At 39.5% G+C, this 144,179-nt stretch overlaps 1 protein-coding gene across 2 annotated transcripts; it reads left to right on the top strand.

Annotated features, from left to right (window-relative positions):
* The first annotated feature begins 9,131 nt into the window (after nt 1–9,131).
* Nucleotides 9,132–91,764, top strand: ACVR1C (activin A receptor type 1C). Of its 2 annotated transcripts, none has more exons than XM_080671273.1 (9): nt 9,132–9,435; nt 47,149–47,379; nt 63,441–63,680; nt 69,148–69,378; nt 73,513–73,680; nt 75,317–75,473; nt 77,185–77,309; nt 80,772–80,902; nt 88,695–91,764. In XM_080671273.1, exons 1-9 carry the CDS (start codon nt 9,366–9,368, stop codon nt 88,821–88,823), a joined length of 1,482 nt encoding a protein of 493 aa, XP_080527399.1. In that variant the 5' UTR covers nt 9,132–9,365; the 3' UTR covers nt 88,824–91,764. The 2 variants fall into 2 exon arrangements, with proteins under 2 accessions (XP_080527399.1, XP_080527398.1); XM_080671272.1 differs by lacking the exon at nt 9,132–9,435 and adding an exon at nt 9,499–9,626.
* Nucleotides 91,765–144,179: the final 52,415 nt, after the last annotated feature.

Raw genomic sequence — 144,179 nt, forward strand, 5'->3', positions numbered from 1 at the left:
ATTAGAAAGAAACAAACACAATCATGTGGTCTCTTCCAGTAGGAAACAGGTCACTCATGGCAACCAACACCCGTACATAAACTTCATTCATCATCATGACAGAAGAGAAAAACAAAGATCCTGTATTCTCCAAAGAATTTCATCAACAATAGTAAATCCTTGTAAATTGTAATTATATTTAAGCATTCAACTTCTTTCTTTCTCACACAAGTGATTAAACTCTGCTCTTTATATTTGTTCTACTTTTTAAAAAATTAAAAGGACTTTTATATCATCTTTATCATATTTCATATTATCAAAGATTTTGTGCATGGCAAAATATTATTATTTTCATTTTGTGATAATAATAGTATTAACATTATATTTGCACAACTGTTTAAAGGCATTCCATTCACAAAATAAGCCTTGAGGATAATTTCCCCATTTTATAGATGAAGAACATATAATGTGGTAAAGTTGTAGCTAAATCAGGCTTGGAGGAGGTCTGACACCTCACTTTCTGATTGTAACTTTAGAAAAATTAATCAACTTGCTTAAATTCTGGAAACTGAATAGAATCCTGGGCTTCTGTATCCAAGCCTGTCATTTTGACCACCCGCACTTTGAACATTGATTCCATTTGGAGAGAATTACCTGCTTTATGAATCCCTACCTCTCTCTAGAAAAGCCTGATGCTCAGCACCCAAGCCTCCCTGGAAGCTGCAGTGAAGGTGAAGAGAGCCAGAGCTAGTGTTCAGATGCAGCAGTTGGGAGGTTCTAGCAGAATCATCTACTGACCAGCCAGACAGTTCCTTAACAAACATTGTTTGGTCACTTTTAAGGTTTATTCTCTCTCTTATCATTCACTTTCTACCCAAACCACTGTCTCTGATTTAGCAATGTGAATACAAAGGGTGTGTGTGTGTGTGTGTGTGTGTGTGTGTGTGTGTGTGTGTGTATGTGTGTGAATCTTTAGTTATAAAAATGCTGCTGTGTTGAGCTAACTCATTTATTCAACAAATTTAATGCTAGGAAAAGCAGAATTGGGGCCATGTGATCGAGGGCCTTAAATGTCATTTATTCAACAAGTATTTATTGAGTGCCTATTATGTGCCAAGCTGATTTCAGATGCTGATGTTAGAACTGCCAGAGCTAGAACTGGCAATATGTCTTAGCTAACTTTCAGTGATAGGACCACATTTGTGCTATAAAAAGATCCTTCTGGCTGAAGGGTCAGGAGAAAGGTTGAGAGGAGTGAATCTCAAGAGAAGGAGACCAGCTATGCACCTTTTGGCATCCTATATAATGAAAGGTTGATATGCAAATTGACCAAACAGCAGAATGACCAGTTGCTATGATGCGCACTGACCACCAGGGGGAAGACACTCAACACAGGAGCTGTCCCTGATGGTCAGTGCACTCCCACAGGGGGAGCGCTGCTCAGCCAGAAGTCAGGGCTGGTGAGCCCAGCGGCGGTGGTGGGAGCCTCTCCTGCCTCCACAGCAGCACTAAGGATGTCCGATTGACAGCTTAGGCCCGCTCCCCGCTGAGGGCTCCCGGACTATGAGAGGGCACAGGCTGGGCTGAGGGACCCTCCCGAGTGCATGAATCTCATCACCAGGCCTCTAGTTTCAAATAGAAGAAGATGGTGATCTGAATAGAAGGGTGGCAGTAAGGTAGAAGAAGTGAAAAAAGTGAGCAATTTTTATAAAAGTTGGAATCTATAGAAAAATGCTGCTTAATTGGATGTGAAGGATAAGGGAAAGAGATGAGGGGCAGGGAGAAACAAACCATCTGGCTTGAATGGTGACAATTACTGAGATAAGTGAGACAGGAGGAGAAGCAGGATTGGGGAGCAGGCTACATAGGTAGAGATGACAGTAGGACATATGAATCCAGAGTTCAGGAGCAAGGTCAGGGCTATAGACAAAGATTTAGGTGTCTTGAGCACATAACACAGAAATAAACCGAAATCATGGACATGGATGAGAACACCTGGCAATAATGTAGAGAAATGAGATAATGTAGTAGTTCTCAAGGTGTGGTTCAGGGACCCTGTGGGTGCTCAAGACCTTTTCAGGGGTCAAAAAGTTGAAAAGCACTTCCATAAGTAATACTAAGATGTAATTTGTCTTTTCCACTCTCATTTTGGTACAAATGTCCAATAGAGTTTTTCAGAGGCAACATGAGGTGTCATGTGATCACTTTGAAGACTAATGGATTGTGTGCTTGTGTATTCCTGTGTTTTATGGATTTTCAATTTATATTTCTAATAGGGTAAATGTTGATAGATATAACCCACCTGAACATAAACTCTTTGGGGTCCTCAGAATTTGTAAAGTATAAAGGGGTCATGCTATCAGAAAATTTGAGAACCCATGTGCTAGAGAATTTAGTGTTGATTCTACAGACAAGGGTGATCATTAAAGATATGTTGGCAGGGAGAACATAATCAGCGTCATGTTAGTAGAAAATTGTTCTGATGGCAGCCTTGAGGATACATTATGATAGGGATAACATAAAGTTGTGGAGGTAATTTGGTTAGTTGGAATTATACCTCAGGTATGAAGTTATTATGGACTTGGTCTATGGAAATAAGAGTATGAATGACAATGGACAGCACAAAAGGAAAGTAATCTGACTTTATTATGAACTGAATATGGTTGCTATTGAAGAGGTGAAGGAGTAAAGATAACTGAAGTTGGACATATGTGAGGGAAGAAAGATCTTGCTTTTCCTACAATTTTAAGCCCAGGAAAATGATTCCTAACATCTGATGAGGATTCATGAGATGAGCATTGTCCAATAGAAATATAATAAGAGCTGCATATGTAATTCTAAATTTCCTACTAGCTGCATTAAAAATGTAAAAAGGTGAAATTAAATAATATATTTTACTTAACCCAATATATCCAAATATTATCATTTCAATATGTAATTAACATAAAAATAGGCTTTTTTTTTGAGGGGGCTACTAAGTTTGAAATCCAGTGCATATCTTACACTTACAGTACATATCAAATCAGACTAGTCACATTTCAAGTGTTCAATAGCCACAGTGGCTAGTTTTAGACACAGCAGCTTTAGACTACTCTTGCTTGAGTCAAGATGATCAGAACCCTAATGTCGATTTGTCTGTGGTTGAAAAAAAATCCTTTTTGAGTTACTTATCCAGAAAGGGATGGCTTTGTATTGGATCATCTAACTCTCTTACCTCTTTGTGACCTCACTCTGGTACAGCATAATTATAGGCACATTCTAAGGGGATGACCCAATAGTGGTGGCTTGCTTACTTGGAACTGATTCTCTGACCTGTCCTTTACAGAGAGAGCCCTTATTGAATGCAGCTAATCAGCCCAGCACATTGACATTGGTTAGTGGAAGGGAAAACATAAAGTTTGAGTACTGTGAAAAGACCATATTAATAATTTTAAAAGGATATGACAATCAATGAAGGGGGTAGCCATTTTGGAAGGTAGGGAAAACAGATAATTATGTACTGAAAAAAGACTTTAAGCTTTAGACAGTGACTGATGAGCTAAGAAACTGTTTTGATATTTACCATTATTCATGTCCACAGAGCGATCATTATTTTCCCCTATGTGAGACCGGAGCTGTCCCATAATATAGGCACCTTGAAGGCACATATGGTAGAATCTCAATAAAGGTCCTTGAACACTTGACTATGTTTATGAAAAAGAATTAACAATCAAAAGAAGAAGAAGGAGAAGGAAAAGAAGAGGCCAAGATTTCCTAATGAGCTGAGTGGAGATGAATGTGTCATGCACTTCTTCAGGGAGACTGTAGTTTAGGGAAGGAAAAATGCAGTAACATGATGAAAGATTAGACCTTGATTGTATATAGAAAATTATCATAGTATGCCTCCTCACCATATGCTCATTCCATGGTAAGTTTATATGCCAAAGTGAAATAAGAAAGTAAGATGCATGACATTTGGGTTTTTGGAAAGAATAATAATAAATAAATGAACAAACAAAATAGAAACAGACTCATAGATACAGAGAATAGATCAATGGTTGCCCAGAGGTGAGGGAGGTGGAGGGGTTAGGTGAAAAAGCTGAAGGAATTAAGAAGTACAAATTAGTAGCTACAAAATGGTCACAAGGATGTAATGTACAGCTTAGGGAAAATAGTCAATAATATTTTAATAACTATGTATGGTCCCAGGTGGGTACTGGGAATATTGGAAGGATCGCTTTGTAACATATATGATTATCCAACCACCATGCTGTACACTGAAATTAATACAAAATGATATTGAATGTACTGTAATCTATATATATAAAAGCCTAAGTGACCGTTCAACCATTTGACCATTGACTGGTAGCTATGACACGCACTGACCACCAGGGGGCAGACTCAATGAAAGAGGCATGGAAACATGGAACAGACTGATGAATCTCAGAGGGAAGGGAGGAGAGGGGAGGGTGGGAAGAGATTAAACGAAGATCTTGTATGGCCTGCGGGGATCGGGCCAAACCTCAGATTGTGAGAGGGTGCAGGCCAGGCTGAGGGACCCTACTGGTGTACAAATCCATGCCTCTAGTTGAAAAATAAAGTTAAAAATGAATAATAAAAGAAACCTGCATGATAAAAAAATTTCCAAACAACCACATCCAAAGATTAGTCATTTTCAAAGTTCAGTTATTACACACACTTATTTGCCTTATTGTTTTGGAATGCTATTCTGCAAATGTATCAGATCTTTTTAATCTCAGGTCCCTATTTTTGATTCCCTTGCTTATGTAAGAGTTACTCACCCAAAGTCTGTTTTGCTGATGGGTTATGAACTCCTCGATTATTTGTTGTTGAAGCTTTCTTTTGATTATGAGAATCCAGGAGTCATGATATATTGTTGCTATGGTAATGAATATATATAAATAGATGATTAAGGGTGGGGGGAGGTTAAATCTTGTGACACATTAGCATGTAAATTTCTTTTCAGTGAAATAAAAAGTCTCAAATGTAAATTTTTCCTGTTACATATACAAAATATGAAAGATGTTTTATCACATCTTGAACCATGCATTTGTATTGTTTATATTAAATAACAGAAGTTAGTCAATATACTCTAAAGAGTATTTTCTTAATAATATTTCATTTAAAATATATTGGATTAAGATTGAGTTAATTTCCATGGATTTATGTGTGTATATATAAATAAATTATACTTTTAAGTAAAAATTAGGACATGTTATAAGGATGAAGATCTTTTCTTGGTTGCCATAAAGGTGGCCTTAAGGACTCAAGAATCCTATCTAATAAAGAGGGAATATGCTAATTGACCATCACTCCATCACAAAGATGGCTGCTCCTACAGCTGAGGTCAAGTTCCCATAAGGACCCTTAACAAGCAATCAGCAGGGACCTGAGGCTACACCTTCCCCCACCCTGCAGGGCTTGACAGGGGACCTCAAGGTGTGCTTCCCGTCCTGGTGCTGAGCTAGGGGACCTCAGGCTGTTCCCCCCGCCCCAGTGCTAGGCCAGGGGACCTCAGGCTGCGCCCCCCCCCCACCAGGTGGGGCTTGACAGGGGACTTCAGGCCGTGCCCCCCACCCCGGCACCAGGCCGGGGGACCTCAGACCGCACCCCCTGCCCGGTGGGGCTTGATGGGGGACCTGAGGCTGTGCCCCCCTGCTTGGCTGGGCTTAACAGGGGACCTCAGGCCATGCCCCTTACCCAGCGGGGCTTGACAGGGGACCTCAAGGTGCACTCCCAGTGCTGGGTTGGGGGACCTCAGGTCAGACCCCCTGCCCAGCAGGGCTTGATGGGGGACCTGAGCCTGCGCCCCCCTCCCGGTGCTGGGCCGGGGGACCTGAGGCTGCGCCCCCCCCTGCCTGGCAGGGCTTGACAGGGGATCTTAGGCCATGTCCCCCACCTGGCAGGGCTTGATGGAGGACCTAAAGGCATACCCCTGGCCCCGGTCTGGGTTGGGGAACCTCAGGCCACACCCCCCATCCTGGCACTGGGCCAGGGGACTTGAGGCTACACCCCCTGCCTGGCAGGGCTTGACAAGGGTGGGACTGGCCAGGGCCGGATCTAGCCCAATGGGTCTCACGCGATTTTGAGGTGCATGTGGGTGGGCAGGGACTTGCCTCTGGGTCCCGTGGTGCGCCCCAGACTCTGACAGGAGGAAGGTCTTCATATACATTTTACTAATTTTCTTTCATCTCTGACACTTCTATTATAGAGAAAGGGCAAATAGCAATATTAAATTATTTCCTCTATTTAATCCCCTTTTAATGTGCACAAATTTCGTGCACCGGGTTACTAGTATAGAAATATTTATAATTGCCTGAGAATGTCCTTTATCTTCCAAGCTTCTGTAGTATTGATGTTGGAAGAAGAACATGCACAAGAGGACAGAGGGAAATGGTTTTTGAAGACCTAGTTTAAAATACTCCTACAAATTAAGAACTTGGATTTTTGACATATTAACCTTTTTTTGTTGTTGTGTCACAGAATTTTGCACCCAAAATTCATGATTCTTTCATTGGCTGGCCATATACTGACTGTCAAGGCACTTAATGATTCTTTTGGTGTTTTATACTGTGCTTAAGACAAAGATCTTTGCTATCTGATGAGGATTCATTAGACCAGCAATGCCCAATTGAGATATTATATAAACCACATATATAATTTAAATTTTTCTAATAGCCATATTAAAAGTAAAAAGAAATAGGTGAAATTCATTTTAGTAATATACATTATTTAACCCAATATGTTCAAAATATTTTTATTCAACATGTAAAATATATATATTATTAATGATATATTTTACATTCTAATTTTGTATTATGCTTTTAAATTACAGCATGTATTTTATACTTACAGCACATGTCAGTTTGAACTAACATGTTTCTAGTGCTCACTGTCCACATGTAGCTAATGAAGACCACACCGTGTGGCTAGCAGATACCATAGGCACAATGCACCATTAGACTAAGAGGAAAGTATTGAATTTGTTAAAATATTGAAGTTTTTCAACACCAGAATTCTCTGGATAATAACTTTGCTTTCTTGGAAGACCAGAACTTTCCAACTTGCAGGGATGTTACTGTTTTCAAGAGACAAAATAAATATGTGGGGAGTAAATACCTGACATTAGTGTTTATTGATGCCTTATGGTTTGGCACTCTGGTCACATTCACTACCCTTGTTAATCCCTGTCATGGGTCTGAGAAATAGAGCGTGGGGGATGCAAGTTCCATTTACTTTTGAGGAAGCAGGCCCATAGAGGACTCTACCTCCAGCTCTTTGAGCTCCAAATCTCTCCATCCAACCATAGATTACAATCTAGGGTACAGTTACCAAATAATGAGCAAGCCAAGTCAGACAAAACATGTGTCCTAGCAATTTGTTGCCTTTTTTTTTTAAGCATCTGTTTTGTGGGTGTCTGAAAGGGCTCAGGCTTGTCCCACATCTCTCTCTCTCTCTCTCTCTCTCTCTCTCTCTCTCTCTCTCTCTCTCTCTCTTTTTGCTGTTTACTTGGATCCAGAATAAAATGAGAACAAAGTCTTTTAATGCTTAGGAATGTTTTGATTTAGCCAAGGTGGTGGTGGTGGTGGTTGAAATCCTCAGGACTGTCACCATCACGCATCAAAGCCCAACCATCATCCCACCCCGACACTGTGGGTCCTTGGATGTTAAAGCCAGTTGAATATATCACTCCACCGTAGGTCTGTCATAGACCTCAGAAAGAACACTTGGTTATTTCGAGCTGAGCTAGGTGAAGAAGCAAGTAATCTCTCTTACTTTAAAGCAACTCATTTATATGACAATCACTTTTCAAGGTGCCCCATAACAGTAGAAATAACACTGGTACTGGATTCTTGGCTTTTGGTTGTTGTTGTTGAGGTTAAAATAATACCATTCACGTCAATGTATGTATAGGATTGAATTTAGGCTAATTTTTATTAATTGGTAACGTTGCCTTTGTATTTTCAATCAATCCACATGGAAAGCACACCCATCTATACTAATAAAAGGGTAATATGCTAATTGGACCGGGAGACCTTCTGGGAGACCTTCCGGACTTCCTTCCGCACAAAGCCATGGTGGTGGGGCCGAGGCAGAGGCGGTTAGGGGCGATCAGGCCAAGAGGGGAGGGCAGTTGGGGGCAATCAGGCTAGCATGAGGGCAGTTGGGAGCGAGCAGGCTGGTGGTGGGGGGGGTCAGTTGGGGAGGAGCAGGCCAGTGTGGGGGGCAGTTGGGGGCGAGAAGGTCGGCAGGCAGAGTGGTTAGGGGTGATCAGGTAGGCAGTCAGGAGAGTGGTTAGGAGCCAGCAGTCCTGGATTGTGAGAAGGTGCAGGTCGGGCTGAGGTCCCCCCCCCCCCAAAAAAAAAAACGAATTTCGTGCACCAGTCCACTAGTTACATAATAAGCTCCAGGAATTTAAACAGCACTTAAACAAGTTTCTAATATATTACTTTAAATCATTCTTCACCTCCCCTTAATCCTTGTGTATGATGTTCCCCCACCCCCAATTTTTTAATTGCTGAAAATAGTAGTTGCCGGAGATTGGTATTTTATAGGATGAGTCCTCAACCTCATCACCTGGTGCAGGAGGTCTAGCTTGAGTCGCCATTTTATACAGGGGAGGGTCGCAGGAAATCATCCCACAAGAGATGAAGTTTGTGAAACTAAAGCAAAGGGTAGCCAATGCAGTCGAACCATAGGTTATTTCCGGGACTGAACAGAGAGGGCGCCCTTCCACAGACCTGTGCACAGCCGGGATCCGGTGGTGGGACGAGCCGGCGGGAATACACGGGGGGGTGTCTCAGGCTCAGTCTAGTTGGAAAACCCCCAGGGCACCGGGCTACCAACGAATGCCAAGAGACCTGGACGGGTGGGTTTTCTGTAGCGAACTGCAGAGCGGACCACCAGAAAGCAATTGCTGCAGGGCTTAAGTTTTCCTAAAGTCTTAGTAGGGCTTTCCCTCCCGTCCTGACTCTCACCTCCAGTCCAGGGGGCTCCACGCCACCCCACTTCCTTGCTTCCCTCCCAGCTCTGGGCGGCCTCTGCCAGCCAGCCCGACAGCGCCAGGCCCCAGGCGGTTCCGAGGGCGCAGGGGGCGGAGGCGCGGCGGGGGCGGGCCCTGGCACCCTCCTTCCCCCACCCCGCTCCCCTCCAGCCCGTCCCTGGGGTCAGTGGCAGGAGCGCCGCTCACCGCCAGCCACGAGGGGCGTGAGATGGGGGAGGCAGAGGAGGGGTGCGCCCTCACGGATTAGAGCCAACCGCGCACTTCAGAAGGCTGTGGGGCTGCGCTTCCCTCCCGCGCCCCGGGAACTTCAAAGCGGCGGGCGCTGCCCCGGCCGCCAGGTCCGCTTTGGGGCCTCGCAGCCCCGAGCGGCAGCCGGGTGGCCATGACCCGAGCGCTCGGCGCTGCGCTCCGCCAGGCTCTGTTGCTCGCCGCGGCCGCCGCGCTCTCCGCAGGTATGAGGGGCGCTGCTGCCCCGCGCTCACGCGGGTGGGAGTCAGGGATCGCTGCGGGCGGGCACGGTAGATGAAGAAGGTGCTCGGAGCAAACTGACTTCCACGGGGCGGAATGGGAAGCGCCTGTTGGATCGAAGGGGCGCTGCGTAGGGCGCGGGCACCTGACGCCTGGCAGTCGTTGGGGCAGACAGGTGTGTTGGGGACGAAGCCACCAGGGGGAGGGGAAGAGCGACAGGGACGTGGGGGTTTGGGTAGTGCGTGAGGTAGGTGACAGATTTGGGGGCAGTTCGCAGAGGAGGGAGAGTGTGTTTCTGGGTGTGCGTAGGGCCGGGAGTTGAATGGCTGGCACCATGAGTTCACCCTGTAAGTGCCTGGGGGACGCTCTGTGCTGAGCTCCGCAGCCGAGCAAGGTGGTGGGAGGCTGCGGAGAGGTGGGGGCGATTCAGACTGAGTTTGAGGAGGCCAGGGATACCTCAAAAGCCGCTGGTGCCAAGCTATGTAGGCGGGAGTGGGAGCTTAAATCTGCGTGGTTTGCAACACGCATTGCTTTCGAGGTATGATCTTTATCAACAGTTACAGGGGAAAAAAATTCTGGCAAGCGTCCCGGCGTTTATAACAGGTCTGTTTCTTGATAGGCTAAGTAGCCCAAGCTAAGAAACCAAACGTTTCTTTATGATGTTTACTAGAAACGGGCAAATGCATCTTTGGTAAAATCGTAGTGTGCTGAGATGAAAAACACATTTAATTCAGAAACTATTTTGATTATACCCTTATCCTGGGTTATGGAGACCAGGAGCAGGATTCTTTGCTAACTCATTCTTGAAACATTTCAATCAGACATTTAAGACATTTGCACATAAAAACCTGGTGTATTTCCGTAGAACTGAACTTTGCCTGGAGCTGACTTTGATGCATTTTTGTTTTCCCAGATGACAATGTGTTTGATGTTAATAGCGATACTCCAGGGTGGGTAGTTTTCCTCTCAGTGACAATTCAGGAGAATGTTGTGAATAGTATGATTGCTGCATGTACAGATTTCAGTGTTTCAGATGGTCTGAGAGAATCACTACATGCATTTAAGTGAAATTTTGATTATTGGGAGGGATTAATTAGGAAAGCAGTTAACCAGAGGTTATCAGGAAAATGATGAGATAAAGTGAAATATTTTCATTCAGAGGTAGTAAATTCATCAATAGGGAAAAAAAAAAGCTGACTTCGGAGTCTTTATAAGAAATGGGTGGGAACTCTGCTAACTTGGGAGGAATATTCAAAGTACTGATAGAATTTACCAAAAAAAAAAAAAAAAAAGTCTTCCAGATATTTTGACTAGACACCTGTGAAATTGCCTCCGCAGGCTGTCCATTCAGCCTTATTTATTTTGGGGAGCTAATAGCTTAGCTGCAGAGATTTTAAAAAGACTCAATTATCTTTTTATATCGCTTGAAAGGTATGTTTTATTCTATGACAGAATCTTTTAGAAAATTTCAGAGACCCTGGGTACAGCAGCATGGCAAAACAAGCCCTGCTATGTTCTGAAAAAGGAATGGAAACTTTTGACATTGAAATGTACAAAATAGAAAAAAAAAGAATATCCATTCAAATTTGATTGCTTCCTCAAAACCTGAAGGCTAAGAAAAATGCCTGATGTGGAGATAATGTGTCAATATAGTAGAAAAGTGCTTACCAAACTTGAATTTTACAATGAACTTTTGAATCATTTTCAAATCTCTTAAAGAAACTTTATCCTTCATTGTATCCCACAGAAATTTGTACAAATCTTTGATTATTTGGTCAGGGGATTCAAGGTTATTTATTTATTTATTTATTTATTTAGTTATTTAGTTGTTATTGTTGTTAATCCTCACCCGAGGATATTTTTTCATTAATTTTTAGGGAGAGTGGAAGAGAGAGGGAAAGACAGAGAGAGAAACATCAATGTGAGAGAAACACAACGATTGGTTGCCTCATGTACGAGCCCTCACCAGGGCTCGGGCTGGGGAGGAGCTTGCAACCAAGGTACGTGCCCTTGACCGGAACCAAACTGGGACCCTTTGGTCCACAGGCCGACACTCTACCTGCTGAGCCTAACCGGCTAGGTCAGTGGTCGGCAAACTGCGGCTTGCGAGCCACATGCATCTCGATTTGTGTCTCTGTTGACTAATGAGTTAGCCAACCACTGGGGGGCTTAATCACAAGGAACAACAGCCTGTAATTATTGGAATCGAGAGTCTAGGGCTTATTTATTTATTTGGTTACCCGGTCACTTTTACAAATTACATTGTTAATCGTATCGGCCATTTTTGAAAATGTACATGCCGTTATTGGCATGTTATATGAGAAGCTGCTATTGACAAGATGACATAGCAAAACTGCATGACAGAAAACACCACCTTCCAGTTTGGCTCTGCTGAGCACCAAACCTAGGACCTTAAATATCTAAGGACATTGATAAACCAATAAAACGCTTTTGCTTTGGCTGTTCTTCGCAGCAGCTCTATCACCTCAAATCTGTCATGCATCAACAGCATAATAGAAACTATTGCTCCTTGATGAGAATCTCAGTGGGTAATTACTGATGAGAATTTTGAGAAAATATTTATTGGTCTGGATTGGCTAAAAACTAGGCTCCTCTGAGTTACTCTAATTATCTAGTTACTGGGTTTCTTCTGAGATGACCTCCCAACAGTTATCTTAGGTACTAAACAAAGACTTGGCAGAAAATGTCTCAAATGATAAGTTGTGCTTTGGATATTACACAGATTCACACATTCTCCACTAATTTTATGGAATTCCTTGGTCTTCTGGTTGGGAAAGGATTACTAAACTGAAAACTGTTTCATTTAATAACCAGGGTGGGGGTTGGTCTTTCAGATAGTGAGATTCTTACCACATACATCCCCCCCCCCGCCCCGCACACATACATACCCACTCCTCACTACCACCAACAGCTAGCACTTCCCACTATACACTTTAAGCTTTGCTGGATGTGAGAGTGAACGCCTTGGATTGACTGAGTATATAAATGCTAAAGGTATTGTCACCTTTGCCCTTCTTTAAGCACAATCATTTGTTGGTTGATGGACACAAATGTGGCAAGAGGCTCTCTGTTTCCAAGGAACAAACTTCTCTAGCCCAGAAGAAACTCTGTGCAGAAGTCCTTGGGGGCAGATTTCTTCACTGACTATAATGCTCCAACCCGTTTTCTAGCCTCAGATGTACGAAGTGTAAAACAGAGAGTCCCCCGATTCACTATAATCATAGAAAAATAAAGGATTTGTGGTATGAGAGAGAAGAAGAAAAGATGACACCAAATTTTGACCCAAGCAATGGAAGAATAGACCCTTATGTGGGTTGAGGCCCACTGCAGGAGAAGCAGGTCTGGAGACAAGGGGACAGTGGGAGATTTGAAGCCCAGTTTTGGTTATGTTGCGTTAAAAATGCTTATTAGACATTGAAGTGGAGATATCAAGTAAATAATTGGTTTTATGCACCTAAAGTTAAGGTTGTAAGACTGGTCAGAAGGTAAAAAATAGGGAGCTAAGGGCACATACAGATAATTTTAAAAGATACGTTAAATAGAGTCACAGGTTTAGCAATCACAGAACATCCAGTTAAATTGAATTTCAGATAATTTTTGAGTATAAGTATGTTCTAAATGTTACACGGGACATTCATATATTCAAAATTAATTGCTATTTAATTCTACTTTAATTGGTGTTCTGTACTTTTATCTGGCAATCCAACATTAAAGAAATATTGTGATGAGATGACCAGCTTCTGATACATGTATTTCCAGCTTTTGCATCAGAAAGAATAGTATAGTCCTATTTTCTAGTCCTCATCTCTTAAAACTTGTGTTCTAGCTCTGCTGCTGTCCCATACGCATCTCTGAATGGGTCACTGCCAGCTCTTTGCACTATCTCCACTGCTTCTGAGTCAACAGGGAGGGATACCCAGCCTTTCTTAACCTTAAATGAGTAGCTTATTAGGAAAGGATGCATGAAAAAGATAAGAATAACTCTCTAGACTCCCTGCAAATGATGGTTAGTGAAAACAGTTGGTTTTGCCCAAATTTATTGTCTTTTGAGTGTGATTGTTATTTTCAAATGCATTTTTAGAATACTTTCCTTTTGAATAAACATTTATATGTTTCTCTTATAGAGGAGCTGAGATCCAGTTTGTTGACGTTTTCTAGGCAGTGCTCGCATCACTTACTGCAAATAAGAGAAGGTTAAGAGGAGAGGTGAATGGATAGAATAGAGCTAGGAAGGGCTTGAGCCCCACAGGACCTGATAATTAGACACAGTTCGAGGTTTAAGAGCCTCTTCCTAAGAGAGTGATTGCAAGCCCTTTGGGAGAGGGGCAGGGACATGTAAATGTCAGCCAGAGGCTGTTTAGCTCCTGCTATAGCTATGTCTTGAGCTGCTACCAAATGACTTGGATTGGCTTTATTTTGCGACTTGTAGGGGAAAGTGTCCTATGAATGAATAAACTATAGGTCTGGGTCATTAAAAATCTCAAACATATATGTTCAAATGTAAAGGGTTTCTTTTAATAAACATTTAAAATGAGGGCTAATTTTTAAGTACAAATAGAAAAAAGAACTAAACGGGGGCGGGGGGGGGGAATTCTAAGCACAAAGAGTATACAAGGAATGTGTCATTCCTTATAATTTATATATGTGATGTTTCTTCTAGATTTTCCATTTCTTTGGCCTTCTGTGTCTTAAATTTTTCCCAGCTGATATTCAAAATCTCAAGGTTCCTTCTTACATTGCTTAAGAAATTTGGATAATATTAGGATATGTTCATAAGTGATATAGAAATGCTACTTTTGCCAAGGGACCTAGGAATACCTAAATATGACCTTGGCTCAATTGTTCCTCACCTCTAGTCTAGAAGGGGCTACTAGGGGATACCTAGAAAAAGGAGGCAAAATAATTGTTTTGTTACCTGGTATTTTAATCCTAAATTGCATGGCAGAACTCTAATATACTCCCCTTTTCTAAACTTTTACTAATTACTAAATAGCCTAAGGATAGAGAAAGAAAGTGTGTGATGGATCAGAATCCAGAATCCTGACATTGATACAGTCAAAAGTCTATGCAGTGCCTGGCAAAATAAAGCCAGAGTGCCAGAACATGGAACCTCTGTCTTTAATACCTGACCTTAGTCCATCCTCCATGTCAGCTCTGGAAAGAGTTCTGGGCGATAAACTCAAGGGTCATTGTTCAGTGAGGAAAAGTCGTGAGTCTGTGGAGAAAGATGGTTGGGTCTCTTCTATGAGGAAGCAGGTCCTGTTATTCCCAACTTTCGATAAAAAGATGCAAAAGAAGGCATCATAATCAAGAGTCCTGTGCTTTTTGCATTATTTGAAAGCTGGATCCCTAAGGCATGTGGGCCTCCCTGGAATCTGAACAATACAAATCATTATTCCTCTCAACTGGGGATCCAATAAAAAGTAAAAGGGAAGGAGGAGAGAGATTCAAGATGGCAGCAGAGTAGTTGGAGGCTATATGTACCTCTTTTCAGGATCAACCTGGAATTACAACTAAATTACAGAACAATCATACTGAATAACAAACTGAAGACTAGCTGAAGAAAAGTTTATAGCCAAGGATTTACAGAAGAAGCCACATTGATACTGGCAGGAAGAGTAGACATGAAAGGGGTTGGCCCTGCTCCCACGGGTGGCAGCTGAGGGATATCTCAGCTACAAGAGGGTTTCCCCTGAGAAGTTTGAGGTCTCAACTCCCAGCCCAGAGCTTCAGGACAGGGAAGAGGCACCCACATAACATCTGGCTGTGAAATTAAGTAGGAATTTTGTCCATCAGGGAGGGACAGGAGTCTGCTAGAGACACAGGCACCCTTTTAAAGGCCAACACACAACATTTTGTTCATAGTCAATCATCCAGGGCTCTGGTGAAGGGAGGGTGGAGCAGACTAGAGTCTGTGAGGAGAGTCTGAAGTTTCTGGCTCTGAGGAGAGCCCTGCAGGGACAGCCTCCAGGATCCCTGTGCTGAGTCATTCTCTGATACCACAGTCACCATTGCCATCTTTCTGGGGTGGAACACTCCCCTCTGTGTGGCATCAGCCTGAGGGAATGCAATAGCCCCACCCTCTAGCCTCCCTCTTGCACCACCCTGTGGAGCTCACCTTCTACTGAGAAATCAAATGCCTTGGCCAGACTGTAGAGGGTCTGGGAAGACTCAGGGTGTCAGTGACTTAGTTGTGTGACTTTGGGATGGGGGCCATTCCCCGACTTTCCTGAGAACCTGACTGGTGCTCCCCTCTCACAGGAGATCCACTAGAACCACCTTCTGGGCTTCTGGCAGACCCACCCTGTGGGTTCTGGCTCCAGCTCAGAAGGCCCCACCCACCCGACTTCTGGTGGCTCCACACTGCCAAAATCTGACTGAGTGGTGTGGTTCTGGGGAAGGGGCCACACCACCCATATTTCTCGAAGCCTGTCCAATACCTTCCCCTCATGGGAGATCCACTAGCCCCATACTCCTGACTCCCCATAGCCCCACACTGCTGAGCTCCGTCTCCTTGCAATAGAATCTGGAACAGATTGAGCTGTGTGGCTTCACAACAGGGGCCATTTTTTTCCTTTGCACACCTGACTTGAGCAGAGCCCTCCCTTCACATGGTCAAATCTTGGTCTCTTTGGGCATAATAAATTCTGCTAGCCTCACCCTGATAACTCCCTGAGACCCTGCTTCACTACAAAGGTGTGAAAGCACCCACTGGGTGGCAGTGAGGCCACAAGCCAGGCTCCCCAGCACTGGCACTGAGTTTGAACTTGTATCAGTCTGGCGAACATCACTCATCCCTATCAGGCGACTCATTGTGAATGTCTCATAGGCAACGTGAGTACAGCCAGAGGCTCTTTCAGTGACCGAGCCTAACAGGTAGCCAACAGGTGGAAGCAGATGTAGGTGGATCTGGATGCCTTGGGACTTATGCTGACCTCCCAGGCCGGCGCTGGTAAAAGCCAGCCTTGGTGTACAGCTTGGTCCTTCCTGAACACACCCAGGCCCAGCAGAGGCAGCTACAAACTGTAGATTGCTTGTAGCTCCAAACAGATTGCCAAGGGCCAGTCACAGGCAGCATCATACATTACCTGCACTAGAGTCTCTCCCAAGAGGCCCAGAACCAATAACTCAGTGGCCAGCTTCAGACAACACAGAGAAGGATCCAATAAGCTTCACAAATGGCATATCCAAAGGGAGATCTCAGCAGGCACCAAACACTGCTGAGTCAAATTCCACTTCATTGGGTCAGCATCTGCACAGTAGGTTGCATGCCATGGTAGGGGTTGAGCTTCACAGTTAGTCAGCTTGAGGGTCTGTCCCATACATGAATGGGCCAGGAGCAATCAAGACTCAATTACAATAAGAGGGCTCACATAACGCACACAAGGGACATTCCTAGAGTACAGCACAGGTGTTCAAGGAGACTGAACCACTGGAGCCCAGAGGACACCTACTACATAAGGCCATCCCATGAAGACTGGGAGTCATAGCAAATCTAATACACAGAAAGAAACCCAAAGAGGTAGCCAAAATGGGGAGACAAAGAAGCAGGCCCCAAATGAAAGAATAGGATAAATCTCTAGAAAAAGAACTAAATGAAATTAAGGCAAGCAATTTATCAGAGTTCAAAGTAATGATTAAAAGAATGCTAAACAGAATGAAAAAAGACATAGAAACCATAAAAAAAAGGACTAGACAGAAATGAAAAATACAATATATGAAATGAAGAATACACTAGAAGGAATAAACAGGTTGGATGAAGCAGAAGATTGAATCAGTGGTTTAGAAGACAAGGTAGAAAAAACAACAATGCCCAATCAGAGCAGAAAAAAGAGATAATAATTTGAAAAAATGAGGATAGTTTAAGGTACCGTTGGGGCAACATGAAGTGTAACAACATCTGCATCATAGGGGTACCAGATGGAGAAGAGAGAGAGCAAGGGATTGAGAACCTATTTGAAGAAATAATGACAAAGCTTCCCTAATCTGGTGAAGAAAAAAGACATACAAGTCCAAGGATCACAGAGAGTCCCAAACAAGATGAACCCATGGAGGCCCAGGCCAAGACATAATATAATTAAAATGGAAAAGTTAAAGACAAAGAAAGAATTTTTAAAGCTGTAAGAAAAAGAGTTAGTTACCTACAAGGAACCCCAGTAAGACTCTCAGCTGATTTCTCATCAGAAACATTTAAGGCCAGAAGGGATTGGCATGAAATATTCAAAGTGATGGAAGCAAGAACCTACAACCAAGACCACTTTACCCAGCAAAGTTAACATTTAAAATTGAAAGAGAAATAAAGAGCTTCCTAGACAAGAAAAAGCTAAAGGAGTTCATTACCACTGAATGAGTATTACAAGAAAAGTTAAAAGGCCTGTTTTAATAATAATAAGAAGAAAAACAAAGTAGAGGAACATAGTTAAAAGAATAAAATGGCAATAAATACATACCTATCAATAATCACTTTAAATGTAAATGGCTTAAATGCTCCAATCAAAAGACACAGGGCAGCTGAATGGATAAGAAAACAAGGCCCATATATATATATACTGTCTACAAGAGACCCACTTCAGAACAAAAGATATACACAGACTAAAAATAAAGGCATGGAAAATGATATTTCATGCAAACACAAATAAAAAAAAGCTGGGATAGCAATATTATGTCTGACTAAATAGACTTTAAAACAAAGGCTAAAGTAGAAGACAAAGAAGGATATTACATTATGATTAAGGGAGGAATTCAACAAGAGGATAAAGTGAAATAAACCAGTCAGAGAAAGACAAGCATCACATGATCTCACTTATATGTGGAATCTAATAAACAAAATAAACATTTGAACAAAAAAGATCCAGAGAACTGGAGTATGGAACAGACTGATGTATTTCAGAGGGAAGGTGGGGTGATAGAAAGAGATTAGCCAATGAACTTATATGCACATATGCATAACACATGGACAGATATAGTGTGGGAAAGGCCTGGGGAGGGGACGGAAGTGGAGTGGAGGAGGTCAAAGGGGGAGGAGAGGGGACATCCGTAATACTTTCAATAATTTAAAAAAAGGAAATAAAAGGTTATAATCCTTCTAAATATTTTTGCACCCAACATAGGAGCACCTAAATATGTAAAACAAATTTTGATGGGCATAAAGCGAGAGATTGACAGTAATATAGTCATAGCAGATTTTAACACCCCACTGACATCAATGGATATATCTCCCAGAGAGAAAATCAACCAGGAAACAGTGGCCTTAAATGACACACTATATAAGATAAATTTAATTTATATCTTCAGATTATTTTACCCCAAAACAGAAGAATATACATTATTGACAAGTGGACATGGAACATTTTCTAGGACAGACCACATCTTATGACACAAAACAAGTCTCAACTTTAAGAAGACTGAAATCACGTCAAGCATCTTCATAATGGTATGAAACTAGAAATCAATCACAAGAAAAAAACCTAAAAAACACACAAAGCATGGAGGCTAAATAACATTACTAAACAATGAATGGGTTAACCATGAGATCAGGAATAACTAAAAAAAATACCCTGACACAATTGAAAATGAGAAAAAACAACCCAAAATTTATGAAACACAGTGAAGCACTTCTAAGAGGGAAATTCATAGCATTACAGGCCTATTTCAAGGAACAAGAAAATCTCAAGTAAACAACCTAACTTTACACTTAAAGGAACTTGAAAAAGAACAGCAAACTACACCTTTATAGTCAATATTTGACAAAGGAAGCAAAATCCTACAATGGGGTAAAGATAGTCTATTCAATAAATAGTGTTGGGAAAATGGACAAATATGTGCAAAAAAATGAAATTATACCACCGTCTTACACCATACACAAAATAAACTCAAAATAGATTAAAGACTTAAATGTTAGACTCAAAACTATTAATATACTAGAAGAAAAATAGGAAGTATTCTTGGACATTTTTCATAGCAATGTTTTTTTTCTGATATATCTTCTTGGGCAAAGAAAGAAAAAATAAACAAATGGACTTCATCAAACTAAAAAGTTTTTGCACAGCAAAGAAAACCATCAACAAAATGAAAAAAGACAACCCACTGAATGAAAGAAGATATTTGCTGATAACATTTGATAAGGGGTTAATATCCAAAATTTATAAAGAACTTATAAAACTCATCACTAAAACAAACAATCCAGTTAAAAAATGGGCAAAGGACCTGAATAGAGATTTCTTCCAAGAGGACATACAGATGTCCAATAAACATATGAAAAGATGCTTAATGTCACTAATCATCAGAGAAATGCAAATTAAATTTGCAATGTGATATCACTTCACACCTGTCAGATTGATTATCATCAATAAATCAATATATCAATAAATAAGTGTTGGCGAGGATGTGGAGAAAAAGGAACCCTCCTGCACTGTTGGTGAGAATGCAGATTGGTGAAGCCACTGTGGAAAGCAGTATGGAGCTTCGTCCAAAAATTAAAAATGGAACTGCCTCGTTACCCAGCAGTTCTACTTCTGGAAATATATCTGAACAAACCTGAAATATCAATTCAAAAGAATATATGCACCCCTATGTTCATTGCAGTGTTAAATACAACTAGAGGCCCGGTGCACGAAATTTGTGCACGGGGTGGGGGGTGTCCATCAGCGCAGCCTGCACCCTCTCCAATCTGGGACCCCTCGAGGGATGTCCGACTGCCCGTGGGATCGGGCCTAAATGGGCAGTTGGACACAATCCAAGACTTGTGGCTCCCAACTGCTCGCCTGCCTGCCTTCCTGATTGCCCCTAACTGCTTCTGCCTGCCAGCCTGATCACCCCCTAACCACTCCCCTGCCAGCCTGATTGATGCCTAACTGCTCCCCTGCCAGCCTGTTTGCCCCTAACTGCCCTCTCCTGCAGGCCTGCTCACCCCTAACTACCCTCCCCTACAGGCTTGATTGCCCCCAACTTCCCTCCCTTGCAGGCCTGGTCCCTCCCAACTGCCCTCCCCTGCTGGCCATCTTGTGGTGGCCATCTTGTATCCACATGGGGGCAGGATCTTTGACCACATGGGGGCAGCCATCTTGTGTGTTGGAGTGATGGTCAATCTGCATATTACTCTTTTATTAGATAGGATAGAGGCCTGGTGCATGGGTGGGGGCCAGCTGGTTTGCCCTGAAGGGTGTCCTGGATCAGGGTGGGGGGTCCCTTGGGGCGTGGGGCGGCCTGGGTGAGGGGCTTGTGGTGGTTTGCAGGCCTGCCACGCCCCCGGGTGACCCAAGTGGAGGCCCGGGGATCTGGGATTTATTTATCTTCTACAATTGAAACTTTGTAGCCTGGAGTGGAGCCAAGCCTTCTGCTTGCTCAGTGGCTGCAGCCATTTTTGTTGGGATTTATTTATCTTCTATAATTGAAACTTTGTAGCCTTAAGCGGAGGCCTGGGCTGGCCAGGGTGTGTGGAAAGCTTGGCTTCCTCCATCACCGCGGGCAACCCTAGCCTCCTGCTCTTTCCAGCTCCGGGGCTGCCGCCATTTCTGTTTGGGTTTATGTATCTTCTATCATTGAAACTTTGTAGCCTTGAGTGGAGGCCTAGGCCGGCAAGGGCAGGCGGAAAGCTTGGCTTCCTCCACTGCCGGGGAAACCCAAGCCTCCCTCCTACTCTCTGTGGCTGAAGGCCATCTTGGTTGGGTTTATTTGCATATTTGATCCTGATTGGCTGGTGGGCGTGGCTGGTGGACGTGGCTTGTGGGTGTAGTGGAATGATGGTTAATTTGCATATTACTCTTTTATTAGATAGGATAGCCATGATTTGGAAGCAGCCCAAGTGTTCATCAGTAGATGAGTGGATAAAAAAAAGCTGTGGTACATTTACACAACAGAAAACTACTTGTTTGTGAATAAGAAGGAAATCTTACCCTTTGATACAGCATGGATGGACCTAAGAGCATTATGCTAAGCCACTTAGAGTAAGACAAGTACATGATTTCACACATATGTGGAATCCAATGAACAAAATTAAGTAATAAGCAAAATAGAGACAAACTCATAGAGAGCAGGTTGACAGCTATTGGGGCCAGCTGAGGCTAGGTGGGGGACAATGGAGGGATTGACTAAAAAATAAAAAAAGGAAAGAAAACTCATGGACATGTACAATAGTGTGGTGATTGGGGGAAATAGAGGTTTGGGGTAGGTGGAGGTGGGTATAGGAGGGGTAAATGGTGATGGAAGGATATTTGGAGTGGTGAACACACAATACAGAGCACAGATGATTTGTTGTGGAATTGTGCACCTGAAACCTGTATGACTTTGTTAACCAGTATCTCCTCAATAAATTTAGTAAAAGGAAAACAAAACCAACAAAAGGAAAAGCTAGCAAGGAGGTGGATAGGAGTGTGAAATAGAGAAGGAATACTTTATTTCCATAGAAGCCAACACTCAGCTATTCTCAGGAGATGCTCCCTTGTCTTACCACATGGCTCTTGACTTCATCTACTTTGATTAGCCAACCAGGCTAACAAGGTTATGCACTGCCCTGATTCTTCCCTTTTTCTCCTCTGGACTAACTCCCTGTTCCTGTTTTCTTCTTTTTCTTTTTCTTTTGTTGTTGTTGTTATTGTAGATATGTGAAGGTACAGTTTCTTTGGAACTGTTTTAAATCCCTCAAGAATTCATGGGTGAATCATTTAGTATGACTCAAGAACTTGGCTTATTATTTTTTAAAACAATTTAAATGTGTCAGTGACTTAAGCATCCCAAATTAGATCAATCTACTTTTTCATTAAACTTTTCACATCAAGAAAATGATTAGTATACTCTAATTTTGAAAGTGAAACACATTTTCTCCTGATCTGTTTTACCATCCTTATCTCATGACAAGGTAAAATGACAAAATAGATGCCATATCTCTGTATGTTGATTAAGTTTCTTAGAAATTTTTGTTCTAAGCCATAATTGTTTGAAATAAATCCTCTGTGGTCAAAAATAGGATTAGAAAACAACCTAATCCATCCAGATCTGGACTACGATCATTTCATTTTATTATTTTAAATTTATCTTCATTGTTGAAAGTATTATAGATGCCCCATTGACCCCCTCTTCCCCACTCCCACCCCCGCCTCAGGACTTCACCGCACTATTGTCTGTCCATAGGTTATACACATATACATGTCAGTTCTTTGGTTAATGATTATTTTAATACAAAATGTTTAGTTTCATAAATGCATGCCTATCCAAGAGATGTTAACTCAGAGGGTCATAATCCAGATTAACACAGCTTTAAGGAACCAGATTATTTTAAAACAGAACCACAATATATACTAAAGAGTATTAACTCATCATATCTCTCAATTTTATCTGATGACATTTTCCTGACCTGCTCCCTTAAAGGTGGGTGCTTTTTGTTGTCTTCATTCCCATTATTTCTTTTCAGAAGAGTAAATATCTACTCTGAACATTTGCCTATTCTAATCACAGGGAGACAGTGTTTTTAGTCAACTTCCACTTACAATCTGTAGTCTATATTTCCAGAAAATAGACAATACACTGTAAATCTGAAACACTGAATAAAGAATAATTATGTAATTAACAGAAGATTCCTCACAGAATAATAAAATGCATAACTTAATGAACATCTCTCCTTTTTTTTTAACCTTCCTTTCCTACAGCTGTTCTTTAGCTATATTAGCTATATTATATTAAAAGGCATTGCTTTTTTTGCACAGCGAAGAAAGTTGACTTTGTCAAACAAATAGACCTTTTTAAAAGGCTTGAGAGTTATTGTGCCATATCAAGAGGAAAACTCTCCTTTAGAATTGCTTTTACTAAGCTCTGCTTTCGATGTTGCCATTATCATAAAGTTTTTCATAATATTTCTTTATTATCTTTTTAATGTCTGTAGTATTTGTAGTGCTATCCCCTCTTATGTTCCTGACATTGGGAATTTGAATTTTCTCTCTTATTATCTTGATCAGTTTAGCTGGAGGGTTATCAATTTTATTGATTTCTTTCAAATAAGTAATGTTGGGATTTATTGGTTTTTCTATGTTTTTTAAACTTGTTTCCTGCTCTTATATTTATTATTTCCTTCCTCTACTTACTTTGAATTTAATGTATTTTTTTAATCCTAGCTTCTAAAGTTGCTACCTTAGATTAAGAGTGGCAAAATTTTTTTAAAGAGTCACATAGTACATATTGTAGGCTTGTGGGCCATACAGTCTATGTTGCAACTACTTAATTCTGCCATTGTAGTATAATAGCAGCCAGAGGTAATACAAAAAAAAAGGTGTTTCTGTTTCAATAAAACTTTATTTATAAATGGGCCAGCCAATGAACTGTAGTTTGCTGACCCTTTCCAAAACCATTTGTTTAAGACCTTTCTTCTTTTCTAATATAACCATTTAAAGCTCTGGATTTTCTTCTTGGTAACTGCTTTAGCCCATTCATAAGTGGTGCTATGCCCTAACCAGTTTGGCTCAGTGGATAGAGCGTTGGCCTGCAGACTGAAGGGTCCCAGGTTCTATTCCAGTCAAGGGCATGTACCTTGGTTGCGGGCACATCCCCTGTAGGGGGTGTTGCAGGAGGCAGCTGATCGATGTTTCCCTCTCATCAATGTTTCTAACTCTCTATCCCTATCCCTTCCTCTCTGTAAAAAATCAATAAAATATATTTAAAAAAAATAAGTGGTGCTATGTTGTGTTTTCAACTTGAAGATGGATCAATAGAAATTACCTTCTAATTATGTAATTATACTATTATAAAATCATTACACTAAACCGGGCACTGTCAAGAGGTAAAGAGGGAAGAGTGAAAAGAACCTAAAAAGAGTATACAAGAGGTCTGAGACAATACAAAGTGGTATAGCTTATATGTAAATATAATCCTAGATGGATGTAATAAAAAATATTTTAAAAGGTATTGGTCAATATTTCTCCAAATACAATGAAAGATATCAAATTAGTGGAATAGAAATAGACTCATACATATATGATCAATTGTTCTTTTTATTTTTAAAAAGGAATAAAGGCAATTTAATAAAGGATAGTCTTTTCACCAAATGATGCTGGAACAGGAAAAAAAAACCTAAAAACATGCCTTGCATGTCTATAATTGTTAATTCAGAATGACTCATAGACAAAAAAATCTTGAGAACTATAAAAACTTCAGTAAAAATACAGAAGAAAATCTTTTGATCTTGGGTTAAGAAACATTTCTTAGATGACAGTACCAAAAGCATATTCCATAAAAGTAAATATTGATGTATTGGACTTCATCAAAATTAAAAGCTTCTATTTCTTGAAAGATGGTGTTAAGAGAATGAAAAGACAAGCCATAGGCAGGAAGATAGTATATGCAAAACACATATTAGATAAAGCCCTGAATCAGAATATATAAAAGATTCTCAGAACTCAATGAGAAAAACAAAGAACCCAAAAGAAGTATGCAAAACAATAGGCATATGAAAAGGTGCTTATCATTACTAATCATATGACAAATGCAGATTAAAACCACAATGAGATATTACCTCATACCTGTATGGCTATTATCAATAAGTCAACAAACAACAAGTGTTGATGAGAATGTATAGAAAAGTGAACCCTTGTGCCCTATTGGGAATGCAGATTGATGAAGCCACTATACAACACAGTATGGAGTTTCCTAAAATAAAAATAGAAGTACTTTATGATTCAGCAATTCCATTTCTGAATATATAGATCCACAGAAACATAACACACTAATTTGAAACTATGTACTGCTATGTTCATAGGTACATTACTTTTAAGAGCCAAGCTATGGAAGCAACCCAAGTGTCCATCAATAGACAAGTGAATAAAGAAGATGTACATTTATCCAGTGGAATATTACTCAGCCTTAAAAATGAATGAAATTTTACCATTTACAACAACATGGGTGGACCTGGAGAATATTATGCTAAGTTAAATAAATCAGTCAGAGAAAGACACATATGATTTCACATATCTAGAATCTAAAGAACAAAATGAACAAATAAAACAGAAATTGACTTATAGATACAGAGAACAAATCAAGGGTTGCCAGATGAGAGGGAGGTTGGGGGAATGGGTGAAAAGTGAACAGATTAAGACATACAAATTGGTGGTTGCAAAATAGTCATGGGGATATAAGGTGCAACATAGGAAATACAGTCAATAATATTGTAATTACTATGTATGGTGCCAGATAGGTACTAGAATTATTGGGGGGATCACTTTGTAAATTATATAAATGTCTAACTACTGTGCTGTACACCTGAAAATAATATTGAATATAATTGGAAAAAATAGCGCTGAATAAAAAGGGAGGGGGGAGAATTGCGCAAAAGATTTGAACAGATAAAGAAAATACATGGATGGAAAAAAGAACACCCAAAATGCTCAATATTATTAGGCATAAAGGAAATGCTTATTAAAACCACAGTGACATGCCACTGCACACCTATTTGAATGGCTAAAACAGAATGCAAATAATCTCCCAGCAACAAACAAGTAAACAAAAAACAAAGTTATAGTAACAATACCAAGTGCTGACAGGAATGCTAAGTAATAGGAATTCTCATACATAACCGGTGGCCTGTAAAATGGTACAGCCACTTTAGAAAACATAAATACACACTTTCTATCAAACCTAGAAATCCCACTCCTAGGTTTTTAATGAAGAGAAATTGAACTTATTTCATATAAAATCTGTATATTAATATGTATTACATGTTTATTCTTAATCCACAAAACCTGGGGAAAAGACCAAACATTCTTTAACTAATGTATGGATCAACAAACTGTTGTACATTCATGCAATGAACTACTGATATATGCAACAACATGAATGAATCTCAAATACCTTAAGGCAATGATGGAAGCCAGAATCAACAGGCTACATTCATATCTCATTTTGGAGAAGGGAAACCTATGAGAACAGAAAACATCATTGCCTGCCAGCGGCTGGGGTGGCAGGAGGAGTTGTCTAAAAGGGTGTATGAGAAAATTTTGGGGAAGGGGTGATTGAACTGCAGCTGTCAAATCTCATAAGACTATACACTGAAAAGGATGAATGTTATCATATGTAAATTATATTTCAACTAGAGGCCTGGTGCACAAAATTAGTGCACTTGGCGGGGGGGAGGGGTGGTCCCTCAGTCTGGCCTGAGCCCTCTCGCAGTCCGAGAGCCCTCAGGGAATGTCCAACTGACAGCAAGCCCACTTCTGCCACTGCGGCTGCTCTCACCAGCCGTGAGCCCGGCTTCTGTCTGAGTGGCGCTCCTCCTGTGAGAGCGCACTGACCACCAGGGGGAAGCTCCTGCATTGAGCGTCTGCCCCCTGCTGGTCAGTGCACATGATAGTGACTGGTCTTTCTGCTGTCTGGTCGATTTGCATATTATGCTTTTATAATATAGGATAAACTTGACTTCCTCCCCAAATTGTAGTGCATGTGTGTGAATTAAGTCTTATATAAATCAGGAAGTCAGCAGATAATATTTCAAATTGGTTTATCAAGAACAGCAGTATATTTTTAGAGGTAATGTCTTAAGATAATGTCCTAAAGAACAACAACAAAAATAGTTAAAAGTGGGTGCTTCTGGGAAGTGAGACTTGGGTAGATGTGGGTCACTAGACAGATGCTTTACATTGTCATTCTTTCTATACTATTTTTTTACCATGTGCATTTGTGATACTGATTAAACAACCAAATAAAAGTATTATAAAATTACAAATATTTGACTTACTTTTGTTGTACAAGTTCTAGATAAGTAATTAAGTAAGCAAAATGTGTTTTGTGTATATAATCTTCAATCTGTAAAATGGCATCAAGTAGATAGAAATGAAACAAAATAGGATGTTAGGCTGTGTTTTGTTCATTGGAGTGGTAATTTCTTCTCTTAGCAAAGGAAATTACAACTGAGGGACATTATCCATACATAGATAAAGCCCTTTGCAAATGCAGCATTACTCACCTGCTCTTTTAGGTTAAAGCATTTGGTTAAACTTGAAAGGTCATTTATCACCTCAAAGGGAGCACTTATGGGCTGTTTGGGCCTTTTTAGCTGGTTTACTATAGCATTAAGCTTGCTTATGGAGAGTTTTGCTTGCATCTGCAGTCTATACACGAGCTCATTAATGCATTAAGAAGCCTCATTTTGCTGAGTCAGGTTAGAGGTATCCCTTGTTCAGTACAGTGTCATGCACACAGTGGGCAATCAGCATTTTTTTATTGTCTTTTTCACAGTCAGGGAAAGTCACTATGCCTGTTTTGACTCAATTCCAAGACAAATTACAAGATGAGATGAAAGGTTATGGGAAGGTCATCAGACTAGACCAGTGGTCGGCAAACTGCAGCTCGCGAGCCACATGCGGCTCTTTGGCCCCTTGAGTGTGGCTCTTCCACAAAATACCATGTGCGGGCGCCCACGTACAAGTGCGATTGAAACTTCGTGGCCCATGCGCATAAGTCAGTTTTCGGTTCTCAAAAGAAATTTCGATAGTTGTAATGTTGATATCTGGCTCTGTTGACTAATGAGTTTGCCGACCACTGGACTAGGCTAATCTCTTGGTTTTGGTCCCCAAGGTCAGGTCAGTTTCCATTGTAGCGTGGGAATCATACTGTGATACTCATGAATTTTCAGGGTCAGCCCTGCTTTCAAATATGCTAGCCTCTTTTCAGACTACAAATTCCACTTTTGAAAGAGCAAGAAGTGACTTTAACACAATAATGTTGCCATTAGTTTCTGATCATTGCATTTATATGCATTCATTATATGAAATTAGGGAAAAATGTTGAAAAATGTAAAAATCATATTTAGTTTCATACCTCAGAGATAACCACTATTAATATTTTGCTATATTTCCTTCCAGTTTTTATTTCTATGCACATATATATATATATGTTATATATATGTAAATTGAGATTATATCATGGGTGTTCTATGATCCTACTTTTTTTTTCAAATTTATAGTGAGCATTTCCACTCTAATTAAATATTATTAAAAACAGGATATTATGCCATCATATGGATTTTCAAAATTTATTTAAATGTGTTGTTGACTTGGGGACATTTAGGTTATTTTCATTTTTTACGTTTGTGAATAATAACTCTGCAATGGAAATTTGAAATAAAATTTTGTCTTTTGATTATTTGATATAGAGCAGTGGTTCTCAACCTTCCTAATGCCGAGACCCTATAATACAGTTCCTCATATTGTGGTGACCCCCAACCATAAAACTATTTTCGTTGCTACTTCATAACTGTAATTTTGCTACTGTTATGAATCATAATGTAAATATCTGTGTTTTCCGATGGTCTTAGGCGACCCCTGTGAAAGGGGTCGCGACCCACAGGTTGAGAACTGCTGTCAGGGGTCGCCTAAGACCATCAGAAAACACAGATATTTAGATTACAATTCATAATAGGAGCAAAATTACAGTTATGAAGTAGCAACGAAAATAATTTTATGGTTGGGGCTCACCACAATATGAGGAACTGTATTAAAGGGTCGAGGCATTAGGAAGGTTGAGAACCACTGATATAGAGGAAGTAGCAATACAACCCAATGATCATCAATATTTTTAGGACTCTTGAGACAACTACATAACATTGTATTCCTAGAAGTTTATACCAACTGATACTCCACCAACTGTGCATAAAGTGAAATTTGATTCTCCCTTGCCATTTCTGGGTGTTGCAATTTCCAGTTTGGCAAATGAAAATTATGTATTAATTCTCTGTTTTGATTATTAGTAAAGTTAAAGCTTTTCATGTTTATTGACTATTTTCCTCTTTGTTCATCTACTTTGTCCATTTTTCTGTTGACATATTTGTCTTTTCCAAATTCATTTGTCAAACTCAAGAGCTGATTGAGAAACGAAAAGAAGTGTAAGCAATATGAGAGTTAACAGTTTAGATGCTCCTACTCTTTGATCATGCTCAAATGCCAAAGTTTTGTTTGTTTTTATTTTTTAAACAAAAATGTTTGGTTTTTTGGAGGTGCTGATTTTATCACTTTAGTGTGGCATTGTCATTATAGAAGAGAAAGTTCATCGAAGCCAGAAAGGAGTGTCAGAAACATGGAAAGTTATTTTTAAGGAGTGTGGTTTGGGCTTTGAATGTTGAACTCTCAACAACTCATAATTTGTAATAGCAGGAGCTTAATTTTTAGATGTTTTTTTTTTTTTTTTTAAACATCTACTGTGTGTCTAAAATATCTTTTACTCTCATAAAAATCCTGTGAGATAGGAATTATTATCTGTGCTTCACCATTGCATAATTGGATTCAGAGAAGTGGAGTCACTTTCCGGGCCACACAGCTGGTCTAGCAGTGGCTCAGGATTTCAGCTACAGAAGTGAAGTCTCCCAAAGAAACAGGATTCTTGCTGAATTCCACAAGTTTAATCAACAAGATTAAACTCAGTTGAACAGAGCTACTAAGATAAGGTTGTTTGTTGTTTTTTGTTCTCACCTGCCTTTGACTTGCCTTTTGTTCAGTCTAATATGAATCTTTTAGAATTCTCTGAGGTCCTCCAATTTCCCTTTTGTAATTCTTCACTTTTATGTCCTGAAATGTATTTGTGTTGCTGGAAAAAAAAAAGCAGTTATTTTGTTTAATAATGCTTTGATAAAGAAAAGGAAAGTACAATTCTAGGAAAACCCTTTAATTCACCTTCTAAAGCAGCTATTATATATATACTAGTGGCCCAGTGCACGAAATTTGTGCACATTAAAAGGGGATTAATTAGAGGAAATAATTTAATATTGCTATTTGCCCTTTCTCTATAATAGAAGTTTCAGAGATGAAAGAAAATTAGTAAAATGTATATGAAAACCTTCCTCCTGTCAGAGTCTGGGGCACACCACAGACCCAGAGTCAAGTCCCCGCCCACCCACATGCACCTCAAAATCGCATGAGACCCAGACCTGGCCAGCGCCCCCCCATTGGGCTAGATCCAGACCCTGCCAGTCCCACCCTTGTCAAGCCCAGCCGGGCAGGGGGCATGGCCTGAGGTCCCCCATCAAGCCCCACCAGGCGGGGGGGCCCAGTCTCAGGTCCCCTGGCCCAGCACCAGGAGAAGGGTGCAGCTTCAGGTCCCCCATCAAGCCCCACTGGCAGGGGGGAGCAGCCTCAGGTCCCCCATCAAGCCCTGCTGGGTGGGCGGCGCGGCCTGAGTTCCCCAGACCCATCACTGGGAGTGCACCTTGAGGTCCCCTGTCAAGCCCAGCCAGGCAGGGGGGCGCAGACTCAGGTCCCCTGGTCCAGTGCTGGGGTGGGGGGCGTGGCCTGAGGTCCCCTGGCCTGGTGCCGGAGGGGGAGGCACAGCCTGAAGTCCCCTGTCAAGCCCAGCCAGGCAGGGGGGCGCAGGCTCAGGTCCCCCATCAAGCCCCACTGGTAGGGGGGCACAACCTCAGGTCCCCCGTCAAGCCCCGCTGGGCGGGGGTTGCAGCCTGAGGTCCCCCATCAAGCCCTGCTGGGTGGGTGGCACGGCCTGAGTTCCCCCGACCCAGCACTGGGGGTGCACCTTGAGGTCCCCTGTCAAGCCCTGCTGAGTGGGGGGCATGGCCTGAGGTCCCCGTCAAGCCCAGCCAGGCAGGGGGGCGCAGACTCAGGTACCCTGGCTCGGTGCTGGGGCGGGGGGTGCGGCCTGAGGTCCCCCGTCAAGCCCCACCGGGTGGGGGGTGAGGTCTGAGGTCCCCCGGCCTGGTGCTGGGGGCGGGGAGCAGCCTGAGGTCCTGTAGCCCAGCACCAGGACAGGAAGTGCACCTTGAGGTCCCCTGTCAAGCCCCACAGGGGCGGGGGAGGGTGTAGCCTCAGGTCCCTGCTGATTGCTCATTAAGGCTCCTTATGGGAACTTGGCCTCAGCTGTGGGTGCAGCCATCTTTGTGATGGAGGGATGGTCAATTAGCATATTCCCTCTTTATTAGATAGGATATATATAAATATTTATATATATCCCATCTAATAAAAGAGTAATATGCAAATTGACCATACATCTGCTACACCCACAAGCCACGCCCACCAGCCAATCAGGAGTGAGTATGCAAATTAACCCAACCAAGATGGCTGTGGCCACAGAGAGAGCAGGAGGCTTGGGTTTCCCTGGCAATGGAGGAAGCCAAGCTTCCCTGCCACCCTGGCCGGCCCAGGCCTACACTCAAGGCTACGAAGTTTCAACTATAGAAGATAAATAAATCCCAACAAAAATGGCAGCAGCCACGGAGCTGGAGAGAGCAGGAGGCTTGAGTTGCACCCGGAGATGGAGGAAGCCAAGCTTCCACAGCCCTGGCCTGCCTTGGCCTCGCTACAAAGTTTCAATTATGGAAGATAAGTAAATCCTAACAAAAATGGCTGTGGCCATGGAGTGAGCAGGAGGCTTGGCTACGCTCAAGGCTACAAAGTTTCACTTATAGAAGATAAATAAATCCCAGATACCAGGGCCTCCGCTTGGGTCACCGGGGGGCATGGCCGGCCTGCAAACCACCACAGGCCCCTCACCCAGGCTGCCCCAGGCCCCAGGGGAACCCCCACCCTGATCCAGGACACCCTTCAGGGCAAACCAGCTGGCCCCCACCCATGCACCAGGCCTCTATCCTATATAATAAAAGAGTAATATGCAGATTGGCCATCACTCCAACACACAAGATGGCTGCCCCCATGTGGACACAAGATGGCCACCACAAGATGGCCAGCAGAGGAGGGCAGTTGGGAGGGACCAGGCCTGCAAGGGAGGGCAGTTGGGGGTGATCAAGCCAGCAAGGGAGGGCAGTTAGGGGTGATCAGGCTGGCAGAGGAGGGAAGTTGGGGGCAACCGGACCTGCAGGGAAGGGCAATTGGGGGGGACTAGGCCTGCAGGGGAGGGCAGTTAAGGGTGACCAGGCCTGCAGGGAAGGGCAGTTAGGGGCAATCAGGCTGGCAGAGGAGCAGTTAGGCATCAATCAAGCTGGCAGGGGAGTGGTTAGGGGGTGATCAGGCTGGCAGGCAGAAGTGGTTAGGGGCAATCAGGAAGGCAAGCAGGCAACCAGTTGGGAGCCAGCAGTCCTGGATTGTGAGAGGGATGTCCGACTGCCCATTTAGGCCCGATTCAGGTAGGGATCCAAGGGGTCCTAGATTGGAGATGGTGCAGGCTGGGCTAGGGACACACACCCCTGTGCATGAATACACACACACACACACACACACACAAACATACTATAATGGAGGAACATGCAAATTGTCTGGGATGCCATCACATAATGACCATTCAGCAGGCTGCGTCCCCGAGCCCTGCTCAGGCAGCTGCGAGGCCTGGGGTAGGTAGGATAGGATACAATAGGAGGGGATAAGAAAGGAGATGGAGAAGAAAGCAGGCCTGCATGCAGACAGGCTGAGAGGAGAAACAGATATACAGAAAGGGAACAAGAAAAAGGCGCAGGAATGGAAGAGGGAAGGAAATGAGGGGCTGCACGTGGGAGGGGGTGGTGACCGTGGGGGCGGGGGTGGAGCAGCTACACCCGGTGAGGGATGGGGCACAGGCAATGTGGAGTGGGGAGCCCCACCAAGACACAGGAGGAGGATGGTGGTCCCCGGCTCGGGCCATTGGAATGGAGGGGTGGATGGTCTGAGGCTTTCAGGGCAGCAGCATCTGGGTCATGCGGGCCTCGGCCACCCTCGCTGGGCCAGGCGCCCTGCGCTGGGAGGGGAGGCACAGTTTAGCTGGGGTGGAGTCGGACACTAAGGAGGGTACCGCTTTCGTCCCCGAGGGCTGGACCCCAAAGACACTGCCCAGGGTTAGGTTGGTGGCATGTTAAGTGTACTTTGTTGACTAGAAGTTGGGGTGTCCTGGGCAGGGAATGAGAGGAGGATGGCGTCAGGGAGGCCGGGGAAGGGGGTGCTGCGAAGGCCTGGCCAGGGCTGGGCCCTGGCCTGGGGGTTAACGCCCCACGAAAGGAAGCTTTAGTATCAAAGTGCGCTCAGGCGGGGCTGGAAGCAGGTCCCAGAGAGGAAGGGAAGGTTTAAAAGAGAAACCAGTGAACATGGTGGGGGGCGGGGGCGGTAATAATAGGGAAGGAGAGAGGGAGACAGGGTTCAGGCTCACAAGGGAAAGGTGAACAGGGGGGAGGAGGGGAGGAATAAGAAGGAGACAGACACGGGGAATGAAGGGAGAGAAGGGAGGAGGGAGCGAGGGAGAGAGGCCGCAGGAGGTTCACAGGGAGGGCGGGAAAGAAAGCAGGAAAGTGAAGGATGCTAAAATGGGGTGAGGCCAGGAAAATAGTTAAATAAAAAGAAGAAACAGAATGTGAGAGTGAGTGGTGTTTAAAAGGAGGAGTTAGTAAGAAAATTAAGTAAGGGTGATTTTTTAAAAATGTAGTTGGATATCTCCTGAGGGCTCCCAGACTGTGAAAGGGCACAGGCTTGGCTGAGCCCCCCGCCCCTCCCCGCACTGCACAAATTTCATTCATCGAACCTCTAGTATATTTATACTAGAGTCTGGATGCATGAAATTCATGCAAGAGTAGGTCTTCCTTCCGCCGGCTGCCAGCACCGCAGCTCCCACCCATCTTCTCTGAATAGAGGGGCTGGTGATGCTGTACATTTTTGTTTGCACAGTATCAGTTCTTCAGAGTATCTAAGCTAAATCTTCTGGAGTCAGTGTTAAGAAGAGGCCCAAGTGGAATTAATCTTTAAAAACTTTCCTTTATATCACTTGCTTTCCTCTTCTCCTTTCAACTCTTCACTGCTATTCTATTTTTAGTTAAATCAGTTTCTGACTTTGGATAGTTTCCTTTTATTTCAAGATTAATAATTATCTATTCCTTACCATATCTGATTATATAAATGAATAGTTGTGGATTGTGATAGAAATTTCTGACAAGTGAGCCCCTGAGAACTCTTGAGGACTTTAACTTTTCCATTTTCTTTGCCACTTTCATGCTAAATTGGAGACAGTTTTGTGTCTTTTTCTATCTGCCTATTCTTTTTGCCCTGTAGTTTGATGATTAATTGTTGATTCCTTACTTTTTCTTTACTGATTTTTTTAATCCTCACCCAAGAATATGTTTTTTTAAAACATATTTTTATTGATTTCAGAGAGGAATGGAGAGGGAGAGAGAAATATCAATGATGAGAGAGAATCACACTGGGGATCAAGCCCATAACCCAGGCATGTTCCCTGACTGGGAATTGAACTGTGACCTCCTGATTCATAGGTCAACGTTCAACCACTGAGCAATGCTGGCCGGGCAGGATATGTTGTTTTTTTTTTAATTGATTTTTAGAGAGAGGATGGGAGAGAGAGAGAAACATCTATGTGAGAGAGAAACATGGATCAGTTGTCTCCCGTATGTGCACTGAGAGAGGATTAAGTCCACAACCTAGGCACGTGCCATGATTGGGAATCGAACCTACGACCTATTGGTGTACGGGATGATGCCCCCACCAACTGAGCCACCTGACCAGGGCTTTTCTGATTGTTTCTTATTTGCCTCCTTTAAACAAGTCAGAGCTTCTTTAGCTTTTAAAACCTTATGTGTTTTTTTTTTATTATTAAATTTTTGTATTTTCATCCATCTTTCCCAAACAGATCGACTGTGTCATACTCTGTTTTCATCACCAAACTCTCTGTACCCTCTCCCACTTGGTTTTTATCTCCCCTATCTCATGAAGATTAAAATATAAAACTAGACTTCTGTGACTTAATAGATCTCCATAGTATTAACTCAGATTATTTACTTCAGTCTTCACCAGAGTGATACAGTACTGTCCTGAATGGTTTTTATTGTGAACTCTAATTCCAGGCCAGCAGCTTCTTTGTTCTCAGAGTGCTCTTTCTGATACTACATGGCCATTGATGCACTCATTTCCTAGGGTCCTAGGACTTTAGAACAATTAGAGATCAACTAACTGAATTCTTTCTTGGACAGTTTAGGACACAGAGGCCTCAAAGCCCACATTCAAGATCCAGGATAAGAACCCTAGGTCTCCTAGGTGGACTCTAAATGCACCAGACTGGATCAGAATTCCTCATGTTTCTTATCTTTACATGGATTCATTTTCCCATACATTTCAGCCACACAGTAGGAGCTATTTCCCCCTACTGTGGGGGAGTGTGAGGCTGCTGTGTTTTCTTCAGGATGATGAGGGCTGAAAGGAGGGTCTTTGAGAGTGGGGGAGAGGGGCAGTACTCTGCATGGGTGAGGGGAGAGGACTGAAGATGATGAACAGTTGTGCTCCTCAAGACACACCACAAAGAAACCTTTACTATTGCCCCTGCCCCTAACCCCAGCTGTATTAACCAGTGCTCCACCTCTGTGTCCAAAGACACTATGTAGCCCAGCTGGCATGGCTTAGTGGTTGAACATCCACCTATGAACCAGAAGATCACAGGTTTGATTCTCAGTCAGAGCACATGCCCAGGTTGTGGGCTCGATTCCCAGTGTGGGGGTGCAGGAGGCAGCTGATCAATGATTCTTTCTTATATTTGATGTTTCTATCTCTCTCTCTCCTTCTCCCTTCCACTATGAAATCAATAAAAATATATTTAAAACAAAACAACAAGAAAAACAAAGACACTACGTACACATCTTGACTTGGTTTACCATACTATCATAATACTGGTGTCCTGGTGCACGGATTCGTGTACATTGAAAGGAAGTTAATTAGAAGAAATATTTTAATATTGCTATTTGCCCTTTCTCTATAATAGAAGTGTCAACCAAACTCACGATCAACAATGACAGATCTAAACACATGCATGCAATTGGTGCCAGTGAGAGCTTTATATGTATCATGCATGCACAAGTCAACTTAGCTTTTTAAATCTATACTAGAGGCCCAGTGCACGAGATACGTACGGTCAGGGAGGGTCCCTCAGCCTGGCCTGTACCCTCTTGCAGTCCGGGAGCCCTTGGGGGATGTCTGGCTGCTGGCTTAGGCCCGCTCCCCATCTAAGCCATTAGCCGGATATCCTTATCACTGCCAGGGAGGCAGGAGAGGCTCTTGCCACCACCACTGCACTCGCCAACAGTGAGCCTGGCTTCTGGCTGAGTGGTCCCCCCACTGTGGGAGCACACTGACCACCAGGGGGCAGCTCCTGCATTGAGAATGGTCATAGAGAGCGGCTGTTCTGCTGTTCAGTCAATTTGCATATTAGCCTTTTATTATATAGGATATATGAAAGCCTAAGTGACTGAACGACCAATCGATCAGTCACTATGACGTGCACTGACCACCAGGGGGCAGATGCTCAATGCAGAAGCTGCCTCCTGGTAGTCAGTACGTTCCCATGGCCAACCTTCCGTGGCCGTCCAACCTCCCGCAGTCCCTCCCCCTGCTGACTGGCCCCGATCGCTCCAGTAGGGCTGGCTGACCAACCTCCCATGGCCCCTCCCCCTGGCCAGCCAACCTCCCATGCCCCCGATTGGTCCCTATCACCGGCCAGGCTGAGGGACCCCACTCATGCAAGAATTCATGCACTAGGCCTCTAGTATATAGATAAACTTGCTTAATTAGACCTGCTTTCTGATTTAGCTAAACTTTTTCCAGCCCAGTGAAGCACCCCAACTTCTCTTTCAGGTAATTGTCAGCAACACAGCAGTAAATATCAACATGAAGCCGATTATTATTGCAGATCATGCAGGGAGAACAAAGGGTAAAATATTTAACTGTAGCAGTGTTTGACTATATTCTGCGCAGTGAGAAAACCTGAAATCATTTTCAAGTTCCACCATTTTTTACTTCTTTTCAGTCAGGTCAAGTTTCTAAACTTTCTAAATCTGCTTTTTCTGGTTAATGAAAAGAAAATAGGATTCTACTGAGTCTCCTATCTACTTACTCTAGGACTTCTATAAGGATCAAATGAGATGAGGCACAGGAAAACTCTTCACAGACATTTGGTTAAACTGTAAAATGTTTGCACTTGGCTATAAAGCAAGTTGGGTTCCTGGGCTGAAGAAACTCCCAGGAGGCTAGTCACTAGGGAGAGGAAGCTGGGCATTGCTATGTTGACATCATTAACTGGCACCCACAGCAACTGTTTCCAGGCTGGGTTAGGCTGTGGGCCACATTTTGCACCATGGGGTCTTGGCAGTGTAGGCTGCGATTTGGTGGGGTGTTGCTCCGGGGTGGTGGTGGGGCCTGTGTCCCACTTGGGGGAAACTAAGTGTTGGTTTGTCGGCACCAGGTCCATGGTACTATTTATTTTTAAATGGCCAGTGTGCATCATGGCAGCTCCTGCATTGAGAGTCTGCCCCCTGGTGGTCATTGTGCATCATAGCTACTGGTCGGATGGACAGACACTTAGACTTTTATATATATAGATTCATTAATTCAATAACACCTGTAAGGAATGTTCTTTTGGCTTTCCCCTTCTCTTTCTTTCTTAGCTCTTATCATAGTATTTGACATGTAGTAAATACTTGTGATGGTAATTTTATGTGTCAATTTGGCCGCAGTCACTAGATATTTGGTCAAACACCAGTCTGGATATTGCCGCAAAGTTATTTTTAGGATTAGATTAACATTTAAATTCAAAGTCTTTGAATAAAACAGATTACAGTCCATAATTGGAGGGCCTCATCAAATCAGTTGAAGGCCTTAAGAGAAAAACAAATTGAGGTCCCCTGAAGAAGAGAGAATTCTGCCTCAAACTGTCTCCAGAGTTGCAACATCAACTGTTCCCTGGGTCTATAGCCTATTGGCCTAACTTCCAGATTTTGGAATTGTCAGCCACCACAATTCAGTGAGCCAATTCCTTAAAACAAACCTCTCTCTAGATACAGAGGTAGAGATAAACATATATATGTATGTATCAATATATATCTTATTAGTTCTGTTTCTCTGAAGAACTTTAATACAATATTCATGTTTTTTTAAAAAATATTTTTATTGATTTCAGAGAGGAAGTGAAAGGGAGACAAGAGATAGAAACATCAATGATGAGAGAGAATCATTGATCAGCTCCCCCCTCCCCAACCCCACCCAGGGATCAAGGCCGCAACCCAGGCACGTGCCCTGACTGGGAATCAAACTGTTACCTCCTGGTTCATAGATTGATGCTCAACCACTGAGCCATGCTGGTCAGGCACAATATTCATATCTTTAAGTCTAGTTAACATCCATCACCATACATAGTTATAAAAAATTTGAGATTCCACATATAAATGAAATTGTATAGTATTTTTTTCTCTCTCTGACTAATTTAATTTAGCCTTATTTCATAATGCCTTTAAGACTCATCCATGTTGTTGCAAATGGCAAGATTTCATTCTTTTTTATGGCTGAATAATATTCTAATATATATAAATACAGTAGTCTCTATCTGATTTCACTTTCTGGGATTTCAGTTACTTGCAGTCAACTGTAGTCTGAAAATATTAAGTGGAAAATTCCAGAAATTCATAAGTTTTAAATCCATGTTGTATATGCTACCTGCTTGTTAGTCACTTAGCAGCTGTCTTGGTTGTCAGAGAGAGAGAGAGAGAGAGAGAGACCACATTTACATCACTTTCATTACAGTATATTGTTATGATATTTCATTATTAGTTATTGCTGTTACTCTTAATGTACCCAGTTTATAAATTAAACTTTATCATAGGTATGTATGTATAAGAAAAACATAGCAACTATGAGGTTTGGTCCCATCTGTAGTTTTAAGCAACCATTGGGGGCCTTGAAATGTTTTCCCCACACATGAAGGAGGACTACTTTACCACATTTACTTTATCCATTCATCCATTGACAGACACGTAGGTTGTTTCCATATCTTGGATATTGTAAATAACGCTTTAGTGAATATGGGGGTGAGTATATCTTTTCAAGTTAGTGAGATTGTTTTCTTCAGATAAATACTCAGAAGAAGAATTGCTAGATCATATGATAGTTCTATTTTTAATTTTGGGGGGAGCCTCCAGACTTTTCCATAGTGACTGCCCTAATATAAGTACATTTTCACTAACAGTGCACAAGAGTTCCCTGTTCTCCAGATCCTTGCCAACTCTTATTGTTTTTTGTGTTTTTGATAACAGCAATTAAAAAAGGTGTGAAATGATATCTCATTGTGGTTTTGATTTTCATTTCCCTGACGCAAATTCTTTAAAATTGTAACATTCTATGAATAATGATTTAAAAAAGAATTTTTAACATCTGGGGCTTTACCATAAAGTAATTCACTTATCACCTGTCAAAGAGATTATGTATTATCTCACACCACAGTCAAATTTTTTGTAAATTTAAGGGTTAAGAGTGGAAGAAAATATTGAACATTTAGAAAATATCTGGGTGGGGGTTTGCCAAGTTTGAAGGCAAGAGAAGAAAGTGCTAACTAAAAGACTGGGAATCAAGAGGAAATATTTGGAAACAGTTGTGTTTTTTTTGTTTGTTTCTTTTTCAAAAACAATGAGGGTGGCACATTAGGAAAAAATATATAAATATGAAAGTGGGATAAGTTATATGTAACACATATGACAAAGGACTTACTTATGTCTTTATAAAGAGCTCTTTCAAACTTAGAACACTAAATTTAAAGTTCATCCAAGAGATAAATGGCATGGATAAAAAATTTACCCAAGAGGAAATCCAAAGGAAATATTTGAAAAACAAAATGTTCAACCCCATTAGTAGGGAAATGCAAATTAAAATATGATGCAACTTCCACCTATCATATTATTAAGATTTTAGTGAGACTAATGCTGACAAGTGTATTGGGAAATGGGTACTTTCATACAAGGCCAGTGGAAATCTTAATTGGTACAGCTTTTCTGGCAAGCCCTTTGATAACGCCTATCAAGAATGTCTGATGTTATAATTACACTTCTGGGACTCTAGCCTAGAAAATTAACTTGGTTAAAGATTAACCCACAAAGATTAATCTTTATTTTGTTATTTATTTGCAAAAACTGGAAAGAACTGAAGTGACTAAGAGTAAGGAAATTTTATGAGCTATCATTTAAGCTAATGTTCGAAACTATAAATACCATCAAATAACTATAAAGAAGAGATTATAAAGCTCATGATGTAATGCTGACAGAATAAAAAAACAACACTTAAAACTGTGTCTATAGGTAGAATTTGACTATAAAATAATGCTATAGAAAAAAAAACACCTAAAGAAAACATAACACAATGAGAATATTATAGGGTTTTGAGTCATTTTATGAATTTGGCTATCTTTTATTCCTCTGTACTTTTTCAGTTTTCTACATTTTTTAATTTAATACACGTGTACTGGTTTTTTTTTCTTCTCATAGGCCATATCTTACTCTAGGTGTTGAGGATATGATGGTAGAAAAGACTGGAAAATTCCCTGTTTTCATTTTAGTGGGGCCGAAATAGTAAATAAGCTAATTACAGATTGCAATAAGAACCAGAAAGGATGGGGAGCAGAAGATCATTTGTCAAGGGGAGTGTGTGAAGGTTTGTCTTAGGTGATGTCATTGGAGCTGAAACCTGAAGAATTGGAAGGAAAAGAAGAGCAAGGGTTGTGAGGGGGAAAGAACTTGTTACTTAAAGCTACAAAAGAGACCAGTGTGCCTGGGGGCCTGAGATATAAGAATTGGGTTTGAGAAGTAGGAAGAACCCAGACTTACTAGCCTATTAGATCATAATAACAGTTATGGATTTTGTTTTATTCTTAATGTAATTGGAATCCATTGAGTACCACTCTTCTCCCAAGCAGGAGACAATAAAATGTCTCAAGACCGAGGGAACAGTTTGATGAGACATCACTTACACTGCCAATGTAAGAAAAGAAAATACCTTCTCAAATTCCATGAGAATTATATGGGAGGATAGCAGAAGAAATGTGTCCTGTGATAAGGAATACTGTTTTTTTGTTGTTTTTTTTTTGACATGATGCTTCAGATGGGAGACCCCAAATAATTTTTTTTTTCCTTCCTTACATGACTACAAAGTCTAAAGTTGTGATCATGTGTATATTGTGATTGTGGGATCAGGCCATAGTCTGGATGTCTAACCCAACTAAGAAAGGCTGTGAACTTTCCCTCCACCTCCTCAGAATATCGTACTGGTATTGAAAAGAACATTAGATTCTCATATGATAAATATATGACAAGAGAAATCATCTTATTATCCACTGCAGAAGTTTCATTGAAATAACAGTACATGAATTTGGGTACAAACCTGTCCTTCTTGGATGCTCATATTTGTAAACTCGGCTCCCTCTTTTTATCTATCATGGATAAGATAACCCTAATGTTACTTATATAGAGAATTGGGACGCGAGCTTAGAGCAGCAGAGGGCTATAAAACTGGAGGGGTCTTTAGAAATATTTTCATCTATTTCTTGACATCATAATATTTTAGGTGAGGAATCTACTAGTAAGATGTTGAGGTTGAGAAACTTGTCTGAAGCCTTAGGTGGTTCCTAGTAGAGGGGGGCTGAAAACCCAGGTTTTATTTAGGGCTGCTTTGGAACTGAGGACGTTCAGAATGCTAGTACTGTTCTTCAAAACATGCTAGAACCTCTCTAAACAGAGCCCTGTGCTGGAAGTGAAAGTTCTCCTGCGCAGAATCCAGTTAGGGTGGACCCATCCCTCCTCAGCTAGAAAGTTGAGGCTTTCTTGAACAGGAAACATAACTGCCACTTTGCTTAAAGGGACAGTTTACCTTTGTTCTGAGTATATTCCTCCTGTGTTTTAGGAATTCTGAATTTCCTTGGATACAGCCTGGCAAATAGAATTTCTAAAAGTCGAGTATCTATTGAAAGCTCATTTGATCCAAAAGTTTGCATTTATATTGCCCATATATTAATGCTTTCTTCCTCTACTCTACTTTTCCTTACTAATAAGAAAGAAAAATGCTTTTAAATGCTCGCATTACAAGAAAACAAAGTTCTGAAAAGGAACAAAAAAGGAAAAGAAAATCGTTGCCTGATTTTCTTTGCTCCTGTCTGGCTTTACCTCACAGTCACAATTATTAGTTGTATTGGCTTCTTTCCTGTTGCCATATTTTCAGATTCAGCACACTGATGAGCTTGAGTTGTATATTTGTTTTAATTCAGAAGCCTGCAAATGATGAATATTACATATTCATCAGGTCAAACTATAGAGTGTTCTGAAATTAAAAAACATTTCGTGTTCGGTAGCCTGTTCTAAAATTAGGAATATTGGCCTGGCCGGTATAGCTCAGTGGTTGAGCGTCATGTGAACTATGAACCAGGAGGTCACCGTTCAATTCCCAGGGTCAGAGCACATGCCTGGGTTGCAGGCTCGATTCCCAGTAGGGGTTCATGCAGGAGGCAGCCAATCAATGAATCTCTCTCATCATTGATGTTTCTATCCCTCTCTTCCTCTCCCTTCCTCTCTCTGAAATAAATTTTAAAAATATATATTTAAAAATAAAAATAAATTGGAATATTGAATCAACAAATGTTTGGAAAAGAGGAATGGGTATGTGTCAGAAATTTACATAACACACTGGTTAATAGTTATTTTATTATAGAGACTCAAAATGGAGAAAACCTAGGAAATATAAAACCAACTTACTGCAAATTGTATCTAATTCAAAACAATGATTATTTCTCAAGAAACACTTGATCACTTTGGTTCATTTTTTGCAGTGTGATAGTTTTCACATTTCTGGACACTAGCGTGTGCTTGCCATCACCTGTAAACATGGATAAAAAGTTATTTTCTGGTTGATTATAAATATGTACATCCATTGGTTTCATGCGGGTAACAGATGTCTTGAGGGTAACAGATGTCTTGGCTTTTACAAACTAATTGACAAAAAGGGGGAAAGAGGATAATTAAAGGGATGGGAGGAGACACAGGGAAAGTGCAGTCTTCCTTGTGGGGAAAAATCCAATAGACCTTCTTATTACAGGTAATTACCTCCTTCTTCAATTTCATTTGCTATCTCTTTCCATATGACTCAAGGAGAGTATAACGGGAAAGTATAAAATAAAGAAACATAGGGCTGGACTAGTCTGCTAGTAACAGGATTTATCCTGTCATGGAATATTCTAGTATAATTGACTCATTTAACAGCAGTTTAAAAAAACACACAACAACAAACAAACTATGAAAGCATAAGGCTAATCACTAATGGCAACTTATGTTTTTATTGGCAATACAAGGGTTCTATGTTGAGGATGGTTGGCATAAATATGGTTTAATTGTATACCAAATATGACCATATTGTGGATTGGTGGGAAAGAAAAATTGCAAGACTGAATGAGCTGTATGTTAGATATACATCTTAGGCTCTTGTAATTTGCTCTTTGTTCTCTGTCAGTGCTACAGGACTGCCAATTGACCTGAAATAAATGAGAACATTTAGCAGATGTTTGCTGGTGTTATCATCAACAAATTCTCAATTATGTCAGTGTATTCCATTGTGCAGCATTCAAGGTGTCATTTACTACCTCTTAACTATATAACCTGGACCTATATTATTCTTCTAATTTATTCTTTTCACTTTAAATGAAGGTAATTTTATAGCCTGTTAGTCAGTGAGTATCCATGTTATTCCTTGATGAGAACTATTATGCAATCGTTTTCTAAGGAGCTAGTATCTCTTTGAAGAGAAAGTATCAGGTTAGGTACCTAGAAGCTTATACTTATTACAAAACTCAGATAACCTGAAAGGTAAGGTTCTTTGTCCTTGATGCCTCAGAAAATAGGTAGGGAGAATTGTTTTAAACATATTAAATGTTTTAAAAGGTAATTGGGACAATGCAGATCAAAATTGCAGTTATTAAGTTGATTATTAATTTCCTTCTGCTGAATAGAATTACATTTTATTCACATTCATTAGAAACTGGTGAGATGGGAGAATGGTTTCTTTCCCTATTTTTTAATAAATCAGCTTTAGTAAAATAGAAGCAACATTGGTTGAGTAGTCTAACGACCACATTAATTCAGTCAGTTGATCTTTTTGAGCCTCATTTCATTATCTGTAAAATGGAGATAGTGACAGGTATCTCCCATAGTTGCACTGGGAATTATACGCAGTGATAAACACATGAGAAACTAGCATATGTCTGGTTGTTGAGTACTTTACGGTTGTGTTCACTCAGTGGGTCCATATTCCTTAATTGCCTTCGTTTCCAGGTTAGGCTTCTCCTGGAAATAGAAAATTCAACTAGGCTCTGATGAGGTGTCTAGTAACAAATAGATTGAGACTGTGTGTCAGGAGATTTATAATCTCAACTTCAGCCCCTAAAAATATGAGATTGAAGAATAAACAGAGTCAGTGTCTTTAAATCAAAAAATGTTCCTTATTTTGTAATTGTGAAAATCCATAAACCTTAAATTTATAAAGTCATAAAATGCTGGTACCATATGAGACTTCAAGATTTCTGGATCCACTGCCTCCCCCAGTTTATTTCTCATTTTTAGAGGAAGGCAGTGAGAGCCCATGAAATTAAATATCTTCTCCAAAGTCAATCAGCCTGTGAGTGACAGAGCTGCGACTGGAACCTTCATCTTTTCCCGACCGTTATCTGGACCATCACCAGACACCACCCTGCTCTATCTAGGTTCTATCATGAACAATGAAAAGAATGAGAACATTGAGCTCACTGAGCAGAGCAGAAAAAGATGTATTTCCCTGTTATGCCTTTGAAATGGTCTGTGCACCCTAGTTATTTCAGCCATTCCTTTATGGATTACAAATATATTTTGATTATTTGCATAGGACAACTGGCTTCATCTCCTTCAGTAGGAAAAATACATATTCACTAATAATTACATAGTACTTTCTATGTACCAAGCACTGTTCTAAGGACTTTACATAGGTAAACTAATTTATTCTTCATAACAGCACTATAAAGGAGTATATTTTTCTTATCTTTCATATAAAGAAATGGAAGTACAGAGGGGCCAAGTAATGCCCAAGATTACAAAACTAGTATAACTAGGATTTGAAGGCCTTGAAGTTGGAATTGGAAGATGCTAGAGAGATTTCACTTTCAGAAGACACCTAGGTGGGTGGATCCTCATTATGAACTCTCTGTTATGCAAAGAGACTTAAAACTCAAGTCACTTAGATTTTATAGTATATCTAGTTCTACTGAATACCAATAAATCTAGATTATAAAGTTCCACCATAGCATACAAATATCAACAACAGAGTACATTTATTTTATTAAAAAAGTTAAAAGTATATCCACTTTATTCATGTCCTTTTCCCATCTGCCCTCTTCCCCTCACCATTTTTAAAAATAATTCTTTATTGTTGAAAGTATTACATATGTTCCCTTTTTCCCCCATTGACCCCCTCCAGCCCAACCCCGCCCAACAGAGTACATTGAAATTGATCTCCATTGGAATAAATAGAAGAATGAGCCATTATGCTTGGTCCAAAGTTGTTAACAAAATAGTATTTTATTTATGTTTGTATTTCTCTTAGCACATAGAAATAAAAATACTTATGGGGATGATATTCTACTAGTCACGAAAAAATTATCAAAAGAAGATATAATTTCTTTTAATCACTATGTAATTTTTTCTTTCTTACTCACCCTCTTATATAGGAATATTATCCATATTTACTCTTATATTGGTAGTTGAAGTTGAGTATATTAATTGCCATTTATGTATTAAATATTTTATAGGTATAAACTCAGCTCCAAATTGACCAATTAGTAATTTAAAGACTTTCATTTGAGTAAAAATGATTGTATTGTAAAAGTTTGGATAGTCAGATAATTGTTGGGGGCAGTTATAATTTTTTTAAAAAGTTTATTAAAGTAAAAATACAAAAGGCTTATTCAGTATTGTATTATTTTAAAACAATGGGACTAATAAAATTTAAATAAATTGCTCACCACCACTGGATTTTTCTGGCTGACAGATATTTTACATCAGAACACAAGTACTGCATCACTTGGACCATGTGAGTTAATGTGTGTGTGTGTGCGCGCGTGAGCGTGCGCTCATGTGAAGTGGGGAATGTGGAGGAAATCTGTGAATTGAACAAATAATTTAGCAAAATGTAGTTTTTTTGAAAGTTTTATTGCATAGATATATGAAATTCTATAATTGATGTGTTTTCTTTATTGAATAGATGTGTTCATTAAAGAAAATTGCCTGAAGGTCATAGTGTTTGTTCAAATGACTCATTCTAAGATGTATTCTTTAGTGAAGAAGGGGAAGTATAATGGCTCATCGGTGCCTTAAAGTTAACTAGGAGAATAACAACAATGTTAAATATTACAAAATATACTTGTAGAGACTCACACTATTTTTTTTAGCTGTAAATATCAATGGTTAGGTTTGTATTTAGCACATTCACTTATAAGATTACAGGAGAAAGAGTAAGTGAACAGAATAAACTGTGCCGTTTGGTTACACAGCTGCTGTGATCACACTCGAATGTTCCACAAATGATGCCAGACAGGCCCCTCTTGGTTGCTGTGTTACTGTATCCTAGTGTTTCATAGGCGCTATTGATTTAGGAATGAGCTGATTAAGCTTAAGAAGAAGGGATTCAGACAGACCATGGATGAGAAAATTGTTTTAAAGTATAATAGCAATAAATTCACAAGAATCCAAACAAAGTAAATGATGATTGGGCAACCTGTTTAAACAAAACACCTGACTGAGAGAGCGTTAATGTGTTCAGCACGTGTTTATCTGGTGCTGTTTATTTAATCCCTCCCTCAATTTTCATTAAGATTGGGTTTCTACACTTAGGTTTGATGAAATGAATTTGCATGATGTCTTTTGTATCTTAAAGCTTTTTTGCTTGCCTTACACTTTTCAGGACTGAAGTGTGTTTGTCTTTTGTGTGACTCTTCAAACTTTACCTGCCAAACGGAAGGAGCATGTTGGGCTTCAGTTATGCTAACCAATGGAAAGGAGCAGGTGATCAAGTCCTGTGTCTCTCTCCCAGAATTAAATGCTCAAGTCTTCTGTCATAGTTCCAACAATGTTACCAAAACAGAATGCTGCTTCACAGATTTCTGCAATAACATAACACTGCACCTTCCAACAGGTAAGGGGTTTATCTTTGATCATTCCAAGTTTAATTTTACTCTTGGGAAATCATACACATAGTAGAAATCAAACTGTTTTGTGTTTCTTTAAATAAAATCTGTTTTATAGTTCTCTTTCTTTTTTTTCTTCCTTTGGACTGGTAAAATTGTCTAACGCTTAGGTGAGGTTGATTTTTTAAAATTGTGCAAGACTGTCAAAACATTGACAACACATTATAATTTTGAAGAAATTTGTCTATGTGAATTGCATTTTTGGAAGTGATGAATGGACCTAAAGTAAATGTAAATTTTTATGGATTATTTTAAAGGAAAGACATTTAAATGTACATCAAGGAAAAAAAAAGAAAAAAAAGAGAAAAATAAAATATTGTAGACTTCCAACTTTTATGGAGACAGAAGCTTTTATTATGGGTACTTTCTGGATAGCTTCTTTATGTGCCCACACTCATGTGAAAACATTCAATAGCAGAAAGATATTATTGTTCAGATGTATTCCTGCCTTCCGCCAGTGTCATGGTGTTTTATCCCAATTTACAAAATACTGAAAATCTTAATCTCATATTTTATCAGCAATATGGGATCTGAAACTTTGGGGGATATTAATTCAAACCAAAAACTAACTTATGATATGAGAATGTCATGTTAGTGAATCTTCTTTTATATTTATTAATACAGCAAGAAGTAAGTGCTTGTTGATGTGTTAATGTCTATATACAGATACATACTCTTCCTTATAAATTAACATTTTAAGATACTGTTATCCACTCTTAGGCATGTGTATATCACCATATCAATATTCCACTATAGTACTTTAAAAAATTTATTTTCTTTATTGATTAAGGAATTGCATATGTGTCCTTATCTCCCCATTCCCCCCCCCACCACCTCCCCACTCATGCCCTCACCCCCCTGTTGTCTGTGTCCATTGGTTAGGCTTATATGCATGCATACAAGTCCTTTGGTTGGTCTCTCCCCTTTACCCCCACCCTCCCTACCTTCCCTCTGAGGTTTGACAGTCTGATCGATGCTTCTCTGTCTTTGGATCTGTTTTTGTTCATCATTTTATGTTGTTTATTATATTCCACAAATGAGTGAGATCATGTGATATTTATCTTTCTCTGACTGGCTTATTTCACTTAGCATAATGCTCTCCAGTTCCATCCATGGTGTTGCAAATGGTAGTAATTCCTTCTTTTTTACTGCAGCGTAGTATTCCATTGTGTAGATATACCACAGTTTTCTAATCCACTCATCTGCTGGTGGGCACTTAGGCTGTTTCCAAATCTTAGCTATGGTAAATTGTGCTGCTATGAACAGAGGGGTGCATATATCCTTTCTGATTGGTGTTTCTAGTTTCTTGGGATATATTCCTAGAAGTGGGATCACTGGGTCAAATGGGAGTTCCATTTTTAGTTTTTTGAGGAAACTCCATACTATTCTTCACAGTGGCTGCTCCAGTCTGCATTCCCACCAGCAGTGCACGAGGGTTCCTTTTTCTCCGCATCCTCGCCAGCACTTGTAGTTTGTTGATTTGTTGATAGCCATTCTGAGATGGTACTGCATTTGTCGGTTTGATTTGCATCTCTCGGATGATTAGTGACTTTGAGCATGTTTTCATATGTCTCTTGGCCTTCCTTCTGTCTTCTTTCAAAAAGTATCTATTTAGTACTTTTAACCTATTTTAAAAATAAATTGGCTGTCCCTCTTTTTTTTACTGAATAACTTTTATTTTATTTAGTACCTTGGGATCACTACCACAAGTGTAGTCAGAAACCATCTTCTTTTAAAAAACAATTTTATTATGATATAATTTAGATATAATGAAACATATTTTAAGTGGATAATTTGATAAATTTGACACATATAAGGTGTCCCCAAAAATGTATACACTCTTTAACAGCTGATAGCTCAATTTTGAAAATGAAATGTATTATAATAAATACATACTCTGTATGTGAATGTTTTTTAATATCTCAATTTCTAAATGTTAATTGATAGTATATTAAAATTAATTTTGTATATTCACTGTATTTCCTACAAAGCTGCTAAAATAACTTATATTATTTCTAGTAGATTTTTCAAGATTTTTGATGTTTTTACATATACAATCATCTGTGAATACAGGAAATTTTAATCTTCCACTCTAATCTGTATGCATTTTATTTCTTTCTCTTGCCTTTTTGCACTGGCTAACACTGCCAATATGATGAATAGGAGTGATGAGAGTGAAGTTCCGTGCATTTTTCCTGTTCTGGGAAGAATGTCTTCACTTTTTTACCATTAAGTATGATGTTATTTAGCTCTTTTAATAGATGCCTGTCATCAAGTGAGGGAACTTACTTTTATTCTCACTTTAGGGGAAAGTGTTCTTATCATGAATAAATATTAAACTTTTTAAAGTATTTTCATGAATTTATTGAGATTATCACATGATTTTTCCTTTTTAGTCTATTGATATCACGGATTACATTAATTGCTTTTTCAACTATCATTCATAACAGGGAAGATGTGTGTTGTCTATCCAGTAATTATTCCTATGTGATATTTCATTGAATTCATCTTCTTTTTACTGAAACTAAGAATTTGCTTCTGATCAAGGCATTGTGTGATAAATTGACATGAAATTGAATAGCCCTGCATATGCAGTCATCTGGTGGCAGGTTGTTCTCTCTGGGAGGCAGCACTAAATGGTTATTAGCTGTATTGCAGCAGCAGCTGTTTGGAGAGGCATTGGGAATCTCCAGGCTGAGCGCTGACACAGCCGGTGCCAAGAACGTCGCTGCTTCAGTGTCATCAGTGAGCGTGATTGATATCCCCTGCTCTGCCTAGCAGGGATTTGTCACTTTTAAATGCGATCACATATAGATGATATATATATATATATAGGAGCCTTCTGAAAAATAGATCGTATGCCATTTCCATGGTAATTAATACTCTGCATCACTTCCATGGGCCAAGAAAGGAAAGGTTGGGAGGTGATCAGAGGAAGTTGGAGAAAATCTGAGACATCCCTTTGAGGGAAGCCAAGTGGATCCTTGCCTCTTTGGCTCATTCATTCATCACCCTGACTGTGGGGCCATTTCTGGATAGCTGTCTTGATGTAGGGACGGTAACTCAGTCTTGTCATAGTTCAGCTGGCCCTCTTGTTCCTTAGACCCTGTGTGTAATATTGGGCTCTTGCTTCATTTCTTTGTGACAAAGTTCCCACCTTGAATACAGCTTGTGACATTTTTCTCCTCACTCCTCTCCCTACTGGTTCTCTAGTACTTGGCAATTGGAGAACTGTAGGAACTCACACTTGCCCTCCTAAAAAGCCTCTTACGTGTTTGACTAATTCCTAAAACTTTAGACTAGTGACTTTCATACATGTTTCCATTCTGACACACAGACAGATGTAAATTTTACATAATTTTCCACAACCTGCATTCACACACAACTGAAACAAGAGTTTTATAAAATATTCTTATCATTAAAATGTGTGAGATACTCTATGCTCTTTCATTAAATAAAAGTGTTGGTAGACCCCACTAATAGGTTCTGTTTACAGTTTAAGAAACACTGTTTTGTTGATATTTAAAATGTGGTGATTTTAAATGGAGCAAGGACATTTATTATTTTAATTTATTAGTAAAATACGTATTAAGAATCAGGTTAATATTTTAATTTCAAGTATTTTTTTTCTTTTAACAGGCCTTTTTAAAAACCTCCTTATCCATTCACTTTTAATACTAAATTGAATTAAATGTGTGATTAGCTCAGATCTTTGTAAGCAGTATTTGCTTTGGATCATATTAAATTCAGTCACTTGCCCTTAAAACATACTTTGTTCTCTGACATTGCATGTGGATTTTATTTTTAGAAGTTAATAATTTTTTGATAGAAGTAATTCCATAGTTTGGTAGAAATAACTTCTTTCCTTGAAATTTATTGAAGTAGATATGTTTTATGTCACTGGAGTGACTTTCCATGTTCAACTGTTATCACAAACTAGAGGCCCGGTGCATGAATTCGTGCATTAGGTGGGGTTCCTTGGCCTGGCCAGCGATCAGGGCTAATTGGGGCTGTCTCACCCATTCTGGATCAGAGCCAATTGGGGCAGATCGGGGCTGGCTGGCCTCGTGGAGGGACCACAGGAGGTTGGCTGGCAGCAGGAGGTTGGCTGTGGGAGCACACTGACCACCAGGGGGCAGCTCTTGCATTGAGCGTCTGCCCCTGGTGGTCAGTGTGAGTCATAGCGACCAGAAGATCGGTTAGGGTCAACGGGTCTTAATGGTTACTTAGGCTTTTATATATATATAGATACTTAGAGGATTTTTTTTCTATGTAAAACTTGAAAGACAACAACCATTTCCAGAAACAGCCATTTATTTGACTAGTGCTTTAAGTTCATGTCCCTACGAATGGGAAATATGTTATTATTTTCACAAAAGAAATTTGAAAAATTAAAAATAGACTATGCAAATCAGTTAAATAACAAAAGCATATATATTTTATGTAGTGTACCCTGTCTAATATCTTCTTTCTGTTTGTTTTTAGACCAGATAAGAATAGCTATCTTCAATTACAGAACTATTTGTCCATCTTTCTGGGATGCTACTTTTCTTGCTCTTTCTCCAGTGACCTTTGACCTAGTACTCTTAGACACCATTAATATATAGTAACTCTGCAGATGGTCCACTGTTAGCTTTCTTTGAAATTAGGAGAGGAGCCACGTTGGTGGGAAAAATTCACCTCCAAAAAGTAAACGATGTACCCTGAACTCTTTAAGAGTATTTCTGGTTTGCCCTGACTGGTGTGGCTAAATGGTTAGTGTGTTCCATGCATTGAAGGGTCTCAGGTTCAATTCTTGGTCAGGGCACATATCTAGGTTTTGGGTTTGATCCCTGGTCAGGGCACATACAGGAGGGAACTGGTAAATGTTTTGTTTTTTTTTTCTCTCTCTCTCTCCAGATTCAATGAAAACAAAAACATATCCCTCAGGTGACAAAAAAAGAAAAAAAAGAATATTTCAGTTTCAAAAATACAAGACTCATTTATACAAATAATATGCACTTTTGAGGTGGGGGACACCAGGTAGGGTAAACAAATAATAAACAAAAAAGTTTCATTCACATAGGAAGATGTTTTGGGTGTGTGTTTCTACAATGTGCTCTGTCTGCGAGCCCTTTTATACCTTCTCCTCAGTTCTCACAATTCCTTCACTGATTTTGCATAAATGTGGCCTTCTGTAGCTATTCCCCATGCCTCTTGAACTCTTTTTCTCATATTTGAATTTCTAATAATTCCAATATCTATAGTTAGTTTGCTGTTTTTTATTCTACTGGCTCATATTCTTGTTGGCTGCTTCCCATGTGTATTGTGATTTTTGATTATGAGATCATGTTTTGGGGATCCATCTCTGGAGGAAACGTTTGAAACCTATATTTAAAATGTTCCTCCAGAGAAGATTTACATTAGTTCCTGTCAGGTATTTAGGGGTGATGTTTTGATTAAGTTTTTTTGGCCAACATATGGCATGAATTCTGGCTTTAAGCCTGCCTGTATGGGTACATGCTTGTGGTAAGGAACTATTAAACAGATTTTTTTTTTCTTCTGTGCCCAAAATCAAGGTTGAGACAAATAGATGAATATGTTCACTGTCTATCTCTCAACACCATGTTCTATTTTGTTTTGTTTCCAATATAATGCTATTCATAGTTTCCTAATTTATACAAGAATCTCTAATCTGACCTTTCACTATTTCAGGAACCAGTTTTTTAAAAAATATTTTTATTGATTGTTTTAGAGAGAAAGGAAGGAAAAGAGAGAAAACCATATGAATATTGATCAACTACCTCCTGCACTCCTTCCACCTGCAACCTGCGTATGTGCCCTGACTGGGAATCAAACCAGCAACCTTTTGGTGCACAGGACCACTCCCAACCACCTTAGCCACACAGGCTAGGGCAGGAATCAGTGTTTACCTCCTGATCTTGTGAATCAGTCTTGTAACCTAAGCACTTCACCATCAAGAACTGGACAAAACTTGTAGGGCAAATGGCAGCGCTGGTGCTCAAGCACCCCTCTCACTTTGCACTTCAATTTTGCCCATTGAACAGTTCTTTTATTTTCCCACCAGCTTAATCATGTAATAGAAAAAAAGTTTTTCATTTTTAGTTTATTCAGCACTTTTGTTTGTGCTACACCAAGAAGGGCGTCTGTGGACATTTAAGTGTAACTTGACAGAAGTGGAAATTCCAGGACAGTTTATTTTTGAAATGATGCTGGCATAATTATCTATCCATCTGGAAGAAAACAGGGCCCTACAATAGTGTCACCATATACAAAAATAAATTATAGCTCAATTAGATATCTAATTGTGAAATGCAAAACAATTTAAATGTCAGAGGAAAATTTAGAAAAAAATGATTTTTGTGACTTTATAGTGTGAAGGCTGTTCTTAAATAAGACAGGAAATCCAACTGCTATAAAAGGAAAAGATAAATATAATTGACTACATGCAAACTAAAATAAAAATGAATGGTAAAAGATAACATACATAAAACAAAAGATAAATTAAACATGGGATAGAAATATTTGTAACATATATGACTGAAAAAATGGTAACTATAATATTGTCTCTATGATTTATTAACAAAGAGACTCAGTAAAGTCACCAGCCTACTTCCAGATTTCTTGTTATGTGAATCTGTGAACACCCTTATTATTTAAGACCTTATTATCTAACTTTCTGATAATCTTATCTGATACTTTTTTCTCATGTGTATGTTTTTTATCTAATAAGAAAAATGTTGGGTTTTGTTATTAGGGATCTCAAGGTTCAAAGAAGATAAAAGTTAAGAAACATGGTTTGCACAAATTTGGTTGTCTAATAGAAATCCCATGTTTAGCAGAGATATCAAAGGTCTCTTTCCTTATTGAAAGTGTAAACCAGATATAAGCCCATCTTCTTGTAATCCCAGAGAGGAACCTTGGGCTTATTATTTAGCAGAGCAGGGGGAAAAATAAAGAGAAGGAGAGAGAGAGAGAGAGAGAGAGAGAGAGAGAGAGAGAGAGAGAGAGAGAGAGAGAGGTAACATAAAGAAATTATCCAAATATGTCAATAACACTTAAATGTAAATAATTTAATGTAAATAGACAAAACATTTCAGTTAATAAACAAAGATTATCATACAGGATAATCCAATTTAATTTTTTAATGTATAAAAATGAAAGTTTAAATAAATGTTGAAATTATTGTGATGAAAAAAGATAGACCATGCACATATTGAACAAACAAAAATGTTGATCTATTTTGATATTAAGAGCAGACAAAATAAACTTTAATATTTAAAAAAAGAGTTTAAAAAGGTCAGTTTATAATGGTTACCAGGGATTCTTAATAAATTGAAATTTCTGTGTGCTTAAAGAGCATGGTCTCAAAAATAAGGAGAATATTTACAAATCTATAAGGAGAAATAGAGAAATCAACAATCTCAAGAGGAGATTTTAATACACTACTATGTTAGTAATTGATAGAAATAGATTAAAAAGTTAGAGTAAGACTATATATGATTGAAACATGATTAATAACAACCTAATATTTTAGATAATTATAATTTACCAAAGCTGAATAGTCTTATGATATTAAAAAACTTGAATGAGTAGTTTTTAAAATGGTAGTAAAAATACCCATAAAGAAAAATTTAAAGCCCAAGAGGCTCTAACAGAAGATTTGCTAAACTTCTAGGAACAGGTAATTCTTGTACAAACTCATCCAAAACATAGACAAAGAGGAAACACTCCTTAACTTATCTTATGCATATCCTTGATATAAAAACCCACCAAAGACATGAAAAAAGAAATTATAACACATTCTCATTTATGAACATGTACATAAATATCCCAATTTCAACATGGAACCATATAGGAAAAGGGGTTCTGGAAAACACCGTACAAGGGCGAGGAAATGAGTATTCTCTATATCAGGATAATGGTTACTCTTGGGGAAGGGATAAAGTTGTGATCATGTGAGAGTAAGGGGGCTGGGAGTTGGGAGTTTATAATTATTTCTATACCCAACCTATATACATATTGTACGAACTGTTTTGTATATTTATTACATTTCACAACAAAAGAACAAAACATCATTTTTAAAGTAATTTTTGAGTATAGTAACATTATGGAAGTTACACATTCTATTAACATCTGGAGTTGGTATTGAGAGCTATCTGGCTAAGGATATTATTTAACCCTTTTCTTATAAATTCTTATACTGACTTGTTTTGTTGCACATATGTTCTTTTTCTAATGAAAAAAAAAATCTAATGGATGGATCAGAGTTTACTATGACTATAAATAAGTATTTCAAAGATATCTAGTTTCTTTTAATACCCATTTAGTCCAGAGCCTAGACTTTTAGCTGGTTGTGTGGCTGTCCACCAACAGACAGTATTATCAGCTACCCATAAGGTAAGTGTGGCCGTATGACTGAGTTCTGGCTAATGAGATGAGTGGCATGTTTTGGAGGACTTCTGAGAAGACTCCAAAACAGAACTGGCACATTACCATGCCATCCTCCATCACACTGCCTGGAAGTAAAGGATGGAGTTTTAGCAGCTGCCTCGGACCATGGGGATAATGGCTACACCACAGGATGGCAACAAGGGAGATGCAAGGAGCCTGGCTGAACACTTCATGGAGCCACGTTCTAACATTGGGCGACCCATCTTCCAGTTCCTTTTACATGAAAGGGAAGAGAAAAACTTCTATTTGGTTTCCTTTGTTATTTGTAGCAAACCCAGTTCTAATGAACTCGGGAACAGCAAAATAGGTCATCCAGAATTTTATCTACTTATTATATCTGGCCCACAGACAAGTTTTGTGTGATCTACACAATTTCTGGAAAATAAAAGTGAATTTTTTTATAATGTTAAAAGTTAAGAGTCTTAATATGAAAATCCTAATGTGTGATTTTTCATGAAAAATCAGGAGGTCTGGCATCCTTGATGTCTTTCTCTTCTTACCAGTTGGCTGAAGCTGAAGAGACTGACCCTTCCTTATTGGTCATGGGCTTTCCCTCTTCATTCATTCATTCATTCATTCATTCATTCATTCAATATGTATAGCCAATACATATTGAAGTTGGTTATTTATAGGATTCATTTTGATAGGAATTACTATTTAGTTCATGCTTGCACTAATTACTACCCTTCATATGGAAATAGACTATTCAACAAAAACATTCAAGTCCCTGGCATCTTTTTGTTCCCAAAACACAGTGCTTGGAAGGCTAAGTATAATAATAATTTCTGATGTTTCCTTTCAGATTTCAATAGACTATTTTAATAAAGCTATTATATTTTTTACTAACTCAAATAATTAGTTTCAATAAAGAAAATACATGCACAACATTAAAACGTAGGTGCTTTATTAACCTCAGAACAATTTCCACCTTCTTGTTCTGTTCTCAGTGTGTAAAGAGAAAAAGAAAACTAATTATTTGTATCAGTTAAGAGTATGTGAACTATGCATATTGATTAGGCACATGTCTAAATGAGACTTTCAATATAAACCAAACCGAAGGAAGATAAACTGCCAAAACATTAGAATTTAATTTATCAAAAATGAATAATTTTAAAGCATGTTATAATTATAAAAAATACAACATTTAGATAGTGAGTAATATTCTTTTGGGAGTTTAAAAGTCTTATTTGCATTTCTTTACAAATTCATGGTTGTCTCTTTTATGGTTTTTTACTTTAAACATACATTCATTGATTTAGTCAGTGTAAAGTGACATCCACAGGCTGAGAAATGCTCATGGGACCCCTTGTGGACTTGTTCTGCTATCACATGAACAATCCATTTATAGCTCATTCTCTGAGAATTCAGTGCACACCTGGCAGGTGTGCCAGATGTTCCCTCCTACCCCCATAAAATGAAAGATGCTATGAATTTTATATTTTGGAAAGTGCTGTGAAATACAAGAATACAAAGAAGTCGAACTTGTGCTTTAAAAGTTTAATGTAGGAAGATAGGAAGCATTTCTTGTCTCCAGAAACAAGTATACTGATTTCAATTATGCAATTTTGTTCATAGGGATGTAATGGGACATTGAAAGTAAAATTTATAACCAATACTAAATTTAGGATTTTACATTATGTAAGCCTCTACTCTCTCAGTTCTAGAAATACTATTACCTATTTATTCAACTATCATTTTGGGTGATTGAACTAGGTCACAATATGATTATCTTACATCAGTCTTTTCTAAGTGAACAAGCTGCTCTGTGTAAATGTGTTACCTGTGGGAGAAATGATATTAGCATGAACTTTAGGACAGAAAACTGTAACTTTTTCTTTGTCATCAATATTTTAATGTGCCTTCTCTGAACAAGGCTCTCTGCTGTGAGCTGGGTAGACAAAGATACAACTATGGGTGGGGCTCCAAAGGAAGTTTTCTTTTTCCCATGTAGAAGGTTGGCTTGAGGAAAAACTAAAATATTCTTCTAGTAATTACTATTTAATATCTTCACAGAGGATAAGCGTTTTGATGACAGATTAAGAAATGAATCTCTGGGTCCATGCCCTGAAAGTAAGAAAAATGGTAGGGTCCATTTAAATTCTCTTTCCTATGTTGTATTAATCTCACTTCTGCTTGAGTCAAACTTTTTTCATATCCCTTGTGCCAAAGACTATATTCTTCAGTCTAACATTTCTGTTTCCTTAAAATATAAAAATATTATTATGCTTACGTTCAGATGCTAGTGGATGAAAGAAGATTGGAAGCTCCTCAGTGTTCCTCACATACTCCCAGAAAATCAGCGGCACAAGAACTGTTCAGGAAATCTTTTTATGTGTGGTGTTCCCTGCCTGCCATACACTCATTAGATCAGGCCAGATGAAGACAATATATGCTTTCCATTTATAGATTGAGCATTGGCCAACAAAATGGTCTGTCAATGGCTCATCTGATACAGTTCAAAGGCAGAAATAATTCTCATGTTATTTCTATCACTGTCATGGCTCAGTGATAGAAATATTTTATAATCTCTAAGATAAAATATTTTATAATCTCTAAGATCTTAGAGATTATAAAATATTTTGATGCTGTTCAGTACTTGAGGTCCATGTTAATCAAAACCAACCTGTTTGACATGATTATTCTTGCTCTGAGAAAAAAGGAGACCATTTGCTCTTCTTTATAGTGGAGCATGTTGGAGGGATCTAACTGAAATAACTTCTAACTGGATTATTCCTGATGACATTTATAAGGGTGACTATAAGGACATAGGAGGCTAGGACAGGCTCAGGGTGTGGAGGTGCTGCCTGCCATAAGCGAGTATAGAATTGCATGGGGATGTTAGATAAATGAAACCAGTGTTTGTGCTCCAAAGACCTGTACTCAGAAAACTGCAAGACACTGGAAAAAAGAAATAGAGGAAAATACAAGCAAATGGAAGAATATACAGTGTTTATGAATCGTTAGAATTAACATCATTAAAATGTCCATACTACCCAAAGTAATCTATAAGTTCAATGCAATCTCTAATAAAATACCAACAACATATTTTACTATGCTGTACACCTGAAACTAATATAATATTGCATGTCAACTATACTTTAATTAAAAAGATTCTACACTCCAGAATTAAAATTAGACATGAAAACAAAAAAATAAGGTGTTTGTGACTTCACTCCTTAGACTCATTAGTTACATATTCTTTTATACTGGACTGATTCATCATGAATGGAACTCTTCATGATGATTTTTTCCTCCCACTCCCTTGATCTTACATAAAGTTTCCTCCATATTTTTACTTGCAAAGTTGCTTTGGAATTGTCCCCTAGCTGGATCATGTATTCATTAGTAGAATCTAAATGCCACGAGGGTGTGGATGGTGCCCACCTTCTCTGGCATCCCCCTTAGAGAGTTGTCCTCAGTGCAACATTATACAAGCCAATCCATCTAGATCCAGTCTTTGAACCAATTTAGTAAAGCAACAAGAAACCAATTAGAAATGTATTTTCATTACCATCAAGCAAATGTTTGAAATGATGGTACCCACATAAAAATGCTTTAAAATGGCAGGTTAAAAGATGGTCATCATGAAGGTTTGGTAGATTTCCCTTTGCTTAGTGTGTCACTCTATTTTTTTGAGGAATAAAATTATAAATTATTCATTTGTTACTACTCCCTTTCTCTGCATTGTCTTGGTTTAATGCATGTGGAACTTACATAAGGGAGATATTTGTGGGCTAGGCTCTGACTCATCTAGACTAGTGCTTTTCTTTCTTTTGCTCCCCATCCTCTTTTATTTAATTACTAGGGAGTGAAGTAACTTTAATTAGCAATGTAGCATTTCCCAGACCTCACTTTTGGGATTAACATATCCCCCCATGGGGAATGCATCTCAATTGACAATCTCAAAAATTGGGAATGACCAAATAATAAATGTTCTCTTATGATAAAAAAAATGTAAAACCTGCTCAAGAAATTAATATGCTAACCAGAGGTAACTTATCAAAATGCCTTCTTAACTGCACCATTGTCTCCTTCTACCATGACTCATGGGGTGTAGACTACAGTTTTTCTTCATTTATCTCCTATGAAGATGACAATCAACATTTGACTTAGAAGACTGTTTTATAAATGTTTGCTTTAAAATTTCAGGAGGTCTTTCTGGATGGTGTTGCTACCGTTTTTCTAGCTGAGTAATCTTTTTTTGTTACTAACTTGTATCAGTAAATTTATTCACACAAAAAAGAAACATTACCCTTGTGTAATAAACATTCCTGAAAGCAGTAGCCTTCTCTAGAGCATTATTCTATTTTCAGCGTTGCTGACCTTTTGCTTCCTTATTGGTTGCCATAGTGATGATCTGAGCAATGCATTTATTCAAATGAGGGAATCAATAAGCTTTTTAACTGTAATGTTTATATTGATAGTTACTAATAACATATATCAAAATAAAATTTACCCATATAAATGTATCCAATAATGGAATTTTATTTAAAAAATGTTTAAATAGATGTTTATGTAAATTGCAAGTGATCGAGTGTATTCTGTGGCTTTCTTAGAATACTTTTGTGAGCACATAAAAATATAGATAAAACTTGAAATGCAAATTTGAAAGATCCATGTGAAATGCTTAATAATGCTTTTATAAGCTAACTTCAGAAGTTGCAAGTGCCATGGTTAATGATTCTAATGCAAAGTCAAGTTAGAAAACTCTTACACTTTGTCATAAGAACACTCAAGGCCAAGCTCTGCCCATATGCGCCTGTGCAACTTCTAATGATTTCACAGGAATCCTGAAACACAGGAGAAGGCAAGTTGGTGATCTGCCAAAATGCAGGAGGCAAAGTAGAAGAGCATGAGTTATGTTTGTTTCCAAAGTTCACTTAACAGCTTTAAATCTTTTACTCATTGGTTGTAGCTAGACTACTATTTTTAGGATTATAATGAAATTTCTATGAACACAATTTTGAGGATTTTTATTATTTTTCCTTTAGAATTAAATAATAATTGTTTTCAAATTATATTAATATATTCTGGTTGCAATTGTAAGTAAAATGTAATTACATTTAACATAACTCCATGGTTGTCAGTTGCAAAGAAGAAAGTCTGAGGAGTGACTTAATTCACAAGGTCCATTATCACTGTAATTTGTCTAGACCAGGGGTCCTCAAACTTTTTAAACAGGGGGCCAGTTCACTGTCCCTCAGACCATTGGAGGGCCGGACTATAGTTTAAAAAAAAAAACTATGAACAAATTCCTATGCACACTTTGGGCCCGGGATGGCTGCTAAGCAGGACAGGCAGCGGCACCCGGCGGGCCGGATAAATGTCCTTGGCGGGCCGCATGTGGCCCGCGGGCCGTAGTTTGAGGATGCCTGGTCTAGACTCTAAGGTGCAGGTGTTAAGCTATTAATTCAATGCCTCATGTCTAACTAACCCTCTCACTGGCCTATGCGGAGCAACTGGAGGGATGCTGGGAGAGGGTGCAGTTTGCTCAAGGCACAATAGCCACATACAACCTGCTTCTCTCTCTCCAATGCCTGAATTTTTTTTTCTCCTTGATGTTGGAGAACCTAAAATTAGGTTAAGACTCCAGAATTATGTATCCCTATTCTAGTAAATATACCCTAAGGTTTATTGAAAACAAAAATCAACATCCCCTGCTGCTAGGACTAGAGGATAAAATTAAATTGATGCTGAGGCTGTCTGTAATGTGTGAAAAAAAACAAAAAAACAAAAAACTATGTGCTTATTTCAAGTGTCAAAATAACTTCTTTGAAAAACAAAGGAAATATCTGACATCATAGATTTTTCATGTATCACTGTTTTTTCTAAATTAAAAAGATTTCTTAGATATAGGACGAACTTTTTAAAAATTTGGCTATATGTATTTTAAAATTAAAGTGCCAAATTTAATTATATCCCCCGATGTTATGTGGTTTCAACTATCATATTTATTTTTCTGAAGTGAAAAATCTTATCCTTTACTTAACAAAAGTACAAAACTAGTAAAACTTTTAGCGACTCTGCTATTCAAGATCTAGTTATTGACCATCTACCACTGTAAACATGGGACATCGTTGGGAACAAAGCAGGCTAAGTTCTTCCTTTCATGAAGCTCATGCTCTGTGGAGGAAATCAGATAATAGATAAATGAATATATGATGTGCCAGGTGGCAGTAAGATCCAGGAATTAAAATAAAACAGGAAAAGAGTATAGAGAGTGAATGGGGAATGAGAAGGAAGGATTATTTTAGATAGGGTTGTCAGCCAAGACCATCATTTCTTGCCAGGATTATTTCATTAGGTTTCTAATTTGTCTCTTCTTGTTCTCCTAGTGACTTCACATAGCAGCCACACAGAATATTAAGTTGGATCATATTTCACTTGCCTGCTCAAAATCCTGCAAGAGCTTCTACTTAGAATACAATTCCCAGTCCTTTTAGCCTGTAAGACCCCACATGCCCTTCCTCTCTTTTTCTTCTCTGGCCCCATTTCTTTCTATCTGTCTCCTGGTCTACCTCACTCTAGGCCTAGGTTGTCCTGAACACGCCAGTAGGTCTCTATCTCAGAGCACCTTACTCTTGTTGTCCCTCTGACGGGACACACTTCCCTGAGACACCTTCCGTGGTAGCTCCCTGATACCTGCCAGAGCAGCCTTCTAGGACCACTCTGTCTAAAGTAGTGTTGGCCATCACTCTGTCTCTTTCTTCTACTTCCTTTTTCATCATAGCACTTATCTCCTCTTGCTGGATGTGTGGAACATAAGTGTCACAAGAGCAAGGATTTGGTCTCTCTCACCACTGTTTCTCCACACCTGAAATGGTGGCAGCATATTACTGCAGGAGCTCAGTAATTACTGTGGCATGAATGAATCTGAATGAATGTGCTCTAAGAATGGGCTGCTGAAAAATGGGGAGAAAATAGGAGAAAAATGTCAAATGCTTAGAGGTTTTAAAAAGGATTCCTGCCCTGGCTGGTTTGGTTCAGTGGATAGAGTGTTGGCCTGAGGACTGAAGGATCCCAGATTATTTCTGATCAAGGGCATATACCTCGATCCCTGGCCCTAGTTGGGGCATGTGTGTGAGCCAACCAATTGATATGTTTCTCTCACATTGATGTTTCTCTCTGTCTCTTTCCCTCTCTTCCACTCTCTCTAAAAATCAATGGAAAAATAGTCTTGGGTGAGGATTAAAATAAATAAATAAATAAATAAATAAATAAATAAATAAATAAATAAATAAGGAAAGAAAGAAAGAAAGAAAGAAAGAAAGAAAGAAAGAAAGAAAGAAAGAAAGAAAGAAAGGATCCCCTGGGTGAGTGCTTTCTGTGGTCCTAATTCTGTCTCCATTGGCACCTGGCATAGCCATTCCTAGCTGCAGCCTGACCTCAGCCTCCTTTCCCATCCTTGTTTACAACACAGCGAGCCTTTGCCAACTGTCATCAGTGTACACTGTATAGCTGCACATTATAGATGTGAAATGTTGGTGATCACATTTCCAATTTCTAAAATATTTTAAATGGGTTGATTGATGGTCATGTTCTTTTTAAACTGCAGCCTCACCAAATGCCCCCAAACTCGGACCCATGGAGCTGACTGTTATTATTACTGTGCCAGTGTGCCTGCTGTCCGTGGTGGCAGTGCTGAGCATCTGGGCATGCCAAGGTCGACAGTGCACCAACAGGAAGAAAAAGAGGCAGAATGTGGAGGAGCCCCTCTCTGAATGCAACCTGGTAAATGCTGGGAAAACTCTGAAAGATCTGATTTACGATGTGACCGCCTCTGGATCCGGATCTGGTATGTGCCCCCATGGTCCATTTTTTAAGCAAGGAAACTCTTATTTAAATACTAGAGGCCTTGTGCACGCATTTGTGCACTGGTGAGGTCCCTCAGCCTGGCCTGTGCTCTCTTGCAATCTGGGACCCTTTGGGGGATATCGGACTGCTGGTTTCAGCCCGATCCCCGCAGGTCACCTGGGCCAAAAACGGCAATCCAACATCCCCCAAGGGATGTAGTAGTGCAAAAAGCAGCAGGAGGCCAGGGAGGAGCCTGAGCCTGGGCCAGGTACCACGCCACTCCCACTCATCCCGGCCCCACTGCACCTGCTGCTGCCGCCACTCGCCACTCGGTAGCACTGCCACAGAGGTGGGAGAGGCTTGCGGCCGCTGCAGCTGTGCTCGCCAGCCATGAGCCCAGCATCTGGTGTCTGTCCATCAGCTGAGTGGTGTTCCTGCTGTGGGAACACACTGACCACCAGGGGCAGCTCCTGTGTTGAGCGTCTGCCTCCTGGTGGTCAGTGCACATCATAGTGACCAGTTAACTGGTCGTTCGGTCGTTTGGTCATTTAGTCACTTAGGCTTTTATATATATAGATAAATAAAACCAGCCCTAGCCAGGTGGCTCAGTTGGTTGGAGCATTGTCCTATACTAGTACCCCAAAAAGTTGTAGGTTTGATCCTCAGCCAGGGTGTGTATGGGAGGCAACTGATAAATGTTTCTCTCTCTTCCTTCTTCTCCCTCTAAAATAAATAAAAACATATTCTTGGGTGAGGATTAAAAAGTAAAGAAACCAGTAAAATCATTTTTTAACAAAAAAGGGCCTCAATATGAATTCTATCTATCATTTCAAATGCTTGATCTGGTACATGCTAAGTTCTGACATAAAAGTTTATTTTAGGATTAGAAGAAGAGAAAAAACCGTCATGGCCTAAAGAATTAAGTCCTTTCCATTGGCTTTTGAGCCTTGAAGTATTCAGATGCTTACTCTGACAGTCCTTCAGAATTCCTGAAGCATGAAAGAGTCTCTCTGCTCTCCCCTCTCCATTATGATGAGGAAGAAAAATTGTTGCTCTCCTGGTAATGGTTCCTGTGCACAAAGGAGTTACTGTATCTAAGGAGCTGAGTTCTGAGCAAGAGAACTCAGTTATGCAAAGTAATGTACTTAGAGCACCTTCGCTTGTGGTTATGAAGGTCTTCCGAATCTGTAGGTACCCCTGGGATGTGTGGGTGAAGTTCCCAGAGAGCTGACCTGAAATTAAAATCAAGAATATGTCCTTAAAGCACAGAAATGAAAGATGAAAGGGAAGAGCAGAGCATTGGTGTGCAGGCTTTTGCTGCTGAGGTTGTATGATAATTCTCTTCCTCTTCAATGGAACTCCAGGACCTGCTGACACAACTCAAGTACAGGGCTGTGTTCTGGCCTAAACGAGCCTTTCTCGTAGCACAAAGCATCTGAGGGCTTTGTGGGTTTCTGGTGATAGAGCAGAGTTTCCTCTGTGATAACAAACTCCCTAAGGGGCAGCAGGCTCCCTGCTCTCATGTACGCGTCCAGAAATCCTGTCAGCATGCGGTGTTGCCAAAATGTGGACTAGGGCGAGGCTAGGTGAGCCACGTCAGATGCCCCTGCATCCCCCCTTGCTTTGGGAGGATTATTAAGGATGATGACCCCAAACATATTTCAAGGAGCACACAGACAGGCACAATTAACAGGGTTTAACAACAGAGGGGCGCTGGCATCTATATGAGCATCATATGTAATATGATATAGCTATGGACTCACCACAGAGTCCAGAAAAGAGAGGCCCGATCGTGTCACCCAGGGAGCCCAGGTAGTTGGCTGCTTCTGGGGCAAGATTGCCTGCTCTCTCACTGACCAACATCTCAGTGTTTATACCTTCACTGCCCCAATTAGGTGGCATGTGTCCAGGGGAGGAGCGTTGGCAAAGTGTCTCCAAACTACAAAGTTTATAAAACTGAAATCCAAATTAAATTATTGGCTAGAAATATGGTATTCTTTCTTTAAAAGTAAAACTTGTTCAGTTCACTACTTTTTTCTTCCTTGAGTATTACATTTTGGGGCCCATTGTGCCCTAATATTTTGAGCGCTGGCAACAATGTAGGCACAGAATATGTGCACAGAGAGCTCTGATTTGTGCCAAGTTCCTTGAAACCTTAAATAATTTCTTCATGGGGTTCAAGTGATTAAAAAACCATCTACTTAATTACCACTCAGACATTTCAGTTCACCCGTGTTAGGTTGAATGTGTATTTTGGAACAACTCTTTGAATATGTTTAATATGACCAACGATTTTCCTTTTAAATAAATGTTCTAGAGATTTTATAACTGGAGACTGTATATTTAATTTAACAAAGTAGTCATGAGCCAGGACATAAAATGAAAAATTCACATTAAGTTTTTTTGCTCCTTCTGTGCGTCTTTAAACCCGAGTCTGGATTTATTGACTGCTGAATCTCCTCTTTAGATTATCCTAAAAAGAAAGCTATAAATGTACCCATGCATGGGTGACTTTCGTAATGCACAATTCGAAAGAGCTTTAGGCACTTTTCCCCTAAGCTAGCTGCATACACGTCCTTGGCAGTGACCGCTGGCTAATGTAAGTGGGGGGTGGGAGGTGGGGGGAGGGTGAGGGGGTGAGGGGGTGGGTTGTGGCACTGCCTTTCATAAGCAGAGCTGGTTTGTCGGTAGCAAGGCTTCTGCCACAAAAGCTCCCCCGCCCCTGCAGAGGGGATCGGGCAGTTCTGCTTCTCTTAATTGTCCGGTGACCTTAAACGAGAGGCCACTTTGTCAAATGTTGAGAAACAAAAAATTGTGAAGCTTATCCTTGACCTGGTCAGGGAACGATTTCAAAGAGATGTAATGCCCGTGAGAGAGGAACATGGACTGCTGTGTTCCTGGGCTGTCTTTGAGAGTGGACAGTGTCTCAGTGGCTTCTAAGAGACTGGATAGGCTGCTGCTTTGCTCTCATGATAGAGCACTTCTGACGGACGGTGACAGGAAGGTGCCGTTCCATCAGACAGGCATCTGCTCCTACAACCGCCATGAAAAAGAATAAAATTAACCAGGAGGAGAAGCAACGTCCATGTATCTTCAAATGAAATCTCTAATTGTATAACCCAAGAATTAGATTATCTTGGGGGGCTGCTTTGAATGATACCGAGGCAACTTTCATTGAGTTTTACAGTCTCAACTTAATTGCTGTGCTGAGTACCTTAGGTCATGTCTTACTTTGTTCCTGGTGTGTGGCACTAATTGGGTGCTTGATCAATTTTCAGTTTGAAAGCATTGGCTTATCTAATTCTCTAGCCAAATATTGTTGCGTTGTTGTTGGTAACAATTGTTGGTGGTGATGTTTTTGTGAGTGTGTGGGTGCATGTTGGGGAAGGGAGGAGAGAGACTGAGGTTGAGATTTGGCTTAATAATTGTTAGTACAACTTTTATTGTGTGTGGTCAAGTGGTAAAACACTGTAACCTACAAAAATAGCCTGTGTAGTTTGCTGCTAGAAATCTTCCCAGCAGGGGAGAAATGCATCATATCCACTAAATGGTGAGAGAGCGAGTCTGGACTGAAGACCAGTGTTTTAGTTGTAGATCTGCCTCCCCACTAACAGCTTATTCCTGGGCCACTTCGTGATTACTGCGGCCCCAGTTTTCTCTTCCCTAAAATGATAAAGTTGAACCAGATGATCTAAGAAGAGCTTTATGGCTGTGGGGCTTTGTGACTAATGGTTGAGACCCATAATAGCAAACTTACAGTCTGTACTTATTTAGCCATAGTGGGTGGTTCTCATGAGGATGAGAACATGTGAATACACCTTGGCTCATCTCAGGAGCAGAGGCGAGTCCTCCGGAGCTTGCACAGTTGTTGCTCTGAGGGTTTCCCCGCTATCAAGTACAGTGACAACAACTACACATGACTTTCCACAATAAATTCTACTGTGACCTCTTTATCTGTTTTCCTCTAATTGTAAGAGTCATATACCCACTGTAGAAAATGTACAGTATTAGAAAGAAGCTTATCATAGTTCACTTTGATGGCACTAAATAGAAGTAGCATTTAGTATATTTCCTATTTCGGTCTTTTCTCTGTGCATATTTTGAATAGCTAGGTACACTTACTTAAGTGGATAGAATTCACTGTGCTATTTTACTTAACACAGCAAAAGCATTTAACCAAATCATTAGGACATATCTCTTCGTAAGCAGCATCACTATTATTGGCTCTGAGTAATTTAACCTAAGACATAATATTAAGGACTAACTATTATGCTAGATACTGTGCTAAGAGCTTAACATGCTTGCTAATTCTCACAGTATCCCTATGAGATAAGGGATACTATTATCTCCTGTTTTTCAGACAAGGAAGCCAAAGCTTAGAGAAGTTCAATAACTTGCCCATGGTTATCATGTGGCACAGCTGAAATGTGAAACTAGGTTTTTCTTATTTGTTCTCTTAATCTCTGAACTGTCTATAATAATAAAAGTGTAATATGCTAATTAGACCAGACAGCCAAACGACCTTCCAGATGTCATTACAGACATCCTTCCAGATGAAGCCGCTGCGGCAGGGGCCAAGGCAGAAGCAGTTAGGGGCTATCAGGCAGGCAGGCAGAGTGGTTAGGGGTGATCAGACAGGCAGGCAGACGAGCTGTTAGGAGCCAGTGGTCCCAGATTGCGAGAGGGTGCAGGCCGGGCTGAGGGGACGTGACCCCCCCCCCCCATGCACGAATTTCATGCACTGGGCCTCTAGTATTTAATAATTTTCTATTATCAGACACCTTTCCTTATTTTTCCTATAAATAATAATATATTAAACATTTTGACAGAATTTTTGCAATTACATTGAATCTTTAGGGTAGAATTATAGAGGTAGAGTTATTAATTCAAAGAATCTAAATATTTTACATGCACTTAGAATATATTTTCTTTGATGTTTTTTATTCTGCAGAAAATATCCATTTGATATTTTCTATCATTGAATCTTGCTTTTAGATAACATGATTATCTTACTTGATTGTTGAATTTGATTCTTCACTTTCCAATTTTAATTTGGTTTAAAAAACTTCTCAAAGAATTTTTCTGCATTCCCAGTTGTACTAGGAACCAATATATTTTATTTTAAAGGCTAACGGCATTTCTTATACTTTTGTGTACTTAGTAATCTGACTGGCTTTAATGTACAAATCAGGGAATTCGGCAGCAATTCTAGAAAGATCAGACATCTGCAGCAGCAGGCTATGTCCAAGAAATTTATATTTGTGAATATGAGAAGAGAATTTGGAATATTTTTTGAGCATGCTTTGATGTTAAAGTTTTGGTATAAAGGTGCTTATTTCTTCAACATCAATAAAATTATTAAAGTGCTTTAATGTTGGCCTTTTTATGTGAAAATACCAGTCATTCTGACAGTTCTTTTCTGGCACTTAACTGTTTTTCACCATCCATCCCATCTTTTCTTCGGTTAGGGTTACCTCTGCTGGTTCAGAGAACAATTGCCAGGACGATTATCCTCCAGGAGATTGTAGGAAAAGGCCGATTTGGTGAGGTCTGGCATGGAAGATGGTGTGGGGAAGACGTGGCTGTGAAAATATTCTCCTCCAGAGATGAAAGATCCTGGTTTCGCGAGGCAGAAATTTATCAGACGGTGATGCTGAGACACGAGAATGTCCTTGGTTTCATTGCTGCTGACAACAAAGGTATTTTCAATCTAATTGGTTTCAGCAAAGAAAGTGTTATGTCTATTATCAGATGAGAATAAATCATCTTTTTATTTTAATAAAGTCTACATAAAAGTCTAATTTCTTTATTGAGAAAAGAAAAGTCCTTTCTCTTCTCCATAGATACACGTGCGTAACCATCCAATAAAGCAGAGCAAAGGGCAAACCTGTCATATGAAATGATGATGACACTATAGCCAAGTTGACATTTTAAATATTTGATGATGGGTGAACCTCCCAATCAGATCAGAAATTTCAACTGGAACAGAATCCTGGGAGAATCCTGCCATGCTGGTTTTTTATCCCTGTGGTTGGTGGATCATGAAGAGATCTGGAGGCATCTTGGTGGGGGTAGGAGGTGGAGTGGGGGCTGCTTTGAGTGTCCAGGGAAAAAAATGTCACTGGGAGTTTTCAGTAGTAGCTCTTAACTAACCAGGACAGAAATATTTCAGTATTTTGATAATTGATACAAATATATCAATGAATGCTAGTTGAATATTCACCTTTGCCAGGACTATAATTTTCATCTGTGCAACAAGCTTAAACTCCAGGTTGCAAGCTTTCTGTGACCATTATGGGAATGGTGGCAAGCAAGACAATTTTAGTGAAATTTTCTATTAATGTACTTTGAGTATGATTTATATCTTGACGTTTAACATTAACAGCCCCAATCAGTATCACTTTTTGAGTTTTGTGGAGCAAGACAGAGCATCAACTTTCTGGTATTTAAATAATACTTATAAAATATTGTATATATCCCTGAGCAATCAGGGACTGGATATAAAGACTGTGGATTACCTATGTTCTCTTTTCTCTTTTATTCATTTAACTGTGCATTAGTTTTCTTAAAGGGGAACAGGGAACAAAGGTGAGTGTATTGCCAGTCCATTGGTTTTTATTCAAATCAGTAACACATAAAGAACTTTGGGAGGTAGAAATTGTAACTTCTAGCTAAAAAAAAACAACAACAAATCAAATTATTTGTGGATATCAGGTACCTACCAATACCTACAAAAATTAAAAATCTATGATTATTTTTATATAATACTAGAGGCCCAGTGCATGGATTCATGCACCGGTGGGGACCCTCAGCCTGGCCTGCACCCTCTTGCAATCCAGGACCCCTCAGGGGATGTCAGCTGGCCTGCGGGGATTGGGCTGAAAACAGCAGCCCGACATCCCCCGAGGGATGTAGTAGTGCTGAAGCAGCAGGCAGCCAGGGAGGATCCCGAGCCCAGGCCGGGCACTGCACCGCTCCTGCTCATCCCGGCCCTGCTGCACCTGCTGCCGCCACTCGGTAGCACTGTTGCAGAGGCAGGAGAGGCTCACACCACTGCAGCTGCGCTTGCCAGCTGTGAGCCTGACATCTGGTGCCCCTTGGTCAGCTGAGCACATTGACCACCAGGGGGCAGCTCCTGTGGATGAGTGTCTGCCCACTGGTGGTCAGTGTGCATCATAGAGACTGATCGTTTGGTCATTTGGCCGTTCAGTCGCTTAGGCTTTTATATATATATATAGATAATCTGGATCATAATAGTATTCATTATTAATTATATGGAAAAAGAGAAACTTAGGCTATTATACATTTTGGCCATGATTACATTTGCTGATGATTTGTTTTATCTGCTTTGCTAGAGAAAACCGGTGTAAAGCCAAGATGAGCTTTAAGAAAGGGTCTTCTAGGAAACTTATATGCATACTAGAGGCCCGATGCATGAAATTCGTGCAAGGGGCTTGGCCCTCGCAGCTGTGGTGGCTTGTCTTGGCCCTCACAGCCCCGGCTTCATCCAGAAGGTCATCCGGAAGGACATCCATAATGTCATTTGGCTGTCCAGTCTAATTAGCATATTATGCTTTTATTATTATAGACATGCATAGCCCCTGGGCACAGACAATAATGTGGTGAAGGCCTGGGAGGGGTGGGTGCCAGGTGGAGGGGGTCAATGGAAAAAAAAAACAAAAGGGACATCTGTAATACTATCCTATATAATAAAAGCCTAATATGCTAAGTGTCTGATGGTCTGGTCGGCCGTTCAACCAATCCAAGCATAATATGCTAATGATATGGTAAGGCTGCTCAACTGTTCGTTATGACGTGCACTGACCACCAGGGGGGCAGATACTTCAACCGGTAGGTTAGCTTGCTGCTGGGGTCTGGCCATGGAGCCCTCCTGCAGTCCCTCCCTGGCTGGCCAACCTCCCACATTCCTCCCTGGCCCCGATCGTGCACTGGTGGGGTCCCTCGGCCTGGCCTTTGCCCTCTCACAGTCTAGGACCCCTCAGGGAATGTCAGAGAGCCGATTTTGGCCTGATCCCTCAGGCCAGGCCAAGGGACCCCACTGGTGCATGAATTTGTGCACTGGGTCTCTAGTCAAAAATAAAGATAAATTAAAAATAAATAAAAGTTTCTTTCCAAATTCTTAACTACATATTATTTGAAAATATATCCAGCTTATTCAATATGATACATTTCTTGTTAAGCTGTTAAAAAATTCTTTTCCTTCCTAATGTTGAGTTAAACTACCTACTGGTTAGGTTAATTAGAATGTGGTGAAAGCAGTAATGACTGTAGTTATACGGATCATCTCGATGCGCTAATTTCATCATGACGTTTATTGGATTATAAAACAAGAAAGATCATTCTTGATTTTCTCTTCTTCAGTTACTCATCTACCTCTGTCAATGGCTTCCTTGCCAGTAGCTTTGTGCCTGATTCTAAATGGTCTCTAACATCACTTTCATCATCATGCATTTTTGTATCTTTTGCAACACTTACAGTTTCACTTTTTAGTCAACTGTCTGACAAAGACATTGATGTGAGAAGGCAAAGATAGCCGCTGGTGTTAAGCTGGGAGAGAGGTGTGAGTAAGGGTTAGTTTTATGTAAGGTCAGTTTATTAGTAAACTTTATTATGTTACATTTGTTTTTTTCATTGTTAGGAAGTGTTATCATTACCAGCTTTGGAAATTAAATGTTTGGATAAAGAGGAGCTCTTGTACTTAACACTAGGTAGAAAAAGTCCTCAGCAAACGTTTTTTATAGCTTTGTTTCTCTGAGCATCGGAACTGGTCAGGAGTGCCCAGGGCTATTGTAGACACTTGATCCTGAAAGCTAAAGCTAGTCTAGGGACTATAATTCCTAAAGAAGTCTTAGGCTGGTTTCTCTCCTACTAAAAATCTTTTATAAGCTTGATTAGCTTTTGGTTAAATGGGAGAAAACTATTTGAAAATGTCTAGTTATTGTCTTTGGCTCTTAATATAAGCTTTTGGGGAAAATCGTCAACTTTATATTTGAAAGGTAAGTAACATTAGCATTCTTAGAATGTTAGAGCTCCTATGGCAGTACGAATACTTTGTGTAAATTTTTTATATTTCTCTTTTTTATTGGTACAATGTTTCTTAAAATCTCAAGAGAAATTTATAACACAACACTAAATGCACTACTGAGCCTAAATGCATCTCTCAGTAGTTTCTCCTATAATGTGGTTGCCATCACTGGCAAATATTAAGGGAACTAGAAGCCCGATGCAGGAAGATTCGTGCTAGAATGGGCTTTCCTTTCCCTGGCTGCCGGCACCACCTTTCCACTCCAGCTAAGCCCCTTTCTGTGCAGGCCCCGGAGCCGCCTCTTTCCGCTCTGGGAGCCACCTCTTTCCGCTCCGGCCCTGCCTTCCCACGCTGCCCAGAGGCCCGGAGAGACCAGGGGTGGGGCAGAACACCTGTGCCTGCATCCCGCCCCCATCACTCAGCTCCTGTGTATGCAAATTAACCACCATCTTTGTTGGGTTAATTTACATATCACTCCTGATTGGCTGGTGGCATAGCGGAGGTACGGTCAATTTACATGTTTGTCTATTATTAGGTAAGATGAGAAAGTTGTTCAGTTAGAATCACTGCCTCACAGCTTCCAATAGCTATGGGGTGTAATATATCAACATCTTCAGGAACTCATTGAGACTTTTTACTTTACGAATTCGAACCGTCAGCATTATCCATGAAGGAATTAACTTTGCTTTGTTAACAATACAGATTTACTAGAAACACTGACATTTCTTAAAAACTTTTGGCTTCTTTTTCAACATATATTTACAGCACCCACATTTTTTCCTGTTAGATAATGGAACTTGGACCCAACTTTGGCTTGTCTTGGAATATCATGAACAGGGCTCCTTGTATGACTATTTGAATAGAAACATAGTGACCGTGGCTGGGATGATCAGACTGGCACTTTCCATAGCTAGTGGTCTGGCCCACCTTCATATGGAGATCGTTGGTACACAAGGTAGGTATTTTATTTCTCAGTTTTTCTCCTTAAATATGAAGATAGGAACACTAAGTTGTATTTTATTTATTTATTTTTGTTAATCATCACCCCAGAATATTTTTTCCATAGATTTTTTAGAGAGAGAGTGGAATGGAAGAGTGGGGAGAGAGAAAGAAACACTGATGTGAGAGAGACACATCGATTGGTTGCCTCCCATATGCACCCCAACTGGGGCTAGGGATCAAACCTGCAACCCAGGAACATGCCCTTGACCAGGTATTGAACCCATGACCCTCCAGTCCGCAGGCTGATGCTTTATCCACTAAGCCACACTGCCCATGGAGGAAAACTACGTTGTATTTTAGTGTTTAGTTGTATTTTAATTTATTACAGTTATAAAATGTAAAGAAACACTAAAGCTACTTTATAAAGCTGAAGATTTTGTCATGATAGAACCAACTCTCATCTACATACTTGTCATTTTGTATAACAACCATAATATTTTTAATCCTAGTGACTCAGTATTTGCCATTTAGCATGTATACCTGAGAGATCTGGCTTTGATGTCAAGGGCTTCATATTCAGAAAATACAAATATATATATTTTTTTACCTTTGATAGTTAAAATAATTGGAAAGGATAATGTGATCTTGAAAAAATATCTATATATCATGTACTTGAAGGTCAAATAATACCCATTGTCTTTTCTATTTACTGAGTTAATAGAGAATTGGCTCTAGAAAGTTATTAGTTCAGTCATAGTACGGGTTCTCCAATTTGGATTCATGATCCTTTTAATTTCTTAAAAATGATTGAGGACTCCCCAAAGTTTTTTGCCTGTGAATTATATCTATTAATATTTATTATATTAGAACTAAAACTGAGAAATTTAAAAATACTAATTTACCTAAAATAACAATATGATTTAACCAATTAAATATTAGCATAAATAACATAATTTTTAAAAATTCACATACATTTTTTATAATGCAAAAACCAGTTTAGTAAAAATTATGGTTTTGTTTTACATTTCTGCAAATCTATTTAATGTCTGGTTTAATGTCTGGATTTTCATACCTGTTCTTCATTCAATCTGTTCCAACATGTTGCTTTGGTTGAAGTATGGGAAGAAAAGGTGACATTGCACAGACATATAGTTGGAAAACAGTCTCGAGGACCCCCAGGGATCTTCGGGCCACATTTGAGAACAGTTCATCTAGGATTGTAGACGTTTGAAACTTGTTTTGTAAGAGAATATTTGCTATGTTTTTATGTGTACATAGCAATGCTAATTCTTTCCCTATTCATTCAGCAAACATATATGAGTGGCTACTAAATGTGACCTAGTGATCTAAGCATTTAGGGCATGGTGATGACTAAGACACAATCTCTGCCCTATGCAGTTTATAGTCTAGTTGGGAGAGGCAGATAATTAAACATGTATATGAATAAGTAAGACATATGAAATAGTGATAAGAGCTATAAAGAAGGCAAAATGGGGTACTCTGATGGAGAATGACTTGGGATGAAAATGGGTGGTCAGGGAAGACCTCTTTTAGGCAACATCTGAGCCAAGTATTCAAAATAATTCTTTTTGGAGAGATTCAATCTTCAGTAATGACAAAAGTGAATATGCTTGTCTCATCCTTCACAGGCAAACCTGCCATTGCTCATCGAGACATAAAATCAAAGAATATCTTAGTGAAAAAATGTGAAACTTGTGCCATAGCAGACTTCGGGTTAGCTGTGAAGCACGATTCCATACTGAACACTATTGACATACCTCAGAATCCTAAAGTGGGAACCAAAAGGTAAGCCAGCTTACTTGGGCAGCACGCTAAGACTTACGACTGTCCCGTATGCATGGGTGTCTGGGATGTGTGTAGGGATGGGGGTAGAGGTCCAAATGGGAAATCATTAGACCCAAGAAAACAAAAAGGCTTCTCTGGTTCACTGAGCAATTAGTGGCACAATGGTTATAAATCAAGGGGAGTTGGCATGTGGTCATACAGAAGCTAGCCATTTGGCCAGTGGAGAGGCTTGGTGAAGGAGATGATGGTATACTGTTTTTAGAGTGTCACATTCTGAGAACATATTTTCCTACAGAAAAGAGGAAAACAATGTCAGTAGTGTGCAGCTCCTCCAAAGCCTTTATACCTCACAAATGAACTGAAACTCAGGGCTAGTTCTACATGCTCAGATTCTAAACAGATATGAATCAACATAGTGGACTAGAGAGGTTAGGACAGCACATAATGCTTACATATATGCACTATTGTGTTCTCTCAATATTTGAAAATGTTCTGTAACAACTTCTGCATTTACCCATAGTTGTATTTAACCTTAAGTCTCCCAAATTGATGATGAGTTCGGACACAGTTTCCACATTTAAGCAACAGAATCTCTGAAAGTTAAGAGCAAGCATGATAGTAACAAGTATACCACACATGTGCAGGATGGCCCCATTTGTAGTGGGACGTCTGGTGTTTTCTTGTTGTGGCCAGCCTGTGGCCATGGGGCCAGCATGCTTTATTTCCTTTTATTTGTATTTCAGGCTCTGTGCCCCTTTGGCATCATCCCAGGTTTCTTGACCTTGAAATGAGAAACAACCCAAACATTTCCTGGAGTTGTTAAAGGCCCTTGAGAAAGGAGAATTTCTAAGCTGGCATAGTCGGCCTCCAAGCCATAATTGAGAGTCCAGGCCAGTCCCTCTGAGTCCTCCACTTGGTTCCTTGGGAGACTTTAATGAGGCCCCAGAAACAGTTTATTCAGACTGGGCAGCCCTACGGCGCTTCTTTTCCCTATAAAAAGCAAGCTTTTACTTTTGCCCATCGGACTGTCCCCACATTAGGGACCCGCAGGGGAGTCTTGGATGCCAGATTCCCTGGGATCTAAAACTTTTAAAAGAGTTAGAGAGCGTGTTGCATCCTCACCTGAAAACTCTTGAGAAGTTCTCGAAATCTCGCTAGGACAGTAATATACAGTAAACTGTATATTACTTTGATTTAGTCCTGTTAAGATAAGACTAATTTTTTTGGAGCCAATATAAAATGTATATGTTTCTTGGAGCCAGTGTGTCCATTCAGAATAGATATTTGTTGGAAACTGCTGAGCTCTGTGTTGGAGGACTGGGCCCACCATGAATAAAACCTACTCTTTGCCCTCGAGGAGCTTTCCTTGGCAAGGAGCTACTGGTGGAAATTGAGTTTCGTCTCTCCTATTGAGTGTTGTGCTTACTGAATCCCCTCTGGCTTGTGCTTTCCAAGCATTTGGCTCCTGGCACACATGCTTTAATACTGAGGGCGATGACCCCTTGTTCTATTAAAAATATTTTTTAAATGATGGTCGAGTCAATAACTGTATTATTTAATTTTATTCTGTTATAGTACAGTGGTTCAGATCGACCTGTAAAACTGATGTAAGCTATCTTCACTTATATTTTGTATCAGGATTTAATAAGATTATGTTTTACTGGACTGCTATAAAGCCATACACAGAATCTGACATGTGCATGTTTTGAAGGTATATGGCCCCTGAAATGCTTGATGATACAATGAACGTGAATATCTTTGAGTCCTTCAAACGTGCTGACATATATTCTGTTGGTCTGGTTTACTGGGAAATAGCCCGAAGGTGTTCAGTTGGAGGTAAGATGTCGAGCATATTCTTTGTGTCTGCTTTTATTTGATGTTCTGAATATGATATGTGATTTTTTTTTCTAAGCACTATATTGAATGATTTCTTACTAGTTAAGAGAATACCTATTGGCATATATTTTAAGTGGCAAAAGTAGAGTGTACTGCTCATAATGGGAGACTTTATATTATGACTAGAGGCCTGGTGCATGAAATTTGTCCACAGGGGGATGGGGGTGGGGTGGGGGAGGGTGGTCCCCTCAGCCCAGCCTGCACCCTCTCCAATCTGGGACCCTTCAGGGGATGTCTGACTGCCGGTTTAGGCCCGATCCTGGGGATCGGGCCTAAACCGGCAGTCAGTCATCCCTCTCACAATCCAGGACTGTTGGCTCCTAACTGCTCACCTGCCTGCCTGCCTGATTGCCCCTAACTTCCCCCCCCCCCCCGCAAGCCTTATCACACCTAACTGCCTCTGCCTGCCGGCCTGATCAACCCTACCTGCCCCCCCCCGCCCCCGCCGGCCTGGTCGCCTCTTACTGCCCCCTCCCACTGGCCTGGTCGTCCCCCAACTGCCCTGCCTGTCAGCCTGGTCACCCTTAACTGCCCCCCCCCACTGGCCTGGTCACTCCTTACTGCCCCCCTGCCAGCCTGGTCACCCCCAACTGCCCCCCCCCACCAGCCTGGTTGTCCTCAACTACTCCCCCCACCAGCCTGGTTGCCCCCAACTGTCCCCCCTGCTGGCCTAGTTGCCCCATGCAGCCTACTGTTCTGTTGTTTGGTCGTCCCTCACTAACCCCCCTGCCAACCTTGTCACCCCACACAGCCTGTGTTCGGTCATCCGTCTGGTTGTTTCAGTTGTTTCGGTTGTGACAGCCCCTGGCTTTTTATATATTAGGGTTATGGCTTATGTGGGGATGACAGTTCTCCTGATAATTCTGATTTTCATAATGTTACTTAGTGAAGCACTTGAAATTTTTACTTGAGTTTGTATGCCATTAGCTATATCCCTATTTTATACCAGAAATGAAACCCAAAGAAGTGAAATAGCTTGCTAAGGCCACAGGACTTGAACTGAAGTCTTCTGATTCTCAGACTTTTCTTATTCTTTTCTTTCCTGTGATGAGGAATGTGTGGGGTATCAAGTGGAGGTTGGAGGTGAACCAAGACTAACTTCCTGATGCTACTGCTCCCAGCAGTTTAGAGATGAATAATGAGAGGAAGAATTTGAGAGAATGAAACCCTACCAATGCAGTCTGATGGTACTCTTTCATCAGTGGGAGAAAGTAAATACTGGGATTAAATAGTTTAGAGTTTTATCTTTTAAGTGAGACAGATTTAGGGCTAAAGCCTTGGTTTAACAACTTCCTGAACATCTGACTTTAGGCAAGTTACTTGGTATCACTTTCCCCAAGTGAAATGAAGAAATGATAAAACGGACACCACTGGCTTTGAGGATGTAGTGGCTTAATTCAATTAATTCAGGTGAAGCTTTTAGCACAGAGCAAACTCAGATAAACATTCAGTGAAAGAGCTGACCTTATTTAACCACTACTAACTTTTTGCATTTTGTTTTGGTCTCATTTTACCTTACATCAATCTCATTAAAAAAAAAAAAAAAAAGAAAAACTTAAAATTGTGTTTGAATGAGGAAACATACTTTCCCCCTGTATTCACTGATGAGATAATAAAACATTCAGAAAGATGAAACTATTTCTAGAAGCAATGTAAATACAGTGATGTAGAACACGGACACTGGAAACCCTGAGCCTGGGCCTGAGTTCCAGATCTGCCACTAATAGCTGTGTGACCTTCAGCAATGTCATGACTCTCTTTGTGCCTCAGTTTCCTTGTTCTGTAAAATAGGGATAATATAGTACTTCCTTTAGTCAGTGGTTTTGGGGAATGATTAGTTAAAACATCTAAAGGGCTTAGAGCCGTGCTTGTTACATATCAAGATTCAAACATATTTGTCGTTATCTATATTGATATTTGTCTAGCTTTGCTTTTTGGTTTTTGTCCTTAAATTTTCTTCAACTGTCAGAATAGTAATGTACTATTAACATGTTTTGAAGTTCATTTTCCAATATTATGACACATCTTAAATGTTTTAAATTAAAAGGATTGTAGTTAATTCAAATTATTTTATCAGGAAATTCTTGAATTCAAGTACTAATCTGGTAATTAAGGTTTAGTCTTTGTCTAAGTATTTGAGACTCTTTACATATTAACCTTCATGTTAAACCAGTGGTCGGCAAACTGCGGATCGCGAGCCACATGGGGCTCTTTGGGCCCTTGAGTGTGGCTCTTCCACAAAATACCATGTGCGGGTGCGCACGTACAATGCGATTGAAACTTCATGGCCCATGCGCAGAAGTCGGTTTTCGGCTCTCAAAAGAAATTTCAATCGTTGTACTGTTGATATTTGGCTCTGTTGACTAATGAGTTTGCTGACCACTGTTAAACCATCCATCTTCAAATACTTTGGTTGCTTCTTTGGAACATTCTTAGTTATAGAAGTTCTAAAATTCAAATGTAACAAATTCAGCTCTTAAAAGATTGCCTAACAAATTTTTAAAAAAGAAAGCTATATTATTTTGAAAAAGTTATTTATTAGAGAAATATAATAAGGCCATGCTATAAATTTTATAATTAGGTGTTATTTTTTCTGAATTGCACAGTGGAATGATATGTAAATAAAAATTTATATACTTTTCATAATATAAATTATATTTTATATAATTATTAAAATTATATAGATTTAATGTATTTATATGAAATTATATATAATATGTAGTAGATAGTTATATAATAGTATTATATAAAATAATTATATAATTTTTGTCTAAAATTTATGTAATTATCAAAATTACATAAATTTTTATGAAGATGAAGGGGTTAGTTAAAGAACATATTTGAATAGCCCATGAACACAGACAATAGTGTGGTGACGGCCAAGGGAGGAGCGTGGGGGTTGGGTGCAGGTGGGCAGAAGGGTGGAAATGGTGGACATCTGCAATGGTGACAACAAAAAATTGAAATAAAAAATTTATAAATGTATATAATAACTATTCAACGAAACACTTTAAACTTAAATATTTAATTTAAAAAAATATTTTTATTGATTTCAGAGAGGAAGGGAGAGCGAGAGATAGAAATATCAATGATGAGAGAGAATCATTGATTGGCTGCCTCCTGCACGCCCCACCCTGGGGATCGAGCCCGCAACCGGGGGCATGTGCCCTGACCGAGAATCGAACTGTGACCTCCTGGTTCATGGGTTGAAACTCAACCACTGAGCCACGCCAGCTTATATATTTAATTTTATAGTGATGCATAATTTTAATAGACCTGACTTTCTAGTTTTCCATGGTACCATTTCAGGGTGTCTAGAAGACTTAATTGATAAATTATTTCAAAGTAAGCATCTTTGTTTATTATTCACACTGGGAAATTTAATGTGCAAATTTCTTATAGGAATTGTTGAGGAATACCAGTTGCCTTATTATGACATGGTGCCTTCAGATCCCTCAATAGAGGAAATGAGGAAGGTTGTTTGTGATCAGAAGTTTCGACCAAGCATCCCAAACCAGTGGCAAAGCTGTGAAGTAAGGCTAAATTCTTATGTATATTTTTCCTATTGTAATTGTGAGGTAAGTATCGGTGAGGATTTTCACAGACCATATAGTTCTTCTCTTTTAATCTAGGCATCTAATTCATTTCATATATGTAGGTATACATCTTTGATGTTACTCCCTTTAGCTGTAGTAAATACACCTAATGCTAAGTAACAAACCGAGGTTAGGTAACTTTCAACAACATCTGTGCTCCCTGTGGTGATTCAGAAATCCAGGTGATTTTGAACTTGGGATGCTATCTCAATGCATAATTTTTAGGTGTCTAGGCCAAGAAAAGAGAGGAGCCAGAGAGTCACACACTGACTCTTTAATGATTTGGCTCCAAGTGCATCATCCCTTCCACTCCCGGTTCCTAGACCAGAATTGGTCTCCTGGTCCCATCTAACAGCAAGGGGCCAGGAACTGTGGAGAGTGAGGCATATGGGGGGTACTCAATGTCTATGCCACACAGAGTATTACAATTTCAGTCATCCTTTTATTCCATAAATTATCCCTAATCCCAAACCCTGCAGAAGCTTGAGTTTATTTTCTTTCCTCAGAAAAGCTTCCTTTTCTGGCAGGGACGGTTGTTTTATGTCTTACATATGAGTGAAATCATATGGTTCTTACCTCTTAATCCCCAACAACACATGTACTAACCATCATAGAGTAGACACACAGTAAGTGGTTATTGCAATGCTTGTTCTGCCTTACCTGAAGATACTTTTCTGGCTCCCACAAAGAGAAAGGAGGGAAGGTGGGGAAAGACTGTAAACCATCTCCCCCATCCCGGTTATTACTGTGTGTATCTTCTTACTTAAATGTAATGCTTGAAGTCTTTTTGTAAGTTACATGTTTTAATTTGGCTTTGTCATAGGCATTATTTTATACAGTTGCTTTTCCCCTCCATGCTTCACTCAACTCTTTCTATTTAAGGCAAGACTTATGCCTTGGTTTTTCTATGTAGATAGCTTACCTACATTCTTATTTTAGAGGTAGAATTTGAGGCATTTATAACCAAATTGAAATTAAAATTTTTCTTATGTTAATAATTTCATATATACGAAAGAATAAATGTCATATCTGTAAAGTTTAACGTGTAATAAAAAATGAAAGGCAGAAAATTCACTACCAAGCTTTAAAAATGGAAAATTTCCAGCACCTATGAATATTCTTTACTCCTCTGAAGGATTTCTGTCATAACTAATTATTTATTGCCTTGCTTTTCTTTAGAATTTTGCCATTTATACACACACACACACACACACACACACACACACACATATATATATATATATAGCTTACTTTTGTATATTGTGAAACTTATTAAATCTCACTGTATATTCTTCTTAAAAATTTTATTTTACTTTCTCTTATATATTTATCTCAAATCAGTTCCTTTTTATATCTGTATAGCATTTCATTGTATGAACATAGCACAATTTCTTTAACCACTGTACTGTTGATTGTCAGATCTGTGATTTTTCTTTTTTTTTTAATATTGCTGCTATGTATGTATGTATCTGTGTGTGGAAAAATTCCTTTAAGGTATTAAACTATAGACTCTTTTGGAGTGTGCACATATATGATTATGCCTCCAAATAATGAGAGTTTTGGGACCAGTCCTCATGCCTTTTCCTTCTTTGTATTGCACTCTTGAGGATTGCCAGTGTAATGTCGCCTAGAAGTGGTGATAGTGGATATTTTTGTTTTGCTCTTTAGAATCTTGCATTTTCTACACTTAAATAAGATGTTTGCTGCAGTTTTGTTTTTAAAAACTTTAATTAGGGTAAATAAAAGCTAACTTTTGTTTGATAAAATGTTTGTGAGGTGATTATATAGCGTTTCTACTTTAGTCTCTTTTTAAAAATTTTATTAAATTTATGGGGGTGACATTGGTTAATAGGATTATATAGGTTGCAAGTGTGCATTTCTATGATACATGATCTGTATATTGCATTGTGTGTCCACCACACACAGTCAAACCATCTTCCATCACCATATATTAGGCGTCTCCCCACCCCAACCCCCTCACCCTCTTCTCTCTGGTAACCACCACACTGCTGTCTGTGTTCAGAATTTCAGTTTTATGTCTTACATATGAGTGAAATCATATGGTTCTTACCTTTCTCTGACTGACTTATTTCACTTAGCATAATATTCTGAAGGTCTATTCATGTTGTTGCAAATGGCAGTATTTCATCTTTTCTTATGTCTGAGTAGTACTTCATTGTGTACCACATATTCTTTATCCAGATCTCTGTTGAAAGACACTTTGGTTGTCTCTATTTCTTGGGCACTGCACTCCCAGAATAGACCTAACAGTAATTTTTTTTATGTAATCAACTTTTTGTACATATCAACATACACTGAGTGGCCAGATTATTATGATCTCTGAATGCATAATAATCTGGCCACTCAGTGTATGTATTCCTATCTAATAAAAGAGTAATATGCAAATTAAACATCACTCTGCTACACCCACAAGCCACGCCCACAAGCCACGCCCACCAGCCAATCAGGAGCGGATATGCAAATAAACCCAACCAAGATGGCTGCAGCCACAGAGAGCAAGAGGGAGGCTTGGGTTTCCCCGGTGATGGAGGAAGCCAAGCTTTCTGCCTGCCCTTACCAGCCTAGGCCTCCACTCAAGGCTACAAAGTTTCAATGATAGAAGATACATAAATTCAAACAGAAATGGCGGCAGCCACGGAGCTGGAAAGATCAGGAGGCTAGGGTTGCCCGTGGCGATGGAGGAACCCCAGCTTTCCACACACCCTGGCCGGCCCAGGCCTCCGCTTCAGGCTACAAAGTTTCAATTATAAAAGATACATAAATCCCAACAAAAATGGCTGCCGCCACAGAGTGAGCAGAAGGCTTGGCTCCACTCCAGGCTACAAAGTTTCAATTGTAAAAGATAAATATACCCCAGATACCAGGGCCTCCGCTTGGGTCGCCAGGGGGCGTGGCCAGCCTGCAAACCACCACAGGCCCCTCACCCAGCCCGCCCCACGCCCCAAGGGAACCCCCACCCTGATCCGGGACACCCTTCAGGGCAAACCAGCTGGCCCCCACCCGTGCACCAGGCCTCTATCCTATCTAATAAAAGAGTAATATGCAGATTGACCATCACTCCAACACACAAGATGGCTGCCCCCATGTGGTCAAAGATCCTGCCCCCATGTGGACACAAGATGGCCATCAGGGGAGGGCAGTTGGGAGGGACCAGGCCTGCAAGGGAGGGCAGTTGGGGGCAACCAGGCCAGCAGGGGAGGGCAGTTGGGAGGGACCAGGCCTGCAAGGGAGGGCAGTAGGGGGAGATCAAGCCTGCAGGGGAGGGCAGTGAGGGGTGACCAAGCCAGCAGAGGAGGGAAGTTGGGGGTGACAAGGCCTGCAGGGGAGGGCAGTTGGGGGGACCCAGGCCTGTAGGGGAGAGCAGTTGGGGGGGACTAGGCCTGCAGGGGAGGGCAGTGAGGGGTGACCAAGCCAGCAGAGGAGGGAAGTTGGGGGCGACAAGGCTTGCAGGGGAGGGCAGTTGGGGGGACCCAGGCCTGTAGGGGAGAGCAGTTGGGGGGGACTAGGCCTGCAGGGGAAGGCAGTTAGGGGTGACCAGGCTTGCAGGGGAGGACAGTTGGGGGGACCCAGGCCTGTAGGGGAGAGCAGTTGGGGGGACTAGGCCTGCAGGGGAGGGCAGTTAGGGGCAAACAGGCTGGCAGGGGAGCAGTTAGGCATCAATCAGGCTGGCAGGGGAGTGGTTAGGGGGTGATCAGGCTGGCAGGCAGAAGCGGTTAGGGGCAATTAGGAAGGCAGGCAGGCGAGCAGTTGGGAGCCAGCAGTCCTGGATTGTGAGAGGGATGTCCGGCTGCCCGTTTAAGCCGATCCCAGTGGGTGGGATCGGGCTTAAACGGGCAGCCGGACATCCCTCGAGTGGTCCCAGATTGGAGAGGGTGCAGGCTCGGCTGAGGGACACCCTCCCCCGTGCATGAATTTTGTGCACCAGGCCTCTAGTATATAATAAAAGGCTAATATGCAAATTGTTTCCTCGACCAGGAGTTCAACCAGCAGGCAGGCCAGCCAACCGCCCATGTCCTCTCCCCCTGGCCAGGCTGGCCGGACCCCACCCATGCACAAATTCATGCACCAGGCCTCTAATTATATATACACTGAGTGGCCAGATTATTATGCATTCAGAGATCATAATAATCTGGCCACTCAGTGTATATTGCTGATATGTACAATTTTTGTCTATTTTTGCCCAGTATTTTAGTTCTATCTTATTTTGTTTTAACCCCATGCATTAGATATTGGTGTCATTTTATACCATTACTAGAGGCCCAGTGCACAAAATTCGTGCACGGGGATGTGTGTCCCTCAGCCCAGCCTGCACCCTCTCCAATCTGGGACCCCTTGAGGGAGTTGGACATCTCTCTCACAATCCAGGACTGCTGGCTCCCAACTGCTCGCCTGCCTGCCTTCCTGATTGCCCCAATTGCTTCTGCCTGCCAGCCTGATCACCCCTAACCACTCCCCTGCCAGCCTGATTGATGCCTAACTGCTCCCCTGCCAGCCTGTTTGCCCCTAACTGCCTTCCCCTGCAGGCCTGGTCACCCCTAACTGCCCTCCCCTGCAGGCCTGGTCACCCCTAACTGCCCTTCCCTGCAGGCCTGAGTCCCCCCCAACTGCCCTTCCCTGCAGACCCAGTCACCCCCAACTTCCCTCCTCTGCCGGCCTGGTCACCCCTAACTGCCCTCCCCTGCTGGCCTGATCACCCCCAACTGCCCTCCCTTGCAGGCCTGGTCCCTCCCAAGCCCTCCCCTGCTGGCCTGGTCCCTCCCAACTGCCCTCCCCTGATGGCCATCTTGTGGTGGCCATATTGTGTCCACATGGGGGCAGGATCTTTGACTACATGGGGGCAGCCATCTTGTGTGTTGGAGTGATGGTCAATCTACATATTACTCTTTTATTAGATAGGATAGAGGCTTGGTGCACGGGTGGGGGCCAGCTGGTTTGCCCTGAAGGGTGTCCTGGATCAGGGTAGGGGTTCCCTTGGGGAATGGGGCAGCCTGAGCAAGGGGCCTGTGGTGGTTTGCAGGCTGGCCACGCCCCCTGGCGACCCAAGCGGAGGCCCTGGTATCTGGGGTTTATTTATCTTCTACAATTGAAACTTTGTAGCCTGGAGTGGAGCCAAGCCTTCTGCTTGCTCCGTGGCGGCAGCCATTTCTGTTGAGATTTATGTATCTTCTATAATTGAAACTTTGTAGCCTTAAGCAGAGGCCTGGGCTGGCCAGGGTGTGCGGAAAGCTTAGCTTCCTCCATCCTCGGGGGCAACCCTAACCTCCTGCTCTTTCCAGCTCTGGGGCTGCCGCCATTTCTGTTTGGGTTTATGTATCTTCTATCATTGAAACTTTGTAGCCTTGAGTGGAGGCCTAGGCCGGCAAAGGCAGGGAGAAAGCTTGGCTTCCTCCATTGTTGGGGAAACCCAAGCCTCCCTCCTGCTCTCTGTGGCCGTAGCCATCTTGGTTGGGTTTATTTGCATATTCGCTCCTGATTGGCTTGTGAGCATGGCTTGTGGGTATAGTGGAGTGATGGTTAACTTGCATATTACTCTTTTATTAGATAGGATTGTTTGTTTAGACTTATGAACATGTTTATAATTTTCTTTTTTCAACATTCCTTCTTTGCTCTCAGAGCTTTCTCTAAAGATCATTTTCTTACTTTCTAATGTGCATCCTTTAACCATATTTTATTTAAATTGTTTTTTTGTTAGTGAGGATCTAGTGGTTGTAAGCTCTCAGCATTTGGGTGTCTGAGAAAGTCTTTATTTTGTCCACAATCTTAAACAAATAGTTTATCTGAGCATAAAAATTTAGGTTCAGAATTGTTTTCTCTAAACACTTTAAAGGTATTATTTCACTGTCTTTTGGCTTCCTTTATTGCTATTGAGAAGGTATCTAATTTGTATCTCTTTTGAGTTAATTTTTATTTTCTTCCTGACTATTTTAGTATTCTGCAGTTTCTTATGGTGCATTTGGTGATTATGTCTCTTGTTTAGGCTTGGTTGGAATTTTTGGACTTTCTCATTCTGAGGATTTGTAAGTTTCCTTGATTCTGCAAAATTCTGAGCCATTATCTCTTCAAATAATTTCTCCTCTCATTGTCTCTATTACTCCTTTTTAGAAAACTCATTGGATACATGTTAGGCCTTTTATTTTACTTTGCTATTTTCTTAGTCTCCCCTATTTTCCATATTTGTGTCTTCATACAGCAACTCTCACATTTATCTTCCAGTTCATTAATTCTATCTTAAGATGTATCAAATTTGCCATTTAACTCACCCATTTAGTTATTTTAATGGTCATGCTTTTTCTTTAATTGTTTGAAGAGAGAGAGAGAGAGAGAGAGAGAGAGAGAGAGAGAGAGAGAGAGAGAGAGATGAGAGATGAGAGAGACATTGATTGGTTGCCTCCCACACGGGCCCCAACCAGGGACTGAATCTGCAACCCTTTGGTGAATAGATGATGCTCCAACTAACTAAGCCACAGTGGCCAGGGTTTAATGGTTATACTTTTTATGTCAATAAGTGTTATTGATACCTTTCTTTTTAAACTATGCTCTTATTTTATACTTACAGTTTGAATTTCTTCTTTGCTTTAAACAAATTATTTTATATATTTATTTTACATGTTATATCATTAATTCTAGCATCTAATGTTTTGATGGGTCTGATTTTACTGCTTCTTGTTTCAATTGACTCTTGCTTATGTTACTTTAGTTCCTCACCTGCTTGTGAATTTTCATTATGAGCTCAGGCTTACTGCAACAGTTTAAGACTTGGGTTTGATTTAAAAACAAATAAAAAACAAGAGCTAAGAGTTAGACAATTTTCTTTACAAAATTCCTTCTAAGTCTGATTTATCCTTACACTCAGAATTTTGCAAACATCTTGCTCTGACACCTTCTGGGTGCTTCAGGCTGTGTTTCCTCTCTCACATGTGGTCCATCACTTCTGAAATTCTGCAGTGAGTTCAGCCGATGCCACCATATCTCCGCTCTGAGTATTTATTTTACTTATTTACCAATTCATTTATACTGATTTATTAAATTCAGAATTTTCAATATTTCTATTTAGATCATTATTTTATTGTGGCATAATTTACATATGCACAAATCTTGATATATAATTTGGTGAACTTTTTTAAAAATGTATGAATGTGTGTGCTTACCATCCAGATAAATATATGGTAAATTTCTAAGCCATCCCATTTCCCTTTTTTTTTCACGTCCCTTCTTAGACTATTTAAATGATAGCCATTCTACCATATCCCCAGGAATCAATGGATGAATTTTCAATTAAAAGTTAGCCTCTGCCCTAACTGGTTTGGCTCAGCGGCTAGAGCATCGGCCTGCGGACTGAAGGGTCTCAGGTTTAATTCTGGTCAAGGGCGCATGCCTGGGTTGCGAGCTTGATCCCCAGTGGGGGGCTTGCAGGAGGCAGACAATCAATGATTCTGTCTCATCATTGATGTTTCTCCCTCTCCCTCTCCATTCCTCTCTGAAATCAATAAAAATATATTTAAAAAAATAGTTAGCCTCTATAAGGTAAATTCACATGTGTATGTGTTGACAGGAATTTTGAAGAGGTTTGGTCCTAATCTCCTTTTCATATTGTTTTTTATTTACTATTTGTTCATCAGAGCTTAGCATCAATTTCTGGGTTTGTTGTTTTGCTTCTCTTGTACGTGTTTTGTGTGAGTAAAGTCTTTGGTATCTTTCTCTCTTAAAGGCACTCCGAGTCATGGGGAGAATAATGCGCGAGTGTTGGTATGCCAATGGGGCAGCCCGCCTCACTGCCCTTCGTATTAAGAAGACTATTTCTCAACTTTGTGTCAAAGAAGACTGCAAAGCCCAATGATGATAATCATGTTAAAAAATCTCTCGCAGCTTTTTTTTTCTCATTTTCCCTCTTTATGTGAATGTGTTTTGCCTTTGTTGTTGTTGTCTACCTCAATGATAATGCAGTACAGTATTTAAGTGTGCAAAGGCAGCATGAAAAAAATAACTCACATCAAGCAGGAGTTGACTTTATCCAATCTTCATGTTGTCTAATTTTATTTTGAAAAGCAACACATCAGCTCATGTATTTAATAAGAAAGATACTCTAAAGGTGTAAAATAAGCTGTATAAAATAATAAGCATCATTAAGGTTTTATTTTACTTGAACCAAGAGTGCATAAATGAATGGAAAAAAATGTGTTGAAAAAAAGTGAGATGAAAATATTCATTAAAAATGTAAACTAGAATATGTTATATCTAGTCAAAATGTAACATCATGCAGTCTATGGTGTTCTCCATTTTTTAAATTAAGCAGGATCTTTAAAAAAATAAATGTTGCTCCAAATTTAGTATACAAAACATGGAAAAGTGGAGCTTCTCAGTTGGAAGGTGGAAGTGAGGTCTAGGTCCCAGTTACTTGGTCCCCCAGCCCCTACCTTTCCCTACTCTTCATAATCCATCACCACAGCAGCCCCTGAAGCAAAGAGTTTGAAAGCCACTGAAATTGTTATTTCCTCTTATTTACAAAAGAGATGTTTGACATTTGGAGACATGGAGAAATGTCTCAAAGTCACACCACTAGTGGTAGAGCTGGCTCTAGGTCTGAGCCTTGTGACCATCCACACTGCAGAGTTAGCTAGCTTCTTACTGCCCTTTTAATTCCAACATTATTTTTCTTCCTGTGCCAAAACAACATCTTTCATGATGATATTTGTGGTTTAGTAACACAAGACAAATTGAGGGTGTTTGTTTGTTTGCAGAATCATAATGGACCTACATGAACTCTTAGGACAATATCCATTGATGTTTTTTTTTATAGAGTTGTCATAGTCACCCTATTTCTTAGACAAGTATTAATGTTTCTAAAAACTTGCAGAGGTAAATCAAACAAAGATCCATTGTCAGAAGATGTCTTTAAGATGCATTTCAGAGGTCCCTATCACTTTTGTGCATACACATTTAGAAGGAAAAGAACAGAAAAGGAAGAGGAAACTAGGAAATATATTGAAAAAAAAATTAAGAAAACCTTAGATGAGGTATAACAACCAAATTCTACAGAGGGTATCAGAAGTATAAATAGACATTTCCTACCCTTTCAAAACGAGTGAGTGGGTGCAGAAGAAGGCTCATGATAATATTGCCTGTATTCTACTTCCTGTGGAGATAGAAGTGATGAATTCTGAAAAATACATAGAACATTAAATATTTCCTACAAATCTATAATTCTGTTTTTGTGAAGGAGTTTAACATGGTCTCTTCTATTGTTCTAAAATATTATTTTCTAAACTCTGTTCCTTAGAACACTCTTCTACTGAGATGATCCAAGACAAAAGGATTATTTGATAGATTCTTAGAATGTGATGCCGCACATTAGTGTTTTGTGTGCTTTGATGGGTCTAGCAGTAAAGAAATGTTACTTGGATTTTTTTAGACTGGATTTCCCAAATGACTTGACCATGGAACCCTTTTACTAAGGGGAGGGGAAAACTTTTACTACCCCACATTGCAATGTTCTACAAAGCACAGTTTTGGTAACAGTGTTCTATACATATATATATATTTTTTCACATAGACCACACTGCAGTGCTTATAATTTACTTATCTGTGAACATGTGTTACTGAAACCTTCTTCATTTGACTGGGATGATATATCAAAGACAAAAACCTGGCAGCTGTAGTTTGTATATACTTTCATTCTCACTCACCCATTCTTTAAATAATGTGGGGCATCCCATATCTTCCTTGTCACAATATTGGGCCCAATAGGGAAATTAAAAGATAGATAGGTCCTGCCCTCAGGGATTTTAAACTCTAACTTGGGAATGGGAACAGACATGTAGGAGCGTGGGGGAAGAAAGCAAATAAATATAGCACAAAGTAGTATGTTTTGAGTTCTATATGACAAATTAAGATGATTTGACTTCTATATGACAAATAAGGATGTTTTCAGTTCTGTATGACAAAGTAGGATGTTTTGAGTTCTGTCTGACAAATTACTTTCAATTTGCAATACATTTAGAAACTTCTTTATTTGGCTATTCCAGATGATCTAAATAATATGTGACCTTTTAAAAATTGCGTATGTGAAGGATTTTTTAAAAAGCTTATGTGAAGGGAGTAATCTTGCTCGTGCTTGTTACCTTCATTACTCATAGATTGTTTCTGCATATATGAGAATGAAGTTATTTATTTACTATGGTTGTACTATAGTTTCAAATAAATGAGAATAACATTTTCTGTTTTACTCACTTATGTTGGGTGAATATACTTACTTAATTTTTAAGAAAGGCTGTTTTAACCTCTCCATTTTCCTTGTCATTATGTTTATAATTTATTTGAGTGTGTCCAAATATAATTTCATGTTTTTATTGGTTCAACTTTCAATCCAGAGAAATCTGTACATTTTGAGAATTTTTTTGTTTGTTTTTATGTTGGCTAACTATAACTCCTAACTCAATAGTTTTATATTTCAGTTACCAAGTACATTATTCTTAAGAAAGGGGATAGATTAACAAAAATGATTAGAAAAATTAAAAGTTCTAATTTTCCTTAATTCTCAAAATTATAAACAGAAAATGTTCACTTAAAAATAGGATAAAGTTTAGAACATTAAGCCAATTTACTGTATATATTTATGCTGTAAAACTTTGTTTTTGATGGAGACTTACTGTGTAATATTTATTTCTTTTGAATTGTGTTAAAAAACAAAAAATACTGTTCTTTGACTCAAAGTGTCATTGTTCTTTTCTCCTTTTAAATATTTTTGTCTTTGAGTATAATATAAAGCTTGGGAAAATGCTATTTATGAAATTTCAGTACTGTATAAAATAGTGAAGGAATATATATATATATGCAGCGTCACTTCCTTAAAATAAGGGAAACAATATTTGTTGACAATTATTTCAGCATGAACTTGTTGCCTTATAATCTTTGCATGTAATTGGGTATAGATTCTGTCGTGTGCTTTCTTCTATGTCTAAAATATTTGGCATGTAACATCAAAAATTCTTAATTTTTGTTCTGACTTGAAAGTTAAGTGAAATATGACTGTGTCATGCACTATTTTAGGTGTAGCACTTGCTTTTCCTCTTTACACTTTCAATTAACTTTGCATTTTAAATTCCATGATTGTATGAAAATAGTATCCTGATTGCAGTGTCTGAAGATTTAAAAATCAGGTTTTAATTTAAAATGAAGATCTTCAATAGATTCATTAGAAGTCCCATAATAATTTAGTACTGCTTTTACTTTAGTAGAATGATTAAACAAAACAAAAGAAAACTGCTATGCTGGAATTTTACCACCATGTGACTTATTGGGGCAGAGCGAACTCAGGGCTATCTTTGAGTTTACACAACAGGACGAGGGCACCTACTAGCAAATCATCTGAGAGCAGGGAGCCCACATTTACCATTAAACAAAATCCAACGTAAAATTGCTTGGCAGGGAATAGTTTTTGATTAATCATTTAAAATAAACATGGAAATGTATTTTGTTTAAATAAATGTATTTAAAATATGGATATTTTATTTCCCATCAGGAAGTTAAGTAAAAGTAGAGTATCAAATGAATACAGTTGATGGGGCAATTGATGTTTTCAATATTCATTCCTTTAAAGAAATTTACAAATATACCATTTTAACTTACTTGGAATGTTTGAGAATTAGTATCTTAAAATGTTATTGTTGTGGTCTTTGGAGATATTCTAAATATCATTTCTTTTGGGAAACATACTACTTTTATGTGTAATAATGCTTTGTGTTAGCCTTCCATAAACTAAGACCTAATGTGGACTTTTGCACTATTTAGTGAAGAGGATAATCTTTCTGCTCATGAGGGCTTCTGCTAAACAGAAAATAAAAAAAAAATTATATTCAGTTGGAAAATAAAAAAATTAATCAAAAAGCTAATGTTTAAAAAATTTTATAATATAGGAAATTTTATAAAACATTTCAATGCAAATTTTCAGATATTTGACTTTTTTTATCCCCCTCTAGATTTTCTTTTACATTTCATTCTTTTTCTCACCTCCTTTTCCCCTCACTGTCTTCCAAAATTAGGTTTAGTCTCTAATTAAAAAAACACACTAGTTATTGTTTAATTTAATCATTCCAGTACTTATTCTAATGACAGAGAATCTATCACTAGTCTAAATTATTACAGATGTGTCACAGACAAAAACAAAACCAGAACTTGGGAATCATAAAGGATGTAAAAGATTTTATAATTCAATTCTCATATTTTATAGATGAAGAAACCAAGGATCAGAGATGCTATTTATTAGCAGAACTGATATGAGAACCTGTGGGACAACCACCACGGTGCCCTACTATATCCAACATTTATTAATGAAAAAATAATTAATGTGCATCTAAACCGACCTTGAATGTGCCCTTTGATGGTGATGATCAAATCCTACTCTTTATTTCTGTTGAAATAATTTGCTCACTCATGGTGAGGTCAGTGAGAAAAACGAAAATGGGCTAAGGAAGAGTTTTAAATAGCTAGGTAGTGCTGAATAAATTTTAGGAATTATGAGAACATGGAGTTTCTTAGTGCAAGTAGTAAGAGTTGCTTCATAACTCTCTTTTTCTCTCCTTTCTCTAGGATTGCTGTTTCTCTTTATGCATTGGAATAGGAGTGAAAGATGATTTGGTAGTTGAATTTGAGACAATGTTGATAAGATATGCATATTATCTTCTCTCCTAGTTTCTCATTAGTTTATCTTTGGCACTCATCTTTTTTATTACATTAAAAATGTGTATTTCCTCAATTCTAAACAGTCTGTAATTCCTGTTCTAGTAGTTCTAGCCCCTGTCAGATTGCTACACACCAAACTTCTCCACAAGATTTTACTTTCCCACACTCACATATGAGTGGTTGCATCTCATGCTTTCTCTAGTAATGTTTCACTCGGCCTGATGAAGAGGGTGTTTGTTAAAGGCAGAGTGGCTTTCTTTTACACTTTAAAGAAGACTGTCAGTCTACTTATATTCTAGCTTTCAGCTAACATATAAGGAATGTGTCTACATTTGCCTTAATGCTAAAGTCCGCTTAAGAAATAGTGACTTGAGCAGAGAATGTGAAATGTATGTCCCATAATGTGATTGCTAATGTTATTCCTGCATACTACTGCTTGTTTTGCTTTGGCCATCTTTCAAAATTAAGCTATTATACCATATGGTTTAAATACAATATTATATTGAAATTAGGTAGTAATCCCCATTTTAATATTCTCTAATGAGGGCTGCCAGTGTACTTCTTAATTTAGTTGCGAGAGTATCTCATCCTAAATTATAATATTTTTAGATATGACTATATTTTCTTATTATTGGTCCATGTTATCCTACACACAGCTTTTCTCTCCATATCTAATAGTTTTGACTTCAAGATGCTTACTCTGGTTACATGCACCTAAACGGTAAAAGAGCCACCACGAATCTGAGTGTATTGGGAAATTAGCCTATACTGAGTGTCACCGGATCCAGCTGGGCCTGTGCGTTCTGCATACACACTCTCAGGGGCAGATAGGGGCTGAAATCCAACCTGTAACTGGCTCCTCAACTCAGAAATAGTTTTCTATTTTTCAGAAAAGGGTCCTGCTTATACATCTTCAGAAAATGAGAATTAAAATTTCAAAGTGATTTTGGCATCTGCAAAGACAATAGAGAACTGAGAGGGGGAAAAAGACATTAGATTTTCATCATAATATTCCCAAGACAGCAAAAGAAAGAGTATGATTTACCCTGTTGATTAAAATTTTCAACTCAGACATTCTGCACCAAAACACATGGACCCTAATTTTGGTATCTCTGAGTTTTCATTCCATGTGCAAACATATTCATTGACTTTGCCTATAAAGGGGCAATTACATGCCTAAATTCTGATTAATGCAGGTATAGAATGAGATTTACCAATGTCCCCATTTCCTCCAGTAGGCTAAATACAAGTAATTAGAATTTTTAAAAATAATCCAACTATTTTTTGCCTTTATATAAAGTAAGGACATCTGAGCCAAAATATTAAATTCCAGTTCATTTCCATAATGACTAGTGTCAAGCTCTTCTACTCTTTTGATTCTAGACTGGAGAAAATTATTCAACCTTAATCTGAGTTTCAGATTTTAAAATGTCCTAAAAACAGAAAATGAGATTCAGATCTCAAAAAAAAGGGGGATTTTGGATTGCCTTGCAAAGTACTAATACTAATTATACTTTCGGTAGTGTGACTTTTCTTGTACCTGAGAGCACATTACAAATGTCAAAACCATTGCAGTTTGACATTGTGAAACATGCCTTGAACTCTTGAACTACTGTGAAAAAAAAGCACTGTTGTAAAAACTTATTGTAAGCTAGCTGATGTTCGTAAGTGTGTAACATATAGTATCTTTTAACAGATAGGCCCAAGTGAATGTATGTAAGGAATATGAAGAAATAGGTCTTGAAATGAAAATTGGGCAATAAATGGTAGCAAAAAGTACGCAGGTAGCAATTTTAATAGTTGTAATTAATTGTTGAAGCTGAAGAGAATTCCAAAGAGAAATGAATGATATTCAGGTGTTTCATTGATTTCTAGTCTGTGGAAATATGCATTTTATAGTATATATATAAAATATTATACTATTATTTTTGTTTAGAAATAATATTATTTTAAATTTAGTAAGAACTCAGTGATAGCCTTCATACCAAAATGTTTAGCTTTACTAACAGCAAGTCATAAAGTATTTATTTTAAAGATTTTTAAATATAACTTTTAGCAGCTTCCTGATGTAAATACTTATTGGCCTAAATGTTATATTTTTATGTATGCATTTTCTGAAAATGTATTGTTTTGTAAAGTGGCAAAGATAATAAATTAAGCACTCCTTGAACTTGTTTCTGTGAAGCATATAGAGCTCTATTTTAAATAAAATGAAAATGTGTCATCTTTTGGTTTCTATGAAATTATGTTCTATTATTTAAAAATTATATTTACATTTGAATGCATTATATGGAGGGGGTTTTGGAAATTGAAACGTTGGCCCGTGAACTTTGCTTCCTTCCTTCCTGGCAGAGACACTTTCTTCTTCAAAAGCCCCTTCTCTATAGGGCTCATAGGATAATAGTCTTTGTTTGATTTTTCTTGTATAGTAACCATTCTTTGCATTTATTCAAAGACTCATGGGTTGACCACCTCTCTGCCTTCATTTCAGGTATCTCCCTACCTCCAGCTCCAACTGTTTTCCTGCTTCTTTCTGTCACTGAACTTGCCATGCATGTACCTGTCCCAGGGGATTTGCTCTACTTCCTCAGCCTGGAATATTCTTCCTCTGGATATTTGTATGGTATCTCTTGTCACCCTTACTAGATAGAGTAGCACCCTTTGTCATTCACTATCCATTAATCTGCTTTATTTTCCTTTATAGCACTTTGCATTAACTATTTATATCATATATCTTTTAGTATATATTATCACAGTGACTAAATCCTTGAGCACTAGAATTAGTTTTGCACAGTGAAAAATACTCTGTGCTACTCATGGCCCACCACCTCTCCCCCCAAAAGTCTGTAATAAACCTTGAGAGATAATTATAAATCCAACCAAGAATAGCTTAGCCAAATTCATAGTGGCTTTTCCAGAATAACATTATGAGAAAATTAGGTTGTTTGGTTTATATTTTCAACCCTACAATGATGCGCCCACCCCCTCAAACCCCCCCGGGACTAAGCATGAGAGAGGCAGAACACAGTGTTGGTTTTACTTTTGGTATGGGTTCTTAAGTTCTTTCCTCCCACCCCCAACCCCCATTTGGGGGCAGTTCTGTTATTATGTCCTCATAAGCTTGCATTAAGTGGGTACTAACCAGATTCACAAGCCAGATATTCTTGCTCAACAGTCATGAGGTCAGGTTCTCATCTGGCTTCATTTAGCTTCTTCTTGGGGTTGTAGAGAAAGGAGAAATATTTATTTCACATCAATCTAGATTGTGAAATTTATGCATGAGATAAAACAAATGCTGTAGATTCAGCAGTACCACTAGTAGTGTTTTTTTTCCCTTCAGTTGTAATAACTTTTCAGCATTTTGATTTTTTAACACTAAAGTGCAGAAGTTGGTGAACATCACATTGTTGACATAGTTTACCTATGAGTGAAGCTGAAACTGAAGTTACTTTTGTCCCCTTGGGATGACTCCTAGAGATGGAGGGAATCACTAAGTCCAGACTGTTTTATGGGGTGTCCAAAGTGAGATTTTTAAGAATACTTAAAAGAATAAGAATTGAAGGGGTCAATGGGGGAAATAGAGGGACATATATAATACTTTCAACAATAAAGATTTAATTAAAAAAAGAACACTGACTTTTAGAAGAAATATACATATGCTATGGTTAAGGATAGTTATTAAAACTTTTATTTGACTGCTTTCTTTAAAATTTATTTAATGAGAAACATTTTTCTATAGAGAATTTTTTGTTAGCACTATATCTAACAAAATTGTAATTACAATCACTTATATTGTTAAAACAGATTAAAATTCTTTTCCCCTCAAATATTAGCCAACAAATCTTTATCAAACATTGCTACTAAGTGCATAATATAACCTTCATTGCTGGTGGTGCTAACAATAAGCTCCTGCATTTAAGAAGATAATCTATTTAGGAAGACATGTCATAGGGAAGAAATTATTAAGGCTGATTGTGAGTACAGATATTGGGGTATGAGTTAGGTTGGAAGATTCAAGAAAATGAACAAGTTGAAGTTGTAGGTTAGGAAAGATTTTTATAAGTGTTATGTAGACAGAAAGGAAGTCCCTGGTAAGAAAAATGTAAGACTGCTCATGGCAGTGAGTAACCTATAGGACTAGAATGGAGGGTTTTTATAAGGTTCAGATTATAGCATTTGAACTTGATTTGCTTTGAGGGAGACTAAAGATTTTACAGTAGCAATGATAATGTGAATTTGGTGTTTAATAAAGGCAGTAAAAGTTACCTTCTTGGAAGATATATTAAAAAACCCTGAAGATTCTACCCTTACTTTCCCCCCCTAATTGGTGAATATTTGGAGATAGATAGCAGGTAAGGAATTTCAAGATGAGCTGTATAGTTGGTGTGAAGTAGGTGTCTTTCTATGGTGTTTTTCCCCTACATTCTAGTGTGTCTCAAAAGCAAAGCAAAATATATTCACAAGAAAGAGAAAAAAGAAATGAAAGATTATTAAAGACATGACCCAGGGATTTTTAAAGCACACACACAGAGAAAAAAAATCATTTAAAAAGGTCTACCTCGTAATTCCATCTCCGCCTGAAGAAATTCCCAGGGCCACTGAACTGTGCTCAGTAAATCTTAAATATAATCAAATTGGATTTAGAAATACTAATGGTGATTTCATAGAAGAACCCTTGCTTCAGCAACTTAGGAAATTACACTTGATTTTCTTTTGAGTGTTACTCAATTGTGCTTGAAATTGTTCATTTGAACTCTTCTAAACAAGAAGCAGGTGGTTCAATGTGGGTGCTATTTAACATTTACACAAAACATTCCAAACACAATGCACTTTTGCCCTTTGAATGTCATCCAACTTTTGCTGTCCTTTTTTTGCCGGTCAATTTGCCCTCACTGCATCCCTGAAAGGAGAATCAGTTCAAAAGTAGTTACCTGCTAGGGAGCATTAGACTATTTTTATAATCTTCCAGCTAAAGCTTTTAATGTGGCAACTGCTGGTTACTGAAGCATTTTAAGAAAAAGGAACTGCTGAGTTTGCCTTTAACTTTTAAATGGAGAAACACAAGGTGACACAATCACATGAGATATAAATGAACCAGAACAGGGAAATACAGCTTAGTTTTCTGCACAAGAGCGAAAGCAAGACTTTGCAAAAACACATTTCAATTCTATAACGCAATCTGGATCTTTGCTTTTACATAATACATGAACTAGTTCATGAAATCCACTTTTCTCTAAGTCAGCTTTTTTTTTTTTTTTAAACCAGAAACACATGGGTAATATTATGAACCTCTTACTGAAAATCCACTTGCTGCAAAGTAACTATTAAATACTCCAAATTTACAAACAGGTAGAAAGATGAATTTCAGAAATACACAGATATGGCTGTTTCTTTGTTTCTTGTTTCCTTTTGGAATAAACTTTTGTGGAAGTAGGGTACATTCTCTGTTCCTATCTCCTCTCTGCTCACTTCTTGATCCACCACAATTCACCTTTTGTTCTCATTGTCCCTCTAAACATTGACTTCTCTACACTCACGAATGATATAGCCTAGTGCAAGGAGCACTTTATTCTTTTCTTACTTAGTTCCTCTAGGATTTTTGACACAGAATGTCCTCTCCCAGAATTATTTTTCTTATTTCTGAAATATTACTTTCTTCTGGCTTTCTTCCTTATTCTTTTCCTTTTTCTCAGTGTTCTTCACCTATTCCCTCCCTCCCTCCCTCCCTCCCTCCCTCCCTCCCTCCCTCCCTCCCTCTCTCCCTCCCTCCTTCCTTCCTTTCTTTCTTTTTGTTTACCTAAAATGCTAATCTTTACCCAGGATTCTGTCTTTGGCTCTCTTCATCAAAAACCTCCCTTTTTGGTGACCTCATCCACTGTTTTGTCTTTGACAAAACTACATATTTGTTTCTGAGTTCTCTTCTAAGATCCAGTCCTAATTTTCAATTGCTTCTTGATGTATCCACTTGAATGTATTATAGTTACTTCAGACTGGAATGTCAAAATGTACTTTTGTGTGTGCCTGACTTCTTTTGCTTAGATAATGTTTTTGAGATTTATTCATGTTGTTGGAAGTGTCTGCAGCTTGTTTTTTTTTTGTATTGCTGAATAAAATTCTAATGTACTAACATGTTACAATTTGTTTTTCATTCACTTGTTGGATTTTTCCAGTTTGAAGCTATTTTGAATAAACCTGCCACAACTATTCATGTACTAGTATAGGTCTTTGTGGTTATACATTTTCATTTCTCTTGAGTAAACAACTAGGAGTGCAATTTCTAGGTCAAATGGTAAGTGGGAAATTATTGTCCGAAGTATTTGTACCTTTTTATACTCTTGCCATCAAAGAGTAATAGTTGCTCCAATTTATTTTTTATTTGAGCCTTTCTTGTGGGTATGTGTAGTGTATCACTGTTATTTTAATTCCATTTTTGGATGGCTAATGATATTTAGCTTCTTTTCCTGTGAATATTGACTCCTATTCTGTGAGGTATATTAAAATATTTTGCCTGTTTTTTATTGGTTTGTTTTCTTATTATTGAGTTGTGTTCTTTATATATTCAAATATTTTGTCAAGTTAACTCATTAACTTATGTCCTTCAAGACTAATCTATGCTCATGCCTATGATCCCTCTTGTTCCAACCCCAAATCAAGTTGTACTGTTTCTACTTCCTTAGGATATCTATCTCTCCTCTCCAACTTTATGTCACCACTGTTTTAATTCATTTCCACTCCTATATGTTTTCTCCCTTTCAGATAACATTAGCAATTGTTCTCAATAACAAATATGATGGTTCTAAATAATAAAATAGGACTGATGAATATAATAGAATCAGGGACATAGAAAGGGAGTGGACTGACAATTCTCAGGGGGAAGGGAGTGTGAGGGGTTCAGGAAGAGATTGGACAAAAATCTTACACCTATGGATGAAGACAGTGGCGGGGGTTAAGGGCATGGGGTGGGGTGGGGAATCAGGTGGAGGGGAGCTATGGGGGAAAAAAAAGAGGAACACCTGTAATAATCTGAACAATAAAGATTTATTTAAAAAATAAATAAATAAATAAATAAATAAATAAATAAATTGGAAAAAAAATAGGATGGGGCAAAACCCATTCTCCTTCTTTCCACTTATCAGATAGGAACGAGCAAGTCCTACATACTTTGACCAATAGGTTTCTGGAAAAAAGAATATCATCCCAGTGTTTTGCAATATTTCCCCTTTGCAGATATGTTGTTCTGGCTACTGGAATCAGTGTCCTGAGCCCAAACCTAGTTCTACCTACTCATAGTTTTGTCCTGAGTTGTCCATACCCCAAATGGTTTCTGTCTTCTTCTGTTTATTGAGATTTGATTTATGGACCTGAATATGGTATATCTTGGTGAGTGACTTTCTGTGTGCACTTGAAAAATATATGTATTCTGTAGTTTTTGTGTATTGTGTTCTATAAATATAAATAAAGTCAAGTGGCTTAGTAGACTTTTTAAAAATATTTTTTTATTGATTTCAGAGAGGAAGGGAGAGAGAGATAGAAACATCAATGATGAGAGAGAATCATTGATGGGCTTCTTCCTGCACGCCCTTGACTGGAATTGAACCCATGACCCTTTGGTCCACACTCTACCCACTGAGCCAAACCAGCTAGGGCATTAGTAGACTTTTTTAAGCCTTTTTATCCTACCTGATTTCTCTGTCCTATCAATTACTTAAGAAGTTAATTGTGGACTTGTTGGTTTCTTCTTTCACTCAATCGGCTTTTGTTTACATATTTTGAAGTTCTGTTTTTTTGATGTATACATTTGTAGATTTTATGTCTTTTTTTAAAAAAAATCCTCACCTGAGGGTATGTTTATTGATTTTTTAGTGGGAGGAAAGGAGAAGAGAGAGGAAGAGAGAGAAATATCTATGTGAGAGAGAAACATCAATCAGTTGCTTCCTCTATGCACCCCAACTGGGGATTGAACCCGAAACCTAGGTATGTGCCCTGACCTGAAATTGAGCCCTCAGTTTTTTGGTGTTTGGGAAGATGTTCCAACTAACTTAGTCACCCAGCCAGGATAGGTTTTATGTCTTCTTGATAATGAATCCTTTTATTCTTATGAGATGTCTATCATTATATCTCATAATATTCTTATTCCAAAGTCTGTTTTTTATGATATTAATAGAGATACTGCAGCTTTCTTATGAGTAGTTTTTGCATGGTATATATATTTTCATTCTTTTACTTTTACATATCTGTGTCTTTATATTTAAAGTGGAGTTCTTAAAGATAGCTTATAGTTGAGTCTGATATTTTTATCTAGTCTGACAATCTCTGACTTATAAAAATTGGAATGTGTAGACAATTTAAAAATTATTATGTTTGATTTTAATTTCTACCTTGCTATTTTTTGCATGTATTTCATCTGTTGTTTCATTTTTGCTATTTTCTTATGTTAGATGAGTTCAGTATTTTTAGTATTCCAATTTATTTCCTCTGTAATTTAATAGTGATATCTCTTTTCCTAGGGATTGTTCTAGGGTTTACAATATGAATTTTTTATGATAAATGTTAACTTATCATAATCTACCTTCAAATACTATTGTGTCAGCTTATATATAAGAATTTTAGGATATATATTTTTATTTTCTCCCTCCTGTTCTCTGTGCTTTTGTTATCATACAATTTACTTTTATATATGTGTAATTTCACAAAATATTGATTTAGTTTTACCATAAACTGTCAATTATATATATATATTTTTAAATAAATCTTTATTGTTCAGATTATTACAGGTGTTCCTCTTTTTTCCCCCTAGCTCCCCTCCACCTGTCCCGCACCCCTCACACCCCCTCCCCCCCGAGAATTGTCAGTCCACTCCCTTTCTATGTCCCTGATTCTATTATATTCACCAGTCCATTCTGTTCTTCAGATTTTTTATTCACTTGATTTTTAGATTCACTTGTTGGTAGGTATGTATTTGATGTCATTTTGTTGTTCATAATTTTTATCTTTACCTTTTTCTTCTTCTTCCTCTTCTTAAAGAACACCCTTCAGCATTTCATGTAATCCTGGTTTGGTGGTGATGAACTCCTTTAGCTTTTTCTTGTCTGTGAAGCTCTTTATCTGACCTTCAACTCTGAATGATAGCTTTGCTGGGTAGAGTAATCTTGGTTGTAGGTTCTTGCTGTTCATCACTTTGAATATTTCTTGCCACTCCCGTCTGGCCTGCATAGTTTCTGCCGAGAAATCAGCTGACAGTCGTATGGGTGCTCCCTTGTAGGTAACTAACCGTTTTTCTCTTGCTGCTTTCAAGATTCTCTCTTTGTCTTTTGCTCTTGGCATTTTAATTATGATGTGTCTTGGTGTGGTCCTCTTTGGATTCCTCTTGTATGGGGTTCTGTGCGCTTCCTGAACTTGTAAGTCTATTTCTTTCACCAGGTAGGGAAAGTTTTCTGTCATTATTTCTTCTAATAGGTTTTCAATATTTTGCTCTCTCTCTTCTTCTGGCACCCCAAAAATTCGGATGTTGGTACGCTTAAAGTTGTCCCAGAGGCTCCTTACACTATCTTCATATTTTTGGATTTTTTCTTTTTGTTTTTCTGGTTGGGTGTTTTTTGTTTCCTCATATTTCAGATCTTTGGTTTGATTCTTGGGGTACGTTGATCTACAGTTGAGTTTCGGTATATTCTTTATTTCAGACAGTGTATGCTTAATTTCTGACTGGTCCTTTTCCATTTTTTTGGCATTCTCATTAAGGTCCTTGAAGGTCTCATCAAGTTTCTCGGCGGTTTTTAGAAGATTCTTGAGTAACCTTATAAATGTGGTTCTGAACACTATGTCGTCCATTAGTTTGCTTTCCTCCATTTCTCTCATTCGTGACATGTTTCTTTGTCTCCGCATTTTGCTGCTTCCTTATGTTGATGGAGTGGCTTTGTGTGGTAGGTGACCTATAGGGGCCAGTAGCTCAGCCTCCCCAATCACCTGAGGTGGACGCCTTTGGTACACCCCTTTGTGGGCTGAGTGCAAAGTCTTGGTGTAGTTAAGCCTTGATTGCTGTTGGTACACTGGGAGGAATTGACCTCCAGGCCAATTGGCTGTGAGGACCCGCTGTGTCTATAATGGAAGAACTGCTGCGCTGGAGACACGCTTATGGTGCAGGGCTTGTTTCAGTGGGGCTTTGGTGCTCACTGAGTCTGCCTCTTGAATGTATCACTTATGGATGTGAGGAGTTGAAATCTGGTGTCTCACACTGACCACTAGGTACACTGGCTTCTGGATCTCCAATGGGGTGCAGGTCAGCTACTGTCTGAGGCCACCCAGCAGGAGCTACAGCAAGAACTACAGTTTTCTCCTCTTTGCTTGGAGTTTGGAGGTTTTGGAGCTGTCTGACCCGGGCTGCAAGTTTGCTAGGTTAAGCTGCGATAGGGCAGGCCATTCATATGCTAAAGCTGCTGCTTGGAGCTTGGGTGGGTTCGTAGATTGTGCAGGGCGGGGTCTCAGGGCGTGACTAGGCTAGGGCGTGGCAAACAGCGATGGCTGCCAGTAAGCCGGCTCTGTGGCTCCGACCCTGTCCCCGCATCCCGCGCCCCAGCACAATAAACAATCGTTCCTGCGCGCAGCCCTGCAAGCAAGCCTCCCTCACTTTCCGACCCCACAGCAGACAGTCCAGCTTCTCCCCGTAGGAGTTTGGGTCCCCCGCGTCTCCCCAGAAACGAGTTCGGAGTAATCGGGAGCTTATCTCCCTTCGGGTTGAAAACAGCAGCGCTTTCAGTCACCCGTCGCCAGCCCAATTCGCGCGTCTCCGTACCTCAGCTTTTCAGCGCTTGTGCACCCCTCAATGCTGTTTGCTCTTTCCTTCTAGTTGTAGAACTTCCACTCAGCCAGCTTTCCCGTGGTTCTGGGTGATAGACGTTCTGTCTTTTAGTTGTAGTTTTGAAATTGTTGTGCGAGGCAGCAGTTTAGGTGCTTACCTATGCCGCCATCTTGGTTTCTCCCTGTCAATTATATTTTAAACTAGAAGCCTGGTGCATGAAAATTCATGCACTGGCCAGGGGGCGGGGGTCCCCTCAACCTGGCCTGCCCCCTCTCACAATCTGGGAGCCCTCATGGGTGGGAGGTGACCTGGTGATCAGGAGAAGGCGATGCCCCCATCACACCTCTGCTGCTGCCACTGCTGGCAGCGCAAGCCTCGGCTGGACCTGGGCAGCTGGGCAGCCGCCATCTGAGGTTTGCCTGTGCCTCAGACTGGCCCTGGGCAGCTGGGGGGCTGAGGGTGGGTCTGGCTGCACTGTGTGCCTGCTGCCTCCCTGGCTGGGCTGAAAGGACTGTGGGACTCGGGCGGGGCTGAGGGTACTGGGCACTACCATCTTGTGGCTATGGACACCGCCATCTTTGTGGGGAAGTGATGGTCAATTTGCATATTTCCTCTTTATTAGATAGAATAGTTAAATTAAATTAAACATTTTATATGAGGACTATTCCCCTATTATATTTACTATATACAATGGTCTTTATTTATTTGTGTATTTTTGAGTTTTAATCTGATATTATTTTCTTTAGTCAGAAGATTTTCCTTTAATATTCCTTATATGCTGTGACCTTTGCTGCAGGGTTCAGGATCTGAAGGAAGGGCCGATGCACATATGAAAATGCTATACAAGAAATATGAATTTAGAAGGCATTGGGGGTCAGGTGGAGCCTCTTTCTTGAAGAGACAATCTGACTTCTGGCCTGGTCCGCTATTTATTTACTTGAATATACATTTGCCCTTTAGCAATCCATACAGGCATATCAAAGGTAAAGTTTGGTAAACAGTAAAAGGGTTATCAGGTTAGGGAATTGTCTTGAGCCACCACTTATCTCAACACAGACAATTGGTGCTTAGTGTCAGCCCTGCTAACACCCACGGTCCATCGGTCCATCGGCCTTCCGTATTCCTTGGTGCACTGTCGTGACAGTATCAGTAAGCGGAGGCTTCCAGCACTTATACAGTACTGACTTTTCTCAGCTTTTGTCAATATGAAAATACTTTCATTTTTGAAGAATATTTTTACTGGACATAGAATTCTAAATTAACAAGTTTTTGTTTTTTTGTCAACCCTTTAAAGGTGTTGTTTCATCATCTTCTAGCTTGTATTATTTCTGATAGGGACAATGGTAATTCCCATCTTCCTTTGCTTGTATTGTTCCCTTTGTTTGCTCTCCTAAGATTTTCCCTTTTTACAGGTTTTTAGTCATCTAATTATGATGAACCTAGTGATTTTCTTTCTTTTTTTTTAACTTTTGTTTTTATTGAACTTCTTGGATTGGTGTTTGCATAGTTTTCATCAAATGTGGATATTTTCTCTGGCCCTTAAAATTTTTTCAGATTTTTTTCTACCCCATGCACTATCTTCTCTTTTAAAGGGGCTTTAAATACATTTATATTAGACATCTTGATAGTGTTATATTGGTAACTGAGATTTTATTCATTTTGTATACTTCTTTTCTCTCTGTACTTCAATTTGATTCATCTAGATTATGATTTCAAGTTCATTACTCCTTTCTTTTGCATTTTCCAATCTCCTGATATACGCTTATACTGAAGTTTTTACTTCAAATATTGTATTTTTTAGTTCTAGAAGTATCATTTGGATTTCTTTTGCATTCCTCTAGGTCTTTTTATTTTAACTGCTTTTTCTCTTGTTTATAGATTATATTTTACTTCTTATTTGCATGACTAATAACCTTTTATTAGATGGTGGACATTGTAGATTACCTTATTAAGTGTCTGGATCTTATTTGTCATCCTTTCTGGAGTGTTAAAGTTAGATTTAGAAGGCATTTAAGTGGCTTGAAGAATAGTTTTATCATTTCAAGTCTTATTTTTAAAACTTTGTTAAGGTAGGCCTAAAGTAGCCTAACTCTAGGGCTACTTTAATCACATTATAAAGTATAGCCTTCATGAGATTTCAACTGAACACCACAGATTTTAATGAGCTCTCTACACTCTGCCTGGTCAGTACTCAAATATCTCCAACTCCTGTGAGAACTCTGGGAATTTTCCAGTTTACATCTACTCAAAAATTGTTCTTTATCTTGTTTCATAAAGATTCACCTAAGTAACACTACTTAGCATTTAGCAAAAGACTCAAAGGTACCTCCATGCAAACTTTGGAGCCATTTCTCTGTAAAACTTGCCCCTGTTATGTGCATATGAGTTATCTGTCTCTTCAACTCACTGAGACTACCATGCCTACCTTGGTTCCTCCTTTTGTCTTACAGTTCTCCAGGAAGTGCTTCTAAGAAAAGATTCTGGACCAATGGAGGGATGCTTCTTTCATATATTTTCCTTGTTTTAGGAATTATACTTCTGTGTTTCCTATGGTTGTATGTCTGGAGAGTATCATCTATCTATTTATTATCTATCTATCTATCTATCTATCTATCTATCTATCTATCTATCTATTATCTATCAATCTATCATCTATCTATCTAACGTTATATGTAATATAAAATGTATAACATCCCATGTATATTTCACATATCTATTTCATACTTAACCTACACATTGCACATATATTCTGTTTATTTCAGATTTTTAACTATTTATGGGAGGAGGACAATTATTGTATTGAAAGTCAGTCATGGATGGAAACACAAATTTGTTTTTATTGTTAAAGCTTTTACTATACTATATTTGTTTTTTCAACTATTTATCAAAAAACTTGGCAATAATGTACTAGGTCTCTAAGACTTAATCAAGTTGAATGCTTTAGCACAAGTACCTAAAATAAAATGTTGGACACACTTACTGATTATAATTTACTAATAATGTAAAAAGTTCCATGTATTTTCCTTGAAACTCTTTACAGGGAAACAGGCAATGAGAAAAAGATCAGAAGAGCTTCAAAATCATTTTCTCATATTGAGGAGTTGGTATAGACCAGTGATTTTTAATCTTTTTTCATCTAAACCACACATTAAACTACTAAAATTCTGTGGCACACCAAAATAATATTTTTTGCCTATCTGGCAAAAAATAGGTATAATTTTGATTGATTTACAACAATAACAAAATAATAACAATAATAGTAATTAGCTACCCTTTTTGTTCCAAAGTTACTTTAAAAAAAAATCTATATAAAGATTTCCAGTACCAAGAATTAACCAATCAGATGCAACCTTATTATGTGGTGTGACCAATAAGAAGCAACTCCACTCTGACCTGTATCTTTATGCTTCAATACAGGGCATTCACACCAGATCCTATTGTTGTGTTGCCTGTTGTCATTTTTTGATTTGACAATCTAAGGGAAAAGAGGTCAGTGCCCCTGACTAAATAGTCAGGTACAGAATGTTTTAAAAATTCTTGTGTCGGAGAAACCAAGATGGCAGCATAGGTAAACACCTAAACTGCTGCCTCGCACAACAATTTCAAAACTACAACTAAAAGACAGAACGGACACCATCCAGAACCACAGGAAAGCTGGCTGAGTGAAAATTCTACAACTAGAAGGAAAGAGAAAAGCTCACAGAGAATTGGAGGTACGGCAAAGGGTCTTTGTGCGCACAGAGAGGAAGGGCGGCTGAGAGCCTGGCTGACTTTCTCTGGCGGAAGGGGGAAGGAAGCCCCCGACCGCACTGAACCCCAGTTCTGACTGCACTGAACCCCAGATCCGGGCGAGCCCCTGGGGACCCACGCTCTTGTGGGGGGAGTCTGGACTCTCGGGCAGAGACTCGAGCTGGGAAAGGCAGAAGTCTGAAGGCACGTGCGTGCCAGTGCGCACAAAGGCTGCGGAGGTTGCCACAGGCTTTCCCTAGTGCAAGGGAGTCAGAGGGTCCTGACTGCACTGAGCTCCAGTTCTGACTGCACTGGACCCCAGTTCCAGGCGAGCCCCTGGGGACCCATGCTCTAGTCGGGGGAGTCTGGACTCTCGGGCGGAGACTCGGGAGCCGGGAAGGCGGAGGACTGAAGGCGCGCACGTGCGCGCAAGGGTAAGGCTGACGGGAAGCCAAGACTGAGACTCCACCCCATCCAAGCTGAGAACAGAGGCTATTGCAATTTGGCAAGTCTAATCCTATAAGGCTGTCTCCAGCTCCGAACTTCTCCCAGCATAGACACAGCTGATCCTTACAGCCAACTGGCCTGGAGGTCAATTCTTCCCAGTGATACCAACAACAATAAAGACTTAATTACAACAAGGCTGTACACACAGTCCACAAAGGGGTGCACCAAGAGTGTCCACCTCAGGTTAACTGGGGAGGCAGACCCACTGGGCCATATAGGAAACCTAGCACACAAATCTACCTTACCAACTCAGGGAAGCAGTGAAAATGCGGCGTCAAAGAATCAGATCACAAACGAAAGAAATGGAGGAAAACAAATGACTGGATATAGAATTCAAAACCACGGTTATAAGGCTTTTTAAGAATATCCTAGAAGAGGCCGATAAATATAATGAGACCCTCGAAGATATGAAAAAGGACCAACTAGAAATTAAACATACACTGACTGAAATAAAAAATATTATACAGAGACCCCAAAACAGACAAGAGGAACACAAAAATCAAGTCAAAGAATTGAAATACAAAGAAGCAAAAAAAAAAACTCAACCGAAAAAGCAAAAAGCAAAAAAAAAAATCCAAAAAGTTGAAGATAATGTAAGAAGTCTCTGGGACAACTTCAAGCGTACCAACATCAGAATTATGGGGGTGCCAGAAGAAGAGAGAGAGCAAGATACTGAAAACCTATTTGAAGAAATAATGACAGAAAACTTCCCCCACCTGGTGAAAGAAATAGACTTACAAGTCCAGGAAGCGCACAGAACCCCATACAAGAGGAATCCAAAGAGGACCACACCAAGACACATCATAATTAAAATGCCAAGAGCAAAAGACAAGGAGAGAATATTAAAAGCAGCAAGAGAAAAACAGTTAGTTACCTACAAGGGAGCACCCATACGACTGTCAGCTGACTTCTCAACAGAAACTATGCAGGCCAGACGGGAGTGGCAAGAAATTTTCAATGTGATGAATAGCAAGAACCTACAACCAAGATTACTCTACCCAGCAAAGCTATCATTCAGAATTGAAGGGCAGATAAAGAGCTTCACAGATAAGAAAAAGCTGAAGGAGTTCATCACCACCAAACCAGTATTATATGAAATGCTGAAAGGTATTCTTAAAGAAGAGGAAGAAGAAAAAAGTAAAGAGAAAAATTATGAACAACAAATACATATCTATCAACAAGTGAACCTAAAAATCAAGTGAATTAAAAACCTGAGGAACAGAATAATCTGGTGAATATAATAGAATCAGGGGCATAGAAAGGGAGTGGACTGATAATTCTCAGGGGGAAAGGGGTATGGGGGGTTCATGAAGAGACTGGACAAAAATCATACACCTATGGATGAGGACAGTGGGGGGGAGGTAAGGGCAGAAGGTGGGGTGGGAAATGGGTGGAGGGGAGCTATGGGGGGAAAAAGGAGAAATAATTGTAATAATCTGAATAAAGATTTAAAAAAAAAAACCAAAAACAAACAAAAAAAAACACAACAAAGCAGAATAAAGCAGTATCAGCACACAGACAAATGGAACTAATTAGAATTAAAAATACACCTGCACACATACAGTCAATTGATTTTTTTGACAAAGGTGCCAAAGCTATTCAATGGGAGCAGAAAAAATTTTCAACAAATGAAACACTTTGTGCTGTTAACAATTAGAAGTAAGTAAAAAAGGAAACATTGACCCTTACCTCATACCACAACAAAATTAATTTGAAATGCTCATACACCTAAATGCCAAAGAAATAAAACACAAAGACAAAGAATAACTTAATGACCTAGGAGTAGGCAAAGATTTATTAGAAGACACAAAAAGCAGTACACAGAGGAAAAACTGAAATTTAGATTTCACTAAAATAAACTTGCTCAAGACACCTTTAGGAAAATTAAACGGTAAATCACAGACTAGGAGAAGACATTTAGGATACATATATTTGACAATGGGCTTGTTTCTAGAATAAATAAATAAACTTGTAAAAAAAAAAATTCTTGTGTCACACTTGTTCAAAATCGCTGGTATAGACAGATGGCGGGAGACATTGAATGATATTAGCTTTTGAGGGATGGATTACTTCTTAGCAGTGCAAAATCTACAAAATTGCTCCTGAAATGTTAAGTTTCATTATAGGCATAGTCTGAACATAATATTTTGTATGGCATCTAAATTACTTGCATCTTTAGTGTTAGTTCTCTATGAATTTTATAATTTTTACAAAACTCTAGAACAAAATCATTATTATTCTAAATGAATGTAGGTAATTATGCATACTTTTGACACTTCTATCTTATTCCTAACAGTTACTTTTTTTTTCTCCTCTGGAATAGTTGGGATTGGAATGCTAGGTGATGAACATGCTTCCTAATATGGCACTAATGCTCCCCTTTATAACTATTACTTTTTCTTCTTTTCCTGATTGTGTGTATTCTTCCATTTTCCACCTTTGTACTCAAAAAGCAGTAGATAATGAGAATTGATTTAGAAGCAGAAAATAATTTTGCTTCATTACTTCTCCAAGGCTTGGTCACCTAGGTGCTCTGGCCAAAATAATCTAGCACAATTGACCTGCAGCATTACGGGAAATAAGTCCATTTTCTAATAGTATATTTTTAAAGCATTGTACTCTATGATATACTAGAGGCCTGATGCACAGAATTCGTGCAAGAGGCTCGGCCCTCGCAGCCCCAGCTTGGTCCAGAAGGTCGTCTGGAAGGTTGTTTGGCTGTCCGGTCTAATTAGCGTATTATGCTTTTATTATGATATATACTATAGCATTAGTTCTTAATCATATTTTTCCTAGTATTTTAAGAATCTGATGGGTTCTCTTCACATAAAAAAATTATTCACACATATGTACTCATGAGATTTTTCATTCAATTTAAGGCATCTTTAAAGACCATGAATTTACCCTATATTAAGGTACTACTGTGGATGAGGATAGAAGACAAATGTATGTTTTTCTTGAGGAAGGGAGCTGACATGTGTTGAGCATTTGTTATTTATTTATTTATTTATTTATTTATTTATTTATTTATTGTTTTACTTTAGCACCATTTATTAAGAGATGTCAGCTGTTATAGCTGCTATGTGTCAGCATGTTTTTAAACATAAAATGCTCTTCCAATTCCTCCTGTCCAGGAAAGAAGGATTTTCCAGGTAGCACACCAGCAGAACAAGACACTCCGATGATGACAGCTTCAATGGTGGTGCCATTCTGAGAGGGAGAGGGTCATGGCACATTCAACTGTGGCTTCCTGAGGTTTTGAAAAAGAATTCATTTAACTCTTTTGAGGTAGACTGTATTTTCTAAATATGGAGGCAATGATATTTTAGTCTGACATGCTCTTCCAGAAACTTGCTATTGCCCCATCTGTGAAATATATTTCTCCTGCACTTGATCTTATGGGTCCTGTGTGACTGTCTCAGTGAAAAGAATGTGGGAAAAGTGATATACGTGCCTTCTGAGGCTAAGTCACAAAAGGCAATACATCATATCCTGGCTCACTATTTCCTCCAAAATGTTCACTCTTGGAATTAAGCCACAGGTTTGGAAGCTCAGGACACATGGAAAGATCATGTGTAGGTGCTCTGGCCAACAGCCCCAGTAAAGATCTCAGCAAACAGCCAGTGTCAACCATCAGGCATGTGAGTTAAGAGGCTCTCAGATGATTCTGGGCTCCAGCCTGAGAGTCATAGATAGGTTTTAATTCTACCAACCGAGTTCCCAAACACATCATGGAGCAGAGATAAAATGTTAATTCAGTCCTCACTCTGTGAGCTGTCCCTGATAGACTGAGTTAAGCAGAGATAAGCATCATCCAGAGTCTTCCTCAAATTGTGGATTTCTGAGAAAAATAATTATCAATCTTTTAGGCCATTAAGTTTTAGGGTGTTTTATGGGCAGCTGTAGGTAGCTGGAACACATTTTGATTTCAGGAAGTAAGTGCAGCCAAACTCAATCTAATACATGTGGTAGCAGCTTTAGGACCAGAAGGTAGGTGGAAATGAAAAGCATCTTTACAAGATGGTTATTGAAATCTTAAAGGGGTCAAAGAGACTATTAGAGGAAACCTCGTGGACCATGAGAAGGTTGTTGGTGAGGACTTTAAGAGAATAAAATGGTATTGAAAGCTAGAGGAGAGGGGACTCTTATGTAGTGATGGAAAGTTTAGCAACAATGTGTCCTGCAATAAGGTAGGAAATGAGAAATATACCTATTTCTGAGCTTAAAAGATTTGCAGAAAGAGGATTGAAAGCATGTTGCCTCATATCTGCTTCTAGCTTCCTGTAGTAAAATATAAGGAAGGGATATGAGCTAAAGAAGGAAATGTTATATATAACGTCTCCAAGACTTGCTGGGTTGGAAAAGAAAACTGTTTCTCATTCCCAGCCTCTCCAGATGGCAAATGATGCTAAAATTAAGATATGGCTTCTGAGTAGAGATCAAATCCAGGGTGCTGTCAGGAAAACATGACTAAATATAAAACCTTTTGTTAAGGCCTCATAAAGTTTTAAAATAGTGCCTTATAGACCATTTCAAACAGACAAAAGGCCCTTCAAAGATCTTAAGGGGTGCTACACAGATTCCTTCCATAAATCGAGTTTCTAGGAATCTTAAGGTAGGTATTCTTAAAGGGGGTTCAAGTTATAAAGAGGCTTATCTCAATGGGATTTGGATATACTGCAGTTGTTTAATGGGGTGGATTTTAAGTTGATTCATAAGAAACCCACAGAGTGTTTAAAGGAATTTTTCTCACCTTCTACTGAAAAGGATAGAAGAGACAGCACAAAACACAACAAAGAAAACCACTCAATTGCAAAGACTGCCTACATTTTATGGAATAGGAAAGATAAGTTAATGGGTTGAAAGGAGCCAAAAGGCAAAGAGCTATGGAGAACCCCTAGGTAGTAGGGCTGAGCCCTAATCAAGGAACTGGTAATATGTACTGTCTGTATTTCAGAATTGTTATGCACCAGTGATGGCTAAGTTTCATCAGTTTTCCCTTTTTGAATGTGAATACATTTGATGATTATCCTCCATCTATCATATCTTTACTTGTCAGGGGTTTGTGAAATATTTGAAAAATCTTCTTTAGTTCACCGATCTACAGATCAAGAGGAAGCACACCCAGAGAATTTCATCTGATTTAGATGACAATTTCCTGGACCTCAAGCCTGTGCCTGTAGAGCTTGGGAGATGGGTGATGGGGAAGAAATTAGTGTATTTTGCATGTGGAGCAAATGTGAATTCATGTGACCCAAAAGTGGATCATGGCAGATTTTAGTTCTAAGAATAGTGGGAACAATACTTTTGGTCCCAAATGCTCTTCCAGAATGTTGCCACTCCTCTATTAAGAGAATATATATCGCATCCCCTAAAACCTGTGTAGTCCATAGTGACTACCTCAAATAATAGAATGCTGCAAAATTGATGCTGTGTGGCTTCTGAGGCAAGGAGCATATAATGAAATACTAGAAGCCCAATACATGAAGATTTGTGCTAGAATGGGCTTTCCTTTCCCTGGCTGACGGCACCGGCTTTCTGGCCCATCCCCTTCCCACTCAGGCCCCAGAGCCAACTCTTTCCATTCCGGGAGCCGCCTCTTTCTGCTCTGGATGCTGCTTCTTTCCCCTCCGGCCCCGCCTTCCCATGCTGCCCAGAGGCCCTGAGAGACTGGGGGTGGGGCAGAACGCTTGCGTCACTCAGCACCTGTGTATGCAAATTAACCATCATCTTTGTTGGGTTAATTTGCATATAACTCCTGATTGGCTGGTGGTGTAGCGGAGGTATGGTCAATTTACATGTTTGTCTATTATTAGGTAAGATAGCTTCCAACTATGCATTTTCTTAGAAGCTTACCTTTGGAACCCCATATGTGAGGAAGCCCAAGATACAGGGAGAGATCATGTATAGATTTTGGATGACAGTACCAACTCAGGTACCAGACCACACCCAGAAAAATTCCACACTTGTGAGTAACTAAGCCTTTATATGATTCTGCCCCCAGCCTTCAAGCTTCCCCAGTGACACTGAGTGGAACAGACAAGAGCTGTCCCTACCAGACTTTGATCAGATTATAGAATCAAGAATAAAATACATAAGCACATTTTTAAGCCAATACATTATGGGTGTTTAAAAAAATACAGGAATAGATGACTCAAACAACTGCCAAGGATACTGTAAGATAGGTATGCTTGTCTATTGTACAGATGATGAAATATGCTGATGGCCACATAGCATGTAAGTAAGTGGCAGAGCTGAGCTGTAGATGTGAGAGTGTCTGAGTCCACAGTTTGAATTCTTTCCACTCCTTGACCCATTCCTGAAAGAGGGCTTAGGTGGACCAGAAAGACCAGTAAGCTCTATCCTGAGAAGATTGAGCCCATAAGAAGGAAGATGAGATTGTAGCCTGCCAGATGTGGAGGCCTTTTTTAAAAACAAGACACACTTTGCAGTAAAAAAAAATTGATGGTCAAATTCTGTCCTTATATTTGTGAGCTTTGGTGCAACCTTGAGCAAGCTACATAATTTCTCTGTGTCCAAGTTTCCTCAATCAGGAAATAATGATATATTATGTCTTTCAAAATAGTTGTATTTTAATTTTTAGGTTATAATTTTAAATAGAAATAAGAGAAACTATTATTATTAGTCTGAATATCTTAATGTGGTCATGTGAAAGTCCTGCTCGATTATGAGTGGCACACATCCATTGCTCTCTGACCTCTGATCAGATGTCAACACTGAACTTGACCATTGTCCCTTTCTCTTTTGAAATCCTGCTTCCATCTTTTCCCCTAGTTTCAGACACACTGCCCTCAGGGCCTCTAGCTACCAGTTCCTCTACTCCTCAGAAAAGCGCTTGACATCCCCTTCCCCTTCCACACTATTCTGCCTTGACTTTCAGCTAAAATTGATTATTTGTTTAATGACATTCAAGTGCAAATGAGCTTTACCCTATAAGAACTTTGACTTTAAAATAACAGCTTATTAACTACCATGAAATCTCTAATTGATAGAATTAGTGGGAGAGACACTTTTGTTCAGAGAGTTCTTTGCCTCCTCTTTCTTTCCTCCCACAATAAGCAAAAAATAGTCCTGAAAACTACTTTGTAACCTCTCTGCACCCATTTTGGAAAACACTATATAGGGTGGGGCAAAAGTAGGTTTATAATTGTTCATATGGAAAATGATACAATAATAATAATATAAGAATAAATTGTGTTTTGTGTACTCACAACTGTAAACCTAATTTTACCCCACCTTGTATATCCCAACAGGGCCCAATAAAAATAAATTTGTTGCCTTGGGAGAGAACTAAGATTGACATCAAAACACAAATCAACTTTATTTTAAAACTAGAGGCCCAGTGCATGGATTCGTGCACCAGTGGGGTCCCTTGGCCTGGCCTGTGGGGATCAGGCTGAAACTGGCTCTCTGACATCCCCTGAGGGGTCCCAGATTGTGAGAGGGCAGTTCTTGTGTGACACACCTCGAAATCAGGCTCCCTCCTCTCTGGTTTTGGATGCATCACCTGAGAACCACAGCTGCCAAGTCACCACAGCTAGGCAACTTTTGCATTGAGCATCTGCCCCCTGGTGGTAAGTGTGTGCCATAGCTACTGGTTGGAGCATCTGCCCCCTGATGGTCATTGTGCATCATAGCTACCAGTCGGCCAGTCAAATGGCCGGCTGGTCAGCTGGTTGCTTAGGCTTTTATATATATAGATTGTGACTTTTTTGTACCTCTTACCCTCCTCAAATAGTGGACAGAGTTGGGTGGACAGAGTTGACCACCTTTACATAGCAAGTGCTTGATGTAGCTCTCATTTAATGCCATCACCTGCTTGTGTTTAACTGTCTGGATTAGCCAAAGTTTATTTTCTTAAAGATATATTCACTATTAGTGATTATTTGGATCCAATCAGATAGAGAGAGAAATAAAAGGGTAATCATGTTGTTTCTTTGACTATGGGTGAGTTCATTCCATTTTGACTGACACTGAAGCATTTCTCTGTGCTGTGCTGTAGAAGCTCAAGAGGTAGAAATTACAGAGAATAAAGAGTATAACTATAAGATATTTTGAACAGGCATTTGGTTAACTCTTTAGGAAATATGCAAGGGAGATTTTTATAGCTCAGGATAAGGAGGAAGATGAAAAGAAGTAGGAGTAGGTAGACTTGTATCACATATGTTTGTATCCATCCATACACCCCCCTAAATACATAAAATAAAACTTAAAATGCATAATTTAATAAATATAAAATATTTTATAATAAACAATATTAAACAGCCTCCATTCAAACTTCTGGCTCTGTTTCTAATCAATGTAGAATTGTCCATTTTATCACAGTCTTTTTGGATTTATTATTTTGAATTTTTGTTTTGTTCAAATGCTTTGTCTTATACTAACTAAACCTGCAATTTTGCCATGGTAGCCTTCCATTTTCCTTAGCCTCAATCTGGTTTCCTTTGAACACTAATTTCTATGTCCAGGGCTCATGTCTTTATTAATGTCACCATATGGTAGCAGTACCCATTCTAGTCTCAGAGTTCCTATGTCTGGCTGTGTTTGGAATTTTCTGGGGAGCTTTTAAAAATTACACATTTCTAAAGTCTATCCAGAGCTGCTGCATCATAATGCTTTTCATATCTGTTTCTTTCTTTCCATTCTCATTACTTCCACAAAGTCCAATCTCTATTAGCTGGCTTGTTGCAATGATGTATTAATTGGTGTCTCTAACTAGTCTCTTATCTCCCCAAGAATGCCTTTGCCAGATTAATCTTCCTAAAATAGTACATCACACAAGTTGTTTCAATGTTTAATAAACATTAATGGATCCTTATCGCCCTCAGGAAAACAATCAATTATCTTTAGTCTGACATTTAAGGCTTCTACAATTTATCTTCTACACACCTGGTTAACATACTTCAGTACTTATAGCAAATAAGTCTATGAATCTTTCTGTTTCAGTTTGGGCTGCTATAACAAAATGCTTTGGGCTTAAAAAATAAACAAGTATTTTCAGTTTGGAGTGCTGAGAAGTCCAAGATTAAGGTGCTGGCAGATTCAGTATCTGGTCAGGGCCTTCTTTCTGGTTTGCAGATCCAGCCTTCTTGCAGCATCATTGTCTTATAAGGGCATTAATCCCATCAAGGGGCTCTACTCTCATGATGTCACCTACACCCAATCATATTCCAAAGGCCCTATCTCCTAGTACTATCACATTAGGTGTTAGGGCTTTGAGGGAGACATAAACAGTTGGTCCATAATGCCTTTCTTCTTAATGAAAGGTATTCTTCCTATGATTTCTTTGAGATCATAAATTCTTTTAAATTTATGTCGAAATAATTTCTGACTTAAAGAAAAGTTGCTAGTATAAACAATTCCTGATTACCCTTCACTCAGCTTCCCTGTTAACCGTTTACCACATTTTTCTATATAATTCTCTCTCTCTGCCATATATAATATTTACATTCTCTAAACACAAGTATATTCTCTTAGATAACCAAAATAGGAAATTAACATGGATACAATACTACCCTTTAATCCACAGAAAATGAAAAGATAAGACACTAAATGGAAGAAAATATTGACAAAATATTGTATTGACAATATAAAAAGAACTTTTATAATTTAACTATAAGAAGATAAATCCTCCCCTCCCTACTGAGCCAAAAACTTGGATAACTCACATAGAAGAGTGACAAATAGCCAATAAGCACAGGAAAAGGTACTCAATATTAAAAATGCAACTTAAAACCACAGTAAGATAGTATTACACACTCAGTAAAATGCTTAAAAATACAAAGTCAATATAACAACCCCAAATGATACAAAAATATGGATGATTAGAGCTATCATGCTTATGGATTATAAAATCATTCAAACACTTTGAAACTGTTTGGCAATTTATTACAAATATAAATGTAGATTTTTCCCTATGATTTATCAATCCCACTCCTCTTTACTTATCTGAGAAAGATGAAAACATATGCCCACAAAAAGATTGTACAAAAACACTCATAATATTTTTATGTAGAAAACCCAATTACTAGAAACCCCCCAAATGCTCATAAATAGAAGAGTTCAATTGTAGTACAGTCATACAATGGCGTACTATTCACAATAAAAGGAGGCACAATTATATAAGGAATCTCATAGACATGATGTTGAGAGCAAAAAGCAAGACACCATAGAATAAAAGCTCTGTGATTTCATTTATAGTTTGAAATAAGCAAAAGTAATCTGTGGTGCAAGTTTGATCCCTGTCAGGGCACATAAAAGAATGAACCAATGAATGCATAAATACTTGGAACAACAAATCTATTTCTCTCTGTTTCTGTCCCCCCGACCCCCCTTCCTCTCTTCCTCTCTTTAAAATCAATTTTTAAAAAGTTGTGGGTGGGTGCAATGGAACACAGGTCCACTAGCAGTGAAACTACTAATATCTCTAGATGCGAAGGCTTGAATGGGAACAGAAATTTCCAACATTTAGGAAGGAGAGTGAGTCCCCTACAGCAGGCCAGTGAGCTGACTTCAACAAGGGACACAGATAAACTTTGGTGAATTTGTAGGGATGGAGTCAGTGGAATAACCAGAACTCAATTATCCTCTGTCCCTTCTATTTCACACCAGGGCTTGCCATTAGATGAACCATTTAAAAACCCAGAGGGCATGGGAACTTTGCCTATGTATTTCTTATAGGTCAGCTTCTCAGGACAGAGAGTGGGGAGGAGAAGGAAGGAGATTGGGTCCAAAGGGGAAAACAGAAGATATTTGGCATACACTTTATTTTTACACAACTCCAAAGGGAATCCCTTATTTGTATAATGGTGGCTTTTCCAAGCTATTGTATATATTGAGCATAAATGGGATGAAGGTATATGAAACAGAACTGAAGTTGTTTAGAAGTGAAAGTGAGCATATGATGGGATGAGGGACAGTGCAATAGTGGTAAGATCAATAGAATGTAGGGCCTAATAGAGTCAAAGGATGATTGGAGTTGGAGTATTAGAAGGGGTTTTTGCAAATGAGACTATGGAGGGATTTCAGTTAATAGTAATAAAAGGTCAAGTATCTGTCCATGGGAATCAGTGGCTAAGGTGACATAAGAATACAAAATGATTGAAGGAGAGGAAACCAAGTAACTAAGCAACCAGGATAATGGAAGGATTATCTGTACAGATATTGAGAGCATCAAGCATTATTGCAGGATATAGAGAGCAACAGAAAGCTAGGAGTTAAAAGTGCCAAAAATGATGAGAAATGGTGAGGGGGAGGGCCACAGATGACTGCACAAAGGAGAAAAAGTGGGTGGCATAGTCTCTTAACTTGAGTCATCCTTGATACCTTTCTCTCTCAGCCCCCTGAGTCAACCAACCATTAAGTCCTGTCAGTCTATTGCTTTTCTCAATATTAGCAACACTCCAGTCACCAGCCATTTAAAAAATATATTTCTCACTGTTTCAAGGCATTTGTTTTCTAATTGGTCTTCCAGTAGCTACTCTTGCCAGTCTGCTTTCTTTGCTGCAGACACAGTGAACTCTTCTCAGTAAATTTGATTATGTCATGCCATCCCCCTTATCTTCCTCTAATTCAGCACTTAATTTTTTTTTTCAGTGGGTCTCCACTGCTTTTAAGATTAGGAGCAAAATCCTTCAGGCCTAAAAGGACCCAGATGATCTGGCCTCAGGTCTGCCTGTTTAGTCTTATCTAGCAATATATTCCCCTACCACCTCTCTGTGCACCAGTCACACAATTTCTTATCCTATCCTCCTCCAGGGTCTTTGCACGTGTTGCTTGCTTGGTCTGGGATGTGCCCTCCCTTACCTCCGGGTGTTTCACCAGGTTAATTAGTATAATCAGTGAAAACTCAGTTCAAATATCACCTGCCCGAGGAAACCATTCCCAACATTGCCCAGACTGAGTCTATGCTCTCTAGACCCTTCATTTATGGAACAGTATGAGTGCTTCTTAAGGGAGACATTCCAAGGACAATCTTGTAGGGGACATATTTAAAATTTATGTTGGCTTCTCCTTTGTCTGGGGTTATGCTCAGCTGGTTGCTGGGATACAAGGGACTAATTGACATGAACAAGAGAATACACTTAAAAAAGTCACCAATGAAGGCAGGTTAAATGGCCTGGTTTTAGCATGAGAGTCTAGTGGAGAAGAACTAGTCTGGACAAGTGTGTAAGGTTAGCTGGAACTCCCTCAGATGCAGCCTTTAGAGCTTGATGCTGATTCCACTTTGAAGAATAAGGACTGGATTTTGAGCTGCGTGATTTGCTTCAATGTGAAACACGTTCCCCTGGATCTAAACCTGCAGGGGCGCTGCGGTGTAGGAAAAGTGCCGTGGCTTCAAGTAATGACACCATGTGGTAGCAAAAAGCACCAACAATAGTGGGCCAGTTAGAGCTTGAAAACATACCGATTCTGGTCATGTTTGCACAACTCCATAAATTTACTTTAAAAATTATTGAATAGTATACACTTAGAGTGTGTGGATGTATACCTGGGTAAAGGAATAGAAGGTATAAAAAATGATAACTATTCACATCCAGCCTCTTCAGCCAATTATGTCAGAACCTTTCGGGGTAGAGCTTAGACACGGATAGGCATTAAAATCTCCCTAGGAAAATTTAGCAATATCTAACAAAGATACATATGCATTTGCCTTCTGACCCAGTAATCCTGTTTCTAGGAAGTTGTTCTGAAGACACACACAATGTTTTTTTCATTGGAACATTGTAAATGCAAAATATAGGAAACCATCTGAACACCCATACACAGGAGAGTGGTTGAATAACTATGGTATGTCCACACAATAAAGAGTATATGTGGCTATTAAAAAAATGAGGAAGACCATTCCAAACCAACATATAGGGGTATCCAGAATATACTTTGATGTGAAAAAAAGAACAACACAAAGTGCCAAAATATGTCTATAGCAGGGCGTTCTTCAAGTATAAATGAAGGTGATATAAGAAAATATGCACATATATGCTAATTTATGGAAAAAGGGATATGGCAAAGATAAATTAGAAATGAATGTAATTGGTTATCCACAGAGGTGGGTGGGAATGAGTGGAAAAAATGAAGGAGTGAGAATGGGTAGAAGGCATGAGTGGAGACACTTCTTTAAGCACATCCTCTTGTAAAGTTCTGAGTTTTAGAATCAAGTACTATTTCAAATATTAAAAAATAGATAATTAATATTAACCAGGATGCGTGGGAATCTAAACAGAATACAAGTGGTAACCAATGAATCTAACTGTACTAGAAATGAATACCATAACCACAATAAATGGGATAAAAAAAAGAAAATAATAAACCTAAGCAATATTGGAAAACAGTATTTTGAATATATTCTACAAGGCCCAAAACAACAAAACTGCACAAATAGTGCACACTTTTGAGAAAGTTTGTTTTTCACAGAGATATGTTTTAATAATTGTTTAACTACCTTATGTATATTGAAAATTTTATTAAATGAGTAAATGAATTGTTTATAATCAGAACCAATTTATCACTGTCAGAGAAAGGATTTACAACTGAGGAAAGAAGGAGACTCTCTGAACTCTATGCATTAGAATGGAAGGTATCGGTTTTAATTACTTGTATCTATCTATCTACTTACACATCTGTATCTATTTGTATTACATCTCTCTATATATGTATACATACAAATAGATACACATATGCATGTATTTGTGTATGTACACATGTATATAATGCCTCACTCTGTTCACTTAAAAAGCCTAGAAGCCTTTGACACCCCAGCAGCAATGAGCATACCCAATACCCAGAACTCATTTTCTAAGTACCACTTTCCCATAAAAGGCTGAATCCAGGGCTGAGTACAGAAGCCCAGATTATCTTGTGGTGCCAGAAAGTCAGTGTTCAATAAATGATGGGAGCATATTAAAAAGTTTAGACATCAACCTGTAGCATCTCTCAAGTGCCAAAGCTGGGACAATTTGGGCAACAAAATAAACGATGATAATATTGGATTATAACCCATAGAATAAAATAAATATCTGTGAGTCTGTAATGATAAAAATAGATAATTGAATAAATAAATAAATATAAGAGAAAGGACTGCTCTTCTTACCTCAGGTCTTTTCTCCTCACCAGGCTTGATTACTTCAACAGTAAAGAAAGGCCTTTGGAGTTTTGAGTAATGATTTTCAAATTGTTTTAAAGTATATTTTGTTGTTTTGATTACAATGAGTAGATTGTGTGTTTGCCTATTTTGTAGGCCTCTTTTCTTGAAAAGGAAATCTGTATATAGTGCCCAGAGGGATACATAAATAATACAGGTAAAAATTAAATTGCTTTCTTCTGATTGGGGGAAGGGAGGGTTGAGGAAGGGGAGTGAGTTGGGAAGTGATGCAGAGCCTGACCAACCAGCCATTCTCCATCCAGATGCCAGCCAATTCTGGAAGCCTTCTGGTACTGATGACAAAGTTCTTGTCCGTAGTTTGAAACTCTAAAAGATTGCTACAATTTTTCTGCCACATTCAAAAGCACTGGTCAGTTTCTCTTTAATTATGATGAAACATCAGATAAACCCAAAATGAAGAACGTTCTACAAAACATTTGACTGAACTGTGGCATTTATGCTTGCCTCCTTCCATTTTGCATTTACCATGCTAAAATCTGGACTAGAAGGAATGGGCTATATCTTTTTAGATCTAAGGCCTAATATTGAACCTTCACCTAGTAGTTCACTTGCTAGGAATTCACTTGGTGAAAGTTTGATGATCACTGGGGCCGGGATCTCCAGAAACTTCCTGGAGCAGGTGCCTCTTGAGTTAGCTCTGGGGAGGGAGAGAGGATTTTAATTAGTGGGCATATGGGTCATTAACCCTTATTAGTCGGGGCTGTGCCCTGTTCCAGGATGACAGACCAGGGAGGCCATGCAATGGGGAGCCATTAAGGGTTCTGAAGGACAGAGAAGGATAGCAGGTGAGCATTGAGCTGAGATGGGGAACCCAAGACAGGGCATGTGAGTGTCAGCTGTGACCTGAGATGACCTAAAACCAGAAACAGAAATTCTTTTGCTATATTTAAATTAATTCCCCAGTGTAGCCTCCTCAGCAAGATATTCCAGAAAGATAATTGGAATTGGCTAGTGTCCAGGTATCTTCAAGATCAAGTCCAAACAAAATCTAGGCAGCTTCAAAAGCAAAACTTTTCCTGACATTTCCCAAGACATGCCACACACCCTGATTCTCAGCTCAAGCCCGCGTCTTTTTTTCAGATCCAGATGGGAAAGGATGAGTGCTGTAAAGTCAGGGCACTCCACCAGGTAGTCGCTCTGGTTGGGCTGGCAGCACCAGCCAGCCGGCTGTTGGTGGGAGCATCCTGCCCTCTGCTGGATTTGGCAGGAAAAAGATTTTGCATTGCCTGCTAAGGAATTAATGAAGGTTGAAAGTTTGGGGTTTTATCTGAAAATAAACATTTGCTTGCATGTGGATCAGGTCTAATTAAGCAAGGAATGCATCCCCTAAATGACAAGTGGATTCTTAGGGGATTCCCAGTATCCAGGAAAAAATATTGTTGTGGATCATACGTATACTTCCTGCTCAGTAAGCGGGGCAAAATATACAGAGCCAGCATTTTTTTTAAAGAAATGTAAAGAATCAAAGCTGCACCTCTAATAATTGTTAAAATAGTCACATAGTATGATGTGACAGAAAAAACCTTGGGGGTACTATTAGCTTGTGTCTATTTATTAATTCTGCAAGATACTAAGTTTTTCTGAGACTTGGTTTCTTCATTTGTGCGGTACCCTACCCACCATAACAGGCTACTGTGAAGGTCAAATGAGCTAATAATACATGTGAAAGAACTTCACTATGCCCATTACAAGTGTGAGGTTTAGCCCTAACCGGTTTGGCTTGGTGGATAGAGCGTCGGCCTGCGGACTGAAGGGTCCCAGGTTTGATTCCAGTCAAGGGCATGTACCTTGGTTGCGGGCACATCCCCAGTAGGAGGTGTGCCGGAGGCAGCTGATTGATGTTTCTAACTCTCTATCACTCTCTGTTCCTCTCTGTAAAAAAAAAACACAATAAAATATATTTTTTAAAAAAGTGTGAGGTTTAAACATATGCGCTGTGCAAGAGGACTCATATATATGGTGTACACAAGTCCATAAAAAGTACAGAGCAACATTGTTCAATTACTGACTTTCTGAAGTTTTTGGGGATAAATTCAGGAAACATATCAATATTTCAACTTTAGAGAATGAAAAGAACCTTCCTTGACACATTGAAAGAAAGCAGGATGCCCTTAAAATAATTTTTGTAAGAGGCTCTAGAGACAGAACAACTTTTTTACTGCGTAGTATTTATCTTCGACTGCTTATCATTATGCTCTGTACAACCTATAAGAACATCTATATTTTTCAGTTTCCAAAAGATAAAAATGGCAAACATGGATTCTAAGGCTAATCTTTCACAGCAATCCAGTCCCTCCTTTTCCTTCTCTCAGCTTTGTTCTGGGCCCTTCCCTACCCATCCCTTCTGTTCTCTTGTTTGATTTGAAAGCAGAAATAAGTAGTCTCAATTAGCATTGCCATTGCTATCAAGTTTTAACTGTTTCTTATCTCCTTTACCCATTCAGGAAGTCTACTGTTTTCAATGCTGTTATTACAATTGGAGTAGAATATGATCCCAGCTCTTGAGCTATTGGCCATTCTAAAGGTGAAGAGCTGAATGACAATGGTGTTGATATTAATGTAATAGTCCTTTAATTTAAAAATAGATGTTTTTAACTTAATAATTTATTGAATTTATTTTATCCCCCTTTTTTTAACAGCTCTGCTTAATAAAGAGGTTTGAAACATTCCATTTGTGCTTCCATCTGCAGAAACCCAAGTGCAACCCATCCCTTGCCAGCCTCAGTGAGTGCTTTATTGATGCTCTATAGAAAAGTCAACTTCAACAAAGATTTGAAACCAGACGCTGAAGATACAAAGGAATAAAATGTGATGGCTCTACATGAAATATTCAGGCTTTTGTTAGATACCTATATAAATGTGATAAGCTAATGGTGTGGGAAATGGGAAGATGTCACCTGATCTTGAAGAATGAATACTTTTCCAGGTGGACAAACTATGTGTGTGTGATTGCGTGTACGTGTGTGTGTGTGTGTGTGTGTGTGTGTGTGTCTTTGTGTGTGAGTGAGGGAACAGCCATCAAGGCAGAGGGTATCAGATAAGCCTGTTATAGTAAAAATTAAAAATCTGTGGTGGCTAGAGTATTGGCGAGGTGAGGCTGAGGCTAGCAAGGTAGTTTGGGGCCAGATGAAGATGCTGTTTAACTGATAAGCTATGGAGCTTGAATTTCACTGGGTATGTGTGTTAACCAATACACTTGAGTAGTGAATCAATATAATACTTCTATTTAGTTTAGTCAGGGATGTGTTTATTAAAGAGGGAAGTTGAACTTTAGATGATGGTGTAATTTCCTAGGACTTTTAAAATATGTGCAAATTTCTGAGTGAAAACTGCAGCAGCCTGGGTTGGGTTAGTGACTCCTAGAACATACTAGAATCCTTATCTAACATCTTTAAAACATAACAGCTTAAATCCATCTTGATTCATCAGAAAGTCATGCATTTTTAAAAAACAGTCACCAGCCTGGTCCAGTTAATCGTAAATAAAATGTCTGGAGTCTGTTGCCTAAGGAGAAAGATGTAGAAATGGCATAAGTCACTTCCTGCACCTGACCTGTCATTTTGTCACAGAAAATAAAAAAGAGGCCAGGAAAAACAACAACTCATGGATAAAGGCTCTTCACTTCACCAGACATAAGCATGTCTGATTAATCATTTTTAAAAGCCAGGTTATTTACATAAACTGCTTGGCATGTAATTTCTGATCTTAACTCCTCTTGTCCAGTCTAGTAATTCCACAGACATTTCAAAGGGACAGGATTGCTCACAGTCAAGCTTTGTTTGTAGCATCTTAAAAGAAAGCACTTTCAAAATATTTTTTCTTCAGTGTGTTTGCTCAGCACTTAGCACATTATAGACATTCTAAAGAATAGGGCACAATCCATTAAACAATTTGGACCAAAATAAGTGTAAATGAGTGTAGTAAGTAGTGCAGCCAAGTGCTTAGTACCCTGTCTAAGGGGTGAGCAAGTGGGCATGGCCTAGTGTGAGAGCCTGTAGGAGCACCGACCTTGTCTGTCATACTCGCTCTTTTAACTGCAGTATCCAGCACATAGTAGGAGCTCCATAAATATCAGAGGAATTACAAAACAATGAACAGACGTGCTTTTCTAGTGACTTTGCTTGCAATAGTTATCTGAAGGGCGTCATAAAGTAATAATTGCTCTATGACTACTTGGCCTCATGAGTTAATGTTTGCAAAGTGCTTTGAACTCCTTGGGAAAAAGAATGGTGTTTTTGTTGGCACCCTATCATGTTTACAGTGGCACAGAAATTACTCCTCCTTCTCTTCCTCCAGCTGCCCATACTGTGCCCTCCCCCAGCTCCGTGCTGGGCCAGGATCTTCCAAAGGGCAGCCACATTGCTCTCACTGCCTTCTCCAGCTCTGCAGGAGAGGTAAGGACAAAGTACATGCCAGACAGAGTTCTTTCTCAAGAGACGCTGGGGAAATGGAATGTAGGTAGAGCTTAATGATGCTTAGAGCGATTGCTGTAGAGAGGAAGGCAAGTTCTTGGTCAGGCATGGAAGAAGCTATTGGGACAGACAGGCTGATCTATGAGGACACATCAAACTAGATCCTGGAAGAGCGATAGAGGGTATTATATGGGTGATGGTGAGGATGTGCCCAAACAGCTGGTCTCTAAAGTGCATATGGTTATATACCCATAATATAAGACCTTGACTCTAACTGGCAGAAACTACTGTAGTTTTGTTAGAAGAAACTCATAAGACAAGCCAGGTTTCTTTCATATGGGCAAACATTTTAACTACTATGATTACATTCTCCACAATTTTTAAAAAATATTTAATGATGGCACATAAAGGGATTCTGTCTCGCAATAGATAATCATAGGCTGCAAATTTTCCAATCTATTTATTACTATAAAAATTGCTTTTATTTTTAGGAACTTAATAGTTAAATAGTTTAAATATGATTTGGAAAAATAAAAGCTGTTTTCCTATTTTAAATGGCTGTTCTTTATGAACAAATTCAAGAAAAAATTTCCTTTTGAGGTTCTATTAGCTTTCAAATGATCATGCATAATGTTATCTCAAAGGAATGCACAGAGAGCTGGTTACAGGTGCGGAATCATGCGAATGACTACTGGTGGCAGATCTTGCCTTTAAGGCAGGAACAGGTCCTATTTTCCACAACTTTGAAGTGACTTGTTTTCTAAACCAAATCATGAGGTTTTCTGTGTATGGACTTTTTCATGATACATATTTATATGCCGGTTGCTATACATATGGCAAATTTGCTGTTTCTATAAATTGTTTCTAGGGACTGGCAATGAATGTTTTGTGGACAAAAGCTAACGTGGCTTTCTGTTAAAAAGATAGACTATGTAACTGGTGTCTGTTTTTTACTTGCTATTAATCTGAAACCAAGATCAAGCACAGTGAAATTAGTAGTTAGATCATAGTAAGCAACATTGAAACTCTGAAAGATTAGCGTGGCCATAAGAACCACACATGAAACATTGGTTTGGGAGTGACTCCAGATAAGAAATGGTTTGTTTTTCCACTTCATTTATTACAGAATGAGGAACCCCGATTTTCCATGTGTATAGGGCTTGTGAATCACATAGACATTATTGAATTGTTGTTGTTTTTCCCTCTTTTATTTTAAGGTATTTGATACTAGACAGTTTGTCCAAGTCCTGCAATAAACACATGGGAGTGCCCTTGGAAAGGGGAGGAGGGGGGCATGAGTTGGGGTGAGATAGAATTTCCTTTCCAGAAGGTCAGTGTCCTGTTGCATTGCAGGGCGCTGTAAATTCATTTAGCACAGAAGAGGCGAAACCTCATACCTTCTGGCTGGGTGACGAGGAATCACTGTCAGTGATTTGCCCACTCAATTCCATTTGCCAACTGAAGTTCTATGGTAAGTGTGGGTTTGAAACGTACGGGTTGATTCTCATTATGCATTATTGTTATTTTCTTTGATGTGGGGGACTGGAGGACATGAATACGTTTTAGTGTAGTATTGCATATTAAGAAGAATAAAATATTAATGGAATTATTGCTGGAAATTCATTATTCAAATGTTTCTTGAATAAGCTGGTTAGCTTTTAGGGTTTCCCCCCTCTAAATGTTCTGGACTTCCACTTGTGTTTTTATTGTAGCTATTCTTGTTACTAGGTCTCTTCTTACATCATAGAGTCAGTGAATTAATAATGGGTATTTCTTTTATCAGGTCAAATATTGGGTTTGTGACAGCCAGACAATTTTTGGTAATAACCAGAAAGGTGCAATAAATACAGGTATGTGATATCATTGAAAGGAGAAGGGGAAAAAGACTGGTCAAGAAAGTGAAAGTTTCTTAGTAATAGAAAAAAAGAGTTGGTGAGAAGCCAAGTTTAAACTGGCTAAGCACTAGAGCTCAAACATGATATTCTAATGAAGACAGGGTAAAGCAGCTCATGGAAATTCTCTCTCTCTCTCTCTCTCTCTCTCTCTCTCTCTCTCTCTCTCTCTCTCAGAGGCTTTTTCCTTATCTATAGATACACTAACATTTCTAAGACTAGGAATCCTGTCCTTTCAGCTCTGCATCACCTGCTAGTAGACAATTGATGAATATTTATTGATCGAAAAGGTATCTCTTTTTGTAGCTGCTACTAAAAAAGGTCATCAAACTAGTTGCTTTGATGTGCTTTCTATGAGATAGGCCAGAACTCAAGCCAGAGGCAGCTGATACTTAATCAAATAAAATGCAGTCAAAGGTGAGCTGTGAGCTTATCTCAGAGTATGTTCTCAAATCCCTATCATGGCAGAGTCACTCTTTTGGGTTAGACGACCAGGGATCAGTGCATTATTTCCAGGAAAGTTTTATTAAAGGACGCTTTCTGTGTCAAAGAAGAAAAAATGAAACAAACAAACAAAAAACATAGGGCAGTGGATCTCAAACTTTTAAGCATGAAAAGTGCTCAGGACTGGTTCCTGAGTCCTATTGCTGGTGATTCTGATTCAAGAAGTTGGAGGAGGAGTGTCCTTAGGAATCTTTATTTTGTCAAAGCTGCAGGTGTTGGAGGACCTCACATTTGAGAAAAATGTGTGGGTTTTCCCTAGCTTGTTTATCTCACGAGAGGGCTGTAGGTTCGGAGCTCACCAGGAGCCTGGCTCTCAGACCCAGAAAAGCTTAGATGAAGAAGCAGTGCCTGTTCCAGAGACCTGGGTTTAGATTCCCTGTGGCTTTGCACAAAGTGCTTTTCTTCTCTAAGAGACAGGTTTCTCCTTTTTATTTTTATTTATTGTTGAAAGTATTAAAGATGTCCCCTTTGTTGGTTGGTTGGTTTTTTCCCATTGATGCCCTCCACCCCACACCCCCCGCCCCTCACAGAACTTCACCACCCTATTGTCTGTGTCCATATATGCATATAAGTTCCCAGGTTAATCACTCCCATCCACCACCACCCACGCCTTCCCTCTGAGATTCATCAGTTTGTTCCATGCTTCTATGTCTCTGGATCTATTTTGTTCATCAGTTTATTTTGTTCATTAGATTCTACATATGAGTGAGATCATGTGATACTAATCTTTCTCTGACTGGCTTATTTTGCTTAGCATAATACTCTCCAGGTCCATCCATGCTGAGAGGAGAACCATACTGACTACCTCATGGTGTTTTGCCAGTGAAAATGGGGTTCTTCCATGGAGTCACAAGAAAAGCATTTTAGGGACCCACACATGGGAGGGTGGGGTGTAGCGGTAAGATTTATTGAAGCTGTAGCAAACACAAAGGACCATCCCGGTGTTGGGGGTTTCATCCACCACCAGGTAGCTTAGCTCCATCCCGCTGTGGAAGAAGTTTTCATCAAGTCGATAAAAAGGGCCAGAGTCCAGAGATGTTGTGCCACTACCTGGCATCAGTAGGGCATATGAAGCTGTCGTAGTTCAGTTTAGCCCATGCCAAAGCTTAATCCAGCCCAGTCTCTGTCCCCACCCCTTCCTGGCTAGCTTAGTCTCTGTTTCAGGCTGTGCTTGGCTGGTGCTGAGCTGTTGCATGGAAGCTTGTGCTGGGAGCCCTGCTTGGAGCCCACGCTTGGGTGTGTGCAGCTGCCAGGCCTTCATGGCTACAATGGACCTGCATTGGAGCTGCACAGCTACTATGGAGACACAGCAAAGAACACACAAACAGGCCAACAAAGAGGTGCTACCGAGGGGGCCTTTGTTAAACTTTGATTATATTACATTGGGCTTGGGAAGGAGTAAGCTTTTTTCCAAACTAACCAATCTCTTTCCTGCCTCTTTGTGGGCTTGTATTGGGTCCTCCCTTTATCCAATCCAGTCTTTTTCCCAGGTTAGATTCCTCCCCCTTTTGGTTGCCATCTTGGCTCCTACTGTACATGCACCCAGCAGAGGAATTTCCTCTTTATTATTTTCTCTCTCCCTAGGTAATCCTGGATAATGGCTGGTCCTGCCCCCACAGCCTGCTTTGGAGATTAAGTCCCCTTGTGGCAGGATGTGGTGGACCCTGGGAAGCCTGTGAATGTTATAGCTTCCTAGTAAGTCAGGCTTAATGTCCAGCTCAGCTCCCTAGTTTATTATACTTAACTAGAGGCCCAATGCATGAAATTTGTACACTGGAGGGGTCCCTCAGCTCGGCCTGCACCCTCTCACAGCCCAGAACCCCTCGGGGGATCCTCAGAGCTGCTTCAGAGGTGGGAGAGGCTCCTGCCACTGCCGTTGTGCTTGCCAGCTGTGAGCCTGGCTACTGGCTGAACAGTACTCCCCCTGTGGGAGCGCACTGACCATCAGAAGGCAGCTCCTGTGTTGAGCATCTACTCCCTGGTGGTCAGTGCATGTCATAACGAGCAGTTGAGTGGCCTTAGCATATCATTAGTATATTACGTTTTGATTGGTTGAACGGCTGACCAGTCGACCGGACACTTAGCATATTAGGCTTTTATTATGTAGGATGTCTGATTCCCTTTGCTCCCTTACTTTATTCCCTTACTTTATTAATAACTAGCCACCTATGCTAATAATGGGATTGAAAGAAATAATGCATACAAAGCACTTAGCAGAGTGATTGGCATATAATAAAGCACTTAGTAAATGTTAGCTCAAGGTGGGGAGAGAAGGGAAATGTCAGTGACAAGCCCTCTGTAGCTAGGAAAAAATGATTGCAGACAAAGCCAAGGTATGACTAACCAGGAGGTTATTTCTTGGATTGGGGTGGGGGGTCCAAGGCCAGTGTCTGACCATAGTTCTAGAAGAGAAGATGAATATACATGTGGATGGGAGACATACTTTCTCACCATTACAAATTTTCCCCAAGAGTGGTAATGAACAACCCAGATGGCACAGTTAATTGGAATTATAATTGATTCCCAAATAATATTTAAGTCAACAGTTTAATTGACTTTCCTCAGGAAAACTATAAGAACTTCTAAAAGGGAACAAAGTGGAATATATCAAATTTGGTCATTTGTTCATATCTGCCACCCACACTACGTGGAGTGATGAACGAAGAGAAAAACGATCAAAGAAGGAACGGAACAGGGACCACGAATCAAATAGACTGCAATTAAATGAAATCCTTGTCTGGTAAATGTCAGGTTGTACTGAATCCGCTGGCTGGCTCGCATGTGGCTGTTGCCAAGTGCTCTCCCAAGATGAAGCCTGAAGAGCAGAGGAAAGGGGGCTGACACCTTAGTTAGCTGCCTTTCTTAAAAGACAAAGATAAAATTGAGCAGCACTTGAACACTGCGACTGAAACAGCCAACAAGTGTATAGATGTGTGTGTGTCTGGAGGGGGAAGGAAGCGTGCATGAAGGATGAGTGGGGATAGGGTGGATCAGACTGTCTTAGGCAAATCATGTAGCTTCTTTGGGCTTTCCTGTCCTAAGTCACCTTCTAGTCTTGAGACATTGTGGCAAGGTACAGAAAGTGGGCTGAATCCCAACCCTTTTATATTTTTCTCAGCTGGAAAGTAGTCCCTAAACTAGGGTACCTAAGTTATCGTCAAATGCTAACTATTTTGAGGAATTTTGTTTACCCGGAACTATGAATGTTTTAGTGCTGTGGGTTTATATGATTTTTTGTTTGTTTTTTGCATAAACCCTGATTTTAACTTAAATACATTTTTACCAGAGTTGTTAATTCTCTGGATATATAACCATGATAATAATGGCAATCTATATATATAAAAGCCTAAGCGACTGTGATGACAGGTCGAGCGAACGACCTGTTGACCGGTCGCTATGATGCACACTGATCAAAGGGGGCAGATGCTCAACACAGGAGCTGCCCCCTGGTGGTCAGTGTGCTCCCACAGCCAACTTCCTGCAGTCCCTCTCCCGGCCTGGCCAGCCTCAATTGGCCCCGATTGGGACTGGGAGAAATGGCCCCGATCTTCCCCAATTGTCCCCAATCGTCCCCAATCACTGGCCAGGGCAAGGGACCACAGTGATAAATAAATGGTAAAGAAACAATGCAGATAATAGTAGCCACCATTTTCTAAGCACCTATCATTTGTTAGGTATTGTGGGGATTAAAAAATATTAATGCCTTTTCTCCCACCTTCTAAATTCTTCTGGCAGGGCTAATCATCAAATTAACAGAGGCAGAGTAACAGGAGAAAATCAGTTTTAATACATGTGATATTGGTGGAAATGGAGTTCTTGGGAGAATGGGATGTGGTGGAAAGCTTTATTGATATTGTTAAATTAAGGGGTTTCCCTGCAAGTTCCCATCTCTGTCTGTCCCACCATGGATAAAGTCTGATTTTGTCTTCAGCAGGGCCAGAATAAAAACCAGTATCCAGAGTTACTGTTCCATAGTAAAGTCCAACCCAGTCCAGCATCTGGCTAGCTTAGCTTGTGTTCCCAGCTGAAGTCCATTGTGTGAGAGGTCTACACGGCTATAGGCCATGTAGCTGGTTAAGGCCACATGACTATGGAGAGAGAATATACGACACATGGGCAAGTGCAGGTCACAGAGCCAGAGGGGAAAAAAGCACACAGGAGCAGGAGTGAGCAAGAGAGAGGGAACTCTTTGTCTCAGGATTTTAACCTTCCAAGATTTTGCACATTTTTGATGGGCTCCACTCCTAGCCAATCCATTGTTCCCCAGGCTAGATTGACAGGCAAGCACTTTCCCTACATCACCCTGACTTCACTGCACATGCACCCATCTCCCCCTTTGTTTGAGCCCTTCCCCCAGTGATCTGCAGGCAATGGACTGGAGGTTCCCTGGGGAGCATGAAGCTATAGCTTCCTGGTGAAACTGCCCAGATGACCATGCTTATACTGTCTGGCCTTCCCTTCACCCTCTTCCTATTATTAATATTAATAAGCTAGCTAACTATGACAATAACACATATGCATGGGGAATTCACATAGGCATGAAAATTCCAAAGACAGTGAGGCAACATTGGGTATATAAGACATTTTGGACAAAGAAGAAAAGGAGGGGAATAGGGTCTTATTTCAGAAGTGAGAATGGGCAATTTACAGGTAGTTGAGGAATTGGGGGACATACATGCAAGACATTTTTTACAAGGCAATTCAGAAACAATGGGATACAGGGAGCATATAAGCTTATAGGCACCTGCCTGAAGCCTTCCTGTTTAACATACTTAACCAAATGAATCTGAGGTGAACATCCTAAGATCCCGATTCTGGAGCAATTTTTTTCTATCTGAATCTCTTGGGCAGGAAAGTGGGGAGGATCACAATTTCCCTTTGAGTTCTGCTTCCCAACAAACAGCTTAAAAATCAGCATCCAAAACGGCAGACTCAAGGTGGCAAAACCCTGTTTCCTCTCAGTAGTAGGCTTGTCACTCTTCATCTGCAACCTTTACACTAACCTTGTTAGCAGGCGCTATTGTGGCCCTTTTCCATGAGGATTTGAGAGGTCACAGAGGTAGCAAATAGCAGTCAGGATTTGAATACAGCTCTTCCTAATCCCAACACCCGTGTTTCTCCACCTCTAATAAAACATCCATCTGCTGTGCTGAGTGCATTCATAGGAATAATCCTGTATAGTTTGCTCTTTAGTTCAGGGTCTCCTAACTATTAATCAAAAATACAATGTAATGTGTCCTCCTCCTTAACTTTTCACTTGTGACCCCTTTAGTGGAACACTTTTTCCTAATGGAAATATCATATTATTTTGTTGCTTTGAGTAACGAGTTTGCTGACTAGTCTGAACTTGCCTGGGGCTTATACATGAAAGTAACAATTTTTTTTTTCTCCTTCATTTACTTAAGCTTTGTCAAATTTCCCTTTCCTTAGGCAGATACAATAATCTTTTGGTCCTTTTTTTTTTTTTTTTAACAAAACAACTCATTCTGTGTTATAAAAACTCAATTTCAATCCATTTTAAACTATCCTAACTGACATCATAGGTTAGATGCAGGATTTGGGGATCAGAAGGATAGGGGTGTGGTATGTCCCTCCTTTGGCTATTACAATTTAGGGAGATTTGGGACAGGGACAAAAGAAAAGAAAGGGACAAGTCTTTCACATTTAATAGTCCTTCCTCTGTGTAAAATTTTGACTTTTTCCTGCTTCACATGGACTGGCAGGCTGAGGTCCTCTGTGGTTGGCATTCACAGGAGTTCTCAGCACCCTGGGGGCATCCCCAAGGCAGTCATTGATGAGGGAGAATGAGTCCAGAAAGATTTTATCCATGTGAACATCCCAGCCTCCTGCACCTGGGTCTGCTCATTCAGCAGCCTGCCCTCATGCATGGAAAATGGCAAGTTAACACAAACCCGGCCACTGTGCCTGCGTTCACTCAGCCCACGGACACAGGTTGTGAGTTGCTCCATGGTTGTGACTTCTTTTCCATGTCTCTTTTTCTCCTTAATTCAGATGGGGACAGGGTAAGGCCACTGCATATGCAGAGGTCCAAGCTGGAAAGGAAATAGTGGCATTCCCTTCCTACAGGCACCCCTCCTGGCTTTAAGAAGGGCTCTCTTGGCAGTCCCCCAGCCCCCATACTCGGCTCTGCTCCAGCCCGGTGGTGACAGGCGTGTCCTTGGGGGAGTGGATGAAAAACCTGCAGCATCACTCTCTTCCACCCTCACCAAGGCCACCTCATAGCGTTGCTGATTTTCCACTTCTCTTCCCCAGTGCTGTCTCCTTTAAGACTCCACCGGGAAAGGAAAGGGCATGGTCTGGGTGACCATTGAGAGCAGCACAGCTGCTCCCTGACCCATAGTAAGTCTGAAAGAGGTGATGGCTCCAGCTGTTAGTTCTGTAGCTTCTTTATCCCAGTATTGGGGCCCTAATGTCTAATTCTGGGGTTACAGGAAAACTTGCACTTAATAGTCTGTTACACTTGTGCACTTTGGGCGGCAAAGTTAATTAATGTAAAATTTACAACTTATTTGTGAGAGACACTGTTAAGATAATGAGAAGACATGCTGGGAGAAAATACTTGCAAAAGATGTATCTGATCAAAGACGTATCCAAAACATATTTGCCAAAACTTGAAAGCAGCCACGGTGTCCTTAAGTAGGTGCATAGATAAACTGTGGTACTTACAAGCAATGGATATTGTTCATACTAAAAATAAATGAGCTGTTAAGGCATGAAAAGACATGGAAGAACCTTAAATGCATATTAGCAAGTTAAAGAAGTCCATTTTAAAAGGCTACATACTGTATGATTCCAACTTTATGGCATTCTAGAAAAGACAAAACTATGGACACAATCCAAAGAGCAGAGGTTGCCAGGAGTTAGGGAGAGGGAGGGATGAACAGGCAGAGAACAGATTTTTAGTGCAATGAACCTAATCTGTATATTATGATGGTAGATACTGTCATAATATATTTGTCAAAACCCATGGATTGAACAACACCAAAAGTGCACCTAATGTTACCTATGGACTTGGGTGATTATGTTGTGGCAGGATAGGTTCATTGATTAAAATGAATTGACTGATGTGGGATGGTGATAGTAGGGGAGGTTTTGCATGTATAGGGGCAAGAGGAGATGAAAACTTGGTACTTTATGGTCCATTTTGCTGTAAACCTAAAACTGTTCTAAAAAGTAAAGTGCATTAGAAATTAATTTATATTAAAAATATTATAAAAAGTCAAACATAGCCAAAATAGAGAAATCTATTTTCTAAATGGATAACAGATTGCTTTACTTTTTTGCATGGGACCGAGTGATGTCTTGTTATATGACTTCATCCCTTGGACAGGGAATGTCTGGCAAATGATAGACATGGTTCATTCTTCTATCTCTTCTCTGTATTTTATACTCGTGGATACAGATCCTAGATGACTGGGCAGCAGCACAGGTTGGTGAGTAGAGAAACCTTTTCCTGGAAGCCCTCTCCTTGGTAATGTAGCTCCCTCAGGGCTGCACAGAACTCTGCATCACAGTTACTGTTGTGAGTGATGCAACTCTGCGGTGACTCATTATTACCTAAAAAAACAGGAATCCCCAAAAGTTGTGATTCTGTCTTCTTAGAACACTCTTTTCTGTGTTCACAACTTTAGTCTGTCTTTAAACCAGGTAAACGCAGCAGAGAAAGACAGAATTGAAGCTGGCAAGTTAGACATGGTATAGTTCTGAGAAATTTAGCTACTTGAGCAAAACTGGCATTTGCCTATTATGTTATTCTTTCACATTTAGTTACAAACTCCCATTCTGAGCCTTGGTCTCTCAGACTACCTTCATATCAAAACTAGAGGCCCGGTGCACGAATTTGTGCATGGGTGGGGTACCTCGGCCTGGCCGGTGATAAAGGCCTATTAGGGGGCCAGCCAGCCAGGGGAAGGGACCACGGGAGGCAGGCCTGCTGGACCCCTGATCGGGGCCTGAGGGAAGGGGCTGTGGGAGGTTGGCTGTTGGAGCGCACTGACCACCAGGGAGCAGCTCCTGTATTAAACGTCTTCCTCCTGGTGGCCAGTGCACGTCATGATGACTGGTTGATGGGTTGTTCTGTTCGTTCTGGTCATTTGGTCGTAATGGTTGCTTGGGCTTTTATATATATAGATAAGAAGTTTTGCACAACTAATAAAGAGTTAATATTTGGGAATTTCCTAGCTAGATATAAATAACATGTATCTTTGGGTGAAGGGTTATAAGTGATTTAAAATTATAATTATGCATTTTCTGAAAAATGTTCCTATAATGGACATGCACTTTTTATTATCAGAAAAAATAATATATTTTCATTTGTAAATGAACGTTTCCTGAAAGAAAAACAAACAAAATATTTATGAAAAATTTTGAAGTTAAGATTATAAGGACTTACCTTATTAATATAGGATGACAATAGTAGTAATAGGTAACATTTCTGTGACACTTTCTATGTGCCAAGAACTCTTCTAAGCTCTTTATTTTATTAACCAATTTAATCTTCACAGCAATCTCATATTGAAGTAGTATTGGTATGACTATTAGACAGATTAGGAAACTGAGTCATAGAGAGGCCATGACTAGCTTATTGTTAGATAACTAGTAAGGAGTAGATTTGAAATCTGAGAACATGCACCCTGGTTCCAGAGTAGAATTCTTAATCATTCTACTGGGTGCAAAAGCCACAATAGTAAGAACATCATAGTACTAGCTAAAGATCAGAGCTATGAATGTAATAGAAATAAATAGGCTGTTCAGTTCCTATAGAAATGGACCCTCAGAGACTCCCAAGCTTGGCCTGGGGTCAGAAGATAGCCGGCTAGAGAGGGCAGTGGTTCCATTTCAGTAGACTGGCCCTGGCCTTCATTTGTTTTTCCCACCTCCTCAGCCTCCCCCACTCCCATCTTGTCTTGCACTGTGCACCTCTGCCCTGCACTCCACGCAGCCACCACTGCAGACAAGCGCTCCACCCTCCACTTTCATTTCCCCCACCATTGCAGCCACCGCCAGGCCTGTTGCTATAGAGCCTACCTGTATGCCAATAAACAGAAGCTGAAAAAAAATATGTTGGCCATAGAAACTAGAATACAGAAAAGTTTAATAATGAAAGAACACCATAAATCCGTGAGATAGGGCATGGGTAATTTTATAATGCTATTTGGTGAAATTTATTATTCAGATAAAAAAATTGAGGTTAGTGCACACACACCGAGGGAAAAATAATTACCCATTTTTACTCCAAGTAGATTAAAGAGTTAAATAGAAATAGCTAAACCAAAATATTTTGGAAGAAATGTAGATGAAGATTTCTCTGATCTCTGGATATAAAAGGACTTTCTAAACTTATAAGCAATTAAAGAAATTACAGAGGAAAAGGTTGATGGAGAAAATAAAGAATGTCCATATGTCATAAACAAAATGAAAAGATAACTAATACATTTGATAAATTGTAATTTTAAAAATACATATCTGTAAGAAAATCACAGAAGAAGAAACAGAAATGGTTAACAACATATGAAAAATATCCTATTTTGTAATACAAAAAAGACAAAATTTCAAAAATCAAATAAAAAACAGCATTAAGGTAGTATTTCTCACAGAGCATATATTAACAAAGATTTTTAACTGGTAGTAATAAAAATTGTCAGGAATTCTGCAGGATTAATGATTTAATACACAACCTTTTGGTCAATAATTTAGCAATATCCATCAAGAGCATTAAAAACAGCCATATTTTCCAAAGCAAAACTGTTTATATAAGGATTGATCCTACGAAAATGTTGACAAAGATTTATATTCAAATTTTTATCATACATTATTTCTAATGCTGAAATAACTTGGTAGTTAATAAAACTGGATAAGTTGAATAACTAGAAAAGATGGTACAGCTAGCTATAGGATGTACTATTACACCACAATTAAAATCGTGTTGTGAATAGTTCTTAGTGAGAAAAAAAAATGCTTATTAGATAGCAGTTTAAGTGGTTCAAGAAAGGATACATAATTATTTAAGCATAATTGTCTCATTTAGTTAAAATTAGTAACAATAAAAAAGGACTAGCAGGCTCATGACAAATGTTCACAATAGCTATTGGTTGGTGGTGGAGGGATATCGATATTTTATAAACTGCCTAAAACAAACAGATAATAATTGAGAAAAACTTATTTTGAGTAAGAAAAAGTGAATACAAGGGCTGGGTAGCTCAGCTGGTTAAATAATTGTCCTGATATGCCAAGGTTTCAGATTTGATTCCCAGTCAGGGTACATACAAGAATCAACCAATGAATGCATAAATAAGATAACAGATATATGTTTCTTAAAAAAAAAAAGAAAAGAAAAAAAATGTTGTACCGTAAATCAGTGAATGAGATACAAGACACCCTAATGAGCCAATTAATTAGGAGTTGTTTATTGTGAGCAGCCCAGAGGGAGGTGTCTCTTCCAAATCTCTGAGCAAAGTCACACAGGAAGTTTTTTGTATTTATACCTTTTGAGCTTCTTTGTCTGCAGGTTTTACAAAGGGCTCTGTGTCAGTTATTGTTACAGACAATTGTAACCATGAACACATAATGCGTTAGTACTTGGTATAAGAATATGGGAATTATTATCAGTATTAGTCTATATTAGTCTATTACATTGGTTGGCTAGCTTGCAAGGTCAGACAGGTAAGTTTCTTTTTTCTATTATTTGAACTAAAAACAAAGTCATTTTATAGAATAAGAGATTGTCTTAAAGTGACAGAGTTTACAATGACAGAGTTTACATGACTAGGGACTAGCTAACAATAGCAGAGAATTCAAACAACAGTTTTATACAAGATGGAGGTTACTATGCTTCAGAAATACAGAGGACAATACAACAAAATTAAAAGTCAGATCATTGAAAATGGTGAGGAGCACATGGATATGATCTCATATCTGAAATGATGGCAGAGCCAGGATGGAACTTAAAACAGATAAAAATATTAGAACAATTTATGCTCTTGAACAGCACCTTGAAAGTTAGGGTCAATAGAAGAACTAAAAGAACAGACCTTTGCTTCTCTCTCTACATTTGGGAAGAGATACCCCTGGGAAATGCTGATAAAACCTGTGTTTTTTTCTAAACAAACCAGTTCCCTACCCAAACTCACATTTTTACAGATGTCACATAGATGTCCAATGTCACCTCTAAAATATCTGGTTAAGATGTTTCAAAGGAATGAGTCTTGGAACTCAGTCTCTAGCATTTTCTCCTTATTTTGTTTGAGTCTATGAATTTTCCAATTCATACTACAGTATACATTTTGGAGAGTAGGGGAGGCAGCAGGCAAAGGAAAAGTAATTTATTAATTTGTGTTTGTATTTTTTTAATAGTCAAAACATACAGAAGTTTCCAACTCTTCCTACCCTTATCTGAATTGCACTTCCTAAAATGGGAGTTTGAAGCTCTAATTATTTTCTTTAAATGCTTTTCTCCCCTGGGAAATTGCATGCATTTATCTCTTCCCTGTAGGCTCTGCTCCATGGCCAGGAGAATTTATTTCCCCACATTTTTAGTTCTCATGTGGACCTCTTGTTTTAGAATTGAGCCCTTCCATGCTTCTTCTCAGGGTACTGGATCCCTGGTCCACACAGTCAAGTTTACATGTTCAGTTTCCATCTTTTCATGTTGCTCTGGGCTACTCTTCCTCGCTTCCCTGGCACTAGCGTGCCTACCACCACCTAATTCCATATCCCAACAGTGAGTGACCTCAGGGAAGCATGATAGAAAATAACATTATTTTATTTCCTTCCTTTTTAGGAGATATCAATATATTTTGGTTAAATAATGAACATAATTTCCTTATGTCTAATAAACTTGAACAGAAACAAAGTGTAATTAAAGCTATATTTTCCATTGAGTCATCATTGAACTGTTTCATGTAGAGAGGAGCATTTTTTTACCCCTCAGTCTCAGTAAGATTCCATGGGGTTCTCCATCCAACCAAGAGATGTGATTCTGGTTGTTGGCTCCACAAAGCACGATGTCACCGAGTCCCAGGGCATTAATCATCATGGCATTTGCATTGTTTTGCTGCTTTACTCTGCTGAGCCAAGAGATGATGCATATGAATTCACACTCCTCCACTCATAACTTTCGTCTCCCATCTCCACTTTCTCTCTGAAGGCAGTTTTGGCTGCCACCAAATACTGTCCCCCAAGTGCCAAATTTTCAAATGCAAATCGTGTTTTTCCCATTTACAGGAACATCTTGTCACTTGGGCCAGTTCATCTTTCAGTGGGTACATACCTACTGGTAGTACAGCTTTGAGTTTGGCACTGTTCTGTATGGTAAATATAGGCGTCGCAACCAGAATTGTGTAACGCTCATGTAAAATTGGAAGTGTGGAGCTGTATCAGCCTGGGATTTTACTCTGCATCACATAAGCCCTTCTCTTCCCTTTTGGAATCCCTGTTGCTAAGAACCTCTTCTGTAAACATTGTCACCATTGCTTCTACCTTCTGCAGTCACTCATTCAGTTAGCAAATAGAGAGAGAACACCAACAATTGCCAGGCACTCTGCTAGGTGCTAGAGATACAAGCAAAAAAGAAGGAAGAGAGCCTGTCTTTTGAGGGAGCTTACATTCTATTGGAAACTATAGAAAAGAGAGAGCCAATTACAATATGGCGTGACAAGAAAACCCCCTTGTGGTGTGGTAGAACATAGACCACAAGAGGGACACTTAGATTGGCCTTAGGAGAGGGTGGTCAGGGGAAGTTGCCTGCAGAAGCAGTCTAGAACCTGAAGGACAGAGGCCTAAGGCTGTATGGGTCGGATGCCTCATGGGAGGCACATGAATGATGCATGTAACAGAAGCACACACTGGGATTCCAGAAGCCCCAGGATACCACAGCAGTAAATCACCCAAACCGAGCTTGGCCAGGCTCTGGCAAGCGATGAAAATCACTAATTTATGTTTCTGGTGGTGCTTTGGATCATTACATTTTTGAGGTGTGTTTTGTGTTACTTAATACAGGTTAAACATAAAAATATATAAATAGTAATTTCTTTTTTATGAACAAAAATCCTGAATGTGCTTTGCTGGATCCAGGGATCCTTCTAGTATCTTACTGCAGATCTAACTTTCCTGGAGGTTGGTTCAAGGCCCATAGAGTGACTTCTGAGAATGGATCCACACTATGAACAGCCTCATTAGAGAGGATTTTCATGGGCACGGCTGAAATGATGATACCATCTCTCCAGGATGCCTTCTGTAGGTTCTTCTTTGTTCTGCTCAGAAGCAAACTTCACTGACTCAGATCTCTTGAACCTTAGAATTCGAATGCCTTCCACAATCACTCTTTAACTTGATCAGCCTGTAATATCCCAGGTCTCCACTTACTTCTCTCTTTTCATCATTCTTCTAATAGCATTCCAAATAGCTTCACTAATGACATTTTTATCTGTAATCCTCCTTCCACTTGTACTACCACTTGTACTATTACTATTACTAATAATACCACTACTAACTACTATCACTACTTCTACTACTAGTATCACTCATACTCCTACTGCTACTATTACTGCTCCTATTCTCACTACCACTACTATTTGTTGTTGTTGTTCTACTACTTCTACTGCTACTATAACTACTACTACTACGTCTATGGCTATTACAACTACTACTACTTTTACTGCTACCATTTCTCCTCCTTCCTTTCTTCCTCCTCTTCTACTTTCTTTTTCTCCTTTTACTACTACTACTAATGTGGGATGTGGGTGTTTTTCTTTTTTGGTTGTTTTAGTGACTATATTCTAGGCACTGTCTTAGGTATTTTTTCATATATCTTCAAAACAACCCTGCACAGAGATATTATCTACATTTCACAGGTGAGGTTACTGAGGCTCAGAGAATTTAAGAAACTGAGTTCTGCTTTCTTCTTGTTTTGTCATCCCATGGTAAAGAGAGCAGAAAGAGAGGCAAGCCCTCTTGTCTTTTCCTATAAGGGCACTAATGCCATCTTTAGGGCTCCCCCTTTATGACCTGATTACCTATTAAAGGCCTCATATCCAAATATCACCACAGTGTGTATTAAGATATCAATACATGTATTTTTGAGGAACACAGTCAAGTAAAGGGTCTTCTTGAGGGCAGGTGGGTCCCAAGTAGGAGAAACCCAGTCTGTCAGACTTCATGGTCAGTGAGTAGTGAGGAGGACAGAGTACTCCATCCTAGGGCAGAAGTGTCACTAGGCATTAGTTTTCTCTTTGTTTTGTTTTTGTTTGTACTATCTGCTAGGTATTGGTAGTTATGGGCTGAGAACCATTAATTCTTGGCACAAAAAATTTATCTTAAGTACTGTAGTTGAAACCACCCATCTTGGGGACAGAGAGAGAGGTGCTTGGATTATCAGATCAGCATTATTAACATCAGCAGTTCCTAAGGAACCCTGCAAATATACTGATGCTTTGGCACGCTCCAGAAGTTTTATTATTTTTTTAAAAACTCACCT

This window comes from Plecotus auritus (assembly GCF_963455305.1).
Source record: "Plecotus auritus genome assembly, chromosome: 5".
Lineage (NCBI taxonomy): Eukaryota > Metazoa > Chordata > Mammalia > Chiroptera > Vespertilionidae > Plecotus > Plecotus auritus.

Excerpts from the sequence above, each read along its gene's own strand:
- ACVR1C (XM_080671272.1), top strand. The coding sequence starts at position 9,548 with ATGGGAAGCGCCTGTTGGATCGAAGGGGCGCTGCGTAGGGCGCGGGCA. Across the intron at positions 47,380-63,440 it reads AACACTGCACCTTCCAACAG|CCTCACCAAATGCCCCCAAA; the intron begins GTAAGGGGTTTA and ends TTTAAACTGCAG. Across the intron at positions 69,379-73,512 it reads CATTGCTGCTGACAACAAAG|ATAATGGAACTTGGACCCAA; the intron begins GTATTTTCAATC and ends TTTTCCTGTTAG.